The sequence below is a fragment of the Peromyscus californicus genome, unplaced genomic scaffold (genome assembly GCF_007827085.1).
Source record: "Peromyscus californicus insignis strain IS unplaced genomic scaffold, ASM782708v3 Scaffold_9__1_contigs__length_137607984, whole genome shotgun sequence".
Taxonomy (NCBI): domain Eukaryota; kingdom Metazoa; phylum Chordata; class Mammalia; order Rodentia; family Cricetidae; genus Peromyscus; species Peromyscus californicus.
Genome location: NW_026294617.1, coordinates 66,553,566 through 66,696,556, shown reverse-complemented (window position 1 = coordinate 66,696,556; position 142,991 = coordinate 66,553,566). Strand labels below are relative to the sequence as shown.

The 142,991-nt window shown below is 47.7% G+C and overlaps 1 protein-coding gene, 1 long non-coding RNA gene and 1 pseudogene across 6 annotated transcripts; 1 reads left to right on the top strand and 2 right to left on the bottom strand.

Annotated features, from left to right (window-relative positions):
• Window positions 1-23,133: 23,133 nt before the first annotated feature.
• Window positions 23,134-120,641, top strand: Kirrel1 (kirre like nephrin family adhesion molecule 1). Of its 4 annotated transcripts, none has more exons than XM_052730878.1 (16): window positions 23,135-23,351; window positions 58,324-58,466; window positions 101,180-101,344; window positions 103,199-103,348; window positions 107,062-107,219; window positions 108,743-108,893; window positions 109,434-109,539; window positions 109,692-109,840; window positions 110,040-110,167; window positions 110,770-110,944; window positions 111,028-111,128; window positions 112,606-112,804; window positions 114,350-114,457; window positions 114,607-114,746; window positions 115,316-115,393; window positions 115,637-120,641. In XM_052730878.1, the coding sequence occupies exons 2-16, from the start codon at window positions 58,334-58,336 to the stop codon at window positions 116,111-116,113; spliced, it is 2,418 nt and encodes an 805-aa protein (XP_052586838.1). In that variant the 5' UTR covers window positions 23,135-23,351; window positions 58,324-58,333; the 3' UTR covers window positions 116,114-120,641. The 4 variants fall into 4 exon arrangements, with proteins under 4 accessions (XP_052586840.1, XP_052586838.1, XP_052586837.1 ...); XM_052730877.1 differs by having other exon boundaries at window positions 58,321-58,466; XM_052730879.1 differs by having other exon boundaries at window positions 23,137-23,351; window positions 58,321-58,466; window positions 110,818-110,944.
• On the bottom strand, window positions 88,653-97,086 carry LOC128105625 (uncharacterized). Of its 2 annotated transcripts, none has more exons than XR_008216425.1 (2): window positions 96,706-97,086; window positions 88,653-93,063 (listed from the first exon to the last, which is right to left on the bottom strand). It is a non-coding gene; the product is annotated as an uncharacterized LOC128105625 (long non-coding RNA). The 2 variants fall into 2 exon arrangements; XR_008216426.1 differs by having other exon boundaries at window positions 88,653-91,835.
• Window positions 120,642-139,587: 18,946 nt separating the features above from the next.
• LOC128106597 (C-terminal-binding protein 2-like) lies at window positions 139,588-141,996 on the bottom strand (annotated as a pseudogene).
• Window positions 141,997-142,991: the final 995 nt, after the last annotated feature.

The following is a 142,991-nucleotide window of genomic DNA, read 5'->3' as shown; positions in this document are numbered from 1 at the left end:
GAAGTGGGAACATCCACTTTCAATCCAGATCCTTCGAGGTGGGAAGATTCACCACTAATAAAGCCTACTTCTTTGGAATTCCAGTGTAGACTGAAGACCAGCTAAGACATCCAGCCTCATGGACTGAACAACTACTGGATTCTTGGATGTTCTGTTGGTAGACAACCATTGTTGGACTAGCTGGACCACAGCCTGTAAGCCCTTCTAATAAATCCCATATATATTCAGTTTCTCTAGAGAATCGTTTTTCAACCTGAGGGTCATGACCCCTTTGAGGATGGAACGACCCTTTTACAGGTGCCCCATATCAGATATTTACATCATGATTCAGAATAGCAGCAAAATTACAGTTATGGAGTAGCAACAAAAATAATTTTATGGCTGGGGGTCACCACAACCTGAGAAACTATGTGAAAGGGTCTCAGCATTAGGAAGGTTGTGAACTACTGCTCTAGAGAAAGACTGATACAAATGATTTGCATTATTTAGGCCCCGGTCTGTGGAACTGTGCTAAGGTGAGTGTGACAGACCAGGAGGAGAATTAGAAACTTGGCAGAGAGTAGCCGCAGACCCTGGGACCTTCCCTGGGTCACATGCTCTATCCCTCTGTCTTACTGGAACCACACTTGGCTCTAGGGAAAGGACTGTGCAAAGCTGTTTTGGAAGCTCTCTGGTTCCAGAGCTTCCTGCCTGGGAATTATCTGTGGGGCCTTCTCCCAAGCTTCCTGGCCTCTGCAGCTGGGAATATTCCCTCCCAGCCCTTTGTGGCTTACTTCATTTAAATGAATAAAATGGGGAGGCTAAGTTGCTGCTACTGCTGTGTCCCCTGGAGGCACCTACCTTCTAAAGGCGTGTCTCACCCATCCCCAGCCTGCCCCGCTGGCCCCAAGCTACAGTGGGAGACACCTGCCTTAGCCACCGCCTGGGTTTGAGCCAGTGCTGGGTGGTACAGGAAGGGAAAACTTGCAGACTGCAGGTCTAATCCTGCTTCTGTCTGTCAGCTCTGCGGCTCCTGGCGAGTCAGTCACCCCTTCTAAGCCCTTGGTGCACCCTAGAAAGCACAAATTGTGTAAAGTCTGAGGATCTTGCACTTGAGTCTGGAATTGAGGAAAGGGAGGAAAACAGGGTAGAAACAGGTACCTGGGTGGCCCCAGACTCTGCAACCTCCCGGCTGAATAAGACTAAGCAGGTCACCTGATATCATCAGTTCTTCTTCCTCTGCAAGAGTAGGGGCATGGGGCTGTGGAGAGCAAGAGAAAGGGAACTCTCCTGGGAACTGTGGGCACACAGGTTAGGAGAAGAGTGCCGCCATGCCATCTCCGTGTTGAGCTTGTCTGGCCCTTGACGCTGTGGACAGGGGCAAAGTCAGAGTTTACGGTGGCTAGGAGTTTCTCCCATAAAGGAAAAGACAATGCATCAATACAAAATTAATGCAGAAGTGAAATTTTATTTTAGAAATGAGTAAAGGCGTCAAAACAAGTTATGAAATTTTAAAGCAGGCAAATCAAAATTATTAAAAATTCAGGAAAACCATACACATTTGATTAATCAACTGCTCCACATGCTTATAGTTGCCCCAGTTTTTTGGCTCTGCATTCCAATTTTTCATAATGATTTTGTTGAGGGGGGAACAGAAGGATAATTTAGTTTCCCTGTAGCATGGGTGATCAAAACTTGACAGTCATTAAAAGTGCCTTTCAACTTTAGAATTTACTGCTAGTAATAAATAGCATGTATTTTGGGAATTGTCCAATTTGGGCAGGGAAAGCTTCTACAGGATTTTTTTTTAATTGAGCTAAAGATTTCTTTCATGGTTTTCTTAAGCAGTAAGTAATCCTAAATACTTAAGTAATCTTGGCTTAAAGGATAGTATTCAGTAACTAGTTTGCCAGAGTGGTAACAGTCCATTGGGAGTTTTGTGATTGTTTTCTTCATCAAATCAAGAAATTTAAAACATTTTCCAGTGTGTGCATATAAATTCCTCTTCCATATTACTAAGCAATCCCAGAGCCTGTTAGAGACCCATCTCATCTTCTTGATGTAGTGTCTCTCAGGGGATAATCTGAGTTTTATGTTACAATTCGCTTCTTAATGTCAGTGATTTCTGGTAATTTCACATGAAAGTGTGTGGAGACATGTGCACGGGGGTGCCTGTGGGTGCACTCACTGCTTTATCGAGCAGACTCCAGCCAGGACGGAACCACACACACTGCTCACCGTGTTCCAGCCGATGACGAACAACTCCGCTGCTGTGGAGTCAGAACCCTACACACAGCAGGCACTGTGCTTAGGCCTGAGCACAAGAGGCCACATTCCCACCTCTACAGCACGCACATCTCGGCACTGCCTGGCTGTAACCGTAGGAGCCATTCTGGAAACCATTCTCTGGCCACCAGAGTTGGCAACAACCGAATTCTAAACAGCTGTGAACCGTTTCATCTCAACCAGGGACAGCCGTTTTAACCAGCAGTGGCCACAACATTTCACGCCTGTATCTTCTGAAGAGCCACGTCAGCTTTGCAGGCAGCTGTTCCCCATGGCCCAAGAATGTAAGTGAGCCTTGTGGGCACTATGGGAGGTCGCCCTGCAGGCCCTTGGACTAGGCATCATTTCCAGGGCTGTAAAATGTCTTTCTACACTCTTCCTCAGATGCCTTCTTATAAGGAAAGGTGAAGGCATTGTTCCAGTGCTGGTTATCGTCCTCTTTAAAGATGCATGTTGAAAGGGGAGGTGGACCAGGAAACGCGGCCCCTCACATGTTTTATGAATTTATTCCCCAGGCAAGTTTGAATAAAACAATTCTGAGGATTCTGGAATAGAGACTCAGAAAGGAAAGGCTGGAGCCTGGCGGAGTGACAGGGAGCAGGATCTTGTTATCAACAATCTAAAGTCAACAAACAAACACAAACAACAAAAACAAGGCTAGCCGTGTTGGATTCTTTTCTGTGTGGAATGGTAGATGTGGTAGCTCATACCTGTAACATCAGCCGGAAGGAGGATTGGGAAGATGAAGCAGGAGGATTGCTGGGAGTTTGAGACCACACTGAGCCACATAGGGAGTGGTAGGCCAGCCAAGGCAACATAGTAAGACTTTGTCTCAAAAAAATAAATAAAAATATATTAGTAATAGTAATATTATCCAGAGCTGATGTGTTGCCTTGGGCCTGTAATCCCAGCTCTCAGGAGTCTGATCAGGACAATTGCAAGTTCAAGGCTAGCCAGGGTGATACAGACAGACCCTGCCTCAAAATAATAATTTTTCAGTGATATCACACACACACACACACACCTCTCTCTCTCTCTCTCTCTCTCTCTCTCTCTCTCTCTCTCTCTCTCTCTCTCTCGTGTGTGTGTGTGTGTGTGTGTGTGTGTGTGTGTGTGTGTGTGTGTCTGTATAGTCCTGGTGTGTCTGTATAGTCCTGGCTGGTCTAGAACTTGCTATGTAGACCAAGTTAGTCTGGAGCTCCACCTACCTCTGCCTCCTAAATGCTGGGATTAAAGGCATTTAATTAATTAATTAATCACTTTTCTTAATAGATGTTTTAGATTTTGCTGATTGCTCAGACTGAACTGTAAAGACATCACTTTCCTCATTTATGATGACACCCCCCACACCCTCACCTCACCCCAGCCGGCTGTCACCAGTCCCACTTCCCAACTACAACTTAGGAGAGCCTAGTGAAAGGCAGCCTGGGGGAACTCCACCCGTATCCTCAAAGGGTGACCTCTGGTGTACACTCCCTGAGGTGAGCGTTCTGTAACCAGTGGTGTGAGCGAGCATCTTTCACCTTCGCTTCTTCCCTCTCCATTCAGAGCAGAGAGGTGGGGAGCAAGGGGACAGTCCTGTGAGAAGAGCTGCCTTAGCAGGTGACACTCCCCTACATCTGTCAGGCTGCCGGGGGAGAGGAAGGCTCGGGATAACAGGTTGAGTCCCGGGCTGCAGTTTTTCCTAGAAGTGATTTGCTGGTCAGTTCCCTGTGCTTTGAAGACCCCACCACTTGAGCTGCCTGCTCAAGTCACATCCTGACAGCTGTCAAGAGGCATCTTCGGGTTAACCGAGGAGAGAACACGGAGGCTGGGATGTTAGATGGAAGCCAGGCTCTCAAACACACAGCCCATGGAGTCCAGGAGTAGAACGTGTGTGGTAGTGGCAGAATCCAGAGACCACCTCTACTTGATGGATGCCTTTGGGGGGCTTCTGACTCAGTTCCCCTACAGAGAAGTTATGCTCCTTGGCCATCGTAATTACAAAGACCCATGTGTTCCTAGTACAATACCTGACAGTTGTAGATGCTCAAGGGGGACAGAGACCACAGAAGGAACAGACAGGTAGAGGCATTTCATTGAAAGATTCCCTGAGATTCTTTCATGTGCCAGACCCCTAGGGGGTCCACATGTGTGGGGAAGTTTTGAGGGGGAGATGAAACACATGTGTATGTGACTCTAATAGTAAACAGATGACTTCAAGGAACAGAGTGTCAGTCAATGCAGTGCTTTCAATGAGAATGGCCCCCCATGGGCTCCTAGATTTGAATGCTTGGTCACCAGGGAGTGGCACTATTTGAAAGGATGAGGAGGTGTGGCCCTGTTGGAGGAAGTAATCCACTAGGTGTGGGCTTTGAGATATCAAAACCCTAAGTGAAGCCCAGAGCCTCTCTCCTCTCTCTCTCTCTCTCTCTCTCTCTCTCTCTCTCTCTCTCTCTCTCTCTCTCTCTCTCTCTCTGCCTGTTGCTTGTGGATCAGGATGTAGCTCTCAGCTACTACTTCAGCACCTGCTTGCCCGCCGCCATGCTCCCCACCGTGATGATCATGGACTCACTTCTGAAACTGTAATCAAGCCCCCAAACAAACGTTTTCCTTTGTGAGAGTTGTCATGGTCATGGTGTCTCTTGACAGCAATAGAACAGTGACTAGGACAGGCGGTGACATTGGAAAAGGTGCATTGTCCCACCATAGCTCAGGGAGAGCTGTGCACCACAGCTGGGCCTTGAGGAAAGTGGGGTTTGGGGTGGCTTTTGCTGTTGTGATGCTGTCGAAACAAGATCTTGCTGTGTAGTCCAGGGTGGCTCCGAACTTGTAGGGATTCTTGTGTCTGTGCTGTGGTTGAATATGTGTACCACTTTACTAGCTGAAGGATAGTGTCTGTAGTGAAAGGAAAAAACAAAAACAAACAAACAAAAACCACCCCACATGGAAGGGAAATCATGAACGAGGGAGCAAAAGGCAGAAACCTGGGGGCTGCCTAGACCAAAGCTAAGCAGGGGATAAAGAATGGGGGCTTCTTGGTATGTGAACAAGGCTGCCCATGAAAGCAGAGGGCCAGTGGAGGCTTTGTGTACTCTGAAATGCTGATGTCTATGTCCAGAATTCACCTGGAAAGGAAAAGGATTCTGATGATATGATATCTTCTCTCCTCAGATCTCGTAAATATCTTAACCCCATTTGGCCCAGCCATCCTGCTTCATCAAAAGAGCAAGGGAGACTATTTCTCCTGCCCTGAGCATTCCTTAGTTGCCTGCAGTTCTTTGTGCAGGGTTGAGGCCTCCTGGGCATCTGCCGCATCCCACACCACCCTATCCACTTTAGCATGTCTATCGATACCCAAATGATCAGACTTGAAAACATCCATACAGGTAACGCCTTCCATTACACAGACTGAGCAGATTGTGTGTGTGTGTGTGTGTGTGTGTGTGTGTGTGTGTGTGTGTGTGTGTGTAAAAACAATTAATAAAAAAGGGAATTTGAAATGAATTTGAAAGAGAACCAAGAGGGATATGTGGGTGGGTTTGAAAGGAGGAAAGGAAGGGAAGGAAGGAATGATGTAATTATCTTACAATCTCAAGAGATTTTTTTTAAGAGCAAGAGATGTGGTCACCTCTGAGCAGGAGACTGAGGTGGGCGTTAGTGAGGCATGTAGAAATACTACTGAGTTACAACACTGTAAATTCCCTCCAGGGCCATGTGACGTGGCTGTAAATTGCTGCTCGGTGCTCAGGTGTGTCATCCCACACTCAGCTATATTTATCACTCTGTTCACTGCTCCCTGGGACTCTTCTTTACGTTACAGGCACTGTGTATCTCCTCCACAGATTTTGAACAACAGAAGATAAACTTTTTATGCCGTTTCTCCTCTTCTGTTTCAGCCCCAAGGAAGAATAATTTCTTGAAATTTAACAAATGTCTGCTTTCTGGGGAAGTTCCTCTTCTAATCTAATTACTAGGTCTCTGCACAGTGGAGCCCAGTTCTGTCGACATTCCAGAGAACACTTGAAGCAATCAGAATGGAAACATCTCCCTTTTCCTCCAGTTCCAGGTGCCCGGTTCTAGTGACGACAGTCCTCACTAACATTCCAGGCTCACCAACCAGCAGAGAAAACAGACATGAAATATCTAGTTACAAGTGTGATTAATGCTGCTGGTAGAAGTGGAGGGGATTTGACAGCAATAGTGAGACAGCCATTTGTCTGGATGCAGTAGAGAAGATTCTGTGGAAAGGGACATTTGTCTTAAGGTCTGAAGGATGAGCAAGACCGCTTGGGGCAGGGCCCCGGTAGAGAACGCTGCCGAGAAGGAAACAGAGAGCATCATGGTTAGAAAGATCTGGGCAATCCGAGGAACTGGAAGACACCTGGTGGACAAGAGGAGGGGAGAAGTCACACCCACCCCAGACAGGCTCTGGAAGCTGGGGGAAGGGTGCTGTGTCTGATTATAAAGACAGTGGAGCTCACCGGCAAGTCCTAAGCAGTGCAGGGATGTAGTTAAATCTGTGCTTCAGAAAGTCAACTGGAGTTACAGAGGGACGGGTCCACGGGTGGGGGTGTGAGTGAAAGGAGAGGCCCCCACTTCTGCAGCTGGAAGCACATGACAGCATTGATCAGGTGGTAACAGCTGATGTGGAAGGAAGTAGACGAGCAGGATTCAGAGGTCAGGTGTGAAGGGACAGAAGTTAGGAACAGACTGGCAAATGTCTGGTTTATGGGATAAAATGCGGTTCAGGTGTGTGTGCATGTGCCTATGTGTGTGTGCGTGCGTGCATGCGTGCATGCGTATGCGTGCGTGTATGTGTGTGTGTGTGTGTATGTTTGTGTTTGTGTGTGTGTATGTGTATGTGTGTGTGTTTGTGTGTGTGTGTTTGTGTTTGTGTGTGTGTATGTGTATGTGTGTGTGTGTGTGTGTGTGTGTGTGTGTGTGTGTGTGTAGGAGTGGAGAGTGGGGGTGGGGGGGTACATTCTTGACCAAAGGCCAGTGATCATATTGTGTGACTTCTGGAGAGTCGTTAATAGAAGCCTCTTCAGCCCAGACAAGGTACTCTCTCACCACAGACCAATGGAACAGTTCAAGCCAAGCGTGGCGAAGTGAAGCTGTGAGTTTACTCTGGTTATTGACAAGAACGGAGGTGAGTGGTTACTTACAGGAGTCGGGGTGACCCAAGCGCAGCTGCACCACTGAAAAGGCCCCCTCCCCCGCTCCCCTCCCTCCCCTCCCTCCCCCGCTGTGAGTGATGACTCACCTAAGCTGCCCCCTCGGAACTCCCAGCACAGCTTGCAGACAGCCGGGCTGCTGTGAGGCGCCTCTCCCCAGCCATTGTGCATGGCTTTTAAAACCTCTGGAAGAAGTCTTGTAAATCTGGACTTTCTAAACTGATTGAGTTTCACTAGCTTCCTGCACCCAGGAGGGTTCCTCAGCTTCCTGAGTCTCTGGAGCTTCTCCCTCTCACCGAGAAGGAATGAGTCGGGCTGGAGGCGAGGCCTCCTCAGTAGGGGCCTGCCTGACAGAATGCTCCGTGGTTTCTCTTGCTGGGCTTCAGCAGAAGGGCTACATTTTCTTCATAGTTTTGAGATTCCTTGGATCTAGTCCCGAAGCCTAGACTAGGGCTCCGCTTTGGGAGGGCTGAGGGACAGGGCTGGAGGGAGACTGAGGTGAGGGCTAAGGGCCAGCAGAGGAAGGGAATGCTCTTGCTGGGAAGCAGGGACTTGGGGCCAGAGCCTTGTTTCTGTGTCTTTGAGGCTGGAACGGAACCGCTGGAGGGACATTAAACCAACGTTCTCCATCTATTCGTTTGGGAAATGCCTCCTGAGCCAGCAGCCAGACTGCCTGGAAGGTTCTGCTTGGGTTGTTCCCTGACGTACAATTCGGGAGTCAGCAAAAGAGAGAACAGTATACTCTTAGCCAGAGTTTGGCTGTCAGGTCAGAAGCCCCATCGAGTCACATGCATGAAGCAGGAACTGGGAAACAGAATCTTAGCTGTAGTTTCTGGGGAAGAAAATGGACCCTAGGTTCTCAAAACCAGGATATCCATAAACTACCCCATGGGCAGGATGAAACATCTCAACAAGAATCTCCAGGGAATGGCCCTCATTTTGTGCTACAGGCAGAGTACTATTGGGCCATGGAGTATCTGAGGCCAGGAGAGGGGCACCATCTCATGCCAGGTCATTCTTCACACTGGCCTCAGAAAAAAACTTTCTTTATGCCTCCGTGCGAGCCGAGCTCAGTAATCCCGTTGTAGACTCTTTTTTTTTTTTCCGAGACAGGGTTTCTCTGTGTAGTTTTGGTGCCTGTTCTGGATCTTGCTCTGCAGACCAGGCTGGCCTCAAACTCAAAGAGATCCCCGCCTGGCTCTGCCTCTCGAGTGCTGGTATTAAAGGTGTGTGCCACTGCCACCTGGCCTGTTCTAGACTCTTAAGCATGGCCATTTTCCCATCTCTGCACACCCCAGCTTTTTGTACCCCTTTGCCCATCTTTCCCATGGACGTGGGCTCCTGGAGTAAAGGGAAATTGCTCCTTTTATCTCAAGCTTGGCAGGAAGGGAGCTTTTTAAGTAGAGTTGGGAGATAACTAAGGAGGAAGGGTGAACAAACTGAATATTTAATTAATCTCTACCAAAATCATTAGCAAGCCTCTATTTAGGGGGTTATAATAACTGAGGTGACATCATTAAGAACTTTGGTTTGGGCTGGAGAGATAGCTCAGCAGTTAAGAGCACCGACTGCTCTTCCAAAGGTCCTGAGTTCAATTCCCAGCACCCACATGGTGGCTCACAACCATCTCTAAGGGGATCTGATGCCCTCTTCTGACATATAAGCATACATACAAATGGAGCACTATATACATAAAATACATATATAAATAAATCTTTTTTAAAAAGAACTATGGTTTAAGATAATAGTCCTTCTCGTAACTATGGTTGAATAACCCCAACATGTATATAGTTTATTTATCTATTCAAATGTCTTTTGAAAGTTTTATAATTTTGTTTAGCCCACCTGAAATTGTATTTTACACTAAACAACTTCTTCATACACATATGTACTGTATGCTGAGCACACTCGTCCTGTGCCCTCACCCGCCTCATTCTCCCTCTCCTACTAGACGTCTCCTTTGTCTTATGGACAGTTTTATTTCCACTTTCCTGTCATTTGCATAGACATAATTTTATGTACTTTACAGAATCTAGGAACCCCAAATGAGACAGTACATAAAATATTTGTTTTTCTAGTAAGCCTAACCCTTTTATTTCCATTCACACAAACCTTGTTCTGTTTCACTGGTAAATCAACCATGGTATTCAGTGAGCTCTGTACTATTTCAGGCTGCAATTCTAGCTACCTCCTCAACCTCAGCTCTAGCTTGGATGAAAATGTAAACCACAACAATGAAACTCAATCCCGATGCATGGGTCTAATGACGTGTGGGCTTAGGTCTTCAAAGAAAGCATTGAAGAAGGCTGAGGGTCAGAGTCTATATTCTTAGGCGGGATTTAAAAAACTAATGCCCATTCACGGGGACTTTGCTGAAAAATGCAACAGACCCAACTCTTCCTTCCTGTGGACACCCTCAGCTCTCCCTTCTGGCCTATATCATTCCTTTGTGTCAGTTGCCAATACCTAGAAAGACTTTCTACCTGGGACACCCCCACCCCCGGTGACCACACTGGACCCGTACTCAGGTAGGTGATGTTCACTCTCCTTCCTGTCCTCCATCACAACCTCTCCAGTCTCATCCCCAGCCCCGGGGCAGCCTGCTTTCCTCCTACCCTACCTCCATTCCCGGAGGACTCTGCCAAACCTTGGTGTGGACACAGCTTCCCTCCTTCCTGTGGACCCTCTCAGCCCTCCCTTCCAGGCCACTCCTATTCCTTTGTGTCAGCCCCTAATACCTAAAAACATTTTACCTGGGACCCCCAGTGACCACACCTGGCAGGAACTCAGGTGGGAGAATCACACTGTCCTTCTTGTCCTCCATTGCGATTTCTCCATTCTCACCCTAAGCCTGGTATCAGCCTGCTTACAGCCAGCCACCCCTTCTGCCACCTCAGCTCCATTCACTGGAGACACCAACTCTTGGTTCAGACCCAACCCTTTCATCTCTGTCTCTCCAGATTATTCTTTGCATTACTGTACCCTACTTGCAGGATCCCATGTCTACCCACCACACATCCAACTCCCTGAGGACCCCACTTCTAGGTGTGAACAGGATCCCTGAGCTCTTTCCTGAAGCACCTCTCAGTATTTCCTCCTAGCCCACCTCGATTCTTCTCTGCCAACCACCAACATGCAGGAGCACTCCATACCGGGTAATGTCCAGAGAGGGTGACAGAAACCAAAGAAAGGAACACCCACCAAACCCAGACAAGGTAAGACCAACACCTAGAATCACTTCAGTCATCCCAACCCCAGATGCTAAGTACATACCTGAGCAAAACCATAAACGTCACAGCCAAGACAATATGCTTCCACCAGAACCCGGTGCCCCTACCACAATAGGCCCTGAGAAAAGCAATATAACTAAAAGTGAAAGACAATGGCTTCAAACTTCCAATGATGAACATGTTCAAGGACCTTCAAGAGGACATGAATGAGTCTGTTGACGAGGCCTATGAAAACACAAAGAGTAGAATGAAATCGGGAAACAGTTAAGACACGAAAGTAGAAATAAAATCACTAAAGAAAACCCAAACTGAGATAAAACTAAAAATGATAAATTCAGGAAGTCAAATAAAAACCTCAGAAGTAAGCCTCACCAACAGAGTACAATAGAAGAGACTCTCAGACACTGAAGATAAAATAGAAGAAATGGATACCCCAGTCAAAGAAAATATTAAATCTGAAAAAATCCCAGGTACAAAATATCTGGAAATCTTGGACACTATGAAAAGACCAAATCTATAAATAATAGGAACAGAAGAAAGAGCAGAAACCTAAGTCAAAGGTACAGAAACTATTTCCAAAATTCATAGAAGAAAAGATCCCCAACTGAAAAGGAGGTTCCTATCAAGGTACAAGAAACATACAGAACACCAAATAGACTGGACCAGAAAAGAAAATCCCTACAACAAATAATAATCAGAACATTAAATGCACAGGACAAAAAAAGAATAGTAAAAGCTGAAAAGAAAAAGACCAGGTAATATATAAAGGCAGACTATTAGAACAACACCTGCTTTTTCAATGGAGACTCTAAAAGCCATAAGGGCCTGGACAGATATTCCACAAACTGAGGCACTAAAGACGCCAGCACAGATGGCTATACCCAGCAAAGCTTTGATCATAACAGACAGGGAAAGGAAAGCATTCCATAATAAAAATAATGTAAGCCATTTCTATCTAGAAATCTAGCTCTAGAGAAGGTACTAGAAGGAAACTTCAACCTGAAGAGGTTAAATGCACCCCCAAAAACAACAACAACAAGGAATAAATAATCCCAGAATAGTAAATCAAATGCTCACACTGCAACAATAAAATAACAGGAATCAAACAACACTGCTTGTTGATAACACTCAGTCCCCCAATTAAAAAAAACACAGACTAACAGAATGCATATGAAAATAGGATCCATCCTTCTGCTGCAGCAAGAAACACACATTATATCAAGGATAGACATCAGCTCAGGGTAAAGGATGGAAAAACGATATTCTGAAGAAGCAAGCAGGTATAGCTACCTTAAATTCCGACAAAAGAGACTTCAAAACAAACCTAATCAGAAGAGATAGGGAAGGACACACACTCAGCAAAGGAAAAACTCACCAAGAGGATATGGCAATACTTAACATCTATGCACAAAACACAAGGGCACCCAAGTTCATAAAAGAAACACTACCACAGCTAAAATCACATAAATACCCTCACACAGTGATAGTGGGTGACTTCAGTACCCCTCTCTGACCAATAGACAGGGGATCAAAGAGACAGAAACTAAACAGAGAAATGCTGGGAAAAGATGACATCATAAATCAAATCTAGCAAATATCACTAGAACATTTCACCCAAACACAGAAGAATACACCTTCCTCTCAGCAGCTCACGGAACTTCTTCCAAAGCTGACCACATATTTGGACACAGAGCAAGTCTCAACAAATACAAGAAAATTGAAATAACACCCTGAATCCTATCTGACTGCCATGGACTAAAGCTGGATATCAACAAAAACTGGATATCATATAAACTCATAGAGACAAAACACTGCTTTACTGAATGAAAATAGATCAAGACAGAAATCAAGAAGGAAATTAAATATTTTTTAAAGAATTGAATGAAAATAAAAACACAACATACCCAAACTTATGGGATAGATATAATGAAGGTAGTCCTAAGAGGCAAGTTCATAGTACTAAGTGCCTACATAAAAAAATTGAGAGATTTCATATTAGCAACTTAGTGGTAAACCTGAAAGCTCTAGAACATAAAGAAGAAATAACATCCACAAAGACTAGAAGCAAGACATAATCAAACTCAGGACTGAAATCAATAAAATAGAAACAAAAAACACTGCAAAGAATCAAAAAAACCAAAGAGTTGATTCATTAAGAAAATCAACAAGATTGATAAACCTTTAGCAAAATTAAAAGGCGAAAAGAGAAGATCCAAATGAACAAAATTCGAGATGAAAGGGGGACATAACAACAGACACCAAGAAGCTAGAGAATCATAATGACATACTTACAAAATCTGCCACCACCATGTGGTGGTGGCGCACACCTTTAATTCCAGCACTTGGGAGTCAGAGCCAGGCGGATCTCTGTGAGTTCGAGGCCAGCCTGGTCTACAGAGTGAGATCCAGGAGTTCCAAAGCTACACAGAGAAACCTTGTCTCCAAAAAAAAAACCAGAAAACAAAGAAACAAACAAACAAACAAAAAAAAAAAAACCTGTACTCTGCCCAACTGGAAAACTTAAAAGACATGGATAAATTTAATGATATATGAGACCCACTAAAGATAAATCAATATTAAATAAGCAGTTTAAATGGACCCACAAAACCCAGTGAAATAGAGGTTGGAATTAAAACTCTCCCAACAAAAAGAAACCAGAGCCAGATGGATTCAGCACAGAATTCTACCTGATGCTTCACAGAGGAATTAGTGCCTGTATTCCTCAAATAATTTAACAAAATAGAAACACAGGAACATTGCCTAATTTATTTTATGAGGCCACAGTTACCCTGATACCTAAACCACACAAAGACCCAACAAAGAAAGAAAATTACAGACCAATTTCCCTTATGAACACAAATGCAAACCTTCTCAATAAAATACTTGTAAACTGAATCCAAGAACGCATCAAAATGTTATCCACCATGATCAAGTCTGCTTCACCCCTGAGATGCAACTATGATTCAACATATATAAATCAACAGATGTAATCCAAGAGATAAACAAACTGAAGGCAAAAACCGTATGACCATCTCATTAGATACAGAAAAGGCCGCTGACATAATCCAACATTCCTTCATGGTCAAAGATGGAATAGATTACAAGAGACATACTTCAACATAATAAAAAGCAATTTACAGTAAACTCACAAACAGCATCAACCTAAATGGAGAGAAACTCCAAGCATTTCCACTAAAACCAGGGACAAGATAAGAATGTCCACTCTCTCCATACCTATTCAATATAATACTAGAAGTCTTAGCCAAAGCAATAAGACAACTGAAGAGGATCAAGGGGATACAAACTGGAAAGGAAGAAGTCAAAGTATCTTTATTTGTAGATTATATGGTCGTATACATAAATGACCCCAAAAATTTCACCAGAAAACTTCTATAGCTGATAAACACTTTCAGCAAAGTAGCAGGATACAAAATTATCACTTACAAATCAGTGTGTGGCTGTACACAAATGACCGACTGAGAAAGAAATCAGGGAAAGAATACCTTCCATAATAGCCTCAAAAAAAGAAGAAAAAAATCCTTGGGTAATTCTAATCAAGAAAGTGAAAAACACATAATAAAAACTTTAAGACATTGAAGAAAAAAAGAAAAGACAGAAAGAAAGAAAGAAAGGAAGGAAGGAAGAAAGAAAGAAAGAAAGAAAGAAAGAAAGAAAGAAAGAAAGAAAGAAAGAAAAATCAGAAGTTGGAATGATGCTCTTGGATTGGTAGGATTAATGTAGTAAAATGGTCATTCTATCAAAAGAATCTACAGATTCGATGCAATCCCCCTCAAAATACCAACATAATTCTTCATAGAAATTGAAAAAAAGTTTTCAGCTTTGTATAGACACACAAAACAATTCAGTATAGCTAAAACAATACTAAACAATAAAAGAACTGCATGAGATGTCACCATTCCCAATTGCAAGTTGTAATACAGAGGTATGGTCATAAAAATAGCATGGTATTGACATAAAAACTGATACATTGACCAATGGCATCAAATTGAAGACCCAGACATAGGTGGACACCTGATTATTGACAAAGAATCCAGAAATACACACTGGAAAAAAGACAGCATCTTCAACAAATGGCGCTGGTGAAACCGGATGGCTGCACATAGAAGAATGCAAATACATTCATAGTTATCACCCTGCACAAAACTGAATTCCAGACAGAGCAAGGACCTCAACAGAAAGCTAGCTAGTCTCATTTTGATAGATAGATAGAAAAGAAATTAGAAAATAGCATTGAACTCATAGGCATAGGAAAAGACTTTCTAAGCAGGACACCAATAGCACAGGTACAAAGATAATAATAAATGGGACTATAATAAAGAAAAATGAAAAAAACAAATGGGACCTCATGAAAGCGAAAAGCTTCTGTAAGCAAAGGACACTGTCATTCAGCCAAGGTGGCAGGATACAGGATGAGAGAAGTTTTTTTTACCAACTACACATCTGATAGCAGGTTAATATATAAACTATATAGAGAACTCAAAAAAGTGGACCCCAGAAAATCAAATAATCCAATTTAAAAAATGGGGTACAGAACTAAACTGAGAAATCTCAATAGATGAAACATAGATGGCTGAAAAACAAAAGAAATGTTCAACCTCCTTAGTCATCAGGGAAATGAAAATCAAAACTACTTTGAGATTCATCTTATGGCAGTCAGAACGGCCAATATTAATAAAACAAATGACATGGTGGGCAGTGGTGGCGCACGCCTTTAACTCCAGCACTCGGGAGACAGAGGCAGGTGGATCTCTGTGAGTTTGAGGCCACCTGGTCTACAGAATGAGTTCCAGAACAGCCAGGGCTGTTACACAGAGAAACCTTGTCTTGAAAACAAATAAAATAAAACAAATTATAGCTCATGCTGGTGAGGATGTGGGGGAAGGGGAACACGTATCCATTGTGATGAGAGTGCAAACTTGTATAAAGAGTGCAAACTTGTATAAAGAGTGCAAACTTGTATAAAGAGTGCAAACTTGTATAGCCTCTTTGGAAACCAGTGTGGTGTTTCCTCGGGAAGTTGTGGATAGATAGATCTACTTCAAGATCCAGCTATATTACTCTTGTGCATATATCCAAAAGCTCTACATCCTACTACAAAGATATTTGCTCATTCATGTTCATTGCTGCTCTATTCATAATAGCCAGAAATTAGAAGTCATCTAGATGTCTGTCAATGGATAAACAGATAAAGAAAATGTGGTACATTTGCACAACGGAATATTATTTAGCTGTTAAAAAGAAATCATGAAATTTGCTGGTAAATGGATGGAGTTAGAAAAAATTCATTCTGAGTGATCTAATCCAGATCTAAAAGGACAAATACAGTATGTATTCTCTTCCACGTGAATATTAGCTTTTAAGCCTTTGATAGGCATGCTACAATCCATATAACCACAGAGGTTATGTATGGAATAAGCGACCCCCAAGGAAGGGGAAATAGAATATAGAGTTATGGAGTGACATGGGCAAGGCTAGAATGGGAGGATTAAAAGGGGAGGGAAGAGAATAGGAGAGCAATGCAGGGAGTTCAGGGAGGGACAACTAATTCCGAGGACCATCTGAACAGTCACATGGAAGCCTACTTCAGTAGAAACCTCCTAAAATATACATGTATATGAAAGAAATCTAAATGAAGTCAGCAAATAATGGGGAAAGAACGCCCCGACTAGATATGTTTTGCCACCCAGTGAGACTTCCAGCAGCAGGAATGAATTACAGCTAGTTGAGTTGTTGGCCAAAAGGGCCCCATAGAATCCCCTAAACAACTCAGGTTATTGTCAAGGCTATTGTTTGCTCTCCAAAAACTGATGGTAGGGTCCTAATGCTGAAGAGAACATATGCATATCTCACTGAACAGAGAAGTTGAGCTGGCGCCTACCTAGATCCTTGACCCCTACTGACTAGTGTTCATAGTACTGGAAGATACTCTACATGCCATCAGAGGAGAAAGATAACTGTAGCTGGAAGGTTTCTCCTGTCCTGCCCTGCCCAGCCCAGCGGTCCCTCAGCAGCTTATAAAATAATCATTCAGAGGCTTAATATTAACTATAAACTGTATGGCCTATGGCAGGTTTCTTGCTAGCTCTTATATCTTAAATTAACCCATTTCTATTAATCTATGTTTTGCCACGTGTTCCATGGTTTTACTGGGCTGTTGGCATGTTGCTCCTTGGGCGGCAGGCTGGCGTCTCCCCAGACTCTGCCTTTCTCTTTCCTGTCTTTCTCCTTGGATTTCCTGCCTGCCTCTAAGCTGCCTTGCCATAGGCCAAAGCAGCTTATTTATTAACCAATGGAAACAACACATATTCACATCATACAGAAAGACATCCCCCAGCAGATAACCACCAACTCAGCTACAAAACCTGAGATCTACAATGGTGACCTGCTTGCCTGATATACTGGTGCAATAATGGCACACACATTATGGAAATAGTCAACCACTCTCTGATTGGATTTAAGACCCACTACACAAGAGATGGAACCCATACCTGACACTGCTCTGGTAGTCCCAAAACCTGAGAATCGATAGTACATGGGCCTAGGGAAAACCAAATAGTATTGTTCTGCTAAAGGAAGGCAGTAATAGAATGCCTCCTAAAAACATTTGGCTATACCAGATCAGTATCTTTCTCAGCTGTCTTCAGAGATGCTTCTTCTTGTAGCAGATGGGAACTAATATAAAGATCCACAACTGGCCAATGTGCAGAGAATGAGAAACTTTGGAGCACCCAGACCCATTGCCTGAGGGCTCAGGGAAGTATGCAGATGAGGAGGCTAAAAGATTTTAAGAGCCAGAGAAGATGGATGACACGAGGGATCAGTCTCCAAGACAAAACAGGACTGATGCATGTGTCAACTCACAGAGACGGTGGCAGCATGCCCAAGTCCAGCACAGGTTCAAGCCAGACAGTGTCCCAGCATTGAGAGGGGAAAGTGGACACATGCTCCCACCCATAACCAAAAAGTTATTTGGAATCGACATCTACTGGCAAAGAAAAAATATGTTTTGTTCAACGGAGTCTCAGTAGGTATATAAATCACACTTAAGGGTAAGTCCCATGTGCAGCAGAAGGTGGCCAACTCAAAACAAACTCAATGTTGCTTTTGTAGATTATTTTTGTGTCTCATATTGTTTTGTTTGGGCTTTTTGTGTGTGGTATTTTTTGTTTGTTTGTTTTGTTTTGTTTTTTGAGACATTTTCTCTGTGTAGCCCTGGCTGTCCTGAAACTCACTTTGTAGACCAGGCTGGCCTTGAACTCACAAAGATCAGCCTGCCTCTGCCTCCCAAGTGCTAGGACTAAAGTTATGCACCACCACCTCCCAGCTGTTTTTATTTGTTTTTTGTTATTTTATCTTAATGGTCCTTTGTTTGTATATTATGGTTTCCAATTTTACGTGTTTATGGTGTGTATGTTTCTTGTGGCTTTGTTGTTGTTGTTATTGTTGTTAATTCTGGCTTTTTTTTTTTTCCTATTTGTTTCCCAAAGAAGGAGAGAAAGAGGTGTGGAGTTGGAAGATTGGAAGATGGGGGGATCTGAGAAAAGATGGAGGAGGAGAAACTGTGATCAGAACATAGTGTGTGAATTTTCAATAAAAGTAAATAAGTAAATAAAATTAATGCATTTAAAGTGATTATAAGGAAAAAAGAAAAGTAATGAAAACTAAAACCCAAAGAAGACAAGGGAGGCAGACAGCAGTGACTTTTTGAGTTCAAGGCCAGCCTGGTCTACAGAGCGATTTCCAGGACAGCCAAGGCTACACAGAGAAATCCTGTCTTCCAAGAAGAAAAAGGAGGAGGAGAAGGAGCAATCTCCCTAGTGTCCCTCAGTTTTCCCCACACCTGATTTCCCAATTTCAGAGACCTGCCAGGGCAAAAGTATATAAGAGTCAGAGTCATTTGGGTATAAGGATGACTTCTGTGATAAAATGTCTGGACTGGTACTTGGATACAGAAGGGGAAGTGGAGTGGGTAACAATATCCGTGGGCAGATCCTGAGCTGAGAGGCCTTCTCAACGGACCAATTACTAGAAGCAGAGAGCTTCTAATTCCTGTAAGCTTAGACAGTGAAATCTTTATTACACCCAATAAGAGTTAACTGGTCCATTTCACACCAATAGTCTTCCTGTGTGGAACTCAAATATAAAACACTAAAAATGAGTGGTGTGGACTGGAGGTCAGCTGTTCACAGGCAAGGCTGGTGCACATGGGGAATGTGTCTTGGCCAATGTTCCCCTCTAAAATCCGGACAAGTTTCAACCTACTCACACTATCTTTCCCTAAATATTCCAGCCTTTCACAGCAACAGGTTGTCGCTTACAATGTTTTTGTTTTATTGTCACTCTGACCAAATACCTGATAGAAACCACTTAAGGGGAAAGGGTTGCTTTTGCTGGTGATTCCAAATGTTTCACTCAATGATGCCGGGTAAAACAGAAATCTCCCTAGAACCACAGCTCACATCATGGTAGACAGGGAACACAGTAGATCAGTAACAGGAATGGGCCAGAGTCTTACGCCACAGGGACACACTCCCAATGACCTACTTCCTTGAAACAGACTCTCCACTTTCCAAAGTTCTACACCCTGCCAAATCATTCGTTAGAATTTGTGACTTCATTGTATCTGGAAAGGTCCGCTTCACTGATGTCCTAGGCGTTTCACATTCAAATCATGTCGACATAGGGCCTAGCCTTTTGTCTTCTCTAATAGACACGCTGTTTCCTCACTTAGGCCATGACACCCATCTTCCACCTGTGGTCTTTGACTTCTTCAGAAGGCTGAGTGAAGGTGGCTGCTTAGTGGTTGCCTAGGATGCCCAGTTTCAGCTGAACTTCCTCCTGACAGCTCTAGGTCTTACTGAGCCAGAAAGCCGGGCATCCATAGACCATCTCCTTTGCTTTGCACACATATAGAGGGGGGATACCATTTCAACTGCCGGCACCCTAATCCTTGGCAAGACACCAAGCACAGCCTGCAAATATGAGATGAGGACCCAGCGGTTTGTATGCCTAGAACTTCTTTTCCCACTCCTTTTGCAGGGCTGGACCCTTCACAGAGAGTTCGGCGCTCCTTGGCCTAATGGTTCAGGATGCTTTGACGGATGCTTGTTCTTCCTCTGCTCACCACGCTTCCCTCACTGTGCAGACTGGAGTCCCTCCTGGCTCCTGCCCCATTGCTATATACATCAAATGCTGGCGCCTTAAAGAAAATGAAAAGATGAGCAAATGGACTGTTGTAGCAGCTGGAAACTCAAAGCCTACCATCTGGAAGAATTCGTGCAGCTATCAGACATGTAAGGACACAGTGAGAGACAGCTGCCTCTGCTTGGAGGAGTCTGGAGAAAAGCTATGCCTCCCCAACTCTGGGCTGCTGGCTCGGCTCGGCAAAGAACATTAAAGAGAAAGGGCAAAGTTTCTGAGGTTCCCTCACCCAAAGGGACTCCGGTAGAGGTTTCTGTTAGAGCAGCTCTTCTCAACCTGTGGGTCGCAACTTCTTGGGAATTGAACGACTCTTTTACAAGGGTCACATATCAGATAGTCTACAGTTCAAGTATTTACATTATGATTCATAACCGCAGCAAAATTACGGTTATGAAGTAGCAACATGAGGAACTGTATTAAAGAGTCTTTTTGGTTGCAGCATTAGAAAGGCTGAGAACCACCATGTTAGGGTCAAGATTATTTTCCAGGCTGGAGAATTAAGATCTTAGCCTTTCTTGCCTATCTCTATAGTAAATATCAGGGAGAGAATCTTCCACTCCGTCTGGTTCAGTGTCCACCCACATTTCCCACTTTTCAACTACTCTGCTACTCCAGCAATTAAGAAGGGCGATCCAGCTTCTTCTGTACTCTCAAGAAGTTCTACACTAAGGAGACAGAGACAGTCCTTGCCTTCAAGGAGGTAAATTTTAATGAGGAGGCAGACATCCTGTGCTAAGGAAGAAGTCTGTCTAGTCTGTTGGGACACATGGAGTTTCTCTTCACAGTACCTCTTGGAAGACTGAGCTTCAGGATGCCTCCTTTGATGAAAGGTATGCGGTCAGACCTCAGGAGACCCGGTTAACCAGCTGAGACAGAACTGTGAGCACTGGTGTTACAGGGGCGAAAATGGAGCAGAGCTTGGATGGAGATTTATATTTAAAGGGAGAGGGCCAGGCAAGCTAAGGCACAGGGAAGGAGCTCTTTGGCTGCTAGGGACATCTTAGCATCTTCTTTCCTCACTGCTTGCCAGCTTCTCCATAGCATGCACTCATCGGAGTAAAATTCTGTTTTACTTCCAGAATTCCCTGGCCTGAGGAGGAATATGGTCTGTGACTGTCCACTTGCCGTGTTCTGTCCTCAGAGGCCTGCAGAGACAAATCTGCAGTGTTACCCCAGGGGGGCACTTTCCTTGACCATTTATAAGGAAAACCACTCCTTTCTTCCTTCTCCGTTCCTTTATTCTCTTTTGTTACCCATAACATTTAACATAACCCAGTACATTATCATTTTTATGGATCCCCCTCCCCCTCAAGTGAAACACTAAAGGGGGAAATTTGTGTTTATCACGTGTGCTTTTTCTGTGACAGGGTGTGTCATTATTAGGTTGGGTTCCTGAGTTCTCCTTGAACTTATGGTTCTGTTTTTTGTTTCTTTTGTTTTAAGATGGGCTTTCATTTAAGCCCTGGCAATCCTGGAACTTCTCAATAGACCAGGCTGGCCCCCACTCACAGAGATAGACCCACCTCTACTTTCCAAGTACTGGGATTAAAGGGTGTTCCACGATGTCCAGCTAATTCTCCACCTTTGTCTCCCGAGCTAGAATTACAGACATGTACCACTATATCCAGATTGATTGATTGATTGATTGAGTGAGTGATTGATTGATTGATTGATTAATGTAATTATATTCCAAAAGCCTAGTTTTGTGACTGGACCATATTAAGCACATAAGAAATATATTGAATGACGAGTTAATGAATGAATAAGTTAAAAACTCTAACATGTCCAAGTGCTGGCATGTATTTGTATGGGTGTGTGTCTCTGTGTGGGATGGTATTCTCAATCTCTGGACTAGATATCCCTGTTTTTATATTATGGTTTTGCCTATGCGTGCAAGGGGTTTTTAACATAAAATTCTCTGAGTCCTTGCATATTATGCTTGTGAATATGAGCTTTTTGGTTTCTGGTTTTGTTTTTGTTTTGTTTACTGTGTTCTGTGTCCTCTAGTTGTATGTGGTTGTGTGTCTGGACCACTCAGCCTAATTGCCAAGATTTTTGGAGGAACTGTGGCCATCTCACATCAGCAGAGGGCACTAGAGCTATGCGCCTTAGTTCCAGGCCTCAAGATCAAGCTATCTTGGCCAGGAGCTTTTAGGGACTCAGGCGATCTAGAATCTGAAAAGAAGTGGAGACCTCTCCGGATCAGCATAATTCGAAAGTTGTACAATTCCTATGACTATTATTTTCCCTATACTCATTCTTTAGAGACCAGGCTTCAGTCTGTCTCGGCAGCCCAGGAAGCAGGACTTATTTAGGGACTGGGGGAGGAAATGGCTACTTACACTGGGCCCTTGACAGGACCACCCTCCCAAACGCCCTTCCACTTCGGCTCTCCACCTTTCCACCCCACTGCACCTCAAGCCCCTGAGTGCTTAGAGATCGTTCGCTGCCTGCCTTCTGTGGCAACCCTTCGGGGAGGCACAAGAGAAAGCCATGGACTTGGTTGGCTTTCCCTCCGGATGGATAGATGTCTGGGATGAACAAAGGAAGAGTTAACCGCGCCTCTTCGCGGCTGCTACGGACTCCAGCGCTGAGGCGGGCCTCAACGTGGCTGGCTGAAGCCCTCCAAAAGGGGCTCAGAGGCAGATTCAAGATTTCTCCAGTCTGAGATTTGTAGGCTGGGAGAGCTTCTCCCCTCCAACATTCTCTAGTTAATTGAGAATTCTTAATTTAAGCATCTAGGGTTAGATTCTGCGGCGTGTGATTAGAATGAAAAAGAGATCTTAAAGCTTTTAGAACCCCCCCCCCCCCCCAAGGCACAAGCACACCCCTTCCAACACAGTCCCCCAATTGATGGAGGTTCGTCCTCAGCCCTGGCTGCCACCCTATGCCCGGCTCAGTTATACCACTGGGGGCAAAAGTAGGTCTCGGCACCGGAGGGGCGCGCTCTGGGCGGGGGGGGGGGGGAGACCGGGGCCCAGCGGTCCTTGCTTCAGAGCCTGCGACGCCGCGTTCTCCCCACCCCTCCCCACCCCTTGCCTCTGCCCTCAATTCCTTTCTCTTTGCTCTCCTCCCATCTCGGCTCCAGCAAGCCGAGCGAGTGTGTGTGCGCGCGCGTTGGGGGACCAGGGGAGGGCAGTGGAGGGAGGCGCCGTCGGAGGGAGAGCAGACGTCAGGAAGAGGGAGGGAGCCGGGGAGGGAAGAGAGAGAGGGGAGAGAAAGAGAGCGGCGCGGAGGTTGAGAGAGGCCCCGGGAGATAAAGCTGGAGGGCAGAAATTATTAGGGGGCGCGGGACGAGAGGAGGGGGCTAGGGGAGCGAGCCGGCGGCGAGAGGGGCAAGCGAGTGTGCAAGGGCGGGAGGGGGAGGAGAGAGAGCCAGCGGCGGCCCGGCTCGCGCCGACTTGGGCCCAGCGGCGGGCGGACAGCATGCTGAGCCTCCTCATCCGGATCCTCACTCTCTCCGACACTTTCTCGCAAGGTAAGCCCCAGCCGCGGGCTGGGGAGTCCCGGGAAGGGGCGCGGAGTCACCCGGGGAACACCCGAGGAGTTCTTAGCGAAACGGCCCAACTTGCTTCCTCCGGCTGCGCGGGAGAACAGAGAACTTAGGTCGCGAAAGCCGAGATCCGAGTAGAAATGGGACCCGAGTGCTCAGAGTGTTTCCTCCAGTCCCTGGCAGTTCTCCCTCCCTCCACCTCCTGGGCCAGGGCCGGACTCCTGGGTCCTGGCCAAGAGAGAGGCTGGGAAGAGGTGGGATTTCAGATTTGGGGGGTGGAGTGCGCGAAAGCACGGACGCAGGCTCCCAAAGATGAGGCTGAGGGATCCTGCTACCCTAATCCAGCCCAGAGTCACCTTCATTTGAAGTGCGGCTGCAAACTGCTTGGGGGTTGCCCCTCAAAAGAAGGCTGCATTGGGCCCCCAGCCCTGAAGGCTGTGGGTGAGAGGTGGAAGTCCAGATACCAGGGCTGTATGGATTCATCAGGAGAAGGGGAGTTGATCGGGTCAGGCACTCACTTTAGGTCAGCAAAGTGCAGATATCTGGGGCTCCTTTGGAACTGGCCGGACAGAGGTTGGAAGTAAACCCGGAGAGAGAGGTGAGGGTGTTCAGGTACACTGGTCTGGGTGTCCGTAGTAAAGGAACCCCAGCCAGGCCTGGGGTCTTGTGGGAATGGGGTCTTGTCTCCTGAGACTGACTCCAAGGAAGATTTAATACTGTTGGGCTCCCCCCGCCGAACTGGAACACAGAAATTGACACAGAAATAGCTTCAAACAGAGACACTGAGACAGACTGCTCACCTACGAAGACATCCCCACAAACATCCCCACACAGAGACAGTCACAGACACAAAGACATTGATTGACACCTCTTAAGAAGGAAGATTCCTCTCCCAAGCCGGCACACACTTAACCTAGTCCTACACCCCGGCATCAAACTTAACACTGTATATGCATGTATGCGACGTTCAAAGGACGTAACATCCACTCACACAGAATTGCATCCACATACCCCAGCCATGGAGCAAACAAAGAAACTTGGGCAGACATTCTTATAGGCAGGCGCCTACAGAGATGTACCGTCTTCAAAATGGAGGAGGTGGTCTCTCATTGGGGTGGGTGAGTGATCTGGGAAGAGGGAAGCCGCCGAAATGGAAAGAGCCTCAGGCATTGGCCAGCTCTCTTCCTCTCCTGAATAGCGTGTGTGTGTGCGTGTGTGTGTGTGTGTGTGTGTGTGTGTGTGTGTGTGTGTGTGTGTGTGGTGTGTGTGTGGTGTGTGTGTGTGTGTGTGTGTGTGTGTGTGTGTACGGGGTGGAGTGTTTCACTGGACCCCTCCTCTCTTTGCTAGCCCTCTCTCCAGCTCTGAAGGCAATCCTGGCTTAGTTCAGGGGTCTTGATTCACCTTTCTTCCCCAGAGCCCCAGGACCCTCTTAGAACGTGGAAAGGCACACGTCCATGCTCTGAGAGCAGGAGTGAGGCCGGGGGAAGAAGAAGGCCTGGCCTCAGGGTTGGCTACTTGGCAGAAAGTTGGGAAGATAAGTTCTGACTTTGTGCAGCCAGGTTGCTAGAGAGGGGGAGGGGAAGAGCATGGCGGGTGAGGGGCAACTGTGTCAGCTCTGATGTTTTGGGAGCAGGCTTCTGCCTGCCCCTCTCTTGCAGCCTTCTTAAGCTTTAAGGAACAGAAGCTGCAGTGAGGAAACAGGAGATTCATGCAGCTTGAATCTGGGCTGATAGAAGGTCAGAAAAAAAAATGCTTGCCATGTACCTCTCCATCTTTGTGGGTGGGTGTGGCTAGGGAATGCAACTGAACCCCAGCCTTCTTGACTCTGTCAGAGGTGAAAGCAAGAACTGCAAAAGGGGTGCAAATGTTTTTGGGGGTCACGGGGGGGGGAGGAAAGCAATGGGAGAGGGGAGCCAGGAGGGAGAGGAAATCACTACTGAGTCTTGGGGGGACACTCAACACAGGGCTGGGGAGGAGACCCTTAGGGGAGAAATGGGAGACCTGGGGACACTGACAAGCGAGGCCGGAGGCAGGGAGAGAGCACACAGTGTGGGCAGCAGTGAGTTGAAGGCAGAGGGATGGTAGTGGAGAGTGAGGAGGAAGAGAAGGTGGTCAGAGGGGCAACAGCATTGAGAACAGAGGAGAGCTAGCAATGGGGAAGGAAATTCAGCCTAGCTGGGCGATAAAAATCGTGTTTTAAAGGATTTCAATGGGCTCCATCCATTTTCATTTTTTACTAAATAATTTTCTGTATCTTATCTAAATGAAAACCATTATCTCCCCCCCATCCCCCCCGCTACTGTGTCCATCATGCCCCAGCTCCCCAGACTGATTACGCTGAAAAGTGAAATATTTATTCATTTTCTAAGAGATTTTTCTCCCTCCCTAGTCTCGGGGAGGAGAAATTGAGAAGGAAGGATTGTAGTTAATCAGAGCAATGTGGGATGACAGGATAACTCCAGTGGGAGCTGCCTCCAGAGGCTGGTGGCTCTGGCTGGAGGGGGAAAATCTGTTCCTCTGGTACCCGCCCCCCAAAAGCTCCTCCTGGCTGTTCCGCCTTTGCTCCAAGGAGACTAAGGGGTGCAACAAAGAGGCCCAAGGGCCTCCTATGTTTCCAGCATTTAGCTCCCTGTGCACAGTTATATCCTGGCAGAGAACAGAGAGCCTGGATTCTACAGCTCTGTTCTGCACACACATGCACGCCACACACTCCCAATGTCCTACTTCTGCCCAAAGCTGAGCACTGAGCTGGGGGAGAGGTAGGCGAACCTGGCAGAAATCAAGCTGTTGGTCTGCCCCTGACTTTGACTGGACTCATCTTCAGCCTTCTACTCAAACTCAGAGGGAGACACGAAGCCAGTACTGGGTGCCACAGGGATGCGTCTGCAACACCTGGGCAGGACAGGAGGCGGGGGGTGGCATCCAGTTCTTCCAACCTTTGCTCCTTATTGCCACTGGGTGGCTAGCTGGCCCCACTTGGCCTCTCCAGTGGGGTAGGAGGATGAAGCCCCATGCTTACCCCATGCTTGCAGAGAACTGCACTCTGAGGAAGCCTCCTTTGTGATCCCTTGGGACCAGGTCTTCACTTGTCTCTTATCCTACAACACGGGGCACCGTGCAGTGCATATAGTCAGTTCCCCTCAATACTCAATTGATGAGTGAGCCGCAATGCAGGCTGGAGGTCATATTAAATGGTGATGACGTCACAGTCTCAGCCTGGTATGCCTGGAATCCTGGCATTCAAGAGGCTGAGGCAGGAGGACTGTGAGTTCAAGGCCAGCTTGGACTACATATACCAAGTTTCAGACCAGTCAAGGCTGAATTGTAAGTCCCCAGTAAATAAATAAATAGAAGACGTCAGAGACTTCTTCAGCTCTCCCATGTTGGTGGTAGTCTGAAGAGGTTATGTGCTCATTAGGTGCTCCAGTTTAGATGTATGCAAAGTGGTGGTGAGATGTATGTTCACCCATGGATTATCAACATGTGTTAATCTACGCAGCGTGCATGGAATGGTGTCTGGCACAGAAGTGTCCAGTGACCGTGTTCTGACTTTGTGTCTGGACGTAAGTGGACAGATGTTGAGTGGACAGTCCTGCTATTTTCCTGCTTACGGCTCTCTTTGCAGTTCCAACTCCTCTGGTCTGGGTCCTTGGCTTCAGTAAGCCAGTGCTATGCAGCTCTCATAGAGAGAACCTGGCTGAGGCAGATCTAAAGGACACAAGTCAGCCTCCCCCCTGGTTGGGGCTCTCAGAACAGGCCTGCAGATGGGGCGTGAGGAAAGGGCAAACGGGAAGAGCTTAAGCTTTTGGGTGAAGTGAGGGCTGGTGGTGCTTCAGTGTGAGGAAGTAACACAGTTCTTTCAGTGAGTTCTCATGTTAATGACTTTAAATGCGTGCTAACTTAAGCCCTACAACAGTCCCCTGAGACAGGCCGGGTAATTCATTCCTTTTTCCTAGATGGGAAACTGAGGTTCAGATATGTAAGGTAGGCAGTCATAGGAACCAGCTGATTCTAAAACCTACACTATTCTCCTTTGCCAAGGACTCCTCAGCTAGCAGGGAGTGGAGCTGGGCTGGGGCAGGATTTTTGTTTTCTGGTCCATGGTAGAGTAAGTGTGAAGATTGTTTCATCAAGGTAGTAGCCTTTAAACTTTTAAAAACAGTCTTTTATTTTGAGATTCTGCACTATTTTGGGGTTAGTCTTTCTTTATGATATGGCGATCTGCTGGTTATTGTTAAAAGGGCTTTACTTTCCAGATAGGATTTATATGCTTGTGTTTGTTCCTTATATGAAAGCTAGCCTTTCTAATCCATGAATTTATACACGAGGACGTTCCCTTTCCCCTTCTGACTCTGTGGAGTCTTAGTCATGCAAGAGCCGATGCACTCAGTGCAATCTGGGGACGGCCTGTGCCCTCTCACCTTTACCCTCCAAACTAGGCCCGGCAGGGCTGTAGACACAGTAGGGCTGTAGGCACAGCAGGGTTGTAGGCACAGTAGGGCTGTAGGCATGGCAGGGCTGTAGACACAGTAGGGCTGTAGGCATGGCAGGGCTGTAGGCACAGCAGGGCTGTAGGCACAGTAGGGCTGTAGGCATGGCAGGGCTGTAGGCACAGTAGGGCTGTAGACACAGTAGGGCTGTAGGCACAGTAGGGCTGTAGGCACAGCAGGGTTGTAGGCACAGTAGGGCTGTAGGCACAGCAGGGTTGTAGGCACAGTAGGGCTGTAGGCAGGGCAGGGCTGTAGGCAGTTCAGGGCTGTAGGCACACTAGGGCTGTAGGCACAGTAGGGCTGTAGGCCCAGCAGGGCTGTAGGCAGGGCAGGGCTGTAGGCAGTTCAGGGCTGTAGGCACACTAGGGCTGTAGGCCCGGCAGGGCTGTAGGCACAGTAGGGCTGTAGGCACAGTAGGGCTGTAGGCCCGGCAGGGCTGTAGGCACAGTCGGGCTGTAGCATGGCAGGGCTGTAGGCACAGTAGGGCTGTAGGCACAGCAGAGCTGTAGGCACAGCAGGGCTGTAGGCACAGCAGGGCTGTAGGCACAGTAGGGCTGTAGGCAGGGCAGGGCTGTAGGCACAGTAGGGCTGTAGGCAGGGCAGGCTGTAGGCACAGTAGGGCTGTAGGCAGGGCAGGCTGTAGGCAGGGCTTTAGGCACAGTCGGGCTGTAGGCAGGGCAGGCTGTAGGCAGGGCTTTAGGCACAGTCGGGCTGTAGGCAGGGCAGGCTGTAGGCAGGGCTGTAGGCACAGTAGGGCTGTAGGCACGGCAGGGCTGTAGGCAGGGCAGGGCTGTAGGCACAGTTAAGCTGTAAGCACGGCAGGGCTGTAGGCACAGTAAGTCTGTAGGCACAGTAGGGCTGTAGGCACAGTAGGGCTGTAGGCATGGCAGGGCTCTAGTCAGGGCAGGGCTGTAGGCATTGCAGGGCTGTAGGCAGGGCAGGTCTGTAGACACAGTAAGGCTGTAGGCTCTGCAGGGCTGTAGGCACAGTAGGACTGTAGGCACAGTAGGGCTGTGGGCACAGTAGGACTGTAGGCTCGGCAGGGCTGTAGTCAGGGCAGGGTTGTAGGCACAGCAGGGCTGTAGGCAAGGCAGGGCTGTAGGCATGGCAGTCTGTAGGCACAGAAGGGCTGTAGGCACAGTAGGGCTGTAGACACACTAGAGGCTGAAAACTTAGGCGTCTTGTTCAGCTCACCTGCAGGTGCCCAGCTTTGCTTTTCAGCTGGTTCCCTCAGGACTTGCCCGGCTTAAGGTACTGAGAGGGATCATGGGAGGTCAGCAACATACCCAGGTGTCAGCATTACCTTTCACTGAGTTCCTGCTGTGTGCTTTTCAAAACTGATGTCCCTGCCATTTCATAGATAAGAAAACCAAAATTGAGAGGTTAAACAACTCACCGAGGGCCATCTCCGGAGTGTTAACACCCTGATCCAAGTCCTTTTATGTCACTACAGAGCTTATCTGTGTTGGCAACCTCTATTAGAACAGAGGAGAACCTAGGCCTGCTGTCTCGTTCCATACAACAGTCCTCTGAGATAGGCTGCGTAATTATCCGTGGTTTCTCGGCTAGGAATGCTAGGCTACGCATAGTTACCCTGGATTTGACATCAGCGTACAGAGGTGGGAGTCAGATATTAATCCCTGTCCAAAAGAGGTTTGTGTTACCCCAGTCTCTGTCCTCTTGTGTTTTCAGGTATGTTTTTTGGGGGGTGGGGGGGTGGGGGATTTCGTGATGGGAATCAAGCCCTGGGTTAGGCAAGTGTTTCATCACTAAGCTACAGGCCTAGTCCCTCCTCTCTTTCCTGTCTGTCTTTGGGCTTTGTAACTATGTCATGCTTTCAGATTTTAGTAGCTGTCACATGTACCATAACATTTGATAGATTAGCATGTGATGTAGGCAGGATCATTGTTATTTTTCCATTTAGTAGAGGAGAAAATGGAGTTCCGGAGAAGTTGGATGGCTTGTGAAAGGGGTGAGAGCTGAGGTGGAGGATGTTGACTAGGAGGCACGTTTCTCTCTCTCCCCGGTTTCTGGGAGACGTTTCCCGCTGAAGGCAGGGAAGATGCTCCGGGAGAGTCTGACCAAGCTGCACCCTCCTGCTTTCTATTTGCTCTCCAGCTCTTCCCAGGGCTCCAGGCCAGTCAGTTTGGCAGTCTCTCCGAGGAGGTTTTGACCTGGAAAAGGCTGGGGGGTTTCAGTGGAGGAGGAGAAAGAGGTTGCTGTGTTCTTGATCTTGAAATGTGAGACCGGGGAGTAGAGAGAGTCCTGGGAGTCTTGATGTGGTATGGCTCTCTGAATGGAGAAGGAAGTTCTGCTCACTTGGAGAACGACTCTTGCTTTGTGCTTTGCATTAGAATAGCAATGTCAAGTGTTATTCCCATTTTATAGATGGACAATTAGGGGCCTAGATAAGTTAAACAGATTGTCCAAAAGGACACAGCCAGTACCTGACAGAGTCAGGACGAGAGACAAGCGGTGACATTCGGATGGTGGGTGGGGATAGATCCCAGAAAGACACTCCTGAAGGCTACACCCGTTTGCCTCTTTAGTGGTATTGCCACACCCACGCCTGTAGGTGCAGTCCCTAGGTGCATGCACTCCTCTTCCCCAGGCGCATCTGGACAGAAACCTATGTCTGTCCTGCCCTTTCATTCACCGTGGAACTGGTTGGTGTGGAAACAAAAACAAAACCATGTTCCATTTCCGTCATCTTTCTTCCCGGCCGTCACAGCCCCCCTGAGTCTTGGAGGGCAGTATTCTTGTGTTGCATGTTCTGTATCCCCTCTGATTGATGTGCACACTGCCGGGCTGAGAAAGCTGGGGCCCGTGAGTTCCCTGCTCTCTGACTCTGCCCCCTCGGTGTCTTTCACTCCCAGCTCTTAAACTTTCCATTCTTGATTTTCAGACAGTGTGAACTTGATTGAGCTCTTACGGCACCCAGAATGAAAGCTGCTGCAGCTTCTAGGTGCCTCTGAAGATCATTTTTCTTTCTCTTCCACTCTCCCTCTGTCTATCAGCTTCTCCCATGTGGAAGGCATTCCCAGTGTCTCCTTCCCCCACATTTAATTTCTTCAGCAACTTTTATTAACCTCTGTCGTCTCTGGGGACTGCAGTGCTCATCCGTCTCTGCCCTTCTCAAACCCATTCAACACAATTGGGATGGTATTGAAATAAATGGGCCTTGCAGCCAGCCACCCTCCTCAAGATGGAGGGTCTTAAATCTGGGCTAGACATCTCTGGCAAATGCCGCTAGTTTTCCAGGAGATAATACTGCTGCTTCACTCTGGGTCTGAGCCCTGGGAAGGTGCTGTCAGAATCTCCCAGAAGGCCATGGGGCCTGGGTTTTGAGGCAGAGAAGGGAGAGCAGAATTCTGAGTCTCATGTAGCACTCAGGGCCCAGCAGGGCTATTTCAGGAAGCTGTTTTCCGTGTGTTATCTCTTTCCCCAGCTCCCTAACTTGGCTTAAGAATAATAAATTCTTCTTTAGGACAGGATTGCTTGTTCTCTCTGGCCTGCATTTCCTTCTGAGGCAATATGAGGAATATATCCTAATGGGAGGATGTGGGAAAAAATGCAGAATTTGTTCCCTCCCTCACCAGAAATGTACAGTTAGGCATGGCTGCATGCTCAGAACTGTACAGTCGGACATGGATGAACGGTGGAGATGCCTTCTGAGAGATGGGTCTTTAGGCTGCTCCTCAGCTGCGTCACCATCGCAATGTATGTTTGCACACGGTAAGCCTCTCCCGCTAGGTGATGGGCTCTTGTGGTTCCTTGGGTGTAGGTATTTCCTCACTGACCCCAAGCATCATTGTAGGACTGGTATGAGGCTTAATGGCAGAGCCCATGCTAATGTGCAAGGCCCGACTGAGCTCAGCCTTCTGCACCACAAATAGTCACAGCGTTATATAGCACATGGATAGACTGTGTGTTGCAAGATGAGTAAGATACTATCTCTACTCTTACGGGTCTTTATCTTTTATGTGAAATTATTCAACCCTGTGGGCCTCAGTTTCTTCTTCCACAAAATGGGGACAACTTAATTTTAAAAAATATAGTAATTATTTGGAAATTTGGGTACAAAGTATGTGGAATAATAATAATAATAATGAAAACAGTATGTAGTTCCTTCTTTCCATGAAACTAAAACTCAAAACTACACAGACGCTGTGTGTGTGTGTGTGTGTGTGTGTGTGTGTGCGTGCGTGTGTGCGTGCGTGCGTGTGTGTGTGTGTGTGTGTGTGTGTGTGTGTGTGTTGATAGTAAGGGGCTACTACAGTAGTGTGAGGGTCAGAGCTGGACCATTCAGTACAGAGGGGTTTGCTGTGGGCTGCAGTGATCTGGGAGGACTCCCTGGGAGAAGTGGTCTTAGAGTTAGGGGTAGATACATATGTAGCAGGCAGACAAAGCATCCCTACAGGCCTACCTTCCTAAGTCAAGGTGTGGCTGCTGGTGGATAGCCAGGCCGGTGTGCAAGTGTAGTGAGCCGGGGTAGGGGTGGGAGGGGGGGTGGTTGAGGGTGGGGGCACCGAGAATGTAGTCACTGAGGTGATCTCAAATCAATCGGGACCACTGCCAAAGCCCCCCAGGCTTAGGGCTCACAGACAGCCCTGCAAGAAGTGGAAAACCAGCTGATTCTGGGGTTTCTTCTTTTGACACGTCTCACTTTGTAGCTCGGGTGGGCTGCAAACTCTGGAAACTTCTGCCCCTGCCTCTTGAGTCCTGTGTCTTCTGGTTTCTAAACAAAGGAAGGGTGTGTTAAAAGCACGTTAGGGTCCCTGTCTCGTTCTCCATCAAATCTCCACTTCCTCTAAACTCTTAACCCGGTAGAGCTGCTATGGAGACTTGTAAACCCTATGGTAAAATTTAATAATAATAATAATGATAATAATAATAATAATAATAATAATAATAATAATAATAATAATAATACACCTAGATGAAGTAAAAATCAATTTGGCGAGGCAGAAGTGACCAGAAACCATGACAGGACCGACACTGGAAGTCTCTAATCTGGGACCTACGTATGGAGACTGGGAAACGCAGGTGTTCTCTGAGAGTCCTTCGGCATATGTTAAAGCTGCCCGGAAGCAGAGTTCACAGAGATAAGGAAGAGGAGGGCCTTTTTACCCAGATACCTGGAGATGAATGAATCTGAGTCATGCACTCTGAGCCTGGGTGTAGTCTATACCATCCAGGGTTGAGAGAGACACCAGGTTTCGACTCTCATGGTCTATCTTAGACTTTCTCGGCTAACCAGCAGCTTTAGCTCTTCTTTACTTAGAATTTCTTAGGGCCTCAGCAAGGAGGGGAGCTCCAGGATTTCAGTGGGAAGAACCTCAGCAGAGGGTCCCTGGCAAGGAGGAGGAAGCCAGTCAACAAGCACTAGCCATTGCTTTTGTTTTGTGGTGGTCCTAGGCCTGGGGTAGAAAAGGTGAGATTCAGTCCCTGTCCTTCAGGCACTCTCTGCCGGGTGTGGGAGATGGATATGTAAACACGGACAGTCCTGTGAGGCGGAGGTTTGTAAGAGAAGTATGTGAAAAATGTTGGAGTCTGATTTTCCTGGTGGTTGCCTGAAGCTGGGAGTACGCGGGAGGAAACGGCTGTAATGCTTGCTATGCCTGAGGCTGTGCCCGTGGCTGGAGTGCTGGGCAGCGAGATAGCCTGGCTCTGGACGGTCCTCGATTGTACCCCTGCTGCCAACGAAAGGAGCCAAGGAATCCCCGGGACCGGGTCTTCATTCCGCCGAAGGATTTTGATTCCCAAGAACAAAGGCAGTTTATGTAGAAATACCCTTTTCCTCAAGTCTCCCAACCTCTGGTGTCCACTTCCCTCTCCCCAGCCCCCACTCCTGCCCAGTCGAGCTGATTTCTAAATTAACTTTCTCCTCCTAATTAGCTTAGCCGAGTTTTTATTATTATTCCCTCTTCCCGAATTCTCCAGCCTGGGGCCCTGTGTGCTCCATTACCCAACATTGCCCCACCACGGGGCACTTCTAACTCTTCTTCCCATTCCACTCATTTAGCTGGGAGTTTATTACAGGGAAGGAAGAGATGGGCCAGAGGGACTGAGAGCAGAAGGGAGCAGGAGAAGGCGTTTTCCAAGCAACAGAAACCCGGGGCTAGACATGCTGGCTGATGGGAGCTCTTCGAAAACTTGAGGTTTTCTTCATCTTCATTTTTAAGCAACAGAGGACTTCCTGCTTAGACAGTGGGACTCCTTTGCCATAATCCCCAGCCCCAGGAACGTACCCACTGCTTTGTGGTTTGGTCCCTCTCTATTCCCAGTTCCTGGAGGAAATCTGCCAGCTTGACTGCATTATGGAAGGAGGGTCTCCAGAGTGCCCACAAGGCCCTCTCTCTTCCACACTCGCTGTGGCTGTGCTGACAGGAATAAGCAGCACTCACGACAGCATCGCCTACTTTGTGGATGATGTTGGACTCAGGCATCTCTCTCCCAGTGCACATCTGGGGACGTCTACCTTCACTGGTCCGTGGATGAAGGGAATGGGATCTCATTTTAACTGCTAGTGTGAGCCAGCGATAACTAGGAAAACCTGACTTTGTAAAATAATAAATAATGATAATGCGTGGCCAAGGCAAGCTGAAATGGCTTTTGGACTACCTGTACCGGTATTGTGTGCTCCATTTGAGAGAGGTTGGTAACATCTGCACCTGAGGGGTTTGCACACACTGTGAGTCTCACTCCTGGGTCAGGATGTAATACAGCTTACTCTCTAGAAACAGGGAACCCTGAGTCTCCTAGGACCCCCTAACCAGGGGACGGTAGGAAGATCAGTCTTTTTGCCAGAGTGCTGCTGTGTGCCCCTTAGAGCCTTGACTTCCTCATCAATGAAGTGCAGATGGTTGTCCCTGCCTCCCAGGGTGATTGTGGGGATTGAATGAAATGATGTATGAAGCAGAAGTGTCTGGTACTTACTAAACCATATTAATAATGCACAGTGCTTGATTTTTCAGGGTTCACAGTGCAAGGCAAATCCAAGAAGGGAAACAATAGAATGAGAGAGGAACAATGATGATCCAAACGCAGTCTGTATTGGTGGGGCAAAGGGAGGCGGCCAGTGATTTGGTAACTCCTGCACTTTGTAGTCTGAGGTTTCAGAGAAGGGGGAGCCTGGGGGAGGGTAGCAGCCTGCTTTAGAATTCAGTCTGTGTTCTGTGTCTGGAGATTGAGTGGCCCTTTACCCTTTGTGAGCCATGGGTTCTTCGTTTTCAAAATGGAGAACTGTTACCCACCTACTACTTCTAGGTAATCTCCATCCTGGAAGAGTCATTGCAGGATGGTAAGCTGACTATTCAAACTCCCATCTCTCCAGAAGCCTCAGCTCACCGTGTTAGGACAACAACCCTCAAGCTTTGAAGGACCCAGGGAAAACTCAGATTCTATATTGGCATGAGACTCTATGCTGGTGCTGTATGTCCCAGGGACCATGTTGTGGTGTGAGAGGATGCCTTCACCTGTCTCCCATCACGAATCAAGAGCAGAGCTTGCTTTTAAAACAGTTTGGATGGGTCGTTGATTCAAAGACATTGATATGCTAGTGTTGGGAAGGCAGATGTGGGAGCTTCCTTAGCACTGGACTGACCCCTCAGGCCTCCTCCTTGCCACCTGCCCAGTTCCAGGCCCACCTCCATGCCAAGTCTTCCCATGCTTCCTACTGCAAAGTTAGAAGCCCTAGCCTGTGTGTTGCTGGAAACTCTCCCCTGCCTCAGCAGTCATTTCCACATCGTTTTTTAAGTTCTCATGATTCATCATGGGAGGTTTAGGAGAAATATTTTGAGAGAGCTTCTAGCCAGAACCTTGACCCTTACTGGCTTTGGCTTGAAAATTGGGTTATGAGCAAGATGTGTGAGTGAGAAGGAAGAGGGACTCTGGCTTACCTAGACATAGCTGTAGAGGAGCAGTGGGAACCATCTCTGAACAGGCCAGCTTCTCACTCTTAAAGATGCTCAACCTACAGAGCACACTCATTCGTCTCCTGCCTTCTCTCACGGACTCTGTAGAGACGCCCAGTCTACTAGCAGGCAGGCGCCCCACTGATTCCCTTGCTTCCTCTTGTACCCCAGGAAACTGATGTTCATGCAGTCCTCTGCAAGTGCAAGGTAACATAGTGACCGGCCACATCGGCCTGGGGAGTTTGCAAGATACAAGGAGGGGGGCAGTCCATCGGATTTGGCTTCCTGGGACAGAGTACAAAACAGCGGTGAGCCTTTAAGAACATCATCTTTGGACTCCCAAGATGCCTCTCTTGAGGCGGGACCAATTCGAGGGAATTTGGAAATCAGCGTATAGCCCTTTTTTGAAGAGAAAGGAGTTTTATTAGTCCACTCTCTCCCTCTCATGTCTGACAATCCCTAGCAAATAGGAAGTTCTTTGTGTCTAACCTGAACCTTTCCTGCTCAGAATGGAAACTGTAATTAGAGGTTGTAACTCAATACACCTACAGTACTCTCTCTATCTGGATAAATATTTTTTTTTTCCCTACCAGTTTTTCAAACTTCATGCCATGTTCCTTTCATTGAGCATCAAGGCCCGAGAGGTCAGGCTTATGGGAGCCAAGACGTTTTCTTTGAGGGTCAGACAGAAGCTGTCACCATGCGGTGTCCTTGGCCAGGGCTGGAAGGGTGAGTGAGGCTCATAGCTCTGGCCCCTTCCAACCAATGCCGGTATAGCCTGAAGGCCTCTTCATCCCCCTCCTATAGTGGCCAGGCTGAGAAAGGAACCGTACCCGCTGCCGAAGCCTGGTTATTAGGAAAAGAACCTGGCAGGATGGGGCCAGCGGGGTGGGACCCATTCGTTGTCAGAACCTGTTTTAGCCCAGGCTTCCTGACATCAGGAGTGTCCCAAGCTCAGCTCTGCCTGCGGAGCTCTGATAGGATACTGATGTGGGCAGAGGGAGTGTCTACTGTGCATGCGCAGCGTAGAAGATGGAAAGAGCTACTGGAGCTGGGTCATGGCCGGATAGGAACATGGCCCTGGGAGAGGAGTGGGGGGACAATACAACAGGGAATAACGGGCCCAGCTGGGAAGGAGATAGAGGACTGGACTTGTGAGAGAGGTAAAGGAGACCGACTGCCCTGTAAGGGAGCTGGTGGGAGGAGCATGAGGCCCAGGGAGATCTGCCCAACGAACGGTGTGTAGTCAGAAGCTCCGAGAGGTGATGACTGTGGTGTGGTCATATCAGCTGTGGCCCCTGCGGCGGGAATACCTGCAGCCTGTGTGATGTACTTCCTACACAGCTGTGTGGGGGAAGCCACCCCTGTTCCTTTGGAATGGGATGGGCTATCAGGCCTTCAAGAGGAAGGGCTGAGCCGGGTGGGAAGAGGACTGTGGTGAGCCATGGTGCAACCTGGCATTCCCTTTTTCTAGAGTAGGAAGGCAGGACAGCCATGGGCTGGAGCCCCACTAACACTGACTGTGGCCTGGCTTGGGGCAGTTGGCTGTGTTCCAGCAACACTGCTAGCCCCAGTCTCTGGCTCTCCCTGTCCCTGGATGGGTGTTCTCAGCTCTCTTAATCCTGCTGTCCTCTGTCTGTCACTAGGCAAGAATGCATGGCTCTCTTGAAGCATTTGGTGCTTAATAATTTGTGGATTACAGCTAACTCCCGATAAAGATTCCCCTAATTGCTTGGCTCACCTCAGGTTCTATCATCAAAGGGAAGTGGCGAGGCCCCCCTCTCACCCTCCTTTTCTTTTTATTATCTCTTAATTAATCACTCTGGCTTTCACACTTAGCAGATAATTACAGTCTCCTGGGCACGAAGCTCATTTTCATAACCTCCTGCTCCAAGCCTGCGGCAGCAGCATGGAGGGGGTGGGAAGGGAGAGGGAGAGAGGGGAGAGCAGATAGACACATGCTGGAGGAAGGTGGGGGAAGGGGCAGCTAGTGAGACAGGTGAAGCAAGGGACAGGGAAGGCGCAGCAAGAGGGACGTGCGGATTGGTGAGGGAACACAGGATCAGGGCCCTGCCAGTGGGCAGAAGGTTGGTGATGCCTGGGGAAACCTCTAGTGATAGTCTTTCTCTACCTAGCTATACATTGTAGGTCCTTTCATTGGCTCTGGGGCACAGCAGATGAGATGTGCATTGCTACAGAGCTTAGGGGTCACTCTAGAGGAAGCTGAGTGAAGTCTCTGAAAAGTGGGGACAATCCGAGATGGTGGCAACATGGCTGTGACTGGGGCCCAGAGGTCAGAACTCTTCCCTTTTGGAAGAGCAGGCCATACCTACCCTAGGGTTTGAAGCTGTGGGAATGAACAGCCATTCTATCGTCTGTCCAGATGGAGGGAAAGGGCAAGCATTGTCTCACCCCCTTCACTTGGGGGCTGTGCCTGGTGGGTCCCTGTGTTCACTACCCCATTTTAGAGATGAGAAGACTCTTCCTGGGTTCAGCTGGTTTCAGGAAGAGTGAGTAATTGGCCCAGGCTACATGAAGTCAAGTCCAAGTTGGACAGCAGGGTGAGAGAAAAGGCAAGAGGAAAGGGGACTGTGGGTCTGTGGAGGCCTCTGGACCGAAGGCCCCCGCCTGACTGGCCGTCACGCTTTCCTTGCATTTCTAACTCCTAAACAAATAAACGACGCACATTCAGATGGCGGATCCGAAAGGCAGGAGGGAGAGAAGTGTACCCCGTGAATCCAGTGTGGAAATGGACTGGGACGCAAACCTCGGCATGTGTTCCCTATCTGGTCCTCATTTTGCTCCTTGTCAAGCCTCACGCTTATACTGCTGCTTTATTTGCTATAGCAGAGAATTTCAACCAACCTGGTTGTCCCACAACCAGATGACTAGATAATGAAAACGTGTTATCTATAAAGAATAAAGTACTACTCCGTTGTAAAGAAAAATGAAGTTAAAAAACTTTGCAGGAGAGTGGGGGGGGGGGGGTTAGAATGCATTAATATCTAAGTGAGGCCACACAGCTGCAGGAAGAAATAAACCACATATTCTGTCTTATATTCAGAATCTAGCAAATAATACACACACACACACACACACACACACACACACACACACACACAAATATTCATGTGGGTACAGTATAACCAAAGAATAGAGAAGGCTAAATATAAGGGGATCAGAAAGGCATCAACGCAGGTAAAGGGCACGAATTATGAAAGAGAGTATAAAGTTAACTGTTTTTCTTCCTCTAATTCTGTTGTGCATTTGTGTGGGGGGGGGGTAGGAGTGGGGTGAGGGTGGAGAAGTCCATAACACATACTAGATCCTGTAAGTATAGACCTTGATGTGAAGCTTCGCGGCTTCTACTTCAAACACCAATTCTAACTGCAGAAATTCATTAAGTTGTGTAGACTTTGGGTCTGGTTCATTTTGGAGTGGGGATGTTTTTTTATTTATTTGCAAGTCTTTTCTATAATAAAGTTTATCTAAAACAAAACAAAAAAGCAAAGCAAAGCAAAACCCCCAAACAAGTATGTGTGGCCCGGGGGCTTCAGTGGGTCTTGAAGGAGGCTCTGCCACAGGCTTTCTTTTCCCTGAACGTGGTCCGCTGTTTGGGGTCTTCGGGATGAAATGCATGGGTTCCTACTACTTTGCCATTAACCAGCATGAAGACCTCTCCAAATCCGTTTCCTTTTTGGTAAAGGAGAGTCTTGAAGAGTTTGAGACCCTTGTGTTGAGCATATAAAATAGTCTCTGGCGTGGTAAGGCACTGTTAGCCAATGGCAGCTGCTGTTTCTGCCACTGTTATCACCATGAATGAATGCAGCTAGCAAAGGGCAGTGTGGCCCATTCCGTTTCTTATAAAGCTGGTACGGGAGGGCCTTCTCCGTTTCCTGGTGGTAGGGTGGGACTAAGGGTCTCGCTCTGCACCACTTCCGGGCGTGAGTGTGCCGGTATGCAAACCCCCCACAGCTTCGCTGCTCTGGCGCTCGGCAGTTTCCCTTGTCTCTCCACAAACTAAGGTGTTGGGCTGAGGCTACCTCCCGCTCAGAGTGTAAGGGCATCAGGGGCCAGTATAGCAAAAGGTTTGTCTTACTGAGTTGAGGAAGGCTTGCAGCTTCTGGTTTCCTGGGCACTATAATAAGAAAAGCTACATTTGGAGGCACTGTGGAAATAGCCCTGAACTGTGAGTACAGACGGGGATATTTTAGCCCCACTGTGCCCCTAGTGGAGTGACCTTAGTTACTTGGGCTCTCTTGGCATAAAATGAGAAGGTCCTTCATTCTCTAAGACACTTTATGGATGCACAGTTTTCTGACTGCCAGCCAGGGGGAGTTCATCAAAGACTGGCCCTGGATCTTCTGTTTTGTTTTGTGAACCAGAGTCAGAAAGGTTGGTGGTCTCAGAGCCAGTTAGGGACCCAGGAGAATCAGCTGTGGCTCCGGACCCAGAGGGGCAGCAAATATATTAATACACTTTTTAGATCTGATGTGGATTTGGGGTAAGATGTGCAGGAAGTCCCCAACGCGTGTGCATGTGCACACACAGACACACACACACAGACACACACACACACACACACACACACACACACGTAAACATACAGAGACTTACACACTTGCATTCATGCCTACACACCGTACACACACCCCACACATACTCCTACCCTCTCTCATTCACGCTCCTCACTCCACACACACTCATACATCCCCCACCACAAATACAGATACACATGAATACCTACTACTGCACGCCCCCCACCCCCACACACACCCTGTCCTGGGGGGCAGATGGCCTGGCCTGTGTGGAATGTGGGGACCCCACCAAGGGTGTGGGTGCTTATGTGTTCATGTTGATAAAATGTTCTCCCTGAAAAAGCAGACTCTGGCTTTTCTCTGAACTTTAGCTTTGGTCTATGAAAAGGTTTTGCAGTCTTGTGGGAATATAAACATTTGGCGGATTTCTTTCTCTGAAAGCTATTTCTCCTCTTTTTTCTTTTTCTGGGAATTTTAACCAGCAAGATCAAGGTCCCTCCGCCCATCCTTCCTCTTTCTCCTTTGCCTGCGACACCCAACCCCCCTGTCCCTTCAGCCACCCCCCCCCAAAATGAAAACAAAGTTAATTGGTGTACGCTGGGAATGATCTTCGAGCCAGCAAAAGGAGTGAAGCAAGCAGCTCTCCCCAGAGGAAAAACTGCAGAGAAAAGGAAGCAAACGCATGCATCGTGGTGAAAAGTGAATTCCAGACACCGAAATTCTTTTGGTTTTAATCATCTCAGAGGGCAACCAGAGCTGAGCTGTGGGGGAAGGGAAGAAGTGAAAACCAGGGCCATCTACTCCCAACTTGCAGGATTCTGGAAAGACTAAAAGTTTCCCTGATGGAGGCTTCTTATTCTGCTCTGCCCCGACCTGCAGAACCTGGTGCCTGCCCCTGCATGGAGCTCAGAGGCGCTTCCTTACCAGCCCTCCCATTGATCTCAGTTTACAGGCTCAGTATACTCAGTTTTAAAGTATTGACCTTTCAGTTTTCCAGCCAAATTGCAAGTTCCCCAAGGCCCAGGATTATGTGTTGTTCAAAACAAACAGCAAACTCCAGGCTCTTTCGTAGGCCGTAGCGTTCCTTCATTGGAAAAGAGGAGCCACTAAAGTATTTAAGGAGCTGAGTGGAGGAGCTTTCTCTAGTAGGAAGGGAAGGCACAAGGGGCCCCAGCTGTCCCTAAAGGACAGCCTGTGGGAGAGGTGGAGGACCGCAGAGGCCTGTGGAGTGTGTTTGGGGGTCTTACGTTTCCTCAGCATCAGCTAGTGGACAGCAGGGAACCGTGGGACATTGGTGGGTGGGGAAGATGGGGGTGATGTGTGGAGAGGATGAGAAGGATGTGATTCCAGAGTCTTCTCTTCTCCACCAGGGTGGCTGTTCAGGTGATGGAGAGAGTCAGGAGGTTTTGTGACCAGGTCCACAGGGATGCCCATGTGAGGTCACAGGTTGCCAGGCACCAACCATCTAGCCCCCTTTTCCTGTGTTCAGCATCTTTTTCTTTTTTTTTTTCCAAACTCCCCTCCCCCAGCATCAAGTTCTCTAGTTCTTTCTTTTCATCGGAAGGCAGCTCCCCATATGCTCATGGCCACCAGCTGTTTCCCCTCCTCTTCCATCCCTTCTCCCCCTTTCTGAAAACTTTGATTCTTGGGTCTTTGGTCCTTTGCCTCTTCCTTTTTTCTTCTTCTGAGTGGCATCTCCCCATTCCTATCTCCTGATCGCCCAGTTTAGAATGGAAGTCAGACAGGTGACTGAGTTTTGACTTTCTGGTCGGCCCTCCACCTGGACAAAGCTGCTGGCTGTGTCAGGGCTTCAGGTTGCTCCGTGGCACATGGGAAACTTGCCAGGTACTGCCTGTGATCCAGGATGAACATGCCCTTCCTTTATTTCTGGAAAAAGGAGGAAGATGGAATTTGTATGCAGGACACCTCACGTCTTCACAGTAGAAGAACTGTGCCGTCAACACAGAGGGGCAGTTGAGACCACATTGCTAATCTCAGTGCAGTTTTTGAGGTGATTTTGCTGTTCCCACGTCATCTGTCAGTCTTCTTGTTTTGTTGTGTCTTAATATTTAATAGTACGGAGGGATAAAGGTATCCAGGAGGCCTGGGGTTCTGACCAACCTTATACAAGTCCCTTTCCAGCTAGAACATGAGTTCCTTGTCCCCACTTCCCCCGACTCCAGGAGCAGAGAATAGAGGTGACGACACAGTCCTTCTTTGTCTTGGTCTTGTATCTATTTATTCCCCAGTACCTGATATCAACACTAGGAAATGCATGTTAGTATAAAATGTGAGTCTAGGGGTAAAGAAATTTGGGCTCAGAACTTCACATTGACTTTTAAGTGGATATAGCTGACCCTTGTTGGGGGGCCCTTCTCTGCACTGAAAGCCAGTGGCACCCCCTCTCCAGGTGTGACAGAAAATGAGCCTTCAAATATTTCCAGAGTGCCTTGTGAAGCAAAGTTGCCCCAACCTGAAGACCATTGAGCCTGCATGAGAAGGAGCTAGACCAAGAAAAAACCTGGCCTCCCAGTTATGGGATTTCCAAAAATGCCACATGTCTCTTCCTCCCTTCATAGATCCTTGATCAATATTTCATAAAATTGAGAAATTTTAAGTTAATGATAATGAGGAAATGTTTTGTCCTCTCATCCATTTTGGAAATGGTAAGCTTTCTGTTTAAGCCTTGATTCATCTCTCAATCCAAGGTTTGCATTAGGAAGGTGGCAAGCCAGGATCATGTGGCACCTCATGGATGAGGCTCTGATGCCCTGTAGAGCTGTTGGAAGATCTATCATACCCTTGCTTTAATCGGGGGATAACTGATGCTGGGGATGACAGATAGCGGTCTCAGATGTTTGCCATTATCTTGCCTTTTTACCTGGCACCCTCCCTTCCATCCCTAAAATATCTGCTGAGCCATCACCCAGGCCTCGGGCACCTTTAGAGTACAGTTTGAAAACCAAGATTTCATCCAACCCCTGAATGATAGGAACAGAATGAGAAGATGGAGAATAAGGAACCCAAGGTCCCAGAACTTCAGGTTCCACCATAGCCCCTCTCCCTTCTCATTACCCACCACAGGCTAGAAAACTGCCTCCTCCAGTTCTCCACAGACTACCCTGCTTTACCGTCCCTGTGCAGATCAGAAAGTCCTGATGGGTGTCGGGTGGTTAGCAGTATAAGGAGCATGCTGCCCATGTCTGCTGGAGGGTCTGAGGTCCAGAGAAGAAGGATGTGATAATATCCTAGATATATCCCAGAGAATATAGGATGACCCGGCCTTGGACTGTCCATAGACCCCCTTCCTTCCCCCAGATAGGCTCATACTTTTCAACCTTTGCCCCCAACACCTCCTAAGGGGCCTAACTCCTGCTGCCATGGCACCCGGGAGGTTAAGAGCAATTTGGAAGCCCAAAGATATAGAAGAGGGCTTAGACAGGACAGGGGCTGATGGGAAGAGGAAGTGATAGAACTTGATAAACAGACAGCCGAGTAGTAGGAAAGTGGAAGGCAGCCAGGAAGGTGAAGGCAAGAGAGAAATGAGGGACAAACCTCATCCCTAGAAAGAGAGAAAAACAGGGGGGGGTTGGTGGTGGTGGAGGAGAAGTCTCAACTTTTATTTAAAATCTGAGAGCAGTTATATGCCTGGAGTTGTTGCCATAGCAACAGCACAGAAAAGGAGATAGCTTGTAAAGGGGGGAGGTGGAAGGAGGAAGATGATTCAATAGAGGTAAATGTTTAAAGACAGGAACAAAAACCATTTACAGATAATTAAGTAACACACTGCGCGTTCTTTGGTCCTGCCCGTGTCGGGGGACTGGCCTACGATCTGGCCTACTTCTGCCTGCTGCCTCCCATCTTTTCCCCATCCCCTGCTCACCAAGAAAACTTCAAAGAGGCAGCCGGGAACGCCAGCCACAGCCACGCCACGTCTGTCTAGTCCTCTGCCCTGTGTAGTCCCGGCTCCTCAGAACAAGGTGGGAAATAAAGAAAAGAAAATCTTCCTGCAGGGAAAGCCTGCCCCAGCCTTTGGTGGCAGGGTTCTTGCCTTGTCCTGCCAAAGGTCCAAAGGAGCAGCCTTTACGCCTAGAGGCATTGTTGGGGCTGTCTATGTTTAGCATCACCTCTGATGCCTCTGCCAATGCTCACCTCTAGTCCATTTCTGGAAATACTCTCAAGTTTATCCTTAGAGAGCCGGGCACCAGGGCAGTGAGTTGTGAATCAAAACCAAAGAGCTTTTGCTCCTTCGAGATCTGCCCTGACTGAGCTGAGTATTTGGCCTGTGCCTCCAGTGTTCTACTTTGGTCTTGATTACCCTTATGATAGGGGTGTGGCCCAGGACATGGCTCTACATGTCAATGTCTTTTCATGAGGACCCACTGGTGAAAGTTCTGTAGTGGTTCCTCCGGTTAGTTTTTATGTATGCTCTCCCCCCCCCCAAATGTCTAAATTGGGGCTGGAGAGATGGTTCATCAGTAAGAGCACTGGCTGTTCTTCCAGAGGACCTTGGTTCAGTTCCCAGTACCCACATGGTGGTTCACAAACATCTGTAACTCCAGCTTGAAGGGATCTGGTGACTTCTGACCCCTGAAGGCACCATGTACTCATGTGGTTCACAGACACACATGCAGACAAAACATACATGCACATAAAATATTTTTTAGATGTGTAAATTATGTCAGGAATTTTTGAATTTTTTGTTCTTTGTATTGTGCTGCTTAAAATCTTGATCTGATCCTCACAGGTCATCTCTGATGAGGCTTTTAGTACATCCTCTCTCTCTCTCTCTCTCTCTCTCTCTCTCTCACACACACACACACACACACACACACACACACACACACACACACACACACAGCTTTACTGCAACCTAAGTGATTTCCCCCCTCCTAATCACCACTATTCCCACTTACTATTGTCTTCTTAGTTTATTTTTTATACTACTGACCAGATGTGTCTATTGATGTTGCCTCAAATCTTTTATGGAGCAAATCAACTAATTAAATGAGTTAAGCTGTATAACACAGCGTAGTGCCTGGCAAGTAGTAAGAAAGCAAAGAAAATGCCAACTACTATTTCATGGAAACGAATAATAGGAATAGTCTTTAGCCTTGTTTTAGAGGCTCTGTGAAGATGGACCAGACTTCAGAGAGCTCTCCAGACTAAAGGCCACCTCAGTTAACACCCAGTTGGACTGTGTAGAGGGGAGTGCCTCGATGTTCCTAATGCCCACTACCCCAATTTCTCTAATCTTTTCCACACACACTGTGGAATGCATCGTGTCGGTAGGAAGACATTATCCAGGTTTGTTTGCTTTTTTTGAATTGGCTTGGATGCTAGTTAAGCAAGCTTCTAATTGCTCGCTCATACCCAAACATTCTGGGTGTAAAAGCCTGCCTGGGATTAAGATTTTTTTTCCCATGGATAATCCTCAGGGTGAGAAACTATGGATGGATCCCTGAGAGCTGACAGCACTTCATTGATTCTGTTTTGCCCAGAGAATGGTGTTTCCAGAAGACAGAGTAGATAGAAGAGCTACAGCAGATGCGCCTGTTTCTCAGCGGGGGCTGCCTGCCTTAAGGGGCACCGGCTCCATCTAACTCAGTTTCTTTTTTGTCCTTTGGTTCCTCACCAATCTTTCATTTCCTCCTGGGGGCGGGGGCAAGGAGGAACTGTCGAGCCCTGGTCGTTGAATCCCACCTTGGCTCCTCAGTGCTGCGAGTGAGCTTCTGGAGGTGTGGTGGGTAGACCAAGTCTTGCCAGCTTTCCCGCATGCTATGGATGGGAATCCAGGTGAGAAGCCGCTGGGTGGATACATGCCACGAAGGGCGTCTCATCTCTCTCCTTTCCTAAAGGAGTCTGCAGGCCTCCCTTGTTCCCCATTCCTTATTTTGCCTCCCCTCTCCTTTTTGTTTTTTTTTGGGGGGAGGCGTGTCTTCTTTTCCTTTCACATTTCAAGGCCTTCCTCTTTGTTTTTATTAAAATACATTTTTGAGGAAGAAAATAATTTTATAGTTGGTGCCCACTCCCATACTTTTTCATTTGTTTTTATTTTTAGAGGAAGGCTTTCATATAGCACAGGCTGGCCTTGAATTTGCCAGGCCTGTACCCACCTCCTCTATTCTTTCCCAGTTACTTACGAGAGAGAGAGAGAGAGAGAGAGAGAGAGAGAGAGAGAGAATATCCGGCCCTCTCAGTCTGAGCTATTTGACTTAGAAGACAAAAGACCCTTCAGAATTAAGAGAGGAAGGGGGAAAGGAAAGGGTAAAAAAAAAAGATTTCGGTTAAAAATCTTCATCAGGGTCAAAAACCTGACAGGAAAGCTTTGTTTGAAGGGAATGTGAGGGCAGGGTAGGGGTGGAGGAGTTGGCAATTGGCCCTCAAAAGGCAAATATCTTGAGATGGAGGAAATTTGTAGATCAGTGGACATTCCCATTGAAGTCGTGGAGGGCTTCTGAGTCTGGTTCCTCTGAGACCCGTAGAGTGTTTTGAAAGCAAAGACTGGGTGGGAAGGGAAAGAGATGCAGGAAGCTGCCATTTTAATTCCAGGCAGCCTCAGAATTGTCAAGAGTCTGCAGAGATTCCAGGGGTTTTAAGGCCTTGAGGGCTGGCTGTCTTCCTAGCCTATGGTTTGTGGAGTGGGAAAGAGAAGCCAGTGAGCAGAGCTGAGGTGTGGTAAGATTAGGGCTAGGCAGCATATGTGGGCAGCAGGGAGATCACTGCCACCATTGCTGCCAAGGACTGAAATGGGTGAGGTGGGCCTGGTGCTGTGGGCAGGGAAGGAAGGAGCTGAGTCATATTCCAACTACTAGCATGCCTAAGACCTTGGGCAGATAGGACTCAGGGATGTTCTCTGATTGGATAAAGACAGTGGAGGGCTGCATAAAGGATTGTTGACTGTTATCAATAGTGAGACAACTAGCCAAGTCTGGTTCACACCCAGCACTTGGGAGGCAGAGGCAGGAGGATCAGGAGTTTTAGAATAATAGCCTTTGCTATATAGTGAGTTCCAGGTAAGCTAGGGAGAGATAAGAACTGAGGAAGTGCTCCCTGGAGGACTCTGGATTGCAGGGATCTTTAGAGTCCAGAGAGAAGAGTGGGGGGTGGGGGTGGCGCGCGGGTAGGCAGGATTCCAGCATCAGGAGGCCACACAGATGCTGTGCTCCCAGCAGGGTCTGCTAAGGGCACGGCTTGGCCAGTTTAAGAACTATTTGTGGCAAATTTTTAAACCCCAGGCTGCTTTTGCCCTAGTGCCTGGAATCCAGCCACCAATTGATATGTTGCGACAGCGTATGCGCTGATTTTAAGGTTAGCCTGAACAAAACCTAAGTAAAAGAGAAATCTGCTTCTGCTGCTCAACTGTGGCAGCACCCATGTTTCCTGTGGTCCCTCCAGACAACTCGGGAACGTCTTTCTTGTTCCTGCCCATCTGTCTCCGTCTTGAACCAAAACAGAGAGCTCCGCAGCCTCTACCCTGCCTCTTAGGAGACCCCTAGGCTGACACACTGTCAGGAGCAATCCTGTGACCCACTCCCTGGAACAGACACTGTGCAAGGGCATGAATCAAAGACACCCAACACATGATGAGCATGTGGGCACAGGGCGAAGGACAATGGACTGGAGAGGGTGGGACAAACCTCTGAGGAGTGCCTTAACTCTTGTAGTGCTGGGGGAGAAAAAAAAGCACTGACTTGCAACTGCAGGAAAACAAGATGGCTTCAGGAAGGATTACCAACTCTGTATCCTGTACTGTTAGCACTCTCTCAGGCAGGCAGAGGAAAAGGTGTGAGCGACTGGAAGAGAATGGAGGGAGGGAGTGACCTTGGGCACGAATGTCTCAGCCACAGACGGGTACACACGCAGTCCTCTCTGGCCCCCCCAACCACCAGCTTTTCACTCGGTGCGTTTTGGTGGAGGAAGGCAGGGATGGAAACTGGAGGCCTAATTGCTAGGTCTCTCTCCGCTCTTCCAGAGAGCACAGGGCAGGAAATTCCTCAGATTCCAGGCTTGTAGGATCATTGCTGAGTGTTAACCGCAGAGCTAGGGGAAGAGGCTCGAGGCAAAGAGAACTGCCTCCTCTCCGGCTTCTTTTCCCTTTGTTTTAAAACGGGCTCAATTAAAAGGGTTTATGGAGGGGCTGCTGGCTAGAACAAAAGCCCCAACTGTAACAATCCTCCCCCAAGAAAAAGTCCCAGATCTGGGAATCCCAGAAAAATTAGTGCTGAATTGAGTAATTTTGAAGTTTGAAAATAGACTGTTGTGGACTCGGACAGGAATTTGTTCCCAGGGTGAATTTTTTGGTGGTTGTTGTTTTTTTCCCCCAGCTCTCAGTGAGTGGGAAGGAACTGGCTTGAGAAGAAGCTCTAAGAGCTCCTCGTGGAGAGAGATAAGGATGGCCCTGTGGAGCAAGCGGGGGTGGGGGGTGCTTCCCCACAGCATTTGCTTTGCCTCAGTTGGGAACCAAGTTACAGGGGTCTGTTTGCACCTCACCTAGGCAGGGCAGTCCAGAGCCCCTCGGCTGTGTCTGCCTTCCAGAGGCATCTTGCAAGCACTCCGGGGTGCACTCTCCCAAAGAATCACCGATGCATCCCCTTGGGCTCCCAGAACAACTGCTGGTACTTAGGTAGATGCTGTCCCCGCTGAACTAGAGTGAGCTGTTTACTGCCCCACTGCTCTGTGCTCTTTAGGGGACAGAATGTGACTTGGTTATGTTATTAACCTCATAGCACAGTGACGGAGTGACCGCTATGTAGCACCCCCCATCACCAAAAAAAAAAAAAAAAATGTAAAGAGAAGCAACCTTGTTGGGTGACTGTCCCTGTCCATGGGGATTGGATTATCCATTTGGCAGGTCTCTAATGGATGTTCAATGCACGGTCTGGTTTTTCTTCCAGCTCAGCCCTTCACACTTCATGTTCTCTGAGAAGATGAAAACTGTGGTCTGTGTGTGTGTGTGTGTTACCTTCCCTAGAACATAATAGTTGCTGCTAAAAATTCACCACCATGAGTCCCCGTGCCCATCAGAGCTGACCTGTGCTGCTCACACCCCTGCTGGTATGGCACGATAGATGGTAGATGATGGAGATGTGTGTTTCGTTACTACTGATGATAGGCCACTTTAAGAGCAGAGGATTTGTGGGGTCTGAGGAGGAAGAAGCAGTGGCCCATAGCCACTGTAATTCTTTCAGTTGCTACAGATTCTGGACGTGGGCTGAGCCTATAGTATTGAGCACCCAGCCTGAACAGCAGCCTAAAAATGACCAGTGTGGGCTGGCATCAAGGAGGTATCTCGACCAAAGCCTCAAACAAAGAATAAAAAATGCCATATCCCGGCTCTTCATTTTGGGGATGAGAATATGAGATCTTTTCATTCTTCCGACTGTTATGCCCCCATTCTCAGGGTGGCCAAGACCCAGGGTGCACTGAGAGAGCAGAAACCACCCTGCTGCTCCATGTTAACTTTCTACTTAGCCAGTTTGAATATCCAGAGTGTGGATGAGGCATCAACTAGCTGACCTCCTCGGGCTTCTAAGACTCCTAACATGACAAAGTTGGGCTAACTGTTTTTTGTTTGTTTCTGTGTTTGTTTTTTTGGTTTTTCAAGATAGGGTTTCTTTGTGTAGTTTTGGTGGCTGACCTGGATCTCGCTCTGTAGACCAGGCTGACCTCGAACTCACAGAGATCTGCCTGCCTGTGCCTCCTGAGTGCTAGGATTAAAGGCATGTGCCACCACCACCCAGCTTGGGCTATTTGTTTTGAGACAAAGTCTCACTAGGTAGCCTTGACTAGCCTGGATCTCAATATATAGACCAGGCTGGCCTTAAACTCACAGATCTGACTGCCTCTGCCGGAATTAAGTGTGTGTGCTAACATGGTGGTGCTTGGCCGCTGAAGGCTGAAGTCTGAGTGGAAAGAAAGTTCACACGTTTCTGTTTTTCTTTTTCTTTTTTTCTTTCTTTTTTTTTTTTGATTGAGTACCATTTGCTTCCCATAATAAGTTATATCTGTATGTTTTTACCTTCCTCTAGCCTCATCTTCCTGGAGAAGACCGCCAGGCTCCTAGGGATTCTATGGCATGACAGTTGTGGAAGGGAATATATGGGGCTTTCCCTACCCCACTGTTAACCTGTAGCTTTCAGAAAAATGCCCATTGTTACCAGGATGTATACATGCTTACATATATGTAAGGAAGCAGCTACAGACACATATAATGTGACTCAAGGTGTTAAACACCATATATACCATATATATACACACACACACACACACACACACACACACACACACACACACACACGTTTGTACATGTATGGTGCTTAACACCATATATGATAGATGTGCACATCATGTATGTATGTAAGCTGCTGCAGATATATATAATATGACTCAAGATGTTAAACACACATATATATATGTATGTTTGTTTGTATATGGTGCTTAACACCATATATGATATTTGTACACATCATATGTGTATGTAAGCAGCTGCAGATAGGTGACTCAAGGTGTTAAACACCAGAGAGACGGGAAATAGGATTGGCTGTGATGTAGATGGTGCTGGTTTGGCTAGGCTTGCTGAAAGAGGTTAAATTCACAACAAGGCTCAGAGGAGCCAACAGTTTTGGATTGCAGAAGGAAATCCACTCCAGGTGTGTGAGTGCCTGTGGCTGGGGATGGGGGCGGGGTGAGGCTTGGTAAAGCCTTAAGCACCTGGATTCTTAGTGGGCAGCTTCTGTAGGTTATTGACCAGTAAGTCAACTGCTGCTAGAGAGGCTATGTTCCAGTGTCCAGTCACTTGGAAGGAGGAAGGCAAGATCCAAGATAATAGAAAGGGCCCTTTTCACCCATGAAACTAGAAGGATGGAGGGATGTAGACAACTTTATAGATATCCAGAGAAGGAAATCTCATAGCAGCAATTATCGTGCTGAATACCTACCCTGTTCCAAGATGTCCATTCTGGCAGAGACCTTAGAAGTGATCTGGTTCCCGAGTTTGAAAACTGAAGGCCAGAAAAGAAATATGACCTGTTCAAAGCACACAGCTTACTCTGACCCAGCCTGGCTGTAAGACCTGACTGCTGACTTCTATTCCAGCAAAGGTCCTTATATAGCTAAGTGCCCCCCACTGTTTTGTTTTGGGCTGTGCGTGTGTGTGTGTGTGCGTGTGCGTGCGTGCGTGCGTGCGTGCGTGCGTGTGTTTCTCCTAGGGTCTTATGTAGCCTTGGCTTCAAACTCACTACCTAGTCAAGGCTAACCTGAATTTCTGTCCTGCTTCTGTCTCCTGAGAGCTGGGATTCAAGGCATGTGCCAGCACACCCAGTTTATGTGGGACCGGAGATGGAACCCAGAGCTCCTTACACATCAGACAAGCACTCTGCCCACTGAGATGCGTTCCTAGCCCCACCTACTGTCTTTGGCTCCTGGAGCTGCTCTGCGGAGTGACCTTAACATACCTCTGCATCCCGCTGCAGATGTGCTGCCTCCTAAAAGCCAGGACCTGCCCTAGATCTTTCCTTTCCGCCAAAATCGAAGGCCCCGAGAAAAAGTGAACTCTTCCTACAATCTTAGGCTTGGTGAGACAGTGCAGTAACTTGATGGAAGGGAGGGCCAAGGTTCAGGCAGGTTCTGCTCTCCCACCCATCCACCGAGTTCATTACACTCCTTTGCCTCCTGTGAGGGTTTCCATGGGGCTTCTGCTAAAGTGATGTGGGCCCAGCCGGCTTCCAGCCTGCGCCTTTCCAGGATCCCTGATCTAAATATGTTCCGTGTGGGTCAAGTAAGGATAGATCTTGAACCCAGGATGGGAGAGGCAGAGAAGAGTCGGTTGGGCTCACTCAATGATAGGGTTCCCAGGTGACTTCTAAAGTTTATTTTGGTTTGGCCTGCGGCCATGGAGTGTTCCACCAGATGCAAAGTCCCTGGCCTGGAAGGTCATGCCATTTTCCTTTGATCGTGGAAAGGGCAAAAGCGCAAGTTTTGTCCACAGCGATTCTTTCTATAGCCCGACTGTCCTTTGGGATGCTGGAGAGTGTGGGGAGTGCTGACTCTCTGTGGATTGTGCCATACTTCACCATTTTGTTTCCAGAAAGAACCTCCTTTACCTTCCTGTTAATGCAAGTCTGTTGTTTTAGACATCCACGATATGTTTTCATTCTGCTGTCAATTTTGCAGGCCTTCGTAGAGCGCCAGGTATGGTTAGGTGCTGAGTAAACAGAGGTGAATACAATGTGCTTACTGGCTTTCCAGGAGCTCACAGTTAAGTAACTTTTTGTTTAAGACCAACAGCATTCCTATCAAGTATAGCAAAGAGATCAAATACATAGGAAGGCACTTCAGGGCAGAAGACAGGAGGTGGAATAATGAGAATGTCTTGTCCACCAGACAGGACCAACAATTGTCCTTTCTTTGAGTAGCAGAAGGCTTGGCAGGATAGAGAGAGCAGAGCAGAAGAATCAGGAGACTACGCTGTCTTCTCCCATCGGCAATAGAGGCTCCCTGTGGACTGTCTTAGCTACTTGTACATTGCTGTGACAAAAAACCACCATGACCACGGCTGCTTATGAGAGAAGGAGTTTAACTGGGCTTCCAGAGAGTTAGAGTCTGTGATGGTGGAGTGAGGGCAGAGAGACAGGTGGCTGGAGCAGCAGCCGAGAGCTCACATCTGGATCCACAAGTAGGAGGCAGAGGGGGAACGCTGGGAATGGCCTGAGTATTTTGAAACCTCAAAGTCCACCCCAGAGACACACTTCCTCCAACAAAGCCACACCTCCTAATCCTTCCCAAACAGTCCTACCAGTTGGGGACCAATTATTCAGACATATGAGCCTATGGGAGTCATTTTCTTTCAAACCACTGCATGTATGTATGTAACTGCTCTGGCACTCAGGGTCTTACGTACAGATAAAGATGGAATTAAATAATTCCTTAGATCTCTTCCATATTTGGGGTCAGGTCAATTGGAAGGCTTCTTGAAAGAAGTGCAATTTCAGAAAATGGAAAAGAGATGCTTGAGTTATACTGCTAGGAAAGATACCCCTCCCTTTAACAGCATCTGGGGAGAAGGATCTTGGAGTAAAAGGAAGGAGAGAATAGAGACAAGGGCCTAGAGCCTGCATTGTAAGAAATGTTGGAGCCCCTGCGGGTGACTGTGGCAAGGTCTTCAGCTCCAGCTATAGGAAACCGTACATGAAAGCTGTGCTGGGCGGTGGTGGTGCACACCTTTAATCCCAGCACTCAGGAGGCAGAGGCAGGTGGATCTCTGTGAGTTTGAGGCCAGCCCGGTCTACAAAGTGAGTTTCAGGACAGCCAAAGATGTTACACAGAGAAACCCTGTCTCAAAAAAACAAAAACAAAAACAAAAAAAGAAATAAAAAACAAAGAAAAGAAAAAAAAAGAAAACCGTACATGGGAATGGAAGTTTCCAGAGGAGGACTGAAGAAGGAGGCAGGCTGGGAGAAAGGTCAGCCGTTCTCCCTGTGACAAGCTCCCTCCCTTCAGCTCCACTGGCATCAGGATTCAAACTGGAGGTAGTGTAGCTAAATGAAGCTAAGAGATTCAGAAGGTGGAATTTCTTGCCCTCACAGGAAGAAGCCATCCCAACAAGGTCCTCCCTTTAGCCTTCCTTAACAACAGATGTGGCAGCCTAGGTGTGGCTGACAGGCACCTGTCACCAGGTTGACCTCTGCCGACTCTACACAAAGCCTGAGGCACTCGCTGCCTCTGTGTGGAAACAGCATCCTTGAGGGGCGTCTCCTTAACCATGTGACTCTCCGAACTTAAAATTGTCACTGGGCTTCCTGTTCAGTGCTAGCAAGTGGCACTTAGGCTGCACTAATGCTAGCCTTGCCCTCCTGGGGTTTCCCAAGCTGTCTCACCGAGACACACCACAAACACCTCTCTTTAGTGAGGTGGAAGCATGGAGGAAGGCGGGTGTGTGGATAAGAGCAGGAAGGGAGGGAACAGGAAGAAAGGGAAAGTGGAGAAGAGAACACCACCAATGAAGGAGAGTTAGGTGGGGCTGGAAAGGGGGGCGTGGACCAGGACTGCAGAAGAGGAAAGGAGGCAGAGCTAGCCAGGGCTGCAGCAGGAGAGAGAGCAGCGGGCAGGGCAGGGCAGGGCAGGCAGGGTCTGTGGTTAACCGTGACAGTAGGGTGCACAAGGTCCTCACCAGGACTCTCTGGAAGCAGACTCGCACTTAACCTGGCTGCGCTCATTTGCTTGGAGCTTGGGGCCCTGACACTCACGTGAGGGAAAAGGAAATGGCTGCCACCAGGGCTTTCTCTTCCAGCACCTCTGTGGTGGTCCTCTTCTCTGTGTCTGCTCCCTGTTCTGAGCTCTCTGGCTGACCCGTCGAGGTCCCTCGGAGTACGGGAAGGTGGTTTGGAGGTGCTGTTCCGTGAAGGGTGTACAAGCTGGTTCCAGTGCGTGAGAGATGGAAGACAACATGCCTTGAGAGATGGGAAGAGATGAGACCAAAATTGGGCAGAACATGAGTTTTCAAGTCAGATGAACTTGATTATAATCGTCGGCTGGGTCTTGAGTAAATTCCTGCGTGTTGTTTTCCTCATGCACTAGCCATGTGTTGGTGGCACCTTCCTAAGTGATGTTAATACACCGACCTTCATAGTGATTTTAGGAGATGTTTTTTAAATTAGCCCCATTATTTTACACAAAAGGTATCCAACACACAGAGAGAAGTTGAGCCACTTATCCAAAGTCACAGAGAGGATGTGACGGAACAGTGGGGTTTAGAATCAGACTGGCTGGTGGTTTGCTTGTTTGTTTCTCAGAAAGTATAGAGCTGTTGGATAGCAGGACCAGCTGGCAGGTTGGTGCACAGTAGGTCCTCTCAGAGCAAGGCAGGAAATGCTGAGTTAGCACGTGGGTAGCATGACTAGGAAGCTCTGAGCAGCAGAAATCAGGTCTCATTAGAATGTCTAGAGGAGGCGTCACCTTCAGGGTAAGTTAATAAATAGGATCTCAGTCTTTGGGACAGGGCTGGGGAAGCCCCAGGGAGTAGTCTAGAAACTTCAGCAAAGACCAGTACTCCGATCTCCCCGCGCACTATCAGGAGGGCTTATGCTATTTCTGTTACTCCCATCCCACCTATCTGCTTCATAGTCCCCAAGGTGGGGCCCACTCGCTTCTGCCACCAGGCTTGAAACATTCCAGATGGACTGTTCTGTCTGCTCTGTCTTTCTCCACCGCTGATCCTTGACCTTCACTTCCTATAAAACCAGCCTATAAAACTTACCCTAGCCCCAAGCCGTGACTTGGTTGGCCTCGTCTGCCTGCTTAAGGTCCCCTGGATCCTCAGAGTGAATGGCATGGTAATTGTTCTAACTAGTCTGTTATTTCTGCCTACCTAATGCTGGAGTGGCGTGGTGGTGGCATCGGCGGTGGTGGTGGCAGCGGTGGCGGTGGCAGTATGGAGCTGTGTGAAGTGCTCCTTCGGAATGTGATGCCAATTCAGTGGAATTTAGGAAGAACTTGGGCTATCCCTTTCGTCTTTAGTTGCTCCCAAAGCTGGGTGCAGCAAGCTTTGGGACTCTCTCTAGTTTATTCCTCCCATTCACTGATGTGCCAGGCTTTTGGGAAGGCACGGTGACCATGCTGAGCGAAGTAGTTTCCGAGGCTGGGGATACAAAACCCAGGAGGCATTTTCCTGCTGGAAGTTTGGGGACTACAGTATCTTAGGGGTTTGCCCACTTACTATTTTTTAAATTTATTTTTCTCCTTTTTTATTTTTGGCTGGATATCAAACCCAAGGGCTTTTGCGTGCTAGGCAAGTACTGTAACAGTAATATGTATCTTTAGTGTCTATTCTTTTTTTTTTTTTTTTTTTTTTTTTTTTTGGTTTTTCGAGACAGGGTTTCTCTGTGTAGCTTTGCGCCTTTCCTGGAACTCACTTGGTAGCCCAGGCTGGCCTCGAACTCACAGAGATCCGCCTGGCTCTGCCTCCCGAGTGCTGGGATTAAAGGCGTGCGCCACCACCGCCGATACATAATGATTTTTCCCTTAGTAAGGAGTTCATAGTTCTATGTTTAATTTTCACTACAATCCTATGAGTAGATATTATCTCCTGTCTTCCAGTAGGTAAACACATGACAGAGAGGCCGGCTGCTGACCCTGACCTTCTCCAAGCATCAGTGTGTGTTTTACTGTATGGCACTGTAAACTTACCCTGCCCAGAGGCTTTGCTTCCATTTAAGTTAAAAGTGAATGATCTTTATCTTGGTGTTATTGGCACAAGCCTTTATTAAGCACATAACTGTGTCTGGCTCAGTGTGGACATGTGAGGATATATCCCACCCACCTTTGCCTGCCTTGGCCTGTGGTCCAAGCCAGAGACATTGACATGGATTGGCTGTATAGGGCAGCAGGCAGCAGAATTAAAGGAAGGATCTACTGGATGTTCAAGACTGTGTGAGGCAAGTTGCCTGGGTTTGTCTCCATAATGCCAGACCACGGGACAACATTTTCTTTTTCTTGTTAAATATTTATCTATTTATTTTATGTATGTGAGTGACTTGTATTCACATACACCAGAAGAGGGCATCAGATTCCACTGCAGAATGTTGTGAGCTGCCATGTGGTTGCTGGGAATTGAACTCAGGGCCTCTGGAAGAGCAGTCAGTGCTCTTAAGCACTGAGCCTCACAGGACAACGTTTTTAATAGCCATTCTAATTCTCCCTCTTTTTTTCTTTAAGAAGAAGAAGAAGAAAGCTGCCACCATCCTCCCCAAGTGTGTATACACATAAATGCTTTTTTAAGTATGTGTATATATAATTTTTAAACAATTTTCTTTGGGCAGCCAGTGGACAGTTAAATTGGTTGTAAGGCAAATAGTTACAGGAGTCCTATGTTTAGATAATGATGGGGGAAGTTTCAGCCCCCCCACTCCCCCCCCACACACAAACACACCGGTAGCAATATAGTGAAATTTATTCTTCAACATATACCATTTTCATCTCTTACCATTGAGCTTTTAAGATAGACTAGGCATCTATAATTAATGTAGGGAAGTGTGAGATTGCAGCTCTGAAATCAGAAAGATAAGAATTTTAATCCTAGACCATCGACTATTTAGTCACACAGCTGACCCTGGCTGACTTATCTGAGTGTGCTCAGTCTCAGTTCCTCGTATGCAGTTGGGAAAATTATCTCTACCGCGCAGAACTGCCCAGAGCATTGAGGGAGATTATATGTGTAAAATGTGTAACCTGAGGGCTGAAGTATTCTTGTGAGATTTTAATTTATATTTTCAGGAGTTAATGCACACGGGTACAAAAATTTTCAAACACAGACTGATGAGCTGTGAAAACAGGTCCTGTTCTGTATCGTCTTTTGGCCCCTGTTTCTTACAATATGTTTATGCATATTGGACCTCAACAAGTCCTCGTGTGTTGGGCAAAGCATGGTTTATGGTTCTTCTTGTTCAGGCATAAAATAGAAGCCTGAGCAGGGTAAACAGGTCACCAGAGGTCACTCAGATGAACACTGAGATTAGAACCCAGAGTAGAAAGCATGGTTAAAGATAAACCCCACATTGCTGAATCTTACAGTGGGGCCATAGGCCCCTCTGACAGTCCTTTGAGTGCTATGGACCACTCTCCATCTTCACTTTAAACTCTTACTATGATTTTAAAACTAATAGAATTTATAATTTTTCAGTATTTTAATATGTATTTTTAAAAAGTTACGTGGACTCATGTGTGTCTATGTGTAGATACGTGCATGTGAGTGCAGATGCCTGCAAGGGTCAAAAGAAGGCATCAGATTTCCTGCAGCTGGAGTTAGAGAGTTATAGGTGGTTGGGAGTTGCCTGACATGGGTCCTGGAAACTGAACTCGGGTCCTCTGTAAGAGTGATATATACTCTTAACCGCTGGGCTGTCTCTCTAGCCCTAGACGCTTAGATAGATGATTTTATGGTGATTTTAGATGAGTTCTTTATCACTAGGAGCTGAAGTTCACACCTTAATGCCTTCTTTGCATTCATCCCCAGCAGGGCTTTAGGAATGCCTCTGGAGAGCAACGGCACATGTCTAATGAGCTGCCAATCAAGCCTGCTCCCCGAGAAGCCCAGGTTTCTGAGTCAGAAGATGTGGGTGCCACACCTAGCCATTGCTTATCTTATCTCTGTGACTTTGGGTGAGTTCCCCGATTTCTCTGAGTCTTTGCCTGTGAGATAGTGTTGGTGTTCTTTGCTTCCCTGGACTCCTGAACTAACATTTATAGAGAGTCCTGCTCCAAATGGTGCAGTCATAAACAAATCTATGATATTATTTCTCTCTGAGAAGCCTGGGGAGGCTGAGGAATCCAGGAAGCAGTGGATTTATCCTTGGAATTGTGTTCTGCAGCTCAGAGAGTACCTTTCCCTGGGTTAGGGTTCCAGAATCAAGGTCCCCAGGCATGAGTATGAGTGCTGACTCATGTACTATCCATTCCCCCAGCTGATCTCAGCCCCATTTGCTTCTTCCAGTCCAAAGGGAGCAATAATCCCATTATGAAGACATGTCTCATTAAGACATCTCTAAGATAGAGCCGGCAAACAGCCCTGTAGACTCTAGGTTGTTGCCTGGGAAAGCTTCTCTTCCCTTCCCCCATTCATTAATGAATATGGGAGGTTTTATTCCCCCCAACAAAAGTGTTAATTAGACATTGCTCTGAACAGGGATATTACACAAATGAATTAAACTTAAATCAATCAGCAAGCCAGCTCTGTGCTTCAGGTCCCCTGAATGAGAAGGGAATTGAAGGCTGTAATGGGAAACAGGTGGTGGGATGTCTTCCCTAATGTAGTATGAGAAGGGCGAAGCTTCCCTCTGTTTCCAGCACCATTTTTCAGGCAGATGCCTTTATTCTTCCATTTCTCTGCCTTCTTGCTTCCTTCCCTTTGTTCTGTTCTCCTTCCCACCATATGCACACATACACACAAATGATGTCCTTGAGGTCTTGAGAGCTCAGATTCAATTTTTGTAACTGAAGTTGGTCTAGATTTGCAAGTGGTACTTCCTGGGCACCTTACTGGGCCCAGGGTTGATGTGTCAACCAGAAGACACCAAGTGCAACTGCACCCTACCCTCACCTTTCCTTGTGAGCCACTAGTTTTCCCATCAGAAAACGGTGCATATCTCGCAGGTGTATAGCAAAGAGAGGTGCCTGTACAGTGAGTCTGAATGGTTGGGTGACTTCCGGAATCTTTGTGAACTTGTAATACTGATCATCCCTTGTGCAGTGAATGCAAAAACATGGAGGAAAAAATTACGTTCTTGTCTTTTGAGGATACCCAGTGAATTATGAAGGAGATGGGCCAGTGTGACGGCTCAGCAGGGGAAGGCACTTATTACTAAGCATGATAACCTGAGTTTCCTCCCTAGAACCCACCTACGTGGAGGAAGGAGAGAATCAACTTCTGAAAAAATTGTCTTCTGTTCACATGTGCACTGTGGCAGGTGTTTGCACACATGTGTAATGCATAGATAGATAGATAGATAGGTAGATAGATAGATAGATAGATACATAGATACATAGATACATAGATAGATACATAGATAGATACATAGATACATAGATAAATACATGGATAGATAAATGTAAAAATTTAAAATCTAAATTGAAACATCCTTATAAACATACAAATGAGCCAGGTGTGTTGGCACATACCTATAACCCTAACACTGTTGGTTGAGGCAGGAAGAATGCCTGAATTCAAAACCAGTCTGGGCTACATAAGCAAGACTTCTCCAACACACACATTATGGACACCTCACATACATCACGTATTTACCACACATGAACTCCACATACGCCACATATAGTATATACCATACACATACATATGCAAAACACATGAACACAAGATAGGACGAAAACTAAGTATTAGGTATTTGGTGTGTAATTGGGATAGTTCCGTTGGGAACTATTGAGAAGTTGGAAGAAGGATTCTGTTGCTCTGAGAAGAGGGGCTAGTTAGGGGCAAGAGATGCAGCAAAACAGTGATGAGTTGGGCCACCAGGTTTGTGGCAGGTAGAGGATCTGTCTGTGTGCTTCTATCTGGCACAGAGTAGAGTTTGAGTAAATGCATTAAGCAGCACTTCTTTCATTTTTTTGTAAAGATTGATTGATTGATGTAAAGGTTTTATTTATTTACTCTCTCTCACACACACAAACTATGTGTGAGTATGTGCACGTGTAAATGCGGATGCTGGGGGATGCCGGAAGAGGATGTTGGATCCCAGGGAGCTGAAGCCAACTCTCTGACATGGGCACTAGGAACTGAAGGGCAGTCCCCTGCAAGAGTAGAAAGTACTCTCTGAGTGAGCCATCTCCCAAGCCCCACCTCCTTCTCTTTGGAGGGGCAGCTTGCAGTTCCGGGCCAGGCAGGAGCTTTGGGGTGTTGGTTTGCCTGCTCTTCCTTCCCTAGAAGCTCATTTTTGTGGCTCTCTTGTCAGCAGCCCACCAGGAAGTTGTTCCAGCCTTCTCTCCAGTTCTGCCGCTGCAGTCCTCTCTCCTGTCAGCTCTTCACTACGCCACTGAGTTCTTTTTATTTTTTTTTTTTTGGTTTTTCGAGACAGGGTTTCTCTATGTAGTTGTGTAGTTTTGGAGCCTGTCCTGAATCTCACTCCGTGGACCAGGCTGGCCTCGAACTCACAGAGATCCGCCTGGCTCTGCCTCCCTCCCGAGTGCTAGGATTAAAGGCATGCGCCACCACCGCCCGGTAGCGTTGAGTTCTCGCTCAGAGACAGATGACAATTTTCTTCGTTCTTTGGTTTGTTTGCTTTGGTGTTCAGTATTGGAGACTGAAGCCGGGGCATCGTGCATACTAGCCACGTGTTGTACTACTGAGCTGAAGTCTCAGCCTCGTCATTCTTCTTTTCATTTTAGCTGCCTCAGTTTCCTACAGACTCACCTTTCACACTTTCCAGGCTTGCTTCTAATATCCACCCAGGCACTTGGCCTTCTTCATATTCCAGAGGTTTATAACTGGGTCATAGGCATTGCCTCAGACTGAAAGGCTGTTCTCCTAGCCGTTTACCTAGCTCTTTTACTTTCCACTGTGATCTGACAGGAAGAGAGTGTGTAGCAGGAGTGTTGATTTTTTTCATTGCTCTAACAAGATGCCTATGACTATAAAACATAGGGATTTTGGAGGGTTCAGTCCTTGATTGTTCGGCTCTGTTACTTTTGGGCTTATGTCCAGGCAGTCTGTCCTAGCAGGAGCACATATCAGAGGGAGCTGCTCGTGTCCTGGGTAATAGGATGCAAATACAGTAGAAGAAGGGACCCTAGAATCCCAGTGTCCTCACTCAGTAACCCACCTCTCTTCCAGTAGGTCCCATCTCCTAAAGACGACACCACTTCCTTGATAGTCCTGCAAACTAGCAAGCACACTTTGAACGCATGGGCCACTGGGGACATTTCAGATTCAAACTATTGGGAGGCGATCAGATGTGGGCTCTGGCCTGTGGTCTCTGACCAACAGTGAGAACTCAGGGAATTCATGGCGCGTCTCTGAGACTCAGCTGCCTGGGGCTGAGATTTCATGGCTCAAAATTAAAATGAATTTGAAAGTGATTTGTGAGTTCTTAGCTGTTCATCAGTGTAAGCAATTATTATTTCTTGCTCTTTATGTTCCTTTGGTGTTGCAGAACAGGTCTTTGTGGATGGCCTACACCATGGGCAGGTAGAGCAGACTTAGATAGGTTTTGGGCCTGTCCACATATGCTAGAAGACCATACATTTGTTTCCCATCCCACATATAAGGAAATTCTTTTTATTTCATAAAAAAAAAAAAAAATCAAAGCAGGCTGGATAGATGGCTCAGGCTGCTCTTCCACAAGATCCAGGTTCAATTCTCAGCACCCACATGGTGGCTCATAGCCGCCTTTAACTTCAGTTCCAGGGAATCCTATGCCTTCTTCTGGCTTCCATAGGCATCAGGCATGCGTGCAGCGCACCAGCATTTTAATGCAGGCGAAGTATTCACACCCATTTTAAAAAGGGAGTGGGATCAAGGCAAGCTGGAGAAAGAAAACCAATACTTAAATTATGTGTATATTCTAGTTAATAAACATGGTATGTGTGGGGGGGGGCATATGTGAATGTGTGTGTATATGTGTGGTATATGTGAATGTGTGTGTGTGGTGTGGTGTGTGTGGTGTGGTATATGTGAATGTGTGTGTATGTGTGTGTATGGTGGTTGTGCATGTGTGTGGTGTGGTGTGTGTGCGTGTGTTTGTGTGCATGTGTGTGGTGTTTATGTGTGTACTTTTATTTACTTATTTCTGCCTTAAAAAAAATTGCTTTTGCCTTTCCCTTCCTTTCCTTTCCTTCCTAGCTTGTGTCTGGTCCCAGGCCCTTAGAACTGAAGCGGTAACTTTCAGCAGCTGCCTGCCGTTGTCTCCTGTCTAGGGCACTCTTAAGCATCCTCCTAATGGGTCAATTGCTTACCATTTGCCAGATTCTGTTTTTCTGTTCTCAACCTGGTGAGAACAGCCCCCTCAGACTTAGCCTGAGGCAGTGTGCTTCGGAGAGAGGGAGGTCCAGATGATGTGTGCTGCGGTGGCCACAGAGCTTCAGACAGTCCTGCCATGTTACCTGTCCTCCACCAATGGAGAGAAGGGCTTGGGAATGACGTAAGAACCTGCCCTACAATGGAAACTGAAAGTGGGGCGTGGACCAGTAGGGAGAAAGGAGAGAATTCAAGGGGAAGAGAATGAAGTTATGAGTTCCTTCTCTGTTCCCTGTAACAGGCCCTGTAGAATATTCTATTTGCTGTTGAACCGTTTACTTTAATTCACATAGAGGTTTGCTAAACAGGAATTAATGATCCTATTTTCTGGCTGAGCTAGAAGGTCTAGAGAAATGAGGATATATATGAAATCCAAACTTGGGCCTCTGGCCATGGCTCTTTTTACCATGATCTCATAGGTTTTCATATGATCTTCTCAATGAAGGAGCTAGACCATGTCACTGCTAGATGGAGACCACTGATCGGGTGTTTGGGTGTCTTGTTTTATTCATTTGTTCGTTTCATTTTTGAGATAGGGTTTCACTCTGTAGCCCACTTTATCCTGGAGCTCACTGTGAATCGCAGGCTGGCCTTGAACTTAAGGTTATCTTCCTGCTTCCGCCTCTAAAATGCTGGGATTACAGGCTTGTACCACTCTATAGATCTTGTTCATAGCCCAGTAGGGCTCTTGCCCCTTAAAGAGTCATTTAGGAAGAGAAAGCATCCTATAGAATTACACTAAACCAAGGGGTAGACTTGTGTGCTAAGTTTTCCGGTTAGCCTTCAAACCCTGACAGATACAAACAGCCAAGATTCTGAGAGATGCTTCCCTCAAGCGCAGTCAGATCAAGGGATCCCAGGGATCCCAAGGATCCCAATAGCTTGTTTGTTTGTTTGTTTTCCCAATGTAGAAGGAACCTCGAGTCTTGGCTCTGCGAATTAGAGAGTAAGTGTTACGCACACTGCCCAGCAAACCCCTGGAGCATAGACTCAGAGTGAGGGATTGCAGTCTGCTCAGCCACTCATTCCTTGTTCTGGGCATATTTTCTAGTGCAGCTGGTTTAGACGGGTACTGTAGATCAGAGAGTAGGCAATTTAAGAGGTTTCCGGAGCTACTCTGGGATGAAGAATCCGAGGCTCCTTTACGGTATTAAAACTTACAGTACTCTGGCACAAGAGGCCTGCTTGATGCTCAGCCAACAGCAGGCACTGGGCTGGATGTCCTGGATGGATGGATGGATGGATGGATGGTGAAGGGTAGGTGAGTGAGAGCAGTCAGGGCGGGTTCCTGGAGCCCTCCAGATAGACAGGGTCTACGAGAAGGAAAGCAGCAGACTCCATGGAGGGGAATTCATGGGTTTTGGATGGTGTGAGTTGTCTAGGATAAAGCGCAGTCCCGAAGATGAGGGGCTTGGTAGACACTTTCGAGTCCTACTGACAGAGACTGGCATAATCTTGGTCAACCTATTGGGGGACGTCTTCCATTTTAAAGCAAGAAGCTGGGCTGGCAGGTGAGTAAGGTGTCCCAATAGCTGAGCGCATCCCTGTTCCCTGACTTCGAAGGGGAAAGAGGAGATGATTTGGGGTGGAGAACAAGATGTCTAAAGAAGACTCTGTAGGAGAGACCAAAGAGGACACTAAATGGGAGTAGGGGTATTCAGCTTGTGGGCTGTGTGGCTTTTATCTGGCTGAGGCACTCGGTAGATCTGCCTTAAACTACAGTGGGGGGCCTCTGCTAAGGTCTGATTTAGCTATGCCCTGGGGGACCCCCTGCATCTCTTGGCCATAGTGCCTGTCTACCCCGTGTAGTGACACTCAGAGAGCAGTTGCTAGTATTGGGCTGGCCTCCAACTTATAGCAATCTTCTTGCAAGCTGGGATTACAGGCATGAGCCATCATAGATAGTAAAATGACGCTGTTTGGTGGCGCTGGTTACCAGCAGAAAAGTCATGGGCCACGGCAGAACCCAATGTTAGTTTTTAGAGCTTTATTAGGAGGGAAGGGGGGGGCAGGCCTGGTGGGGGAGGGAAGGGGGGGAGCAGAGCAGAGAGCAGAAAGGAGAAAGAGAGAGAGAGAGAGAGAGAGAGAGAGAGAGAGAGAGAGAGAGAGAGAGAGACAGAGAGAGACCATGTCTAGCTTTTTAAGGCGGGGAATGTGTGACCACGCAGTAGGTACGTAGTTGTGGGTGCCTGCTGATGACGTAAGACATCAGACCCAGAGGAGTGAGGGCAGGATCCTAACAGTCATGCCCAGCTGGGGTCCTCCATTTGTGAAAGTAGCCACCTTGCCTTCTCCAGGCATTGTAAACATGATATGGATTTATTTTCATGAGATAGTTAGCAGAATGCCTGGTATACATTTACACAGTAAGTGACCATGGTTCTTGTCAGCCATTATGGCTCATCTCTCCTTTTAAACTCAGGATGTAGCCCTCTTCCAGGGAAGAAAGCATTACCCTCCTGTGGACTACACAGTGCTCCCCATCACATAGCTTCCCTTTGGGGTTCTCAGGTAGCACCTAGTCTCTGTCCCCAGATCTCTCCCCAGGGCCCAGAGTAGCGCCTCAGTACCTTAGAGTTGACCCCCGCCACTTGAACTCTCTTCCTCAGCAGGAATCAATTCTACTCTGTCAGCTAGAGCTAGAGCAGGACTGCCATGCCAGCTGCTGGTGGTGGCTGTCGTTGATGAGGGTGTGGCTCTGTGCCCACCAGGTTGCTCAGGAATCTCTTCTCAGACTTGCCATCTATCTGCCTGGGTCTGGGCAGGAAGAATCTTGGGTCACGTGGAAGGGGCATTAAGTAGATGGGCCCTTAGCTATGAGTACCAGGAAGGACTTTTGTCTTGTTCACCAATTCAGAATCTAGAACCATGGCACAGAGTAGATCCTTCATGAATGCTCTCCAGCCTAAGATGGAGAGGCAGCATCCCACTGACCGTAAAGAACTGCCTTTTTTTTTTTTTTTTTTTTTTTTTTTTTTTTGGTTTTTCGAGACAGGGTTTCTCTGTGTAGCTTTGCGCCTTTCCTGGAACTCACTTGGTAGTCCAGGCTGGCCTCGAACTCACAGAGATCCGCCTGGCTCTGCCTCCCGAGTGCTGGGATTAAAGGCGTGCGCCACCACCGCCCGGCAAGAACTGCTTTTTAATAGTAGAGCTGTCAGCAAAAAGAAAGTGTTGTTTCATGAGGGAGTAAGCCCCGCAGTCAGGTTCAGGAGGAGCCTGCAGGCCACATGCTGGACATGCTGGATGGGGACTTCAGATTGTGAAGGGAGAGTGGGACAAGGTGACCTCCCTGTCATCCCGTCTGATGCTGAAGCGTCCTCTCCCCTCCCAAGCTCCGGCTGCCTGATCTTGCATTATAAATGTTTGGACTTTGCTGACAATGCCTGGATCTAGATTGCCTTGGAACTGTCTGTGAGAGTGGGAAAGGGAAACGCTTGGAAATCCTTTTACCTTTGCTGACCCCACAGTGTTGTTCTCATTTAGTTCTCGGTATCAAATTGCCAGCGGTAAAAATCTCTGGATGCACATCACGTGCTGTTTGATCTCTTTAAAGCCCCTTGTTCCCCCTACTTGGCCAGTGGATGAGACAGTAGCATTGACTTGTGGCTGGGGTCAGAAGACATGAGAGTGGCAAGGGCTAGATGGGATGAGGTGGCATGTCGGAGCCCGGCAAGCTGGGGCAGGGGGATAGGGACCCAGGAAAAGTGGGCCTCTGTATGGCAGTGTGCTCAGTTTCTACTCTGCCACTGCACCCAGTCTTCAAGCTGGGCTGCCCCTCAGATCGCGCGTGATCCCTGATCACAGGCCTGGAGGAGAGACCCTATGGCTTAGCACATTTCTTCCCTGCTCCTCCTCACTCCATGTGTAAATACGCCGAAGATGTAAAAACTGTCTGGCCCTATGAGATATGAATTGCCTCTTTCAGGGCGTCCTTTCCAGATGGCCTAGAGGTTGCTACATGTGTTAATGTACTGAGCTCTGAGGGAGGTCCCAGAGGCAGGGAATGAGTCTGGCTAGCTCTTGAGAGAGAACACTGTTTGTCACTTGTGGGTAATGTTGTTATGGGTTTTTTTTGGTTTGTTTTGATGTGTTTGGTTTCTGTTTTTTTGGCAACCATGCCATCTCCTCACGGCTGTTGATGTACTTAAAAGCAGAGCTCCAAGAAGAGCGACAGTTGATGCACAGGAGGTTCTCCTGCTGGGAGTATGGGACTGAGTCTCTCGGGCGAGTTTTCCCTCTGGACGGTTCCTCTGCTCTTGCTCCGGTCTGGAGGGGCTGATGTCATTCTCGAGGTCCTTCCTTCCTTCACTCACTCTTTTGCTCCCTTAACCAAACTGACCCCTTCTGTAAGCCAGTTTCTGGGGGCAGCCTTCAGGAATAGAGGAAGATCTGGACTCCCGCCCTGCATCCGGCGGCAGGGATGGACACAAAATGGCCTGACAGTGTAGTGAAGCATGGCAGGCCAACCTCCTCACACGGGTAAGAAGTGAGGAGAATGGGAAAGAGGACCAGGGCCTGCAGAGGCTGCCGGGTCATGGCTCCCGTTTGTACTCGTTTGAAGACATACCTGAGCCAAGATTTACTGGAATGGACAATGTTAAAGGAAGCATGCATGGGGTGAGGGCAGAGAAAGCGAAGACAACCTCTCACAGCCCTGAGAGCAGAGGGCAATCCAGATCACCAGGAGCTCATGACAGTGGCCTGTGGCTCTTCCCCTGGGGAAAACGACTCAGATGGGGTAGCAACCCATCAGGGTTGCCAGGTGACCTGTAGGTCAGAGGGTCCAGGCATGGGGTAAGGGTGACCTTTGTGCCCACCTCCCGTTTCCTGGGGAGGCAGGTAGGCTATTGACAATCTTTCACCTGGGCTCACAAGCTTGTCCATCACTCCACTCTGTTACTTGTGGCCTTGGCTTCCTCAGGCGAAGTAGGAGAGGTAAGAGATCAGGTGAGCTTATGGGAATGGAGCCACCTGATAATCCCCATATCTTCATACCACTCTGCTGTTCACCGAATCCCTACTAAGAGCCAGTCTGCCTGTGTACTGCATACACTGCAGTCTTCATCACTGGAAGCTGGGACGGTTTTCCGGCTCTGTAGGTAAGGAGGTGGACAGCAGCCAGGTGGCACACAGGCAGGTGGCCTGCTTTGGCCTTTGCCCCTCTCTGTTACTCTTGTCTTCTGCCTGTGAAGGATTGCCTGTCTTGAGGGTGGGAGAGGAAGAATCAGATGCCGTATACATAACGGGGCTGTGAGAGTGAGTCACACTGGAGTATCTGGGGACAGAGCCGGCATGAAAAGTTTCTTGGAAATGTGAACGTGACACCGTGTACCCTCCTGGTACAGGGAGAAGAATAAGAATGCCTAGGCCAGCCCCTCCCCCATTCCTCTTGCAGTTCACCCCAGCCCCTCCCCCTCTCCTCCTCCAGTTCACCCCAGCCCCTCCCCCTCTCCTCCTCCAGTTCACCCCAGCCCCTCCCCCACTCCTCCAGTTCACCCCAGCCCCTCCCCCACTCCTCCAGTTCACCCCAGCCCTTTTCTTGGCCCCTTCTGTAAGCTCCCCTACCCCAGCTTTGTGGTCTTCACCCCGTTGGAATCAGATATGGCCTTTGTCTTTCTGCCTGGCTGCTCCCTTTCAGGGATAAAGGGCTCTGTGTCTGGGAATGTCCTGGCTTAGGGAAGCCTGGGGCAGCTTGGAGACCTTTTCTCTGCATCCCCTTCCTTGAGACTGGTGAGTGAGCCCCATGGAGGTAGAGAAAGCCTTTGCTTTCCCGGGTCACTGCTCAGGGAGGAAAGGGGAGCAGAGCCGAAAATGTGGCCCCTGGAGAGGCCTGGGGAGTTGGATGGGTTGCGTGTCAACAGGGAACTGGAGAATGGCAGCGTGCGTGGGTTGAGCCTCCTGCTCCCTACCTGGTCCCCCTCGGATCAGCCATGGACGTCTGAGAGGACTCATGCCGGGTTGGTGGTGGCTGTCCCTTTGGGTGCACCGTGTGCTCCGCTCCACCAGGGTAAGGCTTAACTGTTTGCTAGCTTAATGTGATCTGAGAACCATGGTGTTGATGATAAAAGGGGCTGGTGAAGTTTCATGTCAATTTATAATCATAATTATTACTAATAGCTTCATCTACATAACATGTACAAGGCTAAGCACTTCATATACCATGATTCATCCAGTCTTTACGATATTTTATAGATGAAAAAAATACCAAGGCTCACACGAATTAATTGTATGTGTTCATAGTGGTAGCGCTGAAGCTTTGAGGCAATCCATCAGCATGCTCATGCTCTCCACGGTAGGAAGACCCTCTGTTTAATCCCGTCTTTCCATCCCAATAGGTTTATGAAACATATATTCTTTATTTTCTTTTCACCTCTACATTTCCATCAGTGCAATGACATTAATGATATGAATTTTCATGGTGGGTATTAGGATTCACTGAGACAACTATGTAAAACATTCCTTCAGAAGATTTGAACTCGAGAACAGAGGTGATGCTGCATCTAGATATAAGAAAGTAAGCCAGGCGGTGGTGGCGCACGCCTTTAATCCCAGCACTCGGGAGGCAGAGCCAGGCGGATCTCTGTGAGTTCGAGGCCAGCCTGGGCTACAGAGTGAGATCCAGGAAAGGCGCAAAGCTACACAGAGAAACCCTGTCTCGAAAATCCAAAAAAAAAAAAAAAAAAAAAAGAAAGTAAGCAGTACAGACATGGCCCCTCCCTGTGTACAAACACACCATGTTTGCAATACTTACTTTCCGTATATCAGAGGCACAGTGTAATCGAGAAAGAGCTATCAATCTGTCAATCCTGTCCGTGTCCACTGCTCAAGAGTGGCAGAGCAGAAGGTAGCCCACTTCTGCCTGCCTCAAGACCAAGGCTGAACTTCTGGTAAAGTCCTCCCTGGGGAGGGGGTGGTCCTGGGCATTGTGCTGGGAGTCCACATCTGGAGATAGCTTCCACTCTTTCTGGACACCCATCTTTCTTGTTGGTTTTTTGAGACAGGGTTTCTTTGTGTAGTCCTGGCTATCCTAGAACTAATTCTGTAGACCAGGCTGGCCTCAAACTCACAGAGATCCACCTGCCTCAGCCTCCAGAGTGCTGGGATTAAAGGTGTGCACCACTGCCACCTGTAGCAGGCTTTCTCTGAACCACCAAACTGCTCCCAAATCAAGACATGGAGACTTATCAATTATGAATGCTTGGCCTTAGCTTATGCTTGTCCCACTGGCTCTTATAACTTAGTTTAACCTGTTTCTCTTCATCTATGTTTTGCCTAAGGGCTTTACTTTTCTTTCATTTTGTATGTCCTACTTTTCCTGCTTCCTCCATGGCTGGCTGGCGGCTGCCTGGCTGGCTGGCCCTGGTATGTCCTCCTCTTCCTCCCTCCTTCTCTCCTCGCAAGCCTAGATTCCTCCTCCTACTTATTCTCTCCGCTTACCAGTCCTGCCTATCCTTCTCCTGCCTAGCTATTGGCCGGTCAGCTTTTTATTAGACCAATCAGGTGCCTTAGGCAGGCAAAGAAACACATATTTACATCGTTAAACAAATGCAGCATAAACAAATATAACACATCTTTACATAGTTAAACAAATGCAGAAAACAAATGTAACATACCTTTACATAGTTAAAATAATATTCTGTAACATAAACAAATGTAACATATTTTTACATAGTTAAAGTAATATTCTGCAACATAAACAAAGGTAATACATCTTTGCATAGTTAAAGTAATATTACACAATAACCGCTTGGCTCTGGACACCCACTTGAATGAGAAGTGGATCAATAAAACTTCTTACCAGGCAGTGGTGGTGCACGCCTTTAATCCCAGCACTGAGGAGGCAGAGGCAGGTGGATCTCTGTGAGTTTGAGGCTAGCCTAGTCTACAGAGTGAGTTCCAGGACAGCTGGGGTGGGGTGGTTACACAGAGAAACACTGTCTCAAATAAACAAACAAACAATAAAACAAAACAATTAAAAAAAAAAAAGAACAGAAGGCTAGCTTTAACAGTCTAGTCTATCCATTTAATGCTTTAAATGTCCAGGTCTATTTTCTAAGTGTTATGTTGATAGTAATAACTAAAATGGGAAAAAGAAAATGCCTGCTTCTTGGATCTATAAAGGAAAGATCAAGTAGATCAATTAATAATTACAATATGAATACACTGGATAATGGTAAAGGTCATGGAGAACAATAAAACAATAGAAGAGGAGTCTAGGATGTGGCAAGGCTGGTCTACAGTTTAAGTCAGTCAAATTTCTGTGGCTGTGACAAATATTGAAGCAACCTATAAGGATGGAAGGTTTATTCTGGCTCATGACTTTAGTCCGTGGTTGCTTGGTCCCATTGCCTTGCTGATGAAGCAGAATATTGTGGTGAAGAGTGTGTGGCAGAACAGCAACCAGGAAGCGGAGAGAGGAAAGAGCCGAATCCCAATCACCTTACCTGCCATGATCTTACTTCCTGCCGTTAGACTCTTCCTCCTGAAGATCTCACCATCTCCCAGCAGCACCATGGGCTGGAGACTAAGCCTTTAGTGCGTGGGCTTTGGGAAGATGGATAAGATCCAAACCATAACAGGCTGGAGAACTTACGTAGACGATGACAACTTAGAAAAGGTCCTAAGGACAGAAAGGAACAGGTATGACGCAGGAATGTGCCTGGTATAGTTGAGCAAAAACTAACATGGTGAACTGAAGAAAAGAACTAGTAATTGATGTAACGGGTGGAGGCGTGAGTACATAAATGCAACGTGCAAGTAATGAGGTCTTCAGGACCACGGTTCACTCCTGACCCTCATCACCCTGAACTAGGGCAGATCTCACAAGGTGAACAGCACATTCCAATTAAGATTCCCTGCACTTCACACGGCAGTCTCGGCTCAAGTTTAGGAGTTCCCATGACCCTTCTGGATTTGACAAATGACTCACAGGGTTCAGAAAAGCACTACACTTACAGTTTTCAAAGAGATCTGTGGGTGGAGATCTGAGAAGGGTCAGGACATCCAGGGCTACCCAGAGAAACCCTGTCTCAAAAATCAAAGGAAACAAAGTAGACCTGGGAAGGCATGGGGACTCACCGTGGTGACTCCAGTTGTTCAGGCACAAAATGGTGGCGAGCACTGGGACACCCATCTCTAGAGTTACTTTGAACTCAGAACTAGCTGGTGGTCTGGGTTCAAAGTAAGAAAGAAGTAAGAGTCGGGTGGTACGTTTTGCCTTAAGTTCTGAGGAGTGATGTTATGTACTGACAGTGCAAGGTCGGGGTGAAGACCGGGGGCTCAGTTTTGCTTTAGGGGATGGTGCTGGGGATGAAACCCAGGGCCCCTTATGTGCTGAGCGTATTCTCCGTTACTGAACTACATCTCCAGCCCAGGAGCTTCGTTAAGTGTGAGTTGCTAATTAGATACCCAACTACAGATGTTAAATAGGCCATTTGATAGATGCATCTGGGTCTTGAGGGGGCGTTCTCAGCAGAGACAGGACATCCGAAGAAATGGTGTTTAAAGCCACGTAACTAACGGCTGGAGAGATGGCTCAGTTGGTAAAATGCTTGCCACACAAATATGATGACTGAGTTCAGACCCTTAGTCCCCATGTGAAAAGCCAGGTACAGCCATGCAAGCCTGTAATCCTAGCACTGGAGAGGGAAAGACAGGAGGATCCTTCGATTCTGCTGGCGAGCTAGTCTCGTGAATATCTAAGTTGCAGGCTCAGTGAAAGACCCTGTCTCAAAAAAATAAGGCAGAGAATAGAGAAAGATAGCCAACGTTGACCTCTGGTGTCCATTCACAACTGCACTCAGACATACACAAATATGTACAAATGTACCCGTAGACCACATGATTAGATGAGTTCACCACCGTAGCAAAAGGAGAAGACAGGCCCAAAGCAAAACCCTGGAAACACACAGATAAGTCCTCACTCCTCAAGGAAACTCTTTGTGGCAGACAGAGAGCTTTACAGAACATCATGACTAATCGGAATGAAAAGTTGTGGGGCCCAGTTCCAATGGATACACCCACAATACAACCCCAGCATCGAAGGCTCAGGGATGGTTGTGGAAGAGGGAGCGGTAAGAGCCAGAGATTGTGTTTCCTAGGAATGTCAGAGCTACACCCATGCAGTCTCACCAACGGGACTACTGAATAAGGACAACAACAATTGGCATGCTAATGTGAACAGAAGAAAGCCCAGGAGGCCTCAACAAAGACCGACAGGCAACTAAAGGATGCTGAGATGGAGAGAAATAGTCTTCCCCAGGGACGAGCACACCAGTTGTTTATCTGCTATCAAATGGTCAGCCCTAAAGACATTTAAGTAATATTATACAGATCGAACGGGTTGTACTTAGGAATATGTATGTTTCACACACACACACACACACACACACACACACACACACACAAAACAGCAATCAATGGGAGAGGGCATATGAATTTGAAAGCGAGCGACAAGGGGTGTATGGGAGGGCTTGAAGGGAGGGAAAGGAAGGCAGAAATGATGTAATTATATTATAATTTTTAAAAAATTTAGAAGAAATGTCAGAGGGTAGAAAGTCATAGAAAAATCATGTATGTGGATTCCGCAGGACCAGTGAGCAAAGGCCCTGCTTTAACTAGAAAGTTCTACTGTGGCCCATGAGGCAAGATGGCTAAGGACTAGGGGCAGGCTCGACAGCCGACTACATGCATGGCTGGCCTGTGCAAATCCCCGAGTCCAGTTCTACTCGTGGAAAAATAGGTAAATAAATACCCACCCCCAATAAGAGGAGGACTAAGACGGGGCTAGTGTTGCTTTGAGGAACTCTATCCCCAGTGACTTTGTGAGAAACGTTCTGGGATGATTTGTGAGGGATGGTAGGATTATGTGCCCAATTCTGCCAGAGTTGATTATGTGCCCAATTCTGTTAGGAGGAGAACAGAGGTCAGGGATTCAGCAGTGACTGTCTGGGGTCAAGAGAGAAGAAGACGTAGTCTGTTTACAGGAAGGTGCCTGTGGGAGCAGCAGCAGCCTTAGAAATGAAGGATATTTGGTCAGAAGTAAAGGAGACTCAGGGGGAATGTCATAACTCTCCTCTCATGCTTAAAGGACTATCATGTGGAAGAGAATTAGATTCATTTTATGTGACCCCAGAGGAAAAGCTAGGATTGACGCTTAGAAGCTGCAAAAAGAAGGATTACAGTGCAGGCTGAGTTAGAAGTCCTTGCATGTGTTATCTTCTCATCTGGTCAATCTGCACTCAGTACCTACTGTGGAGTCTGCACTGGCCAAGGCACCCAGGCCGAGTTCTGCTGAAAGCACAGCCCCTTTCAAGTAGTGGAGAGGAACTCAGACAAGTAGCGTAATGTGGGCTGGAAATGCTGACCTGGCTGGGGTGGGGAGTGAGGATTTGGGGTCATATGGTTCATATGATCATTGGCATAATTCCTGGCTAAGGAAGAGTCCACTGTCTGATAGTGGAGATCTATCTCAGTCAAGTCCGGTGAGCTTCCTGGAGGGCTAGGCTATGTAGATACAGCCTTCATAGAAAACGATGTCTGATAGACGACAGGTACCTATCACTTGCGGAGCACTTTCAGTTCTCATTCTAGCCCCGACAAAGCCAGTCTGTTGTCTTGTGACTTTTAGCCTGGTCCAGGGTTTGGGTATCAAGTGAAACGTCTCTTGCCTCTGTCTCCCAGCTTCGTTCCCCTAAACCCGCTCCATCAAGCCTGTTTTCTGTCCTCTGCATGGGACCTTCTTTTGTGCTGCCCCTCTACCTGAACGCTTCCCTATTTCCTGAACATGTTTCATGTTTTCTTGTTTCAAGAAGGTCTCTGGAACTTAAGTTCCCTGCATCTGTGGCGTTCTCCATAATTCTTGGTGCAGTCATCCTTGTGTCCCTCGGGCGTGTTGTGAGACATGTCTAGTTTAAACAACATGGAGGGTTGGTCCTTAGAATGCTGTAAATAAGGAGGATGGAAGGAAGGAGGAAGCAGGAAGACTGGTTCTAGTTGCACCTTCCTTGAAATTGGTATTCTCTTCATTCTACAAAGCAAGCGCCGTTGCCCCAGGTTGACTGGGCCAGTGGGCTGCTGCATGGACACACTTGAGCACCGAACTCTGCTGCCTCTCTCAGGGTGGAAAAGGAAAGAGTTAAGACAGGAAAGCTTCTTTTTGTTCAGCCTGACTGTTCTGAGCTTCAACCTGCTGAGGCTATGAGGGAGACATAGACTATGCCCCACCCTCTCTGAATTCACAACCACAGAATCACAGGACATCAAAGAGGGACATGGGGAGATGACATGGAATAGCCACAAAGGGAAAGAAACCGTGTGCCTTTGTGTATCTACAAAAATAACAAAATGTCCGATTTGGCAACTCAAGGCAGGTCCCTGAACAACCACACATTAATCCCATTGCAGCGAGTCTCCATTCTGGTGGCCTTGCTCTCCAGGTAGAAGGGTAAGTACAGGAGTAGGAAGTGCTTCATGTTGGAGGACTTATAGGCAGAACAGTCTGATGGCGTCAACCTCACTTCTCAGAGAAGAGAGAAAGACAAGGTGGACAGATTAAAGGGACATAGCACAGTGGAACCCAGGGATTCCAAGAGGAGCAGTCGGGTGGGCTTGTTGGAGAAGGTCTCCTGGAGAGGAGGCATTTGGGTTGTATTTAGGAAGAAAAAAAACTTGGAGTAGCAGGCAAGAAATCACAATGAATAAGATATTTGTAAGAGGCTGGAAAAAGTGGAGGGAGCTAACTTTGAGGTTCAGCTCGATTCTACAAACGTTGCTTGAGAGTGTCTACCAAGACCTGGATATCATGACTATGTACAAAGGTGAATTAACTCTACCTGTCCTCTAAGAGCACACCAAGGTTTTGCAGAGTAATGAGGTACACACGATCCCTAGGAACTCTGTGGTGGCCTTGGCCCAGGCTGCGTGTTCGAAAGGCTCCCAGGCACCAAGCCAGAGCTGTGTCTTGAAAGATAAATAGAAATGAACAAGAGGTAGGGCAGGGAACTTCCTAAGGGTGGGTGCTGGAGTAGGATGCTGCTGGCATGGGCAAGACCCTGGCAAGTTGAGATTCCTCAAAGGTGAATAAGTGGATGCTGGAAAGTGTAGAAGAGGATGCTGAAGAGGTAAATAGCAATAGCTTTGGGTAAGACCTACCCTAATTTGTATTTCATCTGAAGTCAGTGGAGAACCACTGAAGGGTTTTAAACTGGGCAGTGGTACCACTTGGCATATGCTTTAGAAAGATCATTTGGGCAGCTGTGTGGAGAATGGATTTAAGAGGAGCAAGCTGGAGGTAGGGAACCATCAGGAAGGTATTGGAACAGTCCTGGCGAGTAGTGGAAAAGATTTTAACCACTTCGGTGAGGGTGGAGATGAAGGGTTAAAATGCGGACCGACTTAGGAGGGATATCCATGATATGTGTCATGAGGGAGTCTTGGATGAGTCTCAGGTTTAAATGAGGGTGAAGAAGTAACAGGGTCTCTAGACAGAAGGACTAAGGAAATGAACCTGAGAAACTTCCCACATCACAGAAATCATGGTCCTTGGTAAATGAGGGAGGATCATCAAAGACAACACCACAACCCTTATTGGCTGAGTCTAGGTGATGTAAGCACTTCCTGGGAGTCTCTGGCTGAGGATCAAGTCTTTGGCACTTCTTAGGTTTAAAGCCAAAGTCAGCCTCAGGAGAGAGAGTGGAAGGTGAGAGGGATGTGCCTGTGGCATAGGGCGGGCATCTGCATCATTTGCTTCATGCAGGTCTTTCACAGGGACAGGACTGCGGGGTATGGTTGGCATGGAGATGACATGAGCAGGATTCTATGGGAACCTACTCACACTTCGTTTCTGGTTTCGCTCTTAAATGGTTCTATGACCTGAGACTTCAGGAGATTCATGTCTCCTCTTTTGACCCCTGATTTGATTTTATTTTTTTGTACAGTAAAGGGTCAGATTAGATCAGTAGGTTTCATCAAACGTGAAATCTCGCAATTCTGGAGAGTATAGTCAGATATTAAGTCTCATGAAGCCCAGGCTGGCCTTGAACTCAGCGAGTAGCAGCAGAAGGTGACTTTGAAGTCACGATCCTCTTGCTTCCACTCTCCAAACACCTTTCCACAGGTCTGTAACGCCCTACATGGCTCCAACACAGACCTGTCTGGGGAGAAGAGACATCTGTTGTTCCCTATAGCTCCAAATGAAGGCTCGCTCCTCATGCCTTAGTTTTGTCTAAACCAAATCAACGATTTGGACCACTGACTAAAGATCCCAAAGATGGCACAGGCAGGCTCTCATAGGAGGCTGTTCTTGGGTCTCCAGTACTGCCTCTGCACCCATGGCTTATGGTATCCTCTGGAAGAGCTTACCCTCCTTCATGTTGTCTGAGCTGAAGCAAGGGGCACGTGACAATCCCGATTGCTTGCTCCCACTTGCAGATTGCACCCCCTGTAAAAGTAGCCAGTAAGCTGTTGTTTTGAATGGTTCAAGGTCACATAGCCAATATCTATAGATTATGAAGTGAACATTAGTGAAATAGCAACAGTGGCTGTTTCATTACTATGCATAAAATCCCTTTAAATCCTCATAACTCAGCACTGCCAATAACCGATACACAGCCGTGGCAATACCAGCCCTAGAGTGCTGTGCCCACTCTGACGTCTGCTTATCTCCGACCTGGGGAAGAATGCGGTGAGGAGACGTGTCCCTTTCTTCCTCCATTCTCTCTCTCTTCTTCATTCATCCTCCCTTCTTGCTTACTCTTTTCCTGGGAAAGGAATAAGAACAACTTAGTAAAGCCTCTTCCCTTCCCCGTCATCTGCAGGATGAAGTCCTCGGGTGGCCACTAGGCCACTCACACATCATTGACCTCTGCCTGCCCTCCACCACACCAGGATTCTTGTAAATGTCTTCATCTGCTGTCTGGTCAGACACACTGTAAAGGACCGACCCTCTCCTCTCAGCTTCCACATTCCTCCGACCCATAAACCCTGCTGATTGGCATATTTCATGTTCCTCCCATTTCTTTGTATCCACTGTCTTAATTTTAAACTCTTATAGTTTCCCCCCAGAAGGAGGTACAGCTACTCTGTGCTGTTCCTACCCTTTCCCCAACCTATATCAGATGATCTCTACTGCCCCCCATGATGAAAAGTCCAAACTCATGCATGTGAGAGTCCATGTGATCCGATCAATGCTATCTCCTCTGCCCCATCCTTTGCCCTGTCTCTTAAGTGCATCAGAACCACTTGCAGGTGCTGCAGTATGCCATACATCCTTCCATTTGCTTACCTGGAGTTTTGCTTGGAGGACACCTTCCCTGGAAATCATTTGTGTGCTTTTGTGAGCACCTCCCACATTTCAGATCTTTGACTGGCTGGTGTCCCTTCTCTGCCAACCTTTCATACTTTGTCCTTTCATCTAGAACCCCATACTATATTTATATGTGACTGTCAGTATTTACCTGTAAATCTGAGAGCAGGAGATGTGGCACTCCACTTCTTGTCTCTATCCCATAACAGTAGCGCGCACACACATACACACACACACACACACACACACACACACACACACACACACCACAGTACAGTAAATGCTTATGGGGCTATTGGGATGAATGAGTAAAGACACTTGATGCCAAGCCTGGAGTTGATTCCTAGAACCTGTACACAGGCAGATGGAGAGAACCAACTCCACAAAGTTGGCCTCTGACATCTGTAGTGGTATTTGCTCTGCCCATGACCTTGGGCCATACGGCTCAGAGGAGGTGGTGCTTCTTGCCATTGTATGTGACTTCTTAAAATGAAAGGGAGAGGAGTCATGAGGCCCCTTCTCCCTGCCTCCTGCTTCCTGGTGTGATCGAACTGCTAGGTCTAAGGGGTGTGGGTTCATGCCCCATATTGGGCGCCAGATAAAGTGAGAAATCCATGGGAGTGTGCTTAAGGAGTATTAGGGAATTTAGTAGGATGTAAATTTAGGAAATACACTCACAAATACAGAACTGAGTAGACAGCTGAAGTCGTCCTATGATCTGTCTAGAAGCGAATCCACCTGGCAGTTCGATCACACCAGGAAGCAGGAAGCAGAAAGAAGGGGCCTCTTGACTCCTCTCCTTTTCCTTTTAAGAAGTCACATACAATGGGAAGAAGTACTGCCTCCTTTGGGCTGTATAGCCCAAGGTCATGGGCGGAGCAAATGCCACTACAGACATCTACATGCATGCCATGGGATGCATGGCTTCCCATCATGTACACACATACACACACACACACACACACACACACACACACACCATGTACATCCACACACACTGTCTCACAATAATGATACAGTTTTACTTTTTTGTTTTGTTATGTTTTTCTCTGTGTAGCATGGCTGTCCTAGAACTCGCTCTGTAGACTAGGCTGCCTCCCAAGGATTAAAGACAATTGCCACCACTGCCTGGTACATTTTTACTTTTTAAATAGATTTATTTTATTTGTAATTTTGTGTGTCCCAGCCATGCCTCACTGTTCTCCAGACACCAATACACTGCTGCCCCTCCTGCCTCTGTCAAAAGGTACATACTGTGTTACATCCGCTAGCTCAGGATTTCATTCTGTCCTTTGCAAACTTCTCATCTTCATTCTTTCCCCCTTTTTGCATCATCATCATCATCATCATCATCATCACCATCAAGACTGGATCTTATGCAGTCCCAAGTGGCCTCAAACTTTTTTACTTTAAAATGTATTTTATTTTATGTGTATATCTGTGTGCCTGAGTTTAAGTCTGTATACTGTATGTATACACGAGCCCATCGATGTCAGAGGAGGGTACTGGATCCTCTGAAGCTGGAGTTACTGACAGTTGTGAGCCACCATGTGGGTGCTGGGAGCCAGGATCCTCTACAAAGAGCAGTAAGTGCTCTTAACCTCTGAGCTGTCTGTCTAGCCCTGGCCTCCTACTCTATGTAGCTAAGGCTGGCCTTAACCTCCCGCCTCTGCTTTCTGAGTGATGGGATTACAGGTGTGTGCCATTCTGCCCAACTCTTTATTCTTTCCTTTTTTTTTTTTTATCACCATTGAAATTTCTAATTTCTTCCCAGGTGTGGGTCCATGTCTGTTATCCCAGCCCTCAGAAGGCTGAGACAAGAGGATCACTGTGAGTTTACGGCCAGACTGGGCTACACAGTGAAGCGCTGTCTCAGAAACAACAGCAACCAAAACAAAACCATTAGTTTCTCTCCTACATACCAGAGCTAGTGTTTGATTAGAGCTTCGTTGTTCTTAATACCTGGAGGCTATGCTTTCTCCATCCCCCCTCCCCCCTCATCGCCACAGTGTTGGCCATAAACTCTGGACGAAGTGCCCCCTAGTGGAGGAGCAGAGTACATTAGATCACCTATTTCAGTTTCTGAGTTTCCTTTTTTTTTTTTTATTTTCTGGAATCATGGGCCAGAACGGATGGAGAGAGTGGTCATCTGGGTTGAATTGAATTTGAGGGTAGGATCAACTGGAAATTGGTTAAATTTGACAACTCACAGAAGTCGTAAACAAGATTTCTCACCACTGAGTCTCCTGTGGATATTTATGCAAGCATCATCATTATTATTATTACATTATTACTCAAGTTTTGATTGTCTTAGACGCATGTCAAGCTGTGGGGAAACATGCTAAATCTGTATTAGTTACAGCTGTTCTCCACCTCCGAGGTCAGGGTAGGATCCCTTCCCATGTCACTACTGTGCTAGAGGACCGGTCATATGAATAGTGATTTTCAGTGCCTCTCTCTGGCTTCACTCTGATGTCTGAGCGTTGACCATCATTTTCAAGATCTGTCCAGCCCACACACTTTACAGGTGAGAGAATAAGAGCTGGGGAGTGTTGCTGGCCCACGTGCCTACTTCCTGGCAGAGCGGTTGTTCAATCCCGGTCTTCTAATTCCAGTGAAATTTTCCTTGTTGTTTTTGAGGCATGCGCTGGGGATGGAATCCAGGGTTATGAGCATGCTAGGCAACACTCCACCAATGGGATGGTCCCTTATTCCCCAGCAGACATTTTCTCCCCACACTATTTACTAAAATCCACCCCGCTGACTTGCTCTTAGAATTCCTCTGTCTCCATCAATTCTGTTTATTCGGGAAATGGTTATTTTATCAAACATCTACTCCTGCAGAGAGGCTGTGCTGGGGGAGGGGGGTCCTTAAAATAGAGCAGTGAGCTCAACAGAGTTGCTCCTCTTCGCAAGGTTACCCCTTTTCTGGACGTGAGGAGTTACAGGTGTGCACACAGGAACCTTCCTTTCATGGACCATTTCACCCGCTTCTTCAGCATCCTTTGTGTGGGCTTTTCTGCCACCCATTTCTGGGTTTATCTGTCACCCCTGTTGCATCGCTGATGGAGCTGAAACTCTGAGAGTCTGAGCCTTCACTTGGCTGAACCTAGGCCCAAGGATTTACAGCTCTACCACCCTCAAAAAGCAGGAAAGAAAAACAAAACAACAACACAAACCCACCTTGGTTGCCTAGCCCGGAAAGGCCCTAGAATCTGACGTTTATTAAGCTGTCATTACCCATGGCTGTTTGAAGCTTCCTGGTCCCCTGAGGTTCCTTCTACTTCGTTATAGAAGAAACCTACCTTGAATTGCTTTTGCAGCTCTGTCAGAGACGTGGGCTTGTCTAACAGAGCAACAGAGAGCTCTGCGTTTGTTACAGCTGTTCCTCACCTCAGAGGTTTGGGCAGCATACCCTCCCTAGACCACCGTCTAGGCGCCATCTGGGGAAGGCCAGCATGCCAGTAATTTGTGTGTCTCAAAACCACTTTATTGGCCTCTTGTGGTATTGAAAGTCATGTAATTATGAGCAGAATTTATATGTTACCAGGGCTGTGTAGGCACCCTCCCCGCATCTCCTTCCAGGCACTGCAAATATTGAAGGCTGGCTGAGAAAAGAATCAAACATACCCACCTTTATTATCCGTGCACCCTGTAGATAAGGTTTTAATTGAAAATTGGTTCATCTGTTCCCTGTGCCTAATTCCAAGCTGCCTGCCATGCCGGTGGAGCTCAGAAAGAGGAGCTCAGCATTCTCAGAGAAGACCTGAGCTTGGGGTCTTAAATGCGGTGGCAGTGAGTTCTGTATCCACTGCTGAAGCCTTCTGGTTGCCTAGGCATGAGCAAGTACTGGCTTTGGCTTGCCGGGGTTCCTCGTCATCTATTCTGCTGCCCATGGCTGTGGCTTCTCCCATGAGGACAGGATGTAGCTCTGGCCTGCTTCCTCCCTCCCACTCTCCAGGGATACATTCCTCCCCCCTATCCTTTCCACTTCTTTCTTTCCAGCCAGATGGGCCCAGCCACTCTCTGTCTGTCCTCACCTTCCCCTGCACACTTCTGGGCTTGTCTGGAGGCCACCCCTGCCCTTCCAGGGTACTCCTTCCCCACCTGACTCAACCTTTCTCCTGTACATCTTTCTCTAACAAGCCATTGCAGTGGTCATGGCAGATCTTGGGCCCTTAGGATGCCAAGTACTTGCTTCTCCCGCCAGGCTGTACAGACCTGCCCCTTCTCTAACTTTTACTTCCAGGGCACAGGCTCTGCATTCAGGGAATAGAGTGGGGGGTGGCCTGGATTTCAGGCCCTTTCTGCATTCGGAGAGTTGATCACCACGCCAGATGGCAGAGCAAGATAGATCACATTGGTTGTCTTGCTCAGGCACCCAGGACCTACCTCCGATGACGCTTCCTCCACCCTGGCCTCCTCCGTCCTGGCCCCACTCACATATCATTGCTGCCATGTTTAGCTCCAAGGATAATTCTCCTGCCAGAGAGCGGGAGGAGGAATTCATCTTCCAGCTCCCAGGCAGGCAGCTGTGAAATACGATTTCTAAAGTGTTTATAATGCACCATGTTTAGACAGCACTTTACATCTTCCAGAGCAGCTGGCTGAGCAGTGGTGCTGCCCATCTGGGCTGGGGGCTCAGGGACTGACTTCATCTCAAACACATGCCGAGCTTCAGTGCCTTAGTTTCCCCTTTTGAAACAGCGAAGGCGTCATTAAGTCTCTTCCTTCTGCTAGACTGTGAAATATGGCTTCTCTTTCCCCGCCCTATCCTCTTCTTCCAAACCTGTGTTCTCCTTAACTGGAAAGTGCCTAGCGTTCCTCATTTACTAATCAAAACCACAGTGTGTGCCTGTTGGTGGCCAGAGTCTGGGATTCAGCAGAGCCGCCTGCCTGTGCCATCTCTTGGAGGTTGATGGACTAGGAGCGTGAGGCTCCTGCCTCCAGCCCTGTGGCCTAAGTGAAGGCCGCAGAGGATGCCACTCCCAATCCCCTTTGTTTAGGGTCAGGAGACCCTCCCTGTGGGTTGAGGAACCAGCTAATATCTATAGACACAGAAAGGATTCTCACCTTGTTCATGGTGAGCCTTTCTCAGCCACCACCCTTCCTGTGCCTTTCACATGGGTGTGGAATCAGAACTCTTATCTCTTTAGAACTCTCCTGGCCGTTTGCCAGACCCAGAATTCTTCCCTACTTAGAAACCACCGAATCCTTTCCCATTGGCCATCCAAAGACCAGAGAAATCCCAGGGTGAGCCAAGGAATGACGAAGACATGGAGAAGTGATGATGGCCCCTGCGGTTACCCCCTTATTCCTCCCCAAAAGATAGCTGCTCCAGGGGCGACATACTGCCTTCTTTGAAACAGTTGTCCCGCTGAAAGGCCCATGGTAATTCTGTGTTTGTAAGTAAAATCATATTCATTTGCGGACAGTCTGGGTTTTAGTTTCTGGGGGTCCCGCCTTTGGCAATAACAGTCCAGCGTCTCAGGACCTCAGTGCCCTCGAGCGGCTGGTCACCCAGAGCTTACTTTAACCTTTTGTGGTGACTGTGCTACTTGACAGTTCCTCAATGAACTACCAGATAGAGAAGTCTTTGGCAAGTGTGTGGTTGCTGTGCAGCTGATTGACGCTGGGGCAGGCCGGGGAGGTGTTTTTCGGGAGGGTTGTTTTGGTTGTTCTCTGAACCTTCTTCATGGAGTGCTGTGTGTCTTTAGCTACGGTTGTGGTATCTGTGTCTGGCCAGAGTGGAGCCCTGTAACAGAGGGTCAGACCTAAGGCTCTGTGCGTGTTGGCACTTGGTGTCACTGGCTGATTTCAGGCTCTGTAGTGCCTGAGGGATGGATAAGTCTTCCCTGCCCCCAACCCTGTTGACTCCTTTACCTCCCAGGAAGACAATTCCTTACCCAGGTTCCCCAGCTTTTGTTCCGCTGCTTTTCGGTGGATGACTTACCTGACGAATTATCAAAAGTCCATTATTATTCTGAACATTCTCCCCCTCCTCCCTTCCTGTCCTGCCCTAGGATTCCAGAGCCCACTTTTGTCATTGGGAAATGCCTAGAGGCCACTAGTCAAGGGCACTTGGTCCACTCCCCTCCTCCCAAGGACTTGTCACAGGCGTTGATAGCTGCCTGGAGACTATAGGTCCCACCCAAGGACTAGAGATTCTGACTTGGTTTTTGATCCTGCTTGCTTCCAGACTCAGATCTGAGTGCAGATGTTCTGGGCTCAAAGTAGTTTAGATCAAGGAACAGTTGGGGGCAAGAGAGACGGCTCACTGGTTAAGACTACTGACTGCTCTTCCAGAGGACCAGGGCTTGATTCCCAGCACCCACAAGGCACCTTTGATGGTTTTTTTAGCGGCCCTCTTACCCTACAAGGAAAAGTCACAAAACATGACAGAACCCACTAGAAAGAGTTTCATTGAGAAAGGGAAAAGGGATAGATGTGTCCAGGCTGAAAGGACATGTGAGGGAAGGGGGTGGGGGTCAGGGAGGAGGTGGGGGGATATGGGGCCTGCCTTTTAAGGGCCACCCCGAGCATGTGCCCACACAGGCCCATGTGGCTAGTCCACGAATGTTCATCGTTCACGTGCTCATGCAGCACGTGATTTACGTGACCTCGCAGCGCATGGGTTACGTAGGACATATGACCCGGAAATGACTAGGCGAAATGACTAAGTGTCCCGCTGGGGCATGCCGATCATGGGGGTGTGGCTGGAATTTCTGTCAACCCTAACTATCCAAACTGTCCTTAACGCCAGTCTCAGGGAACCTGACATCTTCTTCTGGCCTCCGTGGGCATTGTATGCACATGATTCACAGACGTGCATGCAAGCAGAACACCCATACATGTAAAATAGAAAGAAAAGAAAAAGAAACAGTTGGAAGCCGGAGTGACTTTTCAGTCTCCCTGAGATCTTGGTTAGGGTGACATCTCTTAGAAATGTGTGTTTCAGAAGACATCTGGGAAGTGGTGTCTCACCCCCTGGAGAAAGAACTACAACTAACTCCATCATCCTACTCCATGAGCTGAGGGCCCAAGCCTAGCACATCTATCCCACATCTCGGTCATCTGATTTGGCTGTGACAAGAACAGTCATTTCCAGGCGCCACAGTAACAGCTCCTGAGAGATGTGGAGAGCTTTGCTCATCGGAGATATCACAGGGAGGAGCAGGGCTCAGAGGGAGAAGTCTGCTCCCGAGTCAGGCAGGATCAGGTAGGAACAGGCTCCAGAGCAGCTCAGTACCCTGTATACACCCTCCCCACCACAGCCCTCCTGCACAGCACCCTCCCTACCACAAACCCCCTGCACAGCACCCTCCCCACCACAGCCCTCCTGCACAGCACCCTCCCCACCACAGCCCTCCTGCTGGCAGCCTGCACAGCACCATGCTGGAAAGAAGGAGTTAGAGGCAGAAGATGTCAGGGTCTGCCAAGTCGACTGGAGCTGACAGCCTCTGTCTGTTCAGACATGCCTCTGGTTGTCTCCGTGATTCTCACTGCTCTCTGTTCCACATCAGATTCCTTTGTCCTGAGCCTCACATCCTTGTAACAGACGCCCCCAGACCCCTCTTTACTCCCAGCTTTTAGGACAAACCACTGGAACAGTAATGACCATGTTAGCCTGAGAGTCTAGAGGTCTGCATTTCTAGTGTGATGTGGTCTCGGGGTGAAGTTGACACCTTCTGTTTACCTCTGCCTTTAATGGCCTCTGTGATTTAGAGTCTCCATCCAGGTATGTGGGGGCAGAAAAATATGGGGTGGAAGTAGTTGAAGTAAAATTAGAGATAGGTACGGTGGCCTTTGGGCTTAGGGTAGAGATGAATAAGAAAGAGCTGGAGGCCGGGCAGTGGTGGCGCACGCCTTTAATCCCAGCACTTGGGAGGCAGAGCCAGGCGGATCTCTGTGAGTTCGAGGCCAGCCTGGGCTACCAAGTGAGTCCCAGGAAAGGCGCAAAGCTACACAGAGAAACCCTGTCTCGAAAAACCAAAAAAAAAAAAAAAAGAAAGAAAGAAAGAGCTGGAATCTGGGGTCAGACTCCATATTGAGGTTACTTGTAAGATGAAGGTGTGGTCTAGGATCCTAGTGATTTGATAAATGTCTTTTGATCACTCAAGCTGTTCTTGGCAGTAAGGTCGCCTGAGATGTGTTGCCTTCAAGACAAACATATTCTACTTAAGGTTTGGTGTGACGATCGGTTTAAGATGCATTGGTGATTGGTGTTGGGGTTGAGGTTGGGTTAGGGGTAAAGACTGAAGCAGGAATGTGGAGCCATTGTGGTGGCATTGAAGAGGTTTCTGTGTAAGTTCCTTCTTCCAAAGCTCTGCTTAATTCTTTTCTCCTGGTGCTTACTCAAGCTTGTCTTTGCTGCCTAAGGCTTGCAGGACTTACTGAAATCCTTTTAATGACTGTGACCATCTGTTACCCCTCCTAGCTACCAGCCCTTTCCCTTCCCCTCTCCTCCTCTGCTTCCCCAGCAGGGTGTCTGCATTCCTGGGGTTGTGGCTGAGTCTCTCTGACTCTTACCTCTTATTTTTAATCTGCTTAGAGTCTCTAGGATGACCTATTTGCCCCCCACTCCCTGCCTCCTTCCCCCACCGCTGCCCCTTGTAGTCCCAGACTCTCACGATTCTACGTCTTTACACAGCCATGGGATCCTTCCGTCTTTATGTGTGTTTTTACCATCCTCAGGGAATCTGGTCTCTCCAGCCTCCGACTTGACTTACCCCTTCTTCCATGGCTGACGTCTTGGAAGACGTCCCCTGCCTCTGCCCTGCCGTTTCACTCCGCCTATCCTCCTCAGTCCGTTTCCTCAGAGTACACCCCACCTCATCCATTCTCACTGCCTCTGTATCTGTGGAAATCCCATTTAAGGCAGACCCCTTGAGGAATCATGTGCATCCAACCAGGAGCAGGTAGTTCTGCACAGAGCCATCACTTCCAAGGGATACAGGTGAGGAGGGATGCCGGAATGAGGGCTCAAAGCAGAGAAATCGTTCTTCTTTCATTCCCAGTGAAGTAACAGGAGTTCAGTGTGGAGATTGGGTAGATGAAATACTAATACTTCAGGAGGGAGGAAGTTTGGTTCCAGAACTCTCGGAGCAAAGGTCCAACTGCTTCTACCTTCCATTTTACAAAACTCTGCAGTTCACCCACTCACTGAGAGCCCGGGTTAGAGGTTTCTCTCCACCCAGCCCCTCCTTAACCCTTCTTCCTGTGCTCTCAGAACCATCCTGTGATCCTGGGAGAATGTCACCTCCCATGTATTAATCCATCTACCCACCCACCTGAGGACTGAGAGCTTGATGGACTCTGGTGTCAAGGAAAACACAGGCTGTTTGTTGGAATGCACTGCACCCCCCTCCCCCCAAGAGAGATAATTCAAGGGGAATATTGGCTTATCCAGGAAACGTGGTGCTAAATTTGTCGTGAGATTGCTGTCATGAGCAATGAAAGAAGCCTCTCAATGTGGAGGATTGGGCAGCTAAATCAAAAATCACTAAGTTATTTCAGGGATCAGAGACTGTGGAAATGGAGGAAAAAGAGACCTCCCCTTCTTGGGACAACAGAGGGTGATCAAAAAAAATTATATATATATATATATGTGTGTGTGTGTGTGTGTGTGTGTGTGTGTGTGTGTGTGTGTGTGTGTGTGTATGTATCAGAGATGCAGAGAAGAGCTGTAAAGCAAGCAGGCTGCACCCTGGAGGCTGTTCCTATACTGTGTCTACATCTTCTCTGCCATGGGCTCCATCAGGCTCCTATCTGAAACCTTTTATGAAGCAGAAGCTCTTTGGAACTCCAGGTTTAGAATCCACGCAGTCTCGGATTGGCGCCTCCATGAACCCTTGCCATGTACTCACAATTGGTTGTCGCCTGTCCCCATCGTGTGGGGAGATAAATTACTTTAGCCTTCTTCTTTCACCTTAGCCCTCGGGACATGCGTGTCCCATTTAACAAGCAAACTGAAGCAAGCGAAGGAAGAAAGATCGGGAACAAATACCAAAAGTTCCTCCCCACCTGGCTCCCTGCCTTGGAGTCAGCAGCCTATCTCTGAGCCTTCTCCCCTCTGTGCAGGCTGCCGGGGCCCTGCTCTACAAAGGTGGGTTTTAGAACCCCCACCCCAGGCTCCCCCAGCTCCCTGCAGCAAATTAACATCCCATGCCTCCTAGACGTGAGGAGTGAATAGTTAGATGGCTCAGTTCCACAGCCAGTTGGCACTGCTTTTACTCTACACAAGATTCATCCAGATAACCTCAGCTTGGGGCTTCTGGAGGTGTCTTGCGGGGAAATCTTTTTAACGGAGCTTAGTTGGAAAAGTCTACTGTCTGTGCCTTGGTTTTAGGCAGAAGGTTCCATGGTTTCCCTTTCGATGAAGACTTATCAGCGCGCGCGCGCGCGCGCGTGTGTGTGTGTGTGTGTGTGTGTGTGTGTGTGTGTGTGTGTTACCTACGGAAAGGGTCTGTGGCTATAGCTAGTAGCTAGTAGTAGTTCCAAAGGAGGAACCGGTCAAACATGTAACAAAATCAGGTTTATTTATCCATTCAGTAAATACCCATTAACGATATTCATGCAGGAAGCGCCTGCTAACGTTCTAAGATCCACACCCCCATGCTTAGAGTTGAGGGGCAACCATACCACAGCTCTACTAAACCCACTCCCATGGTCTTATCTCTTCACCATTGGTTAGCTGGTATTGTCTAGCATGACACTGATGGAACTCTTCAGCCGTTAACTGGTTATCACCTCCTCCAGCTCCCCTGATAGAATGTGATAGCAAGAACAGCTTCTTCCCATTTCTACAGCATGTCCATTCCGATGCTTGGCTTCCAGGACACAGTGGTCAGGCTAAGATACGTCTAGGATCCTGAATGGATGTGTTTTTCCGACTGCCCTGCTACCCAGGCCTTCTGTCTTCTGAGAACATTTTATTCTCCCTTCCCTCCCTGCTGTCCAATATAACTCCTGTACATTCCTCAAAGTCCAGCATAGATACCCAACAGTTCTTTGAGGATTCTTCCTACAACCTCTGATACTTTCCTCCATTCTGCTTTACCCTATAGTGTCTGTAGGCAGAAGGTTCCAAGTTTTCCCTTTTGGTGAAGACACAGCGTTTTGTGTGTGTGTGTGTGTGTGTGTGTGTCTGTGTGTGTGTGTGTCTGTGTGTGTCTGTGTGTGTCTGTGTCTGTGTGTGTGTGTGTGTGTCTAGTGGAATTTTAGTGGGTAAGGGCAGGTCTACCAAGTCTGTCTTTGCATCCTGAGTCCAGAACAGTGCCTAGTAGGTAGTAGGCACTCAATAAATATTTGTTACATAAAGTATATTTAATTGATATAATCATTAATGAAGATAACTGAATAAGTATTTATTGAGAACCCTTGATATGCAAGGCTAGTCATTTCAGAAGATGAATGAGAGTATATCTGTTATTCCAAGGGGTTTTCTATCTCATCATCTGAACATAGACCCAGAATAAAATATAGAATGAGCATAGATCTAAGTCAAGGTGAGGCTTGATCATGTCCAAAGCCCACCACTATTATGTTGAATTCTCCTAGTTAGGTTAATTGCTGTGGACTAAAAGTCTACCCTACACTTTCTCTCAACTTCTCTCTTAGATCGTTGTTGACCTATAGTTGTTGACCTATTCTTTCCCCTTTAACTGTCCTGATTCAGTGTTTCTTTCTTTAACTTTTCAAATCTACCTTGATTGAACGATCATGAATTGATTATTTGATAGGTGTTTATCTAAAGAAAAAAGAAAACAGAAATCATAAGTGTAGATGAACAATCTTATTAAATAAGAAACACAGAGCCAATGCAGAGATGAAAGCCCAAGAGATCAGAGGTAAGAGCTAAAAACCTTACCCTTCACTGCTGCTGCTGTCCTCTTCAGCCAAGAGACCTCCTTCCTCTTTGTTTGTCCTTTTTATTGACTTTCTATTCTGCCTTCTCATTGGTCATAAACCCAACCACATGACCTCCTCATCACTGCCTATCTGTACAGACCTCCAGGTCTTCTATGGTTGGTATTGAGATTAAAGGTGTGTGTCTCCATGCTGGCTGTATCCTTGAACACACAGAGATCTGCCTAGCTCTGCCTCCCAAGAGCTGGGATTAAAGGTGTGCACCACCACCACCCAGCTTCTGCTATGGCTTGCTATTAGCTCTGACCCCCAGGCAACTTTATTTATTAACGTACAAATAAAATCACATTTCAGTACAAATAAAATATCTCCATACATAAGTATACCTATACCCAGAGTTCTCTAGAATAATACTGAGAGATGCCATCCTGCTTCATAGTGATGCTTCTAGTTATAGGAGCACATGGCTTTGTACTTCTAGAAAGTTTGCTTGGGTAATAGTGGTAGCACAGGTCTGTAACCCCAGCTTCTTGAGTACGGAGGCAGGAGGGTTGAAAGTTCAAAGCTTGCCCAGGAAGCTCAGTGAGACCTTGTCTCCAAAGAAAGAAAAAGGAATTCAGTAAGTTCTTATGTAACTAGAACACTCTGTTCCCCAGGACCCACAGTCATTAATGTGTTCCTGTATCTTATGGAGAAGTACAGTCCTGGTATCTCGGGGTGCACCCAGGTTGTGTATGCACAGTATCTCTCTCCTCCACCTTTTTTAGCCATTGCGGTGAAGAGCTGAATGCTCATGGAGTTAAGACTCATGCCTTCCTAGATAGGTTGATCCTGCTCATAGACTCAGGTGATCTCTCTAAAAGGGCTAGAGGCACCTGCAAAGGGCATCCGTAATGATGGGTTGAAGATTCTATGAGATTAGTATTTACCCTGGATCTGCTGGGAATGGGAATGTAATAAACCTCATAAACTCAAAAGCAGAGATGTACCCTCAGGAATGCTAGCCCAGGGTCCCAAGACCTAGATTTCCTTCTGGCTTTTTCAGTGCCTAAGTGAAGAAAAACTTCTTACTATTGTCTAGACCTTTCTTTGTCTCTGAATTGAGACTTTTATTCTGGAGAATGTTCCAGAAAACCTTTGTGGAGGGACCTAGCCTACATTTCTTCCTAGGCTTTAAGCCTGTGTGTGTGTGGGGGGGAACTCAGGTATCATTCTGACTCTGCTAAAAGTTCATTACAGCAATAACTAAGAATATTCAAACAGGCAGAGGATGGTTTTCGGGGCAGAACTATCACTTTGGGGACCCATGTACCTGAGAAAATAGCTTCCATGGAAGAGGGACCATAGGATTAGAACCAGGAAAGTATGTGTGTGCAGAGGCAGGGGCAGGCAGGTAGGAAATGAGGTATAAATGACATGAGAGCGAAGCTTAGACCTCCCAAGTACCTTGTAGGAGGGTACCAGGTTTGGACCTTGATAGAGTCCTTCTGAACTGCCTCAGATATGGCCAATCTCTTCCTCTTTACCTCTCCTTGTACAATCCTCTCAAGGGTCGCTCCAGTTCTCAGAGATGTCCTTCCTTTTCTTTGACCTCAAACATCAAAACCTTCATCGGAGGACAGGGGCGGTGATCTGCCCTCAGGCCTGTCTTCAGTTTGGCTCCCATCTCTGGACTTCTCCAGTTCCGGCCTGCGGCTTCTCCGCCTCTGTCTTCATTGGACGTTCTCCTCCCCGCCAGTCTTCGGTGCTTTGTTCAGTCTGTCCGTTCTTCCTTTAGGGCCTGAGCGCTTCCATCCAGCTCTGTTAGCACAGGCACACTGTGGAGTACCCAGCCCTGTAAAGGGGACTCTGTAACTGGGAGGCTAGCTCTGAAACCACCGGGGATTTGGAGTTCTTTCCAGTGATTCCCACCCCCACTCTCTGTTTATTTCTTCAAAAGAAAGGAATTCGGGTTAGATTTTACCAGTGCCCTTTCCAGTCCTACCCTCCAGGCCACTGCTCCTCTTTTTTTTTTTTTTTTTTTTCTTTTTTTCTAGCAGATGGCCTCGGGGACCTAGGCTTTTTATTTTTGGCCCCACCTCAGGGCCTTTGCATGTTCAGGGTTCTAGTTCTGATTTATTTTTCTCTCTTGCCCTTTGTGTCCGTATGTTGTTGTTGTTGTTTTTCTCTTTTGTAACATAGTATCACTTCACCCCATCTTTCCTTCTTCCTTCCTTCCCTGATGCTAATTTTTTTTTTCTGAGATAGTCTCATACAGTCCAGGCTGGCCTCAAACTTGTCATGTAGCTGATGCTGGCCTTAAGATCCTGCTTGCCTTTCCTCTGTCTTCCAAATTCTAAGAGTATAGACATGTACCACCATGCCAGATTTTCTGTGGCGCTGGGGATGGCGCCCTGGCCTTTCAGGGATTCCATTGGAGCGCTCTACCAACGAATCGACAGCCTTAGTTTGAATCGTTTCTAGTTCATCCCAGCTTCTCCTGCCTTCCTGGCCCAGATGGAGTGGAGAGCAGAAGTCTCCTGTCCCACCTTCCCTACCCACCTTCTCTGTCTCTTGCTTTCTCTATCTCTGTTCTTGTCCCCCCTCTTCTCCCTCCCCACTTCCTTCTTTACCCCTCACCCATCTGAGCTGGCTTCCTGCTTGCCGCCCGCCTCTTCTCCCTCCCCACTTCCCTTGCCCACTGGAGCCAAATGGAAATTTGGGGTTTGTATTTTTTGCAGAACCAGACACTGAGCCCTGCCGTCCCCTTTCTGCTTCTGCCTGGCGTACCTGCTGCAGCCAACCCCACCTGGCTCTCCAGACCATTCGGACGACGACAACGTTCTATAAAACATTGTCAGGGCCCCCTGCCAAGCCGTATTTGCATAGAGCTGTCAGATCAGGTCTGGCCCAGGTACCTCGGGGCTAGAGGCCACAATGGGACAGGCGGCACTGCTTCTAGCCACACCTGCTAGCCCTTTTCATTTGAAGAGCAGTGTCCCTGTGAGTTGGCCCAGACTAGCCGGCGCGACCTCAGAGTCCAGGCTTGTCTTTTCTCTCTCCTCTGTTGCTCGACTGTGAGCCTGTGGGAGGGAACGTAAGAACTCAAATGGGACTTCCTTCCAGAGGAAAACGAAGAGTGGCCTCTGCCTCCTAGGCTGGGTACCACATTTGGGTCCTGTCGGCCACTCACTGTCCTGTTGCACACACCCACAGCTGTCCCCACACACCCTACCGTGCAGGAAACATGAGGATAGGCCCAGGCGCACAGGCTCCCTTTAGTCTGAAGGTGACTGGGTGGATGTCCTCAAGGCTTGGCCCAAGTGTAGACAAGTAAGAGGCAGGGGTAACGGACTCCGAGGCCTGCGTCAGGGGGCTCCTGTGGCCACATTACTCCGCCCCTTCCTATTACACCTAAAGAAGCCACTGCCCAGAGGCGTGGGGTGTCTTCCCCAGAGTTACCCAGAGCGGTGGCAAAGCCGAGGTCAGGTCCACCCACACCTCTTTGACTTCTAGTCCATGGATTTTTCTACCTCTCCCTGGTAGAGCTGTGTGAAGTCTGTCCCGCACCCCCATCCTTCCCCTTGTATTTCACGGCTCTCTTCCTGTCTCTTTGGGAGGCTGATCCACTTGTCCAGACCCATAAACCTCCTTTCCTGTCACAGCAAATACCAGACGGCCTGTGTAGTCTGCTCCAGTGCGTGGAAACAGGCCAGGCTGTGGCCATTTACAAAATCCCATCTGGTGCCTGGAAAAAGTGCCCTTTGGCTGTTCTCTCTATCCCCAGCTTTGGAAATGGACATTGGGGTTGTGTGGGGGAGAAGGGCCTAGAAGGAGGAAGGTAGTGGAGAGGACATTTGAGGCCCCTACCACCTGAGTTTTTCCACTCAAAGAGGGAGGGGACGCTGGGGGACTCTGTGGCAGGATGGTAGATGCAGCAATAATTCTGAGTATTGGGACAGGAGTCTGGGACTGTGGTCTGTTTGTGCTCTTCACTGTCTACCCATAGCACCTGATTAGACCATTCCTCCAAGCGAGTCTGTAAGTTTTCCATCTCACAAAGTGAAGCCTTCATCTGTCAGAGGAGGAGGAGGCCATGACGCTACAGGGCACTCACATCCATCTGAACGTTTTAGGACTCCAGGCAGGGCTCAGCATAGAGCAGAGACAGCAGGCCTAGATGCTTCCTGCCCGCTCAGCCGAGCTGACAGAGAGCGTCTTTCCTGGAGCTTCCAGTCTGAGGGGCTGCCTCGGGGTGTCTGACCCGGCCTTCTGCTCTTTCCCATTATCTGTCCTCACTTTGACCAGCCTTAGCCTTGCCTATGACCTTCCTCCTCCTCCATCAGAAGTACAAATCTTTCTTTCTTTTCGCCTTCCTTCTCTGCTGGCCCATCCCAAAGACTTGAAATCCTCTTTTCTCAGAGAATCCACTGTGAAAGGTTCTGTGATGGTTGTGAGTGAACGGCTGGGGTGGGGAAGGAAGCCCTGTCAGGGTGAGGGGAGGGAAGACAGGGGAGGGAGGGATAGTAGAGTGGAGAGATTTAGTTCCATCTGAAAGCTGTCAGTGTGAATCAAAGGCTGTACTTTGAGCAGCAGCATGGTCTGGAGTGGTGAGCTCAGGGACTGCTTCAGCCCAGGGGGTTCATTACTGCTCTTTGATAAATCCGGGGAGACGGGGCTCAGCCCCCACCATCCCTCTCTCCTGCTGCTTAGCTCCCTGACTTCCTCATGCTGGGCCCGACTCTCTCTGGTTCTGGTTGGTCCTGTCAGGCTAGGCTCTGGGAACATGACCACCAGGGTACGTGCTCCAGAACAGGGAACAGACTGGTGCCCACGGGCACAGACAGATGTGTACTCACACACAAGGACACAGAAGGGGTGTTCACGTGGGCAGGAAAGGGAACACATGTGCTTGCTTGTTTCTGCCCATGTGTGACCATATGAAGTTTATGGCTGTGAGAAGTTATAAACATGCCCATCATATCGTAGATTTAGGGGCCAATTCCTAATTCTCCATCAAAAATAGGGTTTGAGGCCTAGGGGTGTAGTTTGGTGGTAGAGCTTTGCGTAGCATGCATGAGTACTTGGGTTCAATGCCCAGTGCCAGGAAAAAAAAAAGCAACAACAAAAAAAGATTTGACCTCTCTGTCCTTGCTAGGCTCAGCAGAAAAAGGAGATTGGAAATTTGTTCATGAACAAAGCCTGGCCTGGCCCTGGCTGGAGAAAGGGTCTGAAGGACAGGCCTGGGTCATGAGGAATGGGCGAGAACGTAGTAGATGAGGGGATGCAGAGATAACATCCGGAGGGAGTGTAGAGGCCTGGGGATCAGTGTCTGACTCAGGGGGTCCCAGGAGAAGACAGCAGCCAGGCTACCGAGATAGCATCCCGGGGAGAACTTGGTTTCTTCCTGGGCTTTCTGTGTCCCAGCCTTAATTTTATGTGGCTGAGGGGAGCTCCTCGGTGTCTCTGAGCCGTGGTTTCTTATTATGAGCAGTAACTACCCCAGTGTCTGTGAGCTTTGGTGTCCTCAAGCCTGGTAAAACATTACCTGTGTGTCTGAGTATAGCATCAAGTCTTTCATATGCAGGACCTATTTACACACACACACACACACACACACACACACACACACACACACATACACACACATACACACACATATGCGCGCGCTGGCAACCATTGGTGGCTTAAAGACTGGCATTTTGTTTGTCACTGACACTCCCTGGGCTTGACAGAGATATTCTCTCTGGCCTTGCGTACCACTCACTGTCCCCCTCCATGCATTTACATCAAGCCTCTCCTGCGCTGATAGCAGCATGCAAGGCAAGTACTACATACAGGCTGTGGGGCCAAACTCCAGACCTGAGCACCGCTGTCCATCCAAGAGGTAAACAGCGTGGACATGGAAGTCAAAGCTGTAAAGGAGAGGTCAGAAACTTCAGGCTACCAGTAGCTCTTTCTCGGGCTGAGGCATGAATCCAGTTCATTTACAAGATTGGATATTCCTAGAACGTGACAGAATACCAAGAGTGGTGACCATGGAGCCGAGAAGCCTGCTTTTATCTCGTTTCTGCCAGACCATAATTCCCCTTTCTTTAAAATGCAGGTAATAACTACCACTGTGTAGCGGGTTATAATGCTGGGAACAATGTCCGTAAGACATCAGAGTGGCATGCAATCAGCATTTTATAATTGGAGGTATTTATTATCATGGAGCGTTGCTGGGACTGAATGAACAGAAATGGTAAATCAAAACCTCTGTTCTCAGAGGCTCCCAGGAGAGCGGGGAGACAAAACACACATGAGCAATTTTTAATCCAAGGCAGGTTGTGGTGTGTGCTCTACCCAGAAGCCCAGACAACGCTGTGGGAGAATAAAGGAAGGAACCATTTTGAGTGTGAGGTTAGAAAAGCTTTGTGGCTCAAAGTGGCGCTAAGGGGTGACAGGTGACTTGGAAGGAAGGCGATCTGGGAATGAAACAGAAGGATGGCGGCAGGGATCGGGGTTCTCAGCTCCCACACTCTTTAGGCTAGCAGGGAGCACGGAGCTCTGCAGTCTTCCAAATTCTACTGGGACCCCTCTGCTCCCCTTACCTCTCCAGTGTGAATCTCTCCTCTACCTCTACCACCCTGTTCACTGCTGCCCTGCGGGAAAATCCACGCTGAGTGTCTAGAAACCCCAGTGGAGGTCGGAGAGAAAAGGTTGTTCAGACAGCGGGTACTTACCAGGTAACTCCTTCTGAAGAAAAGGCTGAGCCGACCTCTGCAGGCCCTAGGCCTGTCTGCTCTCGAGCTCTCTCGGCCTGTAGCTGTCCACTGTCTTCCCTTCCACCTTGGCCCCTTTATGACTCTACAGACATCTTTGTCTAAAGGGCCTTCCCTTGTTTCTTGCTCCTCTGCCTTTGTGTGGATGTCTGTCTTTGACTCTGTTTCTCAGTATTTGTCTCAGTACCTCTGTTAACGGCCCCTCGTGTGTGTGTGTGTGCGCGCGCGCGCGCGTGTGTGTGTGTGTGTGTGTGTGTGTGTGTGTGTGTGCGTGCGCGCACATGCGCGCGCAGTGTGCAGTGATCTGTCTTCATTGTGGCTGGCTCACCTCATCTGTGATGGAGTCTGAAGATTGGGGGGAAGCAGGATCAAAGTAGAAATTCACTTTCAAATACCATCAGAAGCATGAGACTGTTGATCTGATGCTGCAGCAAGAGGCTAGTCTGTGCTTACCTGTCTGTGGCCAGGCCCTTTCTGGTTCTTTCTCTACATTACTATACTATGCTGGTTCTGTTCCCGGAAATGGATGAGGACATGTGCATAGACCCAGACATAAGGATGGGACTGAGATTTTCCCTCTCTATTCAGAGCAGGCTCCACTAAGCTTAGCTCAGGTACCCAGGACCCAGGACCTCAGAGGCATGCTTGAGTTGTGATGCGCCACTTGCTAGGCCACATGTTCTAGGTTACTGGTGCCTTCTTGACCCTACAGGACTTACCAACACCTTATGTCTCGTCTTTAACTAGGACTGCCAGGGCCCTTCTCCCCTTCCTGCTCACAGCATTCCCTTCCACTGTTCCACTTCCCTCACCATCTGCATGAGAACCTTCTAGACTGAGTGTTATCCTTCCCAGCTCTACTCCCCAGCCCATTTTTCAGGGTTCCTCCTTTCACAGAAGAGAGCATACTATTCCTTCCACATCTTGACTGTTTCGGTCTCCCTTAGATGGGGCGGGGTGGAGGGAGAGGGCAGAGCTCTGCTTTCTCCTGAAGGAGTTTGGCTGTTTGCTCCTAACAATCCACCCATTAACAAACTCACTTAGAACACCCCTGTGTGCCTGGCAGTCGGGCACCTGTGCCAAGTGATGTGGCTTAGGGCTGTGAGTGGCACAGTCCAGACTCAAAAAGTTGCCCCAGGCTGCGCTGAGGTAGGTGACCTGGGCAGTGTGGTCCTTGCTATGGCCAAAAAAAAAAAAAAGAAGAAGAAGAAGAAGAAGAAGAAGAAGAAGAAGAAGAAGTCAAGCCGGGCAGTGGTGGCACACATCTTTAATTCCAGCACTCGAGAGGCAGAGCCAGGCAGATCTCTGTGAGTTCAAGGTCAGCTTGGTCTACAGAACGAGATCCAGGACAAGCACCAAAACTACACAGAGAAACCCTGTCTCAAAAAACAAAAACAAAAAAAAGTCAATAGATAGGGTCTGAAGCAGCGCAAGTAAGTCATGGAAGGCACCCCAAAAGAGGTGACTATTTGAATCCCAAAGAAGGAGTGTGTGAGGACCTGAAGGGTGACCTATATATACCAGCTTATATAGTTTCGAGAACAGAGCTTGATTAGATCAAAAGGAGTTTTCCCTAATCATAAGTTGACTGAAGTACCACCCATGGCTTCTGGTCTCGCTCATATGCTGTCTTGGCTGCAGGGCTATTTGGGGACATGGAATGCTGCTTGTGACTTTGGTACAGAAAGTGGTCCTTCCATGGGTTCAAATCTGGGAAGCCCCTCATTTCCTTCCTCATTCTCTGCTCATCATTTTTCCCATTCTGGTTTTAGACCAAATCGCTTCAACTAGAGCTAAATCAAAAATGTATTTTACTTCAAAATTCACAGAAAAGCCGACATTACCCTCTGTCACTCATTCTTAGGTTCCCGAAAGTGTCTCTCGTTGTCCAACTGCTCAGGGATAAGTAATGGTCATGATTATTTAGTAGGTAAATGCAAAGGATGTTGGTAGGTCTAGCATCCACTGCACCACACTTGGCTTCACGGCAGTCCACGAGGTAGACATATCATTCCCAGGTAAGAAAATGCAGTTTGAGGGTAACTTGACCAGGGCCACCCACTTAGGAAGAGTTGCAGAGGGACCATGGAAACCTTTGTCTTCCTCTAAGCCAATTCTAGTATTTGAGCAGAGAGGGTCTTTGGCAGTCTCTCCCAGACTTGTTGTCTTACAGTGAGCAACTGGAGGTCCAGGTAAGGAAGAGCCAGACCAGGGTGGCTAGCTTCTCACTCCAGCAAGACCCTTGTCTCCTGACTTCAGGTGCATCCCATCGCCATCCCACTGCAGGGTCATCCAGCATCTCATTGCAAGTAAACATGCAGCCGGCTGCCCACTGTTCTCTGGAGATGCCAAGAAAAGACCAGTCCTCAGGCTTCATGTAAAAACGCTATGGCTATCCATCCAGACTGATCTAAGCTCACAGGCCACCCATGTCACAAGCCCATGACTTGGGCTCTAGGAGCCTTGAGGAAGAGAAACAGAAGTACAGTTGATTGCACATAGCTACACTTGAGAACGTGCAAGGATATGAATAAATTTAAATACTAATGAGTGCAAATGCCTGAATTAATAACACTGGCTGCTCACCTGACCAGTCCTTCCTGCAGGACCTCAGCACCTGCCATCCCTCTCTCTGGAAATGTGGATGAGCCTTATCTTTTTCTTCTTTAAAGAGACAGTATGGGGAATCAGGTCTGCAGAGTTGGGGAGCCACTTACAGAAAACACAGGTACCCATTTTCTAACCTCCTGGCTCCATGCAGATCTAAAGAGCTGCGTTGCCACATTTTAACCAAGGGCAGAGCCTGCTTCCTGGGTTTTATTCTGACCACCAGATCCCAGGAGACCCAGAAAGAGGAGAGAGTTCCACCTCAGAGAGGTTCCATTCTCCTGGAACAGACAGGGCAGACACTTCCACCCACAAGCTGCCTTCCACCTCTTGATGACAAAAACATGAGCATGATCCCTGATGGCTTTGGACAGGAAATCCTGTAGCTAGAGCTGCCACAGCAAGGCTGAGCGATGGGACAGGCTGTGCTTGCACAAGGGCCTCCGGAATCAGCCTCGGAGGTTTTCCTGAATGGAGAGTGTGGAAACAAGCTTGGAAGGAAGGGGAGAAATGGAACTGGAGAGAAGAAAGGACGTGGGCTGGACGAGGATCTCAGGGCAGGGGTGTTGCTTCCTGGTAGAGTGCCCTGTGTTTGATCCCAGAGTAAGAGGTGGGGAGAAGCCTATACACTGGATGGAAGGGGGGCTCTTGAAATGGGGACAGATGAACTGGGAAGCTGGGTTTGGAAGGAGTTGGATTAGGGGGCTGTGGCCTCTATAAACTCAGTGAGCTGGAGGAAAAAGTGAACCAGGAGTCTTAGCTTGGAAGGGAGCTGCTTTTGATTGCCTGGTGTGACTTATTGGAGCTGTGACAAGGAAGCCTCTGATTTAACCCTTTGCCGACCCCTCCTCCGCCCCTCTCCTTCCCTACAGCCCAGTGTAGGATGCTAATGGTCACATTGTGCTATGTCAGTATGCAGGCCTGCCCCACCACTGGGACCAGGCTGTGATGAGGCAAGCCTGTTGGTGGGAGCAAGAGAGAAGAAATCTGCAATCCAATTCCCTACTCCATTTAGGCTCCACAATTAAAGGCAATTACTCTGCAGTTCTCTAATCAAATGCTCCCGGCCAAGCTACCAGCCAGGCAGCCATGTGTAGCTCCTGGAGCGAGAGGGAGAATTGAACAAAGTCCCACACTGTCTCAGCTCCCATGATGCAGGAGGCTGTGTGCATGCAGATGTATGGGTGTGTATGTCGCTGCGCCCCCAGCCCTTGGGTCAAGGGTAAATACATGGCACGGAGCCAGTGTGCCCAAAAGTGGGGTTCAGGGCTATTTGGCTTTGGATATACTATCATCTTGGAATTGTCTGTGCACTCCAGTAGACATGGTGTACATGGTGAGGGCTGGGCATCTGTTGGTCCACACTGCACGGGAAGGAAGGGATTGTGGCGAAAACAGTCACCTTTGTTATGAATGCATCACCCATGAAGCTGAGTATCTAAGAGGCTGGCATCAGATGCCTTGTAAAAAAAGAGCCTTGGACCCAGATAGCCAGGGCTTGACTAACCCTAGTCTAACCCTGGCTCGACTGTTGTTCAGTGGGTGGTCATTGGGTAAGTGCCGCCCTCTGGGCTTCGGTGTTCAAAATTGGGTCAGGCCCAATCCGAAAACCTTTAGGTACTGCCAGACCATTCCTGTGATCGCTCAGCCCTCCAGAACCTTGGACCTGTCCCTGGGGCCCTGAAGGGGAGATTGAAATAAAGGGAGCCTGTGGCATCTTGCGGGGGAAGGCATGGCCCTGGCTTGCAGGGTAAGAGCAGACTCATACAAGGACCCCCCCCCCCCCTTGGTGGACGCCCTCCTCATTCATCTTTTTACCCACTGCCAGCTTTGGCTGTACCTGGGACCCAGACCCGCTTCAGCCAGGAGCCAGCCGATCAGACCGTGGTGGCCGGGCAGCGGGCCGTGCTCCCCTGTGTGCTCCTCAACTACTCTGGGATTGTACAGTGGACCAAGGACGGGCTGGCTCTGGGCATGGGCCAGGGCCTCAAAGGTGAGTGCTGGGCTGGGACTGTCCCTTGATTAGAGTGCGTGCTATGGTGCGCAAGGCCTTGAGTTTGATCCACAGGACAGAAGAGCAAAATGGGTATGTGTGGCTGCTCAGTCCCCCAGCATCCGGGGACTATTCCTGCCCCCCCCCCCCCCCCCCCCCCCCGCTCTCAGCCTAGACTCCTGGATTTGCTACCCATCCTTTCCTCTGTCCTGTTCTTGACTTCTGAGGTCTGTCACCTTTACCCCCCAACTCTCCCTTTCCTCAGATCGTGGAATCGCTCAAGAAAGGTGGTGTGCAGCCCGGGAGGTCAAGAGAAACAGACCTTTACACTGAGAGCTTTAGACAGACAGTCAGGGAGGCACCATGGGGTGCTGCAGACAGGTGCTGGGAGAGCAAAGCCCAGCCCGCCCAACCCCACGTCGGTGGTACACTCAGCTGCTGTCTACCCTAGGTTGTACGCTCAGCTACCCTCTACCCTCTCTCTCTCTTTTTTTTATTTTTGAAATTAGAACATGATTGCAGCGGTTCTCCCTCCCCTGCCTGCCCTTTGAGTCCTTCAGGCTTTTCTCTTCTCCCCTATGTAGTCCATGTCTGCTTAGAGACCAACCTTTCGCTTTTTAACATCAGCCTAAGCACTCTCTGGTTTAATAATTTCCATCAGCATTTGTCAAGCACAGGCTATGCAGCCAGTGCTGACGAAAACATAAAGATTTGGCCAGCAACAAAAACCCTAACTTCCTATATCCCAAAGCAAGCACAGAGAGCCTTGGGAACACCTCTTGGCAGAGAGGGTAGAGAGTCAACGTACCTGGCTCTCATGACACCTCAGTCACTTGCCCACTGATGACTTGAGGAAAACCACTTTGCGCTCCTCTCCCTGCCGTGGTTAGCTGATTTGTGAAGCGGATCTAACAGTCACAGCCTACCTATCTAAAAAGTGCACCCTTGGTTTTTACACCAAGTGGCAGGATGTGCTTTATGAGGATAATGTTGTTCACTGTGAAGCACCGTGATGATGTGAGTGGGTGAGGGACTGTATACTTCTGGTCTCGTTATTTTTGAGGGTGGTGAGATCCTTTGCTGTGGGTCTAAGTTGAGGAAATCTGCATGGCACAATCTATAAAGGAAAGAGATGAATTTGATGGATCTATTGTTGATGGGAGAGAAAATGAGAGAGATTGAGGTCAATAGATATGCAGTCAGAAAAATCCATAGCCTCTGAGGTTGGGGGGGAGCAGTGGGAAGGAGATGGTGGGAGTCAGTGGGAGCCTGTAAGCAAGGCAGACTAGATACAGAGGCCCACCCTATGTCTTTGAAAGGAAGTAGGAATCTCATTTGGGTCCGCCTTTGAGGCGCCAGCAAACCTTGCTCATTCTCCTTCCACGGTGAGTGGGGACCAGGCCTTGTGAGCCACACAGAGGTGCCCAGTAAGTGCTGAGGTGGCCTGTGCTTACCTGTGCCGCACGCACGCACGCACGCACGCACGCTCTCTTCTCTCCACTCTCCTGGCTGCTTGCCCATTCTTTTCCTCCTCTTCCTTTGCTATTGTAATGAGAGACATTTACCTGCAAACAGCTATGGATTTCATCTGCTCATCTCTCTCTCTCTCTGTTTATTCCTCACCATCCCCTCCTGCTTTATGGTCCCAACGTTATGAAGTCTGTGTCTGGTGCTTCACAGTCACACCTGCCAGTGGTGCCCGCGAGGGAGCCAAGTGGGGAAAGCTGGCCGGGAATGGACGCGGGTTCTGCTTTGGGGAGGGTCCGAGACGATGAGCCCTGGGTGGAAGATGGCGGTGTGGTCCAGGCCTCAAGACTGGGTCTTACTCTAGTCTTTCCCGTTCTGTCCCTGCAGCCTGGCCACGGTACCGGGTCGTGGGCTCTGCGGATGCCGGGCAATACAACTTGGAGATCACAGATGCCGAGCTCTCGGACGACGCTTCCTACGAGTGCCAGGCCACAGAGGCTGCCCTGCGCTCCCGACGGGCCAAACTCACCGTGCTCAGTAATGACTCCCAAGCCGTTTCTCCCCGCTCCGGTTCCCTCTGCCGTGTCTCAACCTTTTCCTCTCTTCCTAGCCTCACCTTTTCCCCTGCTGTCCCTGTTCTCCCTGGTTCTCTCTCAACAACTCCTTACATGAACTTCTTTAAAAACTAAGTGAACGGGACTAGAAAGATGGCTCAGTGGTTAAGAGCATTTGCTATTTTTGCAGAAGATCTGGGTTCAGTACCTGGCACCCACATCTGGTGGTTCAAAACCACTGATAACTCCAGTTCCAGGGGATTCCAATGCCTTCTTCTGGCTTCTGCAGCCACATGCACGTATGTGTGTGGCACACAGACAAGCAGATGTGTTTTTAGATCCATGCACGATGTAAATTATACTTAAAAAAATTCAAAGCAGGTTGAGAGTGGAGGAGGCTGTGTATTTACTGTATTTACTGGGAATTATGTTTTCTGCATGTGTGATATCCTTTGCTCCGACCTCTGCCCAGATCACACTAAGGACCCAGAGCTTTCTGTGAAATACAGCTGTGGAAACAGGGCTCTCTGCACGGAGAAGTATGGTGATGGAGACATAGCCTGTACTTTTCCTGATTTACATTGTAGTCAGGTTTGTTGTTTAGGGAACGTCCCTGTTCCTCTCCATCTCTCTGCCGCCCCTGAGCCCAGACCTTTTCCCTTTCAGCCCAACCTGCTTGGCTGCCCTTGCCTCAGCCTGTTCCTCTCTTGTCAGATGTTCCCTAGAACGCCAGGGAACAGGGGACCAGAGTCAGAAGAAATGAGCCCGGGGGTGGGTGGGTGGGTGGGGGCTGGACCCAGGGGCCAGACTGTTTGCATCTAGAGTGGCATGATGGCTTGTCTTTTGAAAGCTGAGCTCCCAGCAGCAGCCCACAGGGGGACAGAGTAGATGTCACCATGTCAGCCTTGGGCCATCTGAATAATGAGAGGACTGTCCTCCACACAGAACAAAAGTGAAGTCAGTTGTGGCCCATCTTCAGGTCTTCAGATCCCCCCCAACTCAGAGTGCTTCTGTAGTGCTTTCTCTGGCTTGGGCCGTCTCCTGTGAGTCCCTCCTCTTCCCTTCTAACCGACGACTCCGTCCCTTTTCTCTGACCTCCACTTCTCAACCTCGCTCTCCCCCAACATGAAGTCATTCGCGTGGGGAGGAGGGAGAAAGGAACTGAGACAAGTGAGTCTGTGTCCCCAGTTCCCTCCTATTTGAGGGAGGGTGAGTGGGGGCGGGGCTCCTAGCAACAGAAAGAGCTCTAGGCTGCTGGGGATCCCGAGCCCTGGGTTCAGGTTGTGCCTTGTTCATTTTTGTGCTGTGACCCTGATCACTGGCATGGAAATACACCATCATGCTTCCAGCCTTCCTTCCTTCCTTCCTTCCTTCCTTCCTTCCTTCCTTCCTTCCTTCCTTTCTTCCTCCTGAGATTTAATATTTTATGATAAGGGTTAAATGAAGTCCTATGCACAAGGTGCTTTAGTGAACAACAGGTAAAACATTGGGTAGATGGTAGAAATTATTGTCAATCGGCTTCAAAGACTTGGAGAAACTCTAGAGAAATGTGGGTTGGTGACCGAGGTGACAGATGGTCTTTGCCCGAGTGAAGGGAACAGAAACATGGCGAGGGCAGACAGACCAGCGGGAGGAGGTGCTTTACTCTCTTTGTAGCAGGGCCCCAACATCTCTGGGCATATGGGAACGGAGCTCATGAGGAGGTACAACGGTAGAGAGCCAGGCAGATCAGGAGGCCCCTCCCCCATTTCTCCACTTCTCAAGTTTCTCCTGCTTACAACCACACTCCTGCCCCTGTTATCAGAATTATATGAAGCAGGGGGCAGGGAAGAGGTGGGAGAGCCGGGATTGAGAGAGTAGTCGGGTGGGCAGAAGCCAGCACCCTTTCATCGTGGCAAAAGCAGCACATTTTTGCACATTACACGTACCCTGCATGCCGTACTCTGTGTGCAGCTCCACACTGACCTCACACAGGCTCGGTGAAGGGCTTTGTTAGGTCTTTGAGGGAGAAACAGACTCAGTGCCTTTAGGGGCTCAACCAAGACCGCACGATGGTAAAGGAGGGTGCCAGCGTTTGAAGGGTACTGATCTAAATTCCACTCCTCCTCCACTCTGCCACTCCACGTGCAGAAACGGAAGAGAAAGCTGTGTCAGCAGCTGCTCCTCCAGCACAGAGACCTTCATTTCTCCCACGCAGGGACAGGCTCCAGCTCAGGGACCTCCCCAGGTCTCCCCTCAAGGGTCTCCTCTAGAAGTTTCTTCTCAGTCTCCCTTGTCTTTCTGGGAAAGAAGAAAACCAAATCCTTGCTCATTTCTGGCTACTGACCATCGAGCGGACCTAGATTATTATCAAAATTTTTCTCTCTACCCCATCAATGACTGGTTCAGCCGACAGCCCCTAAGAGCTTACTGTTCACCACACTCTGACTAGACCCTGCTGGTGTAGTAAGAGTTAGCGCACGCCTTTAATCCCAGCACTCGGGAGACAGAGCCAGGCGGATCTCTGTGAGTTCGAGGCCAGCCTGGGCTACCAAGTGAGTTCCAGGAAAGGCGCAAAGCTACACAGGGAAACCCTGTCTCGAAAAACCAAAAAAAAAAGAGTTAATAGGAAGAAATGGATACAATGTCACTCTCAATCCCGGTTCTCCCTGTACTTGGGAGGTAAAGAATGGAGAATCATGAATTCAGTGCCAGCCTAGACTGCACCGTGAGCTTCTGTCTCAAAATAGTAAATAAATAAATACTTTATTTAAAAAAGAAGAGGAACCCCTGCTCTCGGGGAATGTAGAACCCTTGGCCTTGGGGAACTCACGTTAACATTTAGAAGCCCATGGCTGTAGTATAAGGAGAGGTGTCTTATTTCTTAAAACCAGATGTATAGCTAACTCAGTTCCTTAAGCACATAGCAAAGGCCTGTTTTAGCCATGCATTAGGCAGTGGAGACTATTTTTAAATGCCAGTGAGACTGGGACCTGGTTTTTCCAAGGGATTTGAGGCAGGGAGAGACAGTAACCACTGGGCAGACAACACACAGCTGAATACTGCCTCAGGTGGACGCATGAAGCTTTCCACATCACCCGGGATTTGACCAGGGTGCTAACTCCTCCACAGCTGCCCTGAGAGAGGGCATGCCATGGAGAAAACAGCAGAAGCCGAGTGAGGAGGTAAGGGTCTGCAAGGCGCAGCTTGCTGAATCTAAAACAGGAGACTGGAGGGTTTGGAATTCATGCCACAAGCAGTTGTAGCCTCTAGGGGTATTTGAACAGAGGAACATAGTCTTAACTGCTATCAAGAACAAAGCCTGCTGGAGGTGTAATGGATAGAGTTGCCCATCTGGCCGTTCCAGGCAGAGGAGCCGATGGGAGGGGATAGATGGCAGGGATCCTGTGAAGGAGACGCCCTTCCTTCCCCAGGGTGGGATCTCTACTCAAGACCTGAGATAGCCCTCCATCCGGAGTAAGCCCCCTTGAGTAACAGTGGTGAGTACAGACTCACACCATAAGAGCAGCCATGAAAGAGTAACCGGCAAGCTGAGACCGCTTGTGGGCGGAGTGAAGCCCGTATATAGCGATTGTGAGTTGGGCGAGGGTAGCATTGCCCTGCCGAGAGGGACACACACAGATGGAAGGACACCTCCATGGCAGGGGGCACAGCTGGCTGCATCCTGAGCTGATTCTGTTCTCCTTTTCCCTCCAGTTCCTCCAGAGGACACGAGGATTGATGGGGGCCCCGTGATTCTGCTGCAAGCAGGCACCCCCCACAACCTCACATGCAGAGCCTTTAATGCCAAGCCTGCTGCCACCATCCTTTGGTTCCGGGACGGAACACAGCAGGAGGGAGCTGTGGCTAGCACGGTGAGAACCTGCCCACTCCCCTGGCCCCTCTTAGACCCAGCTCCCGGTGATCTTTCCTTTCCTAAAGGGAATAGACTTCCAGGGTCACTGTGCCATTCCATAAGTACTTCCTGTGTGCTAGGTGCTTTATGGGCTATTTCTCTCAAACCCCAGAAGAGTCCCATAAAGTAGGCATTACTTCCAACTTACAAAGGGGGAAATTAATGGTCAGAGAAGTCAAGTGCCTGGCCCCAAGTCACGCAGAGAGCAAGCAGCAGAGTTGGCATTCTGTACCCGAGCCTGACTGCCCTGCTGATCCCCTTTACCCTCCTCCTTTGGCACAGCTGGGAGCTGTGGAAGTCAGGGTTGTTGTGCACGTCCTCTTGTGGGGAAGGCATGACAAAGGCATTAAGTGACTTACCCAGAATCACACGGCAGAGCTGATGGCAGTGGAATCTAGATGTTGCACTTGAGGAACATCCTGCCCATTCTGCCAGCTGTGGCCGCCGGCATGTTTGTGCACCAAGCCCTGTGCTGGGTACGACGAGAGACACTTCCCGGTGGGGAGAGAAACTGCCTGCCACCTGTGTTCCCGGATTGTGAGGATGGAGAGATTGGGTTCCGGCTTTAGCTCTTAGTGACTTCTGTGGCCTTGGGCAAAGATCTTCTTGATGGCCTCAGTGCCATCATTTGATAAATGATTATTTGACCCCAGACCTGTTGTTTTTCTCTGAGGAGCAGGAGGAGTTACATCTTTTAAATTCTCTCGGCAGCCAGATGAGCTGATTTGTCAATACCATTGGTTGCCTGCTCCTCTCATTTGCTTACTCACTTAAGACTATGGAGCTTCAAAATATCACTGTGTTTTGCATCAGTTGGGTGCTGCTGTGGTCCCACAAAGATGCATGCACAGCTGTCTGAATGAGAAGCCTTATTCTTGTTCATAATGTGGTCTCCTCAGGTAGGTGACAGTATAGAAAATGGCTTGGGATGTCACTGAGCCGGCTAGTCTTTGAGCTGGTGAATCTGGCCCAGCACTTAGAGTCACCACTGTGACACACGGTGCCTAAGGCCAGATGGAAGACACCCTAACTGTAAGTGGTACCAGTTCAGGCGGGAGAGAGCCCAGAGGTCTGGGCTGGCCTGGGGAGGCTTTCTAGAAGAGGAAAAACTTAACCGTGGACTTAGAGAATTCCAGGACTAAGGCTCAGTTGAACAGAAGAAAATTATACTGCAAAGAGCAAACGCTCATGTGCACCACACATCGGTTAGTAGTAAGATATCAATATGGATGTGTCTGTCATAGTAAGATTTCCACACCTACTGTAAAGTATAATAACGAGGGATGCTGTGGTGGAAAAGGAAACTATGGCCAAACCTGTTTGATTTTTCTGTAAATCTCAGAGAGCTTTTGAAAATAGCCTACTTCTTTAAAATATAAAGACATTGGAGTGGGGAAGGAACTCACTATAGAGGTCCATCCTTGGTTTCTCTGAGAACAGAGGAGGGGCTTTAGTCTTAACTCCACCTTTCCCTCTCCCCAGGAACTGCTGAAGGATGGGAAAAGAGAGACTACAATCAGCCAGCTGCTCATTCACCCCACAGACCTAGACATTGGTCGTGTCTTCACCTGCCGCAGCATGAATGAAGCCATCCCCAATGGGAGGGAGACATCCATTGAGCTGGATGTACACCGTAAGTGGAGTCCTGGGTAGGGTACGTGAGGTGGGGACAGAACATGGGCAGATTTAGAGGCACAGAATGGGGATCTGAGAAGCCCAGGACCCACACTCCTCTCTTTTCCTGTTTGATCCATGAGTAATAATGTTGGTAGATGGAGCACTGAGTACAGTATTATATCTGCTTACCAAAGGTGTGAGTGTTAAAGAAGTTATGGCACAAGAACGTCTAGCATGGCTAGAGTGTGCTTTCCCGGCAGATGTTCCAAGGCATCTGTTCTAGTCAAGGATGCTCTTACCCTATCCCTGACAGTAAGCTAAACTGACCCACAGTGGCACCTAGTGGCCATATTGGATCATTACCTCCATTGGCTAATTGGTTTCTTCAGTATCGTTCTTGGCCAGGGCCCCTGGAAAAGACTGTGTAGAAAGGGTGAGGGTGATAGCTGATACTTTGTAAACCTGAATTTTCATTTCACATCAGAGTGGTATGAATGCATCTGTTACGGAGGGAGAGAGAAGAAAAGACCCTGACTTCCTGTTGCCTCCTTTGCAGATCCTCCTACAGTGACTCTGTCCATTGAGCCTCAGACCGTGCAGGAGGGTGAGCGAGTCATCTTCACGTGCCAGGCCACAGCCAACCCTGAGATCTTGGGCTACAGGTGAAAGGGTCGGGGTCTGGGAGTGCTATGCAAGTGATAAATGGATATAGGCCCCTGAGACGGGTGTGGTGGTGGTGGTGGTAGTGGTGGGGTTACTGTAGGGGAGAGAGTCCCAAGTTCTGCTCTCACACCTGTGCTGCCTCATCCTCTAGGTGGGCCAAAGGGGGGTTCTTGATTGAAGACGCCCACGAGAGTCGCTATGAGACGAACGTTGATTACTCCTTCTTCACGGAGCCTGTGTCTTGTGAGGTCCACAACAAAGTGGGAAGCACCAACGTCAGCACTTTAGTGAATGTTCACTGTGAGTAGCTGGAAGGGCAGCGGCGGGGGACAGAGAGCAGGGGCCTTCAACGTCCCTTGGGTACAGGGGAGGAGAAGCCCTGCCTAGCTGGAGAGACGGGAACACACTCGGGGAGGTAGTGGACAGGAGCAGAAAGAGGGCAGATTGGAGTCGACACTCAGGCCCTGTGATTCTGACCAGCCCCTTCTCCCTCCTTCAGTTGCCCCCCGGATTGTAGTTGACCCAAAGCCCACGACCACAGACATTGGCTCTGATGTGACCCTCACCTGTGTCTGGGTTGGGAATCCCCCCCTCACCCTCACCTGGACCAAGAAGGACTCCAACATGGTAAACCTCTCCCTGCCTGTGCGGAGCGCTGGGAGGAAGGAACACAGAAATCCCAGGGAAGACAATGTGGGGAGGGGTCAGGAATGGGTTTTCAGATCAAAACTGGGACCTTTCTAGGGTCTTGGGATTTGGGAGAGAAGAGAATACTTGCAATCAGCCATACCCCTCCTTGGGCTTTGCATAGAACTCGGGGTGATGAGGATGAAGGGGGCAGGTGGTACTGCTCACTAGTCACAGATTCAGTGCGGTATTGGTCCCCAGGGAGGGGGTGGAGCTGGATAAGAAAGTCCCAGTGCGCAGTTCTCAAGACCCGTGTTAGACAGTTTGGGCCAGGATGTAAAGAGGGATTTCAAAATAAACCGTCTTCTCTGGCTTAGTAATAAAAGCACGGGGACAGACCGTCAGAAAGGACTGTATTCTTTCACAACTGCTGTAGCCAATACCTGCCCGCTCTTGTACAAATGGTAGCCTTATTGCCAGCCTGCTTAGAGTCAGGGGATGGGTCAACCAGACTCAGGAACCCATTTGCCTTCTGGGAATTCACCTGTGGCCCTTCATGCTTTTTCTCCCATGCCTCTGATGCGGGGCCCCCACCGACCTAGGGGCCCAGGCTTCCTGGCTCCCCACCCGAGGCTAATCTCTCTGCCCAGGTCCTGAGTAACAGCAATCAGCTGTTGCTGAAGTCAGTGACTCAGGCAGACGCTGGCACCTATACCTGCCGGGCCATCGTGCCTCGAATCGGAGTGGCTGAGCGAGAGGTACCGCTGTATGTAAATGGTGAGTGCCCTTGGGTGCGAGACCCAGCAGAGAAGCACCACGGCTTTTGCCTGGCCTGACTGTGTATGTCTTCCTGCTTGTAGGACCCCCCATTATCTCCAGCGAGGCGGTGCAGTTTGCTGTGAGGGGTGATGGTGGAAAGGTGGAGTGCTTCATCGGGAGTACCCCACCTCCAGATCGGATTGTGAGTGCCGGGCAGCCCTGATGTGTCCACACCTGCCCAGCGTCTCCTCCCCTCTTCTGGCTTGCACCTTCAGTGTCTCCACCCTTTTCTGGTTCTGTAATCCTCTGCCTTTTTAGCTTCTGTATCATTTTATCTGCCCAAATTCTACCTCCTCCCTTACTTGTGTGACCCTGGACAGATGAGTGGTTTGGGCCTCACTCAGCTCCTCATCCTCGAAGAGGAGGCCATATCCCTATGTATCAGCGACTACAGCAGCAGTTGTAAAGCACCTAGTTCCCTGGAGTCAGAGGACAGTGGGTTCCCTCCCATCCCTGGTGAAGGTCCTTTCTCTCTCTTCCCTCATCTTCCACCCTGGCTGGCTATACCCGCCCCCCAGTCTTTTCTTTGGCCTTCCCCTCCCCTCTTCCCTCCTTCCGCCAGCCTGCCCCCTCCTCCCTCCCCATCACTTCTCCCTCCCACCTGTCCCATTCGTTTCTCTTTTTGCCTGGCTTCCCTCCACCAGCCCCTGACCATTCCTCACTCTTTTCTTCACTCCCCTACACCATAAACAATGAATTCCTCCTGTGGCCACTAACCATCAAAACCCTCATCACATTTAATGACCATTTGGCTAACTCCGGGGCTGCCCAGGGATGCTTCATTACCACAGCTGCCTAGGCAGAAGACGGTTTGGCTCCCGGGAGGTTTGCCTCCTGGAGCTGGGAGGCCTGATCCCTGGAAAGGAGCCAGCGTTTGGCTGCTCTTCCTCCTTAGCCTCCCCTCTGTCATGAGAACACACAGTTGGGAATGCCTCAGCTGGGGAGGTCAGGGATGGGAGGCCTGGGGGACACTCCCCTTGACTCCCTGCTCATAATTAAGAGCAGGCAGATGCATCTCCAGAGAGCCAGGCAGGTTTCTGTGGGTTGATTAATGGTAAGGCTGGTAAGATAGACATGTATGCCGTTCGAATCACAGGGTTGAGCATTGCTCTATGCTGGCCAGAATCTGCTACTTCAGAGAAGAAGAAAAGGAGGCCTAGACAGAGAAAGCTTGGCCATGTAGCTGCTCTGGGGTGGGAGTATATGAGCTGGAGCCCAGGGATCTCAAGTCCCTACAACATCGAAGATTCAAACATTGGCTCCTTCGCTCAGCTGCTTCCACATCACAAAATACCACACAATGTCATACTTGTAGCATGGAGCTCTGTAGAAGCAGGTTCCTGGATCTCTCCCCTACATTCATACTTGGTACATAAGTCTCAAGGTAGTAGTTTTCAGAGTCTCTCTAGAGAAATCTGATGACTGTGTGGGAGCCACAGCTCCTGGAACAGAAGTTCAGTGTCAAGGATTTGTGGTAGCTGGTGTGACATAGGTTGTTTCAGGGTGAAGGATTGTTGGGTGCTGGGGTAAGACTACCTGAGAGTGGATTAGGCGTCTTTGGGGCATGTGCCTCTTCCACGTACCCTTTTCTTACGTCCATCCTGCCTTCCCCACCCCAGGCTTGGGCATGGAAGGAGAACTTCCTGGAGGTGGGGACCCTGGAGCGGTACACTGTGGAGAGGACTAACTCAGGAAGTGGTGTGCTGTCCACACTCACCATCAACAACGTCATGGAGGCCGACTTCCAGACCCACTACAACTGCACTGCCTGGAACAGCTTCGGGCCAGGCACTGCCATCATCCAGCTGGAAGAGCGAGGTCAGCCATGGGGGCCACTCAGGAGAGCCTGAAGCTTCGTCTTCTCTCTCTCTCTCTCTCTCTCTCTCTCTCTCTCTCTCTCTCTCTCTCTCTCTCTCTTTCTCTCGCTTCTCTGCCGGAAGCTGACTTTAGTGCTCGGCTAATTAATCTACTATGTAAATGTTCCCTGAAACGTCTTTATATGTCAAACTCCGAAGGAAGGGTTGCGGGTGTGAACACGGCATCATCTCTGCCCACGAGAAACCTTCATCTTAGTGAAGGAACTTCTAGAGTGGAAACAAACGAATCCAGGCAGAGGAAAATTAAACGATACATGCAGCAGATTAGCACCACCTAAGTCAGTGAGTTATTGAGAGGATTGAATGGGTTTTTTTTTTTTTTTTTTTGTAAAATTAAAGTTTCCCCTACCCCTTCGAGCATCTATGGTTTTATAGAAGAGATATATTCTCTCAGGTACCTTTGGCAAGATGAAGCAGGTGTCTAGACTTTGACAGATGTTTGGCGAAGGAAAAATAACACCTGTTTGATTTTGAGAACTAGTCATGGAAAAGAGAGAGATGGAGACTCTGGGGGACCCCTGGGAAATGTCTGGGAAAGCTAACAGTTCAGGTTGTGTTAAAGATGCCTGCAGGGTGGGTGTGGGAACAGAGTAATGTGGGGCTCAGGAGGAAGGATCTCAGAGGCAGATCCATAGCCAGAGTCTGGATCCGACTAGTAATTCCAGAGAGAGACAGAAGACCAACGGGAGAATTCTTGGACTTGTTATCAGCTAGGGAGGCAGGGGCACTAAAGAGGACCGTTGGAGCCACAAGTGGGCAGCACAAGTAGAAGAGACAGTTTTGCAGGCAAGAAAGGTCATAGAGGAGGTTGAAACAGACATGGCAGATGGGAATTTGGAGAGAGCTGACTTCAGACAAAAGCCCAGCTCAGGAAGGTATTAGAGGATTTATTAAGGCAACTCCACGTAGTTAAAAAGGAGTTTTATTTTGGCGGGTAACTTACAGCTGGTAAAGGGGTTGGTTACAGGATCAGGGAGAGGTGAGGTGCAGTCCAGCTGGGTTCTCTGGAGAACTCCGATCGGTCTACCATCCAGCATCCAGGGTCACCAGGAACCAAGAGAGCCGGCACATCCGGATCTAGGGTCTTAAGGGCTCCCCTCTTGGCCCCACCTCAGGGGCCGGTCCTAGGTAGGCGTGACAGTTACTGGAAGCCTCACTGGAGGTAGTGCTTCCAGGTCAAAGCCGGAACAGCTACCTACTACAGGAAGGAGGGACCAAGCTTCATGGATTGTTGGGCTCTGAGGCCAACTGATGGCAGGGATGGAACACTACCCTGATGTGAACTCTGGTAAACTAAAGCACAGATCTCAAGGCAGGCTCAGCCCAGATCTTGTCCAGTGTGGCCTGGACTTAGATAGCAACACGGCCCAGCTCAGGCCAAGCTTAGCTTTGTCCCTAATCTAGAGTTGCTGCAGTACCTCGTGGCCAAGTCCTCAGGTCCCCGCATGGCTCCATCCTCACCCCTGCTCTTCCTCTCCGTCTGTAGAAGTGTTACCTGTGGGCATCATTGCTGGGGCCACCATTGGCGCAGGCATCCTGGTCATCTTCTTCTTTGTCGCCTTGGTGTTCTTCCTCTACCGCCGTCGCAAAGGCAGTGAGTACAGGCTCAGCCCAGCCACAGCAAACCCTGCATTCCCCCGCCTTACCCTTCAGGGTCACAGCAAGGGGTGGCGTGGGGGCTGGGAGCCAGTGCCACAGAGGCCAGTAGAAAGTACCTGGCCCACGCACGCCTCCCTGTCCTAGGTCGAAAGGATGTGACCTTGAGGAAGCTGGACATCAAGGTGGAGACAGTGAATCGGGAGCCGCTCACAATGCATTCTGACCGGGAGGATGATACCGCCAGCATTTCCACAGCAACTCGGGTCATGAAGGCCATCTACTCGGTGAGGACCACGCATCTCACTGGCCTAGGCGCTTCGTAGTCCTAAGGCCAGCCCCACCCGTTTTTAATAGCTTCTGTCACCTCCTCTTCTTCAGTGAGTTTAACCAGTTCCTGCCACTCCAACTCCTCTGTACCAACCTGCTCACCAATAGACACACTCACACTTTGACATACATTGGCACCCTCACGCACACCTACTCATATACATACACTTTTACATACATGTGCAAAGCTGCTCTCCCTTCCCCTCCCCTCCAACTTCCTTTGCCCCATCCTTCCCTCACATGGAGGGAAATCTGCAGATATTTTTGGTTCAACCTCCTCATTGCTGAGATGTGCTCCCCGACAGCAGCAATGGCATACTCAAGGTATCATATTACATGTTAGCAACAAAGCTCATGCTTGAAGCCCGGGTCCCTGGTGTCCTCCTACCTCAGCCTATAAGTGAGACACAAGTCTGCCCTAACCCAGAGCTTCCTTTAGCTGGTGGCCTCTGGGCATGGAATTGGTAGAGGTGGGGGAGGGGGTAAAAGCAGCGTCCGTCTCCTGACACCCGCTCCTGTTCTTTAGTCCTTTAAGGATGATGTGGATCTGAAGCAGGACCTGCGCTGTGACACCATTGATACGCGGGAAGAGTATGAGATGAAGGTGGGAAAAGGGATGGAAGCGAGGCACAAGGGAAATGGGAAAGGAGGGTCTGCAGGGAGAGGTGAGGACAGCCTGGGAGGAGTGGTCAAGAAGTCTACAGAGGGAACAGAAGATAGAGTGATGCCGGGAGAGAAGAGGAGAAGAACGTGGCTTGGTGTGGGCCTGGGCAGAAGACCGTTTCAGATCTTCTTACCCTACAGGAGACTCCCACTCTTACCCTCTTCTCTCGCTGCCTTCCCCCAGGATCCCACCAACGGTTATTACAATGTGCGTGCCCACGAAGATCGCCCCTCCTCCAGGGCGGTGCTATATGCTGACTACCGTGCCCCTGGCCCTACACGTTTTGATGGCCGCCCATCATCTCGCCTCTCCCACTCCAGTGGCTATGCCCAGCTCAACACGTACAGCCGGGCCCCTGCCTCTGACTATGGCACAGAGCCCCCACCCTCTGGTCCTTCTGCTCCAGGTGGCACCGATACAACCAGCCAGCTGTCCTACGAGAACTATGAGAAGTTCAACTCCCACCCTTTCCCCGGGCCAGCCGGGTATCCTACCTACCGTCTAGGCTACCCCCAGGCCCCACCATCCGGCTTGGAGAGGACCCCCTATGAGGCATATGACCCTATTGGCAAGTATGCCACGGCCACTCGATTCTCCTACACCTCTCAGCACTCAGACTACGGCCAGCGATTTCAGCAGCGCATGCAGACTCATGTGTAGAGGCTGGAGTCTGGCTGGGGTACCTCTGCGGGGCAGAGGAGAAGGCTTCCCAGCTCTTCCCTGACATTCAGGGACATTGCTCGCTGCTCCTTTCTTGGACCCAGCCTTCTTCCTCCTGCCGTCACAAATAAGGAGCAGGTCTCCCAGTAACACCCCGTCCCAAGGATGGTGCTCTGGGCATGCCCCACTCTCCTAGGCCTGCTGAGCCCTTCCTCGGGAGGATGTCTCTACTGACGTCTGTTCATACCTGACCCACGCATGGGCACAGGGCAGTGGAGGCTGGGGTGGGGGGGCCAGAGGGCAAAGGAGGAAAGAGCACATATTACCATTTCCTTTCTGTCCTGCTCCTCTGATCTCCCGTAAGCGGGCATGGAGATATGCTGAGGTGGGTGGGCGTTGGCCTAGGCAGCTCTAGTCCAGGCAGCCGGAATGCGGGACAGCCCACCAGTCCCTTTCTTGATTTCTTTCATACCTTGTGTTCATCTTTCCCATCTCAGGGGATTACAGATGGGACAATGAGTTCAAATCCAGCTGGGGTCAAAATGCCAGTCATCGTGGCTACTTACTGTGGCTATCTGAGTGCCGAGGGTTCCAGAAATCCCTGGTAACATGGCTCCCTTTTCTCTCAACTTTGTGCTGGACCGGTCAGATGGATGTGAACAAAGAATGGTCAGGACCGTGTCCCGGTTGACTAGCCAGGGACCACTGTGTACTACTTGGCAGTTCCCAGAGCCAACAGTAGTGGGACCCTCACCAGCTTCCTTCTTTCATGTTATTGCCCCACTTCTTGGTATTAACTCTTGAGCCTTGGAGAATAGGGTAGGGCAGAGGTGTCACGGAGCTATGTTTTTCAAAGACAATAAAAAACTCATTTGGAAAGCAATGCTCTAGGGGTTTTCCCCACTATATACAAGTCCCCATGGAAAGGAAAGGGACACCTGTCCTCCACCAGGCTCCTAACACCTTGCATTATTCTGAGTCTCCAAGCACTTTGAATCTATTACATCCATCCAAATGGTGAGACCTGCCTACTGCTGGATTCTGATAGAGTTAAGCAGTCCTGAACCTCAGACACTACGATCCTGCCCTGGGACTCACCCTAGTTATAGCTCCCTTTGCAGGTGACATGGTAAATGCTTTATCCAGACAAAGTTTGGTTTTGTCTCCTCCTTAACCCACCCCCAGGCCAATCAAATTTCTTCTTCCATTTTCAGTGCCTTGAGTGTCAGGTTTGTGATGCTGTCCCTGTGTGGGGAGCAGGAGCTTGTGAGCTCCAGGTTGTACTATGTTAGCGTCAAGGACAGACAAATGAGGGGATGTGAAGGGAAGGGACCTGGACATGGCTCCAAAGGGAAATTCTTCCTGACCTAGACGGAGCCCCCAGTGCAGAAGAACACTTCAGGCGTTGTATTCCATGGCCTATGTTGTCTCTTCCCACACAGCACACACATGACCACACACATACATTCCACTCCACTTCTCATCTACCACCTTCTGACCAAAGAGAATCTGTAACTCATGTTTCAGCCTCACTTTCCCAAGAAACTTCTGCCCATCTGGAGTCAACTGTCCACCTCCCCACTGAGGCCTACATGATGGGAGGGAGTACTCCCAGAGTACCCCTTGCCTTTTCTCATTGGTCACCATTCATTAGTCATGTTTACTCTCATGACTTACATGCTCATCAGCCACGGTCTATCACTAACCTTATAGATGGGCCTGTGGGGTGACATTCTCAGCCATCTCCTTTCTGATGAGGACTGGGTACCGGGAATCAAGGAGCTCCATTTCCAGCCTGGCAGACAGCCTTTGCTTCCTCTTGTACTCCAGTCACTGCGTCTGCACAGAGTGGGCCTTCCCTGTATCATTGACAGGCTCATAGCTGGATTCCAGTTCAGAGGACTCACACTTGCAGAGACCTTTCATGAGAACTCAGTGAGGCAGTGTGTGTACGTATAGTGCAGGTTCTTGTGAATATGAATTCATGTAAGTTTTTCATTTTCATTGACACCTGAAGCCATGGGTGATCCAAACACTTCCAAGTCTAACTAGAGTGGCATTTTAAACATCAATAGTCTCTAAAATAATCATTTTGTTTGGGGTTTGGCTTGATTCTCTTATTTCTCTCTGATTTAAGCAGTAGGTCCCTCCCATGGAAACAAGAGTATCACTAAGGTCAAGCCCTGCAGGAATTTGTGGTTATCAAGCACCATGCAAGGCACAGGAAGCAGCAACTGAGACAGACTGGTCTCCGGCCACTCAGATTCTGCAATCAGAATCAGAGTTCCGCCCTGCTGAATGACCAGTGGAATTGTGTGTCTGGGGAATTGAAGGTCCCCTAATAATGGGGCTCTTGCATCTGAAGCTAGTTGGTACCAGCATGTTGGTGCCCTGTTACTTAATGATTCTAAGCACCCCAAGTGTTATTGCTTTAGTTGAAAGAATAAGGAACCAGGAGTCAAGAGATCCATGACCCTGTTCTGCAGCTGCCATTTGCTGAATAACCATGATCTGACCTCTGTTTTCATTGCCTCCAATTTTCTGGTCTTTACCTACAACTATTCTGTCTTGGCTGTGTTCATCTGGGGAGGCCAAAGTCAGGATTGCCCATCTCTCAAAAGAACCCAGAAACAGTAAGCAATCAAGGTGAGGGTTAGGGCAGGGGAGGCCTGCCTGTACCACAAACTTCTTAATCTTGTCCATCACCCTAACCATGAGAGAAATGAAGCAATCTGTTGTTCTTCTCTTAGGTTCAACAGGTTGTTGTGATCATGGTAGGGCTCGGTTTCCTTTACTGTGGATGCAGACTGGGGGAGATAGGGAAGCTGCCTTCCTCTAGGTCTTCGGGGACAGTCATCTGGCCCAAAGGCGGCTCTCCCTGTTTACCAAGCAAGGTGAAGCCTATGGAAGCTGGTGCAGGAAGAAGGGGTTAGCGGTTTTAACATAAACTCTGCATATGCAAAAAGTCCTTGTGGCTCCGGATAGGCCTTGCTCTTTGTAGAGAGCCCAGCCTGCTTGCTGAGTCCTGGTTCTCTCAAAGTCTAACCACAGAATATACACAAAGCAAAATCTATTATGAGAGAAAGGAGCCAGGAATGGGGGCAATGCTCAGCTCCCACGGTTCTGGTGATAGGCTTTCCTCACGCTGGCAGCTGCTTCCCTCTCTCTGTTGACAGGAACTCCTGCCCTGTGGGATGGGGCACACTGACCTGTGTCTTGCCCCTTGTGCTCTGTCAACATGTGGGTGCTCTGGCAGGAGCCACAGCTCCTGGGCCAGTTAAGACGGGATTGGGTGACCCTGTATACTTGGCCCACTCCATAGCAATGTGAGGCAGTTGGGATTTATAGAAACTCGTGGTAAATCCTGTGTGGACATGTGGAGTCCGCTGGCTCAGTCACTGCCTCATCCTGCTGTGTGAGCAGTTCTGTCCCTGTGGGTGAAGCACATGACCTCCCAAGGCCACTGCAGCCTCAAAAACCCTGGTTTTCCTACTAGTTCACTTCTGTGCAATCTGAGCCCAGGCATGCTCTACACCTATAGGGCCTAGTGCCTAGCTGATAATAGAACGCCGAGGTACACAGACCTTAAGACTCCATTGGTGAGGCATTAACTGTTGTGAAAGGACTATTAAATTGTCACCTAAACAGAACATCCCCTTCCCCCTGCATCCTTCCCACCTCCCATGGTATTTTTCCTTTTCTCCTAAAAGCAATGCTTTCCGGCCAGTGCTGGCTAACCCTTGCCGGCTTGCCACTGACACCAGCCATGGTTCAGTGGAGAGGACTGAGGGCCGTGGCTTGGCAGAGTACAGACTTGAGAGGAGGGTGCAGCATTTAGTTTTCCTGCATCACTGTGAGGGAACCCCAGGGCCCTTTCCCAGAGGAAAACAATTGTTGCACAGAAGACAGAGGCCATACTGGGAACTTCTGGTGCAAGCCTACTCTTAATAGCAGTAATAATTTTGTGTGCATAGACCACCACTTACCAGTCTCGGTAGCCCATCTTCGCTGCTTGCTGCCCCCAACCACTGGCCTTTGCAAACTGGTGGCCAGGTTCTTCTGTTGCTTTCAGGAGCTGTCTACAGCCCCTGGGAATGCCAGCTCTCTGGGGAGAGAGCATTCAATTTGCTGATACCACAAAAGCAGGCTCCTTAGCAAAAGTGACCTACAAGGCCATGCTGCCACTTGTAACAGGGCACCCAGGGCTCTTGGGGTCAGACTGTCTACCCCCGCCGTCCCTGGGATTGCAATCCCCATTTCTGATGCCAGTTAAATTATCTCTACCAAAATCCTCATCATAAATGGATCCATGATGACAACTAAGAGAAAAAAAAAGTATTTTTGTTAGGACAAACCATCATAGATTTTTAGCAATGTGTATCTGTGTGTCCTTTACACCTTTTCCTATTCTGACATTTTTTTCCTTTTTTTTAAAAAAAAAATATTGTGTACTATATTTTTAGCCTCAAACACACTATATATTATATATTTAATTTTATATATATAAATATAAATGTTTTAAAAAGTACTATGTTTGTGTTATTTAATATATGAGCAATTGGTTACTTTAAAAGGCTGCTCAGTTTTGTGTGAAATGGTCCAGGTTTTTTTTTTTGTGGGGGGGGGAGGGTTGAAGATCGAGATTGTAAAAGTTATGTATCTTCACTTCAAGGTCATGTGATAGACATTTTATCCACCAGTCTGTGAGCATTCGAGAAGCCTGAGGCCCATTCTGGCAGCTCTAGGGCGAAGGGCTCTGTGCTTTTGTGGCATCCGAATGCTTGGTGCCAGGCTTGACTGTGAGGATAAAGAAACCGGAGGCTCGGCATCGGCAGCCCAGATCCCACAGGGACTGGGACTCGGCACACATCTGGGCTGTTTTATATATTCCGATGCCGTGGTCTGGGTAAAAGCAGTCTGCAGGTCTCTGACCTTTCGAGCTGCTGGTAGTAAAAGTGCAGAAGCTGATGGTGCAGCCGCACGCTCTACCTAATGGACTGTGCATCCTGCTCACCTCACAGGAGTGGTCCAGGGTTGACGGAACCGTTTACAGATAATGATTTTGAAGCTGTAAGTTATGAGGGAAAGGCCGTGGTTTGTTGTCCTCGTCTGGTCAACGACCAAGTAAAGTCAAGACTGTCCTGGGAGCCTTTTTACATACAAGGAACACAGAACATCGCTAGAAACAGAATATGAGAGATGAAAAAGAAAGAACGCAAGGCTGGGGATAGAGTGCAGTTGGTAGAGTTCATGTCCTACATGCATCAGGTGTCAGGCATTGGGGGCCGGGGAGGGGGGAGGACGGCAGGGGAGCAGGTGCAAGCCATTACCACAGGGTTATAGATTCCAACTCTGAAGGTTTATCCCAGAAGAGTGCAGCTGCCTCAGGGGCTGGAGTTTGGAGAAATGAGGCCCAGGTGCAGGGTGAATCCAGAGGCCACAGTCAGGTGAGTTGAATCAACACAGTTTTGGGGCTTTTGTTTATATGTATATTTTGGTTTTTCGAGACAGAGTTTCTCCGTGTAGTTTTGGTGCCTGTCCTGGATCTCACTCTGTAGACCAGGCTGGCCTCGAACTCACAGAGATCTGCCCGCCTCTGCCTCCCGAGTGCTGGGATTAAAGGCATGTGCCACCGCCACCTGGCATGTTTGTTTGTCTTTAAAGAAGCAGCAGCGGCATGGATTGGATCCAGAAACAGAAAGAAGAGGGTGGTGGGGCAGGGCAAAATGCAAAGGTAGACGGACAGAGATGGAGGCCCGAGTGATCAGGCCAAATGATGTTGGGTAGGATGCTTCCTGTGCTGTGGGCACCAGGACCCTGTACAGGGCCAGCGTTACTGTGAGACTAGACTGTGTATAGCACCCCACTTATCCAAAGGCCTAAACCTATGAACCCCAAGAAGGTCATACAGGCCATACTTATTTCTATGCATTACATCCCATCCTGACTCCAGCCCCTCATGGAAGTTATCTAAGGCTCAAGGACAAATAATAAAGACACGACCGTTATCAGCAAGCCTTCAGATGCTTTAGAAGCCACTCCCTCCTTGTGAGGTCTTCAGACTCAGGACATAAGCTCTTGGCCTAGCTTTAGACAGTGGCTTTCTGCACTTTCTAATCAAAGAGAAAAGCTCTAACTCCTCCAGGGTATGATCCCAAGTTATCCTCTCAAGGAGTCAGACCACTCACCTTTTTTGCCACACCCCACCTTTCAACCCAGTGAGACGGACTGTGCCTTGTTTGCCCTGCGTTTCTCTGCTGCTGTGTCTCTGCCTGGAGGAGCCCTTGACCTCTTCTCCAGAGTCCACCTCAAAGGCCTTACCCTAAAAAGAGTCTCACCTAACTCACGAATCACCCTTTTTCCACCCTGAGAAGCCTCAAGCTGGTCTACACTCATTTATAACTTCTGCTTTGATCCTAGGGTGTTATGTCTGACACATTAGCACTTTCCTTCTTTACTGTTTAGGGGCTTTTGTGGGTTTGTTTCATTTTAAGACAGGGTCTCACTCCTGGCTGGCCTCTTCCTCCCAAGTGCTGGGATTACAGACATGTGTCCCATGTCCGATAAACCTTAAACTACAGTTGGAGGCAGAGGCAACGCATTACTTTATCACAAATCTATATGTCTATCTATTTTGAAATGATATTACTCTATAGTACAAGAAGGACTGGGACTCACTATGTAAGGCCGGGTGTCGTGGAACTTGGGGCAATCCTCCTGGCTCTGCCTCCTGAGTTCTGGGATGACAGGTGAGTGCCACCACACCTGGTCCACAATAATTAGTATCCCATCACCCAGTACAGTGGAGTTAATCAGCATGTGCTGGAGGAATGCAAGTATAGTCGAACCTGTGAAACACCACACCTAGGAGAATTTAACCAGTGCTCAAGCTGGATGAAAGTACAGATTGGCCATGAAGAGCCTTGGCTCTGGTAAGGCCAAGGTGATAAGCCATGACTGGTGTTTGCTGATGCTGAGATTTCTCTTGCTGAGTCCCTGACTGATGGACAATGCCAACTAGATTACTTTGGGTCAATAGGCTATAAATGGATGTGATATGTCACTTCCAGGCCAAAACATTTTGTTGCTCCAGTTTTTTTCTCCTGCCCTAGTGGCAGGAGCCCTTTAGTTGTGTTGTTAGAATTTCTAGGGTGAAAGCCTGGATACTGTCAGTCCAAACCTGGTAGGCTCAGCCACTCCTGCCAATACACCAGTTAAAGACATGGGTAACGATAAAGAAGAGAGAAGAGATCTATTCAATTAGGAAGGACAAATAAAGGGGTCCAGGGACTCCCAAGTTTACAAAGTAGTAACATGCGGTTTAGGTTACATAGAGGAAGAATTGGGGTAGATGGGCAAGTGTGGCTAATTAAGCAATCCTGGTCCAAGTATGGTCTGGTTGATAATTTTCTCAGTTCTGGTTCTGCAGGGTGGTCTGAAGAAGTTCTGGTCACTGCCACCACTTGAAAGGATCAGATATATTCCTCGAAGATGACCACTTCCGCTCCAGTGTGCTTCTTTGCCATTTGTGGACAGTTACCCTCATCTGATGGGGGCTGGGGAATCTCTGGCCTGTGAATTTCTGCTGTGAATTCAGGGTGACTGGAGGTTTAAGACAATGATTTGTCTCTGTGCCTTCAACCTTGAAGGGGATAAGATAGATTTGATAGACAGACACTCTTTGGATGATTAAAGTGCCTGTGTGTAAACAGGTGATCCAAAGTAGAGGGGAACAGCAGACAAATGAAGGCCGAAATGCCAGCTCTTGTCCTGTGTTTAATGATCTTGTGGGCCTAAATCAGGAATTGATGTCTGTTAAGAAAAAGAGCGTCCAAGTACCCAGTTTCAGTTCCAAGCTGTGAGCTTCACAGTGGTTTCTGCCTGGGCTCCTGAGTGATTGTGTAAAACAGAGTCCCTTTGTCAATTCATGATAAAACATGGGAGTTGAGGGAGACATTCATCTTCATTTTGCTAAGATATTGAATTGGGGGTTGTCTGGAGATCAAACCAAAGGCGTTGTGTGTGCCGAACAGAGCTCTACCCCCGAATAGTCCTAGCTTCCAAGATGCTGATGTTTTGTGGTTATTCCTCCCTGTGAGCCAGCATAGCCTGCCCTCACTAACACGGTGTTAAAATCCTGCTTTCCACCCTTTGTTTCTGAGGAAAATTACATCTCTGCATCTCCCTCCTCCTCTGGGAAATAGATTGCTTATGGTCTCCATTCTCCTGAAACTGCTTAGTTTTAGACTTTGAAGCCTTAGTTCATGCTAAATCTTCTCAGAGTATAGGGAGGTGTAACAGGCACCTGCCCACCACCCTTTGCTCCTATCTCAGAGACATCGGGAAAAGCATCAGCCATTACCCAAGGGTTCAAAGAGAGGCATGAACTCCAGGGTGAGGGCTAGGGCAAAAGCTAAGCAGGGCTGTGAGTAACTGGGCGATACATGACAGGTCACAGCTTCCTGAGCTACCTTGCCTTTATCCGGAAACTGCTGTGAGCAGTCAGTGGGATGAGAGCTACAAAAGCCTTTTTGTAAATTGCAGGATGCTATCCAAATGTGAGCTGTCTGGGGCCGGTGATGCCAGGGCATTAGAGCATTCCATCCTGGTAGCATTATCCTCTGCCACACACCCCACTGCCTGGTGCAAACGCTCTTCTAGCCATGACCTGATAGTAGAATGTGCTTGTTCAGCTGGCCTTAATCGGTTCTATCTTGCCAGGCCCCAGGGTTCTAAATTCAAAGGATCAGTTCTCTGCAAAGAAAGCACCTGGGGGAAAGGGGGGAAAAATCAGTTCATTAGCACTCAGTTTCCCATTTCCTTTACTGACTGTAATTAGCTACAGAGGCAGCCTCCTGGGGAGAACAGAACAGAAGCCAGAACCAGGCTGGGAGCTTTGTCTTGTCCTCCTCTTTCCTGGTGTTCTCTGGGCAGGCTCAGCCTGGGGCACAGTTCATATTTTGAGACTCAGATGAATGTCCCCTTTTCCTAAAAGACCCACTAGTTAAGGCTCCTTTTCAAACAGCATCCTGTCGCTGTTCCTAGCAGAGGCTGGCTTCTCAGAATTATGCTAGAGGAGAGGCTGAGGGGTTCCCCAAATCTGGTGTTTCTCAGAGCCCCCATGATCCCCTCATCAAAATAGATACTTAGCAATGTAACATAGAACCTCAGAACTAGAGACACCTCTGGGGCCATCTGACCCAATTAAGCAAAAGCCCCTGAGCCTCAGAGAAGACACATGGGCTCAGCATCAGGACCATCAGGGGACATGGTGTGGCTTTGTATAAAGTATGGATTCTTCTCATTTTCCCCAGTCCCTGTGCCTTTGGGGAAATCCTTGGGCCTTTCTAAGTCTTGGTTTCCTACTTAATAAAACCATTCATTCATGCTGCAAATATTTATTGCCTGTTTACCATATGCTAGTCCCAATTTCAGACCCTCGGGATAATACCAGGAAGAAAACACAAACCCTGCTCTCATAGAACGGTACTGAAACAGCAGAGGAATAGACAAGAAATAAATGGCTGCTAGAGAAGGAAGTGCTAAGGACAGATAAAATGTTGCAAGCACAGAGAGTCGACGGGACAGTGGGCCGGCTGCTTTATGGTGCTTGGTCAGAAAAGGCATGCACCGTCTTTTACAAGCCAAGGAAGCTGGGCGTTTGTCTAGAGGACAGATGAGTCTAGATAAAGGGAGCAGCAGTGGCAAAGAGCCTGAGGATCGAGTATAGAAGACTCAGAGAGAAGCCGTAAGAAAGGGGAAAGTGGTAAGACAGTGGTAGACCAGTGAGGCAGAGAAGATCGAGTGGGGATTTCGAAAATTATTCTGAGATAGAAAGATATAATAAATTGTTATAGTGGTCAAAGTCTAGGTTGGACGTTTCCAGACTCTCAGTCTCTTACTAAAAATGAAATAAAGGTACACATGGATCGCAAAATAATAGGAAACTCTCTTCAAAATGAAGCAGTAGTAAAGGTTAGAAAAGAATGAACTGTGAAGACTAACAGGGCCGTTGGATGGCTATGTAGGCATAATGCCGAGATCTGAATATCACTAATGCTGAAGCGTTCTCAGTTCAGGGGAACATCACCGTGTCTGGGGTCTGTAATCCTGGTGTCTTTTAGGAATGTCTGAATGGTGGCAAACCAGATTTTTCAGAAGACTACAAGTTCAAATGTTATGAACTATTTATTTTTATTTGGGACACATGACTTTGGGGTGATGGTGCTGCAGGATTGGACTCAGAGCCTCACATATGCGAAGCACATGCTCTTCCACTGAGCTACATCCAGCACTGACCACACGGCTGCTGTAGCTACAGTATCCGCTGCAAATCAGTTCAAGAGGAAGCATGTAGGTCTTTGACTGGAAGGTCTTCCCTCCACTACTGTGAGATGTGACACCAGACACACACTCTGCTTCTTAGTCTTCAAGATCGTCATAGAAAAGGGGGACACAGGCAGATGGCTCTCATGTAAAGATGAGTCTCAATGCTTGGGAAGCAGGGGCAGGTGGAACTCTGTGAGTTCCAGGCCGGCCTGATCTATATAGTGAGTCCCATGCCAGCCAGGGAGGGCTACATAGTGAGATCCTGTCTCAAAAGAAAGCAAAACAAAACAATACTCAAATTTAGGAGCAATTAGGAGCTCTTTGTTCACAGAAGGCCACCATACCAAAAGAAGTACTCCGCCTCTACCTCCTCAGCAGCCACCTCCCTCCCTCCGTGAGTGCCACTATCATGGTTTCAGTGCAAAAACACAGCTCTCATCATAAAGAGAACAAGAGGTAATTGATTGTAGAGCCAAATCTGAGTGATCACATCCTGGGAAACTCCAGGGTCCGTGTTGCCGCGCGGAAGCAGTTTTCACGGGGTTTTACAGTAACAGAGGGGAAAAAAAACATAAATCAAGGTAAGAGATGTAGTTACAGCAAAAAGATCATCTTTCATGCTATCTGATGACAGTCTTAGCTCTGAGGTTGGTGGAAGCTAATGGCCTGCTAAATCAATAGATCCCAAAAGGTTCTTATCCATTAGTCACGGGATATTAGATTCTACATGGAGGTGGGCAAGGAATGGATATTCAGAGGGCTAAAACTAGTCCAAGACAAACTAACTAGGCTCTGGATCTGCACCATTCCAACCTTTCCACATCACTGCAGTTCTATCAGCCAATCAGTCCTTGTAGACACAGATTCTTTCTAGGAATTCTTCACAAGGTTTTTTTTTTATACCCTGTGTAGTTTATTGAAGTACTGACAGTTTGAGGGACTGTAATGTACAAAATAGAAACATTCCCCTAAAAGAAAAAACAAATCCTTCCTTCCTCCCACAAGTTGATGCCATCTAGAAAATACTTCCTCTCTACCCTTCACAGCCAAGTTTTTTAAAGCCATCGTTTTTATTTACTCACTCACCTGATGCTGTACTCTGTCTTCTGTTCCTGCGAGCCTACCAAAGAGATTCTGTGGTAGTTATAGAACTTGACAGCGACTTTTCAGTTATTTTCCTCTGTTGTGGGCAAATTTTTCTAATTTAAGTAACTTTTATATAAACATAAAATGAATTCATGTCAAATTATATTTAATCACCAACAACTGAGGGCTATTTACAGTAAGATATTTCAACTGATTCAAAGGAAAATTCGAAGTGCCACATTTATATAGGAATTCTGAAGTTAATAAATTTACAAATATAAAAAAACGAGTTTATTAGTAGGGCATGATAACACACACCTTTAAACCCAATACTCGGAAGGCAGAGACAGGCAGACCTCTGAGTTTGAGGCCAGCCAGGTCTCCAAAGTAAATTCTAGGACAACCTGGGCTACTCAGAGAAACCTTTTCTCGAAAATCCAAAAAACAAACAAACAAAAAAAACCACCTAGTTTATCTACAAGCTACTTCCCATTGCATTCTGTTAGATATGATTAATGATTAATTCACATTCCAGTGAGCAAGAATCACCACACTTCAGTTTTTTGTTTTATGATTTCCAGAGTTGTGTATCAGTGTGAGACAACTCTGAAGGTAAGGTAGGACACTCAATGTTATTCCTGTCATTCTTTAAAATCTTTTCTGACCATTTTTCTTGCCTTGTCTGCAGCTTCCAACACTTGAGACCACCCTTCTTTTGCTCTGTTGACCACTCAGAGTGTTGCCCACCTCTCCCACCAGTTCTTCTTGGCAGGAATGGACTTTTTTTTACCCTTATCTTTCCTTTAATGTAGATGCTCTGCAGTTTGATGCTGGGCTCTCTCTCCCTGTCCCCACACTTTTGAGGGTTGTCTCGTCTATTATTTTATTATCATGCCTGTGGAGTCCACAGAGGTTTCCTAGTGAGATCTGAGTTTGCTTTACCCAACAGGGCTGCATAAAGGATGGACTGACCACATGCATGGTTACCAGGTGACTGAAAGTGTCTACACTTGGCCTTTTGCTCCACCCTTTGGCATTCCTATAAAAGGCCCTTTAGAAGAGACAGAGGGGCTGGTGGATATTGATCCAGGCCCTCCTGAGGCTATCCTGTGTTTCTGTATCTCTCCCCTCTATATTTCTATCTAAATCTCTTATTCCTCACTCCTGGAGAGTACCCTGGGGGAAAAGGTGGGGGCGGGTCCCACACACATGCCCTCAAGTTTGCAAGAATGATTCCAAAACCTCTAGCATGGCTTCTTTGTAGGCCAAATATTCACATTTACTTCCTTTGTATAGAACCTCAGAAACGACAAGCTCTAATCAAAAACCCCTTTAACTCTGGTCTTTACTGTAAACCCCTGGCAGCCAGGCCCCCCTTGTCCCTTCCTTTGCCCTTGCATACCCTACATGCCTCCTTCCTCGGCTCCCCCTGGCTCTTCCTCTCTTTGCCTTCTTTCTGCCTGACCCAGGCTTTCTTTTTTCTCCTCTACATTAATGACAGAACATCTTACCTAATTTTCTCTGCCTCCAGCTTGTCACTGTCCATTCCATACCCAAGTGCTGCTGGAAGAATCCTCCAAAATCAAGTCTGATGTGACATCACTCCTGGACTCCCTGTGCTTCCTGTTGGGATAAAATTAACCACAGAAATGAGCTGATTGAGTGCCTCCATGAACGAAATTCCTTTTTTGCCTCCTCATCCTTGGTTGAGCCTCTTCCTCGGTCTTAGAACAACTTGGATCTTCTTGCCAGGTGAAGCGTGCTAACTTTCACTGTTCCGAGGAGCTATTTGGAGTGAATGGGTGTTGTCTCCTTGAAATCTACACCTGACCAGGATGGCTCAGCCCTGTGTACCTCTTGCTTTCTATTTAAACCTATATGTCATGTCAGGCCCCTTCATGGACTTAGGGGGAATTGTTGCCTAAGATCCCTTGCTCTTCTTTCTATTATTGAAGTTGGGGGTTAGGTGCCAAGTTAGGTCCAGCCACCCGTCTTCAATAAGCCAACTAAAAGAGCCAAGTAAAAAGTAAGAAGTGAAAAAGGGGTAGATGCTTAATGTGGCCTTTCAGGGGGTAGGATGAAGAGATCCAGGGAACCCCAAAGTTCATCTTCAGGGTCCTGAAGTAAGATATAAGCTTAATTAGAGGGTCAGCATGCACATCTAAAGAGTCCCGCCCACCCTTGACCCCTCATTGTCTGGGCTTCTATTTCATTCTATAAGGTGGCCTGGCAGGTTGTTAGCACTGTGTGAAATCTCTTTCTAGTTCTCCCTCTGACTGGGGTTCTTTTCCTTCTCCCAGTGTGGGATTCCTGGAAAAACTCCCATTTCTTTGAGGTTCGTTGTTTCAAGTCTGCTAGTCAGAGGGAGCCACAGCTGTTTACATTTCCATGTGGTCACCTTGCCCAATGTTTCTCAGGGCATGGTGGCACACTCTGTAGAGATAGAGGCAGGAGGGTCAAAGTTCAAGGTCATCTTTGGTTACATAGAAAATTAGAAGCCAGCCTGGGCTCTTTGAGAGCCTGTCTCAAAAACAATAGCAATGCACACCTTTAATCCCAGCACTCGGGAGGCAGAGTCAGGCGGATCTCTGTGAGTTTGAGGCCAGCCTGGCCTACAGAGTGAGAGCCAGGACAGGTACCAAAACTACACAGAGAAACCTTGTCTCAAAAACAAAAGACAAAAAACAAAAAAACCAACCAACCAACCAAACAAACAAAAAACAGCAACAAAACAAATAGATGGAAACATCAGACAGGTGAGTTACAGCAAGGCAGGAAACTCTCTGCTATAGGCCTCAGACACCGCCTGACGACATTCTCAGCCTTTGGATTGGTGAAAGCTGATGGTCTGTTAAGTTCGGAAAGGATTTACCTAATAGTCTCCAGACAGAAAGTCAACCACAGAGATGGGCAATGAGTAGCTGAAGGGGGCTAAAAATAGCCCAAGATAATTCGGCTCTTGACCTATAACATTCCAGCTCTCCACAATCACAGACATTCTAATCATTAAGTCACCCTTGGAGAATCTTTTAAAAAAATTTTTATTAGATTTATTCATTTTATTTTATGTGTGTTTTGTCTGCCATGCGTCTGAGCATCACATACATGTTTGGTACCCATAGAAGTCAGATGAAGGCTTCAGATACCCCCTAGAACTGGAGTCAGGGATGGTTTTAAACTACTGTGTGGCTACTGGGAATCAAACCCGGGTCCTCTGCCAGAGCAACCAGTGTTCTTAACTGCCTAGCCATCTCTCCAGCCCTGGAGAGGCCTCCCCTCCTCTCAGAACTTCAGTTCGTATAGCACACTGCAGATCACAGCACACTTGTGGGTTTCCCCATCTATGCAGACAGAGGCTGGGTCTCCATATGCACACTCCTTTGTGTTACGAGCTGCAGGATTGTGGTAAGAATTCAGCTGAATATGGTAAAAGCTATACCTGGAAAAATCAAGGCATTCTTCCAGAGGAATCCAAATCTCAAGGAGTATTTGGTGTTATTTGGCTTTTAATTTATCAGCTGTTTCCTGCTATGAATTTCATGTGCACTCATAACTTCTCCAAGAACTTTAAATAGTGTATTTTACCTGAAATTCTTCTCAAGCGTCCTAAACCTAGGAGACAGGTGAACTTAGGTGCATGGCTTTGCTTCTTGTGCAAATGAAGCTCAGACTCTCCTTTCTCTCACAGCACAAATGGCATTCCAGAGCAACTGACTCAGAACAAAAGGGTTTTTTGCAAACCAGGTACAATGTAGCTGTGAGGCAGGTTTCCTAGCAGAGTTACCCTGCCCTGCTAGCATGTAGTGGCATAGGAAAATAGAGGCAGTTTTATTCTAGTGATTTATAGACTCTTTTAGCTAACCACTTGTAAGATTGGAGTTTGAGCACATTTATGATAGACTCATAACGTTTCACCTAACCATTTATAAGAATATATTTTGAGCACATAAATTCCCTTTCTGACTTATTCTAGGCATTATCTGACCCCACCTCCTCTATTCACTCCCCTTTTGGGTTGCAAATGAAGCTGGCTATCAAGGCTCTTGTAGGGACCTTGGAAGTTTTGCATTACATTGTAAGAGTCAGGCTGCGGGTAAGGGAGAGACCAGTTTTGGGAGAGGAAGGGGAAGGAACCAAGATGGAGAAGAACAAGGATGAAGATGAGGACGGAGACGGAAAAAGAGTTATGAGAGGACAGGTGGAGAGAGAACTGACTCAGAAGAATAAAGTGTGTAGACTAAAGAGTCTCATGTATATAGATTTGTTAGTGAACCCCTCAGATTAATCCACCGCTGGTAGCATCTCTTATGGAACTCTGGGTGAAGGCTATGGAGGGGCAGGACCCCAATAGCCTTTGATACCTTTGCCCTCTCCAATGTCCTCTTTGTACAAAGGTGCTTAATTTCTTCTTCTCACCCCTATAAAATAACCCAGGAAAGAACGGGAATTTCAAGGAGGGAGTATTGTTAGACACTGTGCTGGAGTTTAAGGGATATGGATAGCAGAAAAGCGTGGTTTCTCTTCTTGAGGAATGTGTGGCTCAAAAACTAGAGCACTATTCCTGCATGCAGATAACGATATGAGATGTAAGCACTGAGCACGAGGAGTCAGAATAGAGTGTGGGCTTGGCTGGAAGGAAGAGCCGTAACTGCTACTAAGATTGGGGGTAGGAGATTCGAAGGGAGGAGATTGCCTCCTTCTGGACAGAGACCCAGAAAGTGAAGAGGGCGGCAGCTTTTTCACATGGAAAAGGACAGGGGCAGGGAGACCATGTAGAGGCAGCCAAGGCAACATGTGCCCTGCGTGGTTTTCCTGGGGCAGAAAGAAGCTCACACATTTGGAATGGACTGGGTGCAGAGACGAGAGACAACAGCAATTAGAGTGCTACTCAAGTCCCCTGGGCATGATGCAATGCTCTGCTTCGGTTGGGTGGAAAAGCACAGAGCTCCGTGCACGCCTGGTGTGTTACACGAGAAGCAGGCAATTTGCCCTCTGCCTAGAGAACCCATCTTGGAAACAGCCAAGTAGTTTACTTTCTGTGGTGACTTCCGCTGGGGTGCAGCATGGTAGGCTGGAGCCCAGCTAGTGGTAGGACCTGGAGGAATGCTGCCTGCCTCTTGCTTGGCCTCATGCCTATGCGTGAACCCCTCACCCTCTGCTTCTCAGTATTCCTAGCCTCGCCCCTGCCTCTCTGCCATCTCCATGTCCCCGCCCCTGTCCTACCCTCTCATAAGTTCTGCTTCCCAACTTTGCTTCTTGTGTTTTTGTGTTTTCGTTGCCCCCCATCCCATTCTGCCTCTGAACTGTTGAATCTTTGTCTTTTCTTCTCGCTCATCCACACCCCTTTCCTTCTCTTCACACATCTTTGTGCTGGGGCGTTGGTGTTCAAGGAGGAGTCAGGAGACACACGAGGATGGCTAAAATGAACCAGAATACCAGGAAACGTGGCTGACTCCTGCCCAGAATGGATCCTCTCTCTTTCCCCCTTCGTCCCCTCATTTTTTCCTAACTGATCTATTTGTCCCCATGCTCACAGAAGAATACCTCTAGCACGTATTCCATAGTTTCTAGGTGATGAGAATTCTCTTAAACAGATCCCAAGCATAAGTAATCTTCTCTTGAGGGTGCTCGCTCTGTACTGTCTCATCCACCAGAGGTCTATTCTTTACTAAAGCCCAAAGGTCTTCTGGGAAGGAGAGGGAATGAGGGAGAGAGGAACCCAGACTGACATGCCAGGCTGATACCTCCTATGATGGTCTCTTCTGTGTGAGAGATGACAGAAGTGCCCACTTCCACTTTTGCAAAGCATCCAGGATAGCTCTAGAAGAAACTGTGGGAGGCTGAGGCCATCAGATCCAGCGGCCTCATACTGAATCATTCCTAGCTCTCGTCTTCCCCGCCCCCACGCCTCTCACCAGGCAGCGGAGGGAAACATGTATCCGTGTCCATGCAAAGGCCTGTATAGCTGGCAATGCCTGCCTGCTATTTATGTGTCTGTTGTTGGAGTTGTTAGTGTCACCCTGGAAGCCTTCACAAGTCAAGCTCAGCTATCTGCCCTCGATAGGCCAAATAAACAACAGTGAAAAGCAGTAAAAGATTTGCTCAAGTGATCATGTTAGGAAGAGGAACAAAGGAAACCAGTGACGCCCTAAAGTCCATGTTCTGGGTCCTGACGTGAGGTTTAGTTTTAAGTAAATGGCAAGAGGTATGCATAACTAAACGGTCCTGGCCAAGGCGTAGCGCCGCCCATCATTGTCTGAGCTCCGGTCTCCCCTGCAAGGTGTCTGATAGGTTGTTAGAACTAAGTGGAATCTCTCTCTAGCAAACAAGCCCCCCTCTGGCTACAGCTGGCCCCAGCATTTTCCTTCTTCTGGTGTAAGACTCTGCTGGAAACTCCAATTTCTTAGTGTCCAGTGTTTCATTGCTCTGACGGATAAAGGGAGGGGCATAGATTTCTGTTCAGAATATCTTTATTCTTGACCAGGATGGTTAACATACAGATGCCTGTGATGTGTGCCCTGATGAGTAACCTAACTGCTCACTGTTGTCAAAACAAAGGCAAAAAGACCAAACCACAACCCTTACTTCAAAGAGGCTGAGAAATGTTCATTCCGGAGCCACATATGAGTGACGGTAGCCTTAGAACCATGAAGGAGTGCTCTTGGAAAGAATATGTGTCTGCAAAGAATGATTGGCTGATTAGAACAGCAATGATGTGGAGAGGCTGGAATGTTGCTGGTCCAGAGGCTGATTACCTTGGCTTGGACTAATGTTAGCTCCTGGAATAGCCATAACTTGCCTACCTCTGTGTCAGAATTAACATCCTGTGACTAATAGATAAAAACCTTTGATGTCTATTAACTTAGCAGATCACTAGCCTCCAGCCATCCAAAAGCTAAGAATGTCCTCAGAGAGCATCTGAGGCATACCAGCAAGCTCCCCGCATCTTGCTGTAACCCCTCTTTGATCTACCCACCAATGTATTTTAAACTTGCTTTTGTGACTTTCTTTGTTCTGTGAGCCATAAAACTTCAAGAAACCACTTCCATATTGGAACGTGGAATCTGGGTAACCCCAAGCTGTATTCCTGGGCCATGGTCACTCCAAATGGCTCCAGAATAAACTACCTCTTATTCCCTTTAAGCTGAAAGCTGTGGTTTTAGTATCCACAGAACACAGATTTAGATTACCCCCAAATTCCATGTTCCAACAGTTTAATGGAGTTTCTTTTTTATAATAACAGAACAAAGCAAATCATAACTCAAGGCACTTAAAGCTATATTGATGGAAACACTAAGCGGGTGGGTTACAGCAAAGTGGAGAAGCCTCTCTTACAGGCCTCAGATGACAAAAGCTAGGGTTTATTAAGTTAATACATTCCAAAAAAGCTTTTTAAAACAATTGCTAGATGTTAGGTCCAGCATAGAGGTAGGCCAAAAAAAAAAAAAAAAAAAAAAAAAACTATTTAGAGAGCTAAAAATAGCCAAAGATAAGTTGTAATTACACTCTGGACCTGTAACTTTTTAATGTCTCCACAGTCATTGAGGTTCTAACCACTTAATTGCCTGGTAGAAAGTTCAGCTGAAGAAGCAAATTTTTTTCTGGAACTTTCTTTCACTCCGTCAGTTCTCTTATGAGGAAAGTAAGGAACTGGATGTTCTATAAAGTGTTAAGCTGTGTTAGGAGAATTTCCCAGAGAACTGAGATTATCTCATGTGTTCAAGAATGCTCTCTGAGGTGGGGATACCATGAACAGTCTGAGGGGAGCCACTGAGGAGATGGGACTGGGTAGACTAGTAAGAAGGAAAACAGGCAGGGCTCTGGGGCAGGAATATGTCTGAAAGAAGATGGGTGCCTAGTGCAGCGGCCCACACCCCCTCTTCCTCAATATTCCCTGAGCTTTAGATGGAAGAGTTGCAGTGTAGATTTATCAATCAGGTCTAGGCACTCCATACTCGCCGAGTCTCTGCATCTTTCCAGTTGTTGACCTCTGTAATAATCTCCATCTGCTGTCAAGAGAAGCTCCTTTGATGAGGAGTGAGAGCCACACTTATCAGTGGGTAGAAGGACACACATTTAGAATGCAGTTAGAAATTAATTGGTTTAGGATGATGACATCAGTAGGTTTTTTTCCTCAGGGATCAATGACCTCTCCAGCCACAGGTACTGGACTAGGTTTGCAGTACCAGACATGAATTCCCTCCTATTGAATGGGCCTTAAGTCCAGTTGGAAAGCTGTTAGTTACTCCAGTACCTCTATGGCACCATTGTTGATAACTTGCCAGGCTAGTCATTGATGTGGTTCATAGCTTTCACAGCTAGTTAGAGCTGTTGGTTGCTTTTTTTGTTCCCTCTTGGCAGCTTGTATACACCTTCTGATACTACAAGAGCCGGTCGGTCTTCGGGGAGAAGGATTGCAGGTCAATTCCAACTTAATTCCTCCAATCCCTGTGTCTGAAATATGAGTCTTCAGGAATAGGGGCTCTTTAGTATGTTTTGAAATCAGTTAAGGTGATGTCTCCAGCATTATTCTTGTTTCTATCAGGATTACTTTGGCTATCTGAGGTCTTTTGTGCTTTCATATGAATTTTAAGTTTTTTCTACTCATGGAAAGAATAGTTTTGGACTACTAATGAGGATTGCATTGGATTCGTAGGTTGCTTTTTGAAAAACAGCCATTTTCACAACATTGTTTTTTTTTTTTCCAGGTTGTGAGTATATGAGCATGCCTTTCCATCTTCAAATGCCTACTTCAGTTTCTTTTAAAGTTCTCATTGTAGTGGTTGGTCTTTTACTTCCTTGGTTAGGATATTTCCGAAGATTTTTAAAAATTATGAATGGAATCATTTCCCTGGTTTCTTTTTTAGTGTACTTCTTATTGGTATGCATGAAAATTTTGATTTTTGTATGTTGGTTTTGTGTCCTGCCACTTTGCTGAATGTGTTTATCAAATCTAAGAGTTGTCTGGTGAGGTCTTTAAGGTTTCTTTTCTTTTCTTTTTTAATTTTAAAAGTCAGATATGGCTTAAAAAGATCATGCCTACAAGAAGTAAATTATGTAGTGAAGAAACATCAAAATGAAGTTGATGAATAAAAAGGCACATTTGAAAAGTTTAAGGGTAGAAAGAGTCCCTTGTTTATCCTACTAACATAGGAGGAAAGGGAAATCAGTTTGAAAGTTCTTCAAAACACTGAAAATAGATCTACCACAAGATCCAGCCATGATATTCACAAGGACTCTATATCTTACTATAGAGATGCTTGCTTATCCCTGTTCATTGCTGCCCTAGTCACAGTAGTCTGGGAGTGGAAACAGCCGAGATAAACTGATAAACAGAAAGTGAAAATGCCATAAATTCATACAACGGAATATTCAGCTATCAAAGAAACTGAAGTTATGAAATTTGCGGATCACCTCCACCTTCATCAGAGACTCTTCTTCCAGTGCATGGCAATTAATACAGCAACCCGCAACTGGTCAACATGCAGAGAAAAAGAGAATTCAGAGTTCTCAACCCTGAATGGGATGTCTATATCATATCCCTCCACTCAAGGCTCAAAGATATTTGAGGAAGAGGGGTGGAAAAATTATAAGAGCCAGAGGTGATAGATGACTTCAAGGAAACAGTGTTTTCTAGTCCCAACAAGGCAGATGTACATATGAACTCCTAAGAGACTGTGACAGCGTGCACAAGGCCTGAATCAGAAGGGATAGTGGGCTTAAAGTTCCACCCCCATCAGAGGCGCTATTGGCATTTGATGGCTTCTGAGGGAAGGAGTCAGTTTTCTTCACTTCACTGGTGTGAAAACCAGCGTATTGACCACACTCCAGGGCAAGTCCCATGCCCAGGACCCAGTGATTTGCAGAGAGGGAGCGAGAGAGAGAATATGAATTTGGTTGGGTAGGGAGAAGGAGGTGGGGAAGGATCTAGGAAGAGTTGGAAGGATGAATATACTCCAAATGCAGGGCAAGAAATTATCAAAAGAATTAGTAAAAATGTTATTTAAAAAAGAAAAGAAGAGGGCTGGAGAGATGGCTCAGTGGTTAAGAGCACTGGCTGCTCTTCCAGAGGTCCTGAGTTCAATTCCCAGCAACCACATGGTGGCTCACAACCATCTGTAATGCGATCTGGTGCCCTCTCCTGGCCTGCAGGGACACATGCAGAGAGGAAATTGTATACATAATAAATAAATAAATAAATCTTTTAAAAAAAAAAAAGAAAAGAAGAAGGAAAGAAAGAAAGAAGGAAAAAAAGAAAGAAAGAAAGAAAGAAAGAAAGAAAGAAAGAAAGAAAGAAGGAAAGAAAGAAGGAAAGAAAGAAGGAAAGAAAGAAGGAAAGAAAGAGAAAGAAAGCTGAACAAGCCGTGCAGGACAAGCAGGAAGTAGTATTCTCCATGGTCTGTACTTCAGTTCCTGCCTCCAGGTTCCTGCCTTGGCTTCCCTCAATGGTGGACTATCACCTGTAAGCCAAATAACCCTTTCCTCCCCAAGGTGCCCGTTGGTTATGGTGCTTATCACAGTCTCTTTACTGATGAGACTGCATTTTCGAAGTCACCCACTGTTGTTCTGTTGGATTAATCTACGGTTTTACATGTGGTATTTGTTTCATGAAACAGTGCTCCCATGTTAGTACATAGACATTTGAAGTATTTATTTAGTTTTATTTATTTGTCAGTGTGTGCCACAACCTGTGCGGAGATCAGGAGACAACTCTTAGGAGTTTGATTCTTTCCTGTCATTCTATGGGATCAAATGATGGAACTCAGGTCTTGAGACCTGCAGTCATGCTTTTCTACCCCTGAGCCACCTAGCAGGTTCTATGTGTTTAAAACTGTGATATTTTCTTGATGTATTTTTTCCTTAATCAGCTTGAAGTGACTTTACCTTTTCTGACTAGTCTTGGCTTGAAGTCTGTTTTGTCAATGAGAACTTCTTGCTCCCTGGCTCCACTTACTTGGAATATCTCTCTGTCTTCACGCTAAAGTGGTGTCTGCTTTAGATGGTGAGATGCATTTCTGAGAGACAACTAATAGACATGTCTTGTTTTTTTATTCCACTCAACCAGCCTGTGGATTCTTTTTTTTAAAACAGAAATGTCAGTTACTCTTTATTTAAAACTGCATTGAATGTGAAATGTCCACCTTTACAGTAACAAATGCAGTGATGATGATAACTCACTAAAACAAAACATCCTTCTGATAGCCATCGCCTTTCTGTTTGGGGCAATTTGAAGTTTTTCTTCTGTCACAGAAACAATAATGTACCTTTACAAAGGCTCAAAATAGGCCATCTTTTTATTGAAAAGAAACTATTCTTTTTTAAAAATATTTTTAAAATTTATTTTATGTCTGAGTGCTGTAGCTGCATGTACACCTGCTGCCAGAAGAGGGCATCAGATCCCACTACAGACTACTGTGAGCCACCGTGTGGTTGCTGGGAATTGAACTCGGGACCTCTGGAAGTGCAGAGACTCTCTTAACTGCTGAGCCATCTCTCCAGCCCCCCAAAATAGGCCATCTTTTTAAACAAAGGCAATGACTCACAAAAGACTGTGAATAGAGCACGTAACTAGCTGATAATAATCCAATAAGATTTATTAAAATCAGTCACATCAATAATACCTCTGAAATGCTCTTGTATGAAATACCAAATGAAGAAAAGAATTTATCAATGTCTAAAAAAGTGAGTTTGTTTGTAGACAATCTGGCAAGTTACCATAAAAAGAGTTTTCCATGACATAAGGAAAAATGTAACATTATTCTTCTTGAACCCTTCTCGTTCAAGCCTGGCCACTCAATAAAATAGCCAAGGATCTGAAACTGAATATATATATATATATTTGAGTACAGTGTATGAAACTTCATACTTTTTTCTTTTCCCTTCTCCCCCTCCCTATCATCAGGAGGTTTTCCTGAACTCACAACCAGCTGCTTCCTTTGTGTGCTGCTCAGATGTGAGAGACACCTCTCTGTGTAGGAGCTCTTAGTTCATCTGTTTTCTACTCTCTCTTGATCCCAAACTTACATGCATTCTTGCATACATTCTTCCAGAATTCTCTGCTATTGCTCATTGGGGTGTTCTCAGTTGTATTTTGTGGGCTGTTTGGGAGAGGGAGCTTGGGAAGGGTATGCTACTGAGTCACTGGAACCCATGGCTGCAGGAAGTGAGGTGTGTGTGGCACTGGATGAGCTCGGTATGAACTGCTTGCTGGTCTATGACTGGCCAAGGGGCTGAAGTAACCAAGAGTTCTTTGTCAACACAGTTTGGTAAGCTTTCTGGGATGTGACCTGTAATTGCTCCGTGGATCTCAGTGGCAGCTGCCTCTCTCATCCCTAGAGACGCTTGTTCACTGTACCAAGACATTTGTGGCATCAGATGAGGTTTGGTGCATCTTTCAACTGACCCTGAGTGAAGCTCTTCACGCACATGGAGAGCTGCCCCTAGTAATCTTCCTTCTTTGAAGGCCTGAGCTAAGGCTTTCTCATCCACCAGGCCACTTGTTCATGAGGAATACTTTGCCTTGTCTGCTTGATAGTGAAGTCGCTGCTGTGGTTATGCTTCTTCAGAATGCAGTGTAAGGAGATGCAGTCACTCTGATACATACAGCAGGTCCTGTGAGTTGTAGACCTTGCACACACTCAGGGACCACCCTATCCTATCCTGCAAGTAGGGGTCAAAAATATGGCTCGGAATCCAAAGGCCTTGGCTCGAACAGCAAGTGCCTGCCTGGTGTAACCAGAGCCAGTGAGGTCCAGTGTCTCACCATGGATGGAGCCACTACTGGGACCACCTTACTTCCTTTTCCTCCAGCCTATGTCTTTTGATTGGGAACCGATGATTGAGAATATTAGTGTTTAGAAGTTATTGAAAATTGTAGTTACTGACTTTTAAAAAATTTTGTAGTGTTTGTGTTGTTGTATTTTTCATTTGTTAATTATTATTTTGTTTTTTAAATGTTTCATGACTGCATATTAAGTATACATATTGATGGGTTTCATTATGACATTTTCACACTCGTGCAGAGTATTTAGTTCCTACGCAGACCTTGTTAATGCTCTTTTCCCATTACACTTCTGCTCCTGCACTAGTCCCTATTCCACTTTCATGTCTTTTATTTTTATTTTCATTTGTATAAAATACAAATCAGTGAATTGCATTGGGGTCACATAAAGGAGGATGGGTGGGAATTTATTTTTTGAAGCAAGGGTACCTTACCAGCATTACATTAATGAAAAGATGTCTCTTCTCCTATCAACCCTTGATGGCATCTAGATCCTCAGGAGGGCTAAGACCCAGTTAGCCCTCACACTCCATGACAGGCTGTTGACTGCTATGAGTTCCAGAGCTCAATAGCCACATCATACCTGAAAGTCAGCGTTCCAAAGTATTCCTCCTCTTCTTATGGGCTTAAATTCTTTCTGATTCTTAAGATCTTTCTGATTGTTAGTGATAGTCCTGAGTCTTGGAGGGGGTGACGCAGATGTTCCATTTCTTTCTGAGCTTGCAACAATCCCTTATACTGAGTACTTTGACCAGTTCTGAGTCTCTGAAATTGCCACTGCATAATGAAGCTTCTCCGATGAAAGTTAACATTAGCAGGAATCCCTGGGCACAAATATAGTTACTGAGAAGGTAATTTGATAGCACCTCATGTCCACTTAGCAAAACAACCACAGTAGCTTCCCCTCAAAGTCTGATGACCTCTGCAGCCACTGGATTCACATAAAACATTGGTTACCCCCATGAACAGACTGTCTAGCTGGTCCGTATTATAGCACACAGGGTCCACAGCTGAGTTGATGGTGATTCTTCCCCCGCAGCCTGCGTGGAACCAGCTGGCACTGTGAAGGGCTGGCAAGCAGAGTGGAGGTTTCCGGCTCAGTTCCAGCTTGAGCTCTCCATGTCTTACAACCAAGGCATGCGACGCCACCAGCAGCAGGATGCCATCACCAGAATTATCTAGTTCTGGTGGGCCACCCGCAGTGGTGGCAATTTGCCTGTGTTATTTGGGGGAAAGGTTTAGGAGCCTCCTGACCTATAACTCATTGAAGAATAACCCACCTCTGGCACTGGAATTTTTGTTTACAGTTTTTGGCTATTGAGAGCAGCTTTATTCACTTACGTGAAGTACCTCTGTTTGAACTTAATTTTTTTTTATTACTTACTATGTATCATTTCTTTACAGCTTTTTCATACAACACTAGTTTTGATTGCCATCCCCCAATCTCCCCACCCCAATAATCACATGCATTCTTCGACTTTCTCCAACTGAAGACACTGTTCCCCTTCTCATGGTCCCCTTTCTACTTCCTAGGATATACACTCACTCTGTTATTTTAAAAAATGCACACATATAAAAGCTAGAAGCTAAAATCTGCACATGCAAGCAAACATGTGGTGTTTTTCTAAGTCTGAGTTACCTTACCCGATGTACTATACACTTCTAGTCCTTTTTCTGAAAACTTCATGTTTTCATTTTTTCTGTTTGGCTGAATAAAATGTCACTGTATTTTTTGCTACATTTTCATTATTCATTCATCGGTTGATGGACTTCTAAGCTAATTTCATTTTCTTGATATTGTGAATAGGGCAACATTCATTATGAATGTGCCAGTATCTCTGGGATAAGGTAAGAAATCCTTTGAGCGAGTACCCAGGAGTGATAAAACTGGGTGATAAATTAGTTCAGCTCTTAGATTTCTGAGAAAGCTCCATACTAATTTCCTTAATGTCTCTACTGGATTACTTTCCCACCAATAGAGTATAATATCTCTCCTTGCTGGGTGTGGTGGTGCACACATTTAATCTTAGCACTCAGGAGGCAGAGGCAGGTGGATCTCCAAGTTCCACACACACACACACAACCCACTGTCTCCAAAAAAAACAAAACAAACAAAAAAAAAATGAGTTCTCTTCTCTTCACATACTGGGGTCATCAAGCAAACACTTGATGACCCCAGCCATTCTGACTGGGGTAAGATGGAGCCAGTGTCATTTCAAATAGCATTTTAATGATGGCTAAAGATGGTAGTAGAATATTATTTTAAGATGTGCTACTTTTTATTTATGTTGCATTTGTTTAACTGTGTGAAGCTGTATTACTGTGCCTGTCTAAAACACTTAGTGGTCTAATAAAGAACTGGTCAATAGCAAGGCAGGAGAAAGGCTAGGCAGGGATGGCAGGCAGAGAGAATAGATAGGAGGAGAAATCTGGGAGGAAAAGGAAGAGGCAGCCAAGGAAGGAGGAGGACATCAGGAGCCAGCCACCCAGCTACACAACCAGCAAGCCACGGAGTAAGAAACAAAGAAGGGTATACAGGAATAGAAAAGGAAAAGCCCAGAGGCAAAAGATGGACAGGGTAATTTAAAGTTAAATAAAGCTGGCAAGAAATAAGCCAAGCTAAGGCTGGGCACTCATAATTAAGAATAAGCCTCCGTGTGTTATTTATTTGGGAGCTGGGTG

Excerpts from the sequence above, each read along its gene's own strand:
- Kirrel1 (XM_052730878.1), top strand. The coding sequence starts at position 58,334 with ATGCCTCTGGAGAGCAACGGCACATGTCTAATGAGCTGCCAATCAAGC. Across the intron at positions 101,345-103,198 it reads CATGGGCCAGGGCCTCAAAG|CCTGGCCACGGTACCGGGTC; the intron begins GTGAGTGCTGGG and ends CTGTCCCTGCAG. Across the intron at positions 114,458-114,606 it reads CTACCGCCGTCGCAAAGGCA|GTCGAAAGGATGTGACCTTG; the intron begins GTGAGTACAGGC and ends TCCCTGTCCTAG.